The sequence below is a fragment of the Equus asinus genome, chromosome 9 (genome assembly GCF_041296235.1).
Source record: "Equus asinus isolate D_3611 breed Donkey chromosome 9, EquAss-T2T_v2, whole genome shotgun sequence".
Lineage (NCBI taxonomy): Eukaryota > Metazoa > Chordata > Mammalia > Perissodactyla > Equidae > Equus > Equus asinus.
In genome coordinates this window covers 74,857,523-75,001,701 of record NC_091798.1, presented here as the reverse complement: position 1 = coordinate 75,001,701, position 144,179 = coordinate 74,857,523, and the positions used below count along the sequence as shown (strand labels likewise).

Here is a 144,179-nt window from a genome sequence, read left to right as displayed (position 1 = left end):
CTAACTGGAAAATGACAGAAGCACCAGAACTTTCCATTTGGCTATTCAACAAAAATTTAAAATGTGGTACAATTTCCATTGTCTAATGCCAGATTTTGCTTAATATTCTGTTCTACTTTAACAATGTAAGACTTTTATTGTTGCATTCTTCTGTTTTCGTTTTTAGTAAATGTTGTGAAGGCATGCTAAAGATATCAATTTTTGAAAAACTATCTTCCTGTCACTTACCGACTTAAACTTCTGACATTATGCTTTTTACTTTTCTACTGAAACTGAACGAGTTTAAAAGAAGCTACAGAATGCATTTTTTTAGGTAAATTCTACCTCTCCTTGTCCTCATATTTTGCATAGGCCCTGGGTCTTTGTACTATCAGAAACTTCCTTTTTTTAAAATTAAAAATATTAAAACTATGTTATAGACTCTAACTATTTTGCTTGAAAATGTACAGAGACTTAGCAATAACTCTGGGAAGTATTTTTAACAGATTTTTAGAGATCCTTTTGAAAAGAAGTGGAAGGCAGAGAAAAGGAAGTGGTTTTAAAACCTTAAGTTGGCTGGGCATTCAGGGTGATCCCATAGAACAGACAAGGGCCAGGCTGGGCTTATGTTGAGAGGAGGAAACTCAACAGCAAAAAGGGAGAAGGAGATTCAGTAATGTTTCATTTGTTATGAGGCCGTTGATCATTTTGTTTATCTTGAAATCTGGCCACCTGCAACACAGGCAGCTTTAGGAAGTAATTTTTAAGGCATCTGTGTGCCTGAAATAATGTGCAACTAGCTTCATTTGCTAATTATTCAGTTTGCAGCACTTAGAAGGAACAATCTTGAAACAGGTCTAGGGTGGAGGTTGAAGATACACGACAGAAAGGAAAGAAACATTTGATAATAATGGAGGAACTGAAAGAAACTTTGTACAGTACCCACAAGAGTTCAAACAGATGTAGCAACATGCAGTTATTACACCTCATTTGCCTCAAGGTCAACACTTTATTACAACTTAGCATAATCATGATTACTATTGTAAAAGTAACTGATGCATAGCAACAACTTCAGAGTCTATTAATCATTTATAAACTGTTTTCCACATATTATCTCAAATTCATTTTGACATTGAGAAAAATCCTTGGTAATAATTAAGGAAAGTATTGCCTCTAATTTGGAAACGAGGAAGTGACTATTTTAAGATGGTGACTTTAAGCCCAATTCTCTTGATTCTAGGTCCAGTTTGTAACAAAAAACTTGCGTCACTAAGACTTAACTCTATTGAGAACATCCTAAGGAGATGGAAATATTTTTAATACATTTGAGAAAGATTTCTACTAAAAATTAGTAAAATTCTTTGAATATTTTGACAAATAAGTCAATTTTAACTCTTTGGAAAATTCACTTTAACTCATTCATTCTCACCTGTTTGTTGAGGACCTCCGAGGTGCACACCACTCTGAGAGGCGCTGGAAAGAGGTGGCCGTGTAGTGTTTGGCCCTGAGCCCTTAGGAGTTAATAATTTAAGGAAGGATATGAAGCACAAACCTGTTAGCATAAGGTAAGGGCCAATACAACTGATTAGACAAGTGCCTATGGTCAGGGACTGGAAAGAAAGCATGTGTCACTTCCAAGGTGACTTCCTGGCGGTGGCAATTTCTTTGTGACGAGTACGTTTACACAGGGGACACTGAGAGAGATACATTGCCCATAGAGTGGCAGCCTCAGTAAAGATGACGAAGTGCTAGCTCATCCAGAAATGGAAAGTTCTCTGATCTGCCTGAAGCATGGAGCAAGCGTAGGGCAATCTGAAAAGAAAAAAAAGAAAAATATTGAAAATGCATTCACCCATTCAGCAGAGGGTCTCTTATATGCCAGGCTCTGCTCTAGGCTCTGGGCATTCAGTGCTGGGCAAAGCAGGCAAACTCCTGCCTGCAAGGAGCTTACATTCTAGTGGGGAGACACATAAAACAAACAAACCAATCAATACATAGTGAAGTATCAGGAACTGATAAATGCTAAGAAGAAAAAATAAAGCAGGCTAAGGGGATGAACACTGGGTGTTGGCAGGGGTGGATTCAGGGAGGAATGCTACTGTTCTAGACAGAGCCAGTGAGGAAAGTCTCTGATCAAGAAACAGTTCCAAAGACCAGGATGAAGTGGAACAGTGAGACATTCCCTCTCAGTGAATTCCCTAAGCAACAAACATCCCAAAAAAGTGAATTCTCTCATCGGGAAAAAAAAAAAGTTAGAAACCCCTTTTGGTATGAAAATGTTTTAGATAATAAGCTATGAAGTCACGTGGACCCTATTCAACTTTCTCTTCTAGGATTCTGTGTTAATCTGATGGCCCTGTTTCCTCATTCTCCATCATCACTTCTGTGCTAACAGGCAGGGGAGAGTTCTGAGAGCACACAGTCACAACTGGGCTGGGGCCTGTGACAAAGAAGGTCACGGAACTACTCCAGTTTCCTATGCCTCCTTCATCCCTTCCCACCCCCTGCCACACAATTAGATGTCCAAGGGCTGGCCTGTGGTGCCTCCTCTTCTTTGTGTTCTTTCCCTCACTTAGCTATTTCCATCCATCCCCTCTCTACCCCATGGTGCCCCTCTAACTACATGAAATGCCTCTCTGAGGGACCCCATTCAGCCTTGTGCCTCTGGCCTTAGGTGCAGGCTACCTCCTCGGCTTTTGCTCCTTCTATTTTATCAAATTGTTCATCCAGGTTGAAATGATAAAATTTATAAAGAGAAAAGTTAAACCTTGAGAGTGAACTAGGATCTAATCATGGCAGTATTTGAAACTGTAGCCAAAGGCACAGCAAAGAAACTTGAATGCCCAGCAGGACAAGGTATGAATACCAGTGTATGAAGAGGGTTTATAGACAAGAAGGGCTAAGCTCGTCATTTTTCACTCAAGAATAACACTTGTGGGGGTGCATTGCCCTTTAATGCACTAGGATCTAAACCAAACACCAGACAGAGCATGAAAAGTTTCGTGTGGCCCATAGGATACCAGTTGTCCACCCACGGTCTCCACACAGGGAATTGCTCCTCTTGTAAAACAGGAAGAAACCATGGAAAGGTTTTGATCAGGCGGGCGGCATGATCAAGCAGTAGTTCAGAGAATTAATCTGCTGGCTGGTGTCATACAAGTGGACCGCAGGGCCAGGCCCTGAGAAGACAGCAAGACTTGTTTGAAGGCCTTTGTGAGGAATGATGAGGGCCTGGACTGCTTTGATGACTGTGGGGGTTTTTAAGTTGGATAAATGGAGATTAAAAAGGAAGAATCAACAGGACTTGGTAACAAACTGGAGAGGAGCAGAATCAAAATAGTTGTATGGTCCCATCATAGATAATGGAGGAAGGCTTGAAGCAGGTAAAGTAAAAGCAAAAGGAAGCAATCTGGGGAAAGAAGACATTGTGTGGGTCGTTAGAAGGACACCCATGAAAAGACAGCCCATCAGGCCAATGGAACTGTAGGAGCAGAAGCCTGGAAGGAGAGATCAGGGGAGAGAAATGGGGGAAGAAGGCGGATAAATGAGAAATCTCTACACTTGAACATACTCTCTGAGGGAAAGAACGAAGAAAGAAAAGAGCAGAGGACAGAGGTTTCATCTTTGGGGAAGGCCCACTTCCTGGGTGGTGAGGAAGAACAGGCCCAGCTAGACCTGGCAGATAGAAAGATGGAGAGACGAGGGTGGGAGACAGTCCCTTGATGCCCATGAAGCAAGAGGTTATAGATATGGAAAAGCCAGGGACGATCACCTCTGATCAGGGCCATAGACACCCACTGGGAGGCCACTGGTAGCCTTGGAGTGATGTTTTCAGGAGTGGGTGGACAGAGGTTAGATGTCATGGCCATAAGGACACAGCACAGTGAGGAATTCAAAGTCCTGCCTTAAAACAACTTGGCATTAAAAAGTCCAGACTAGGCTCTTTACACCTGGGGAGAAGTGGGTCGGGAAGATAAAACAGCAGAGCAGCCACCGAGATGCTGGAGTCCTGCCCTGCCTTGCATGGTGTGGCTTTTACTCTAAGCCACTTGTTAATTTTTCATGCTTTTTGTACTAAGCTTGTCTTAAGCTTCATTTACGCCTCTGTATATGCTAATGAACCTGCTAGTGCTATAATCAGGAAGTGTGCCGAGCTCCGAGCCTCACCAGAACAGAAAGTGAAAGCAAAATTAAACTCCCTTTCATTCAAACCTGCAACGGCGTGGACTAGGTAACACATTAACATTTCTCTTGAATTTATCTTAAAATCAGAATTTTTTGGTGAGAATGACCTGAACTGAAGGTATGAAACTACTTTATTGAGGAGGTTTTATAATCTAAGCAGAGGGTCTGGGAAAGGGGCTGACTGTGGCCCTACTGTGTTGGAAGGTAAGTGCAGCTAAGGATAGGATTTGACTTAAGAATCTCTCTGTTGAACTGACTCACTTTCCTTTGGAGATCTTTCAGCCTTTTCCAAATGTCTGTTGCGGGTCTTGTGTCTTCATTCCCAGAATGTTTTGTTCGCTGCAATGCTATCACAGGCGTGGTGCAGTTGGGGGAGGGGCACGACTAGCCGGGGGATCAGGGGGCAGGAATTTAGGCCTGATGCTGCCTCAAACTGCCTGTCTGACGCTGGGAAAGCCACTCGCCCTCAGTTTCTTTATCTGGACACAAAGGACTTGTACTAACTGGCCTTTAAAGTCCTTGCCAGTTCTAAAGTTAAAGACTATATATGCAAATATCAAGGCCTTTCTCTCCACTCTTACCAAAAGAATACACCTTTCTTTGGGTGTGTCAGCTACAAATGTGGCAAAACTACTCCTCAATTTAGGCCAGAGGATGTGTTATAATAATCACAATAAGAATTTAATATTTAACATCCATTACATGCTTCCTGTGTGCTAGTTGCTGTGCTTTGCCAAATTCTTCGCATGAATTATTTAATCCTCATACTGTGAGGACAGTATAATTATTACACTATTTTATAGATGAGGAAACTGGTGCTCAAAAAATCAATAAATTTGCCCAAGATCATTCAGGTAAACATGACGGAGATAGTATTGGAATCCAGGCGTTCTGATTCCCAAGCTCAGGACTAACAAATAAGCAATTTTATTTTTCAAACCATCAGAAATTCAAGCTAATAGACCAGTTCTGGTTTTATGTGTCAGAGGGTCTTGGAACATTGAGATTGGGTAGCAGTAATTTAATACTTGTCTGAAAAAGAGGGAGAAGTGTTGTTATATAATCGTTATTTTATTCTTTTTTTGTTTGTTTCTTTAACAATACTTGTTGATCTGCATTAATATTGCAAATTTAAAATTGAAGTAATTGTTCAGACAATGAATTCTGAAGAACATATTAATGATCTAAAAGAAAAGGCAACCATTCATGGGTTTAATTTGGAGCAGGGAGCAAGTAAATAGAGGCAGGTGGAAGGGTGGGAGTCAGAGTTGAATCAACCAGATTAACTATGTTGTTTGTCCTAATTTTGTATGTTTTGTAGCATTAACCTTCCAATAAGAAGAAATTGTCTTAGTTCTGTTTTACAAAGGCAGTGAATTCAGCGTAATTTGTATTTTCAAAGGCAGCCTAAGATTAGGAAGACCAAAACAATTTTTTGAATATTCTCAGTTAGAATATTATAAACTCAAATTTTGTTTCCATGGCTTTAGATATATTGGATATAAACCGAAGGTAAATACTTAGCTTGACTAGCATCTTCTACTTCAGCAGCCATAGAATAAGGCCACTCAGATGATGTTATTTATTACAAGAGGTAAAGTTCACTGCTATTAATAACAGTAATATCTGGTATCCAAAGAATACGGAATATTCTTCATGACTTGTTAAGACAAAATGGAGACACCTGGGCAGTTTCCTTTCAGGTATCCAGGCATACTCTTAAAATGATGTAGCCACTGTTAAAAACATTCAGTGTGCAATGAATTTACACACTGCCTTCTGCATATTGCACAGGAATGCAGAGAGGAAATTTTAAGGCAGAGTCCTTTCATTTGAGCTGTAAAGGATTTTTTTTTTTTTTAAAGATTGGCACCTGGGCTAACAACTGTTGCCAATCTTTTTTTTTTTTTTTTCTGCTTTATCTTCCCAACCCCCCCCCCCCCCCGCCGTACACAGTTGTATATCTTAGTTGCAGGTCCTTCTAGTTGTGGGATGTGGGACGTCGCCTCAACGTGGCCTGACGAGTGGTGCCATGTCCGCGCCCAGGATCCGAACCCTGGGCCGCCACAGTGGAGCGCGCGAACTTAACCGCTCGGCCACGGAGCCGGCCCCTAAAGGATTTTTATTTGTAGTACTCAGATGACAGCTCAATTTCTGCTTTATTTTGTGGATACTTGCCTGATTCTGACAGAGAGCAGATTTTCCCCATTCACGTATATCCTTTTATTTTTTAAGATTTTATTTATATATTGAAATCTTTTTCTTCATGCTATAAACAGTTTTTTTTCCTTCTAGATTATCTATTTATTGAAACATATTATTCATATCCTGTGTGACGTAACTGGAGCCACCGCAGTATTATGGAAAACTGTGATATTTGGACTGGATATTAACTTGTCTTTTAGAGAATAGATTTAGTATTCCATTCTTCTGCAATGGATAATTCATGCAGAAAACTAATATTTAATATTTACATAGGATTTTACTGCTCAGCAATCATCCTGCCCAAAATGTGCATTTGTTCTTACTTCTCAACGCCATCTATTGATCAGTTCAATAAGGATGCTGGGACTTTCCCAGTAGCCACTAATGGGCAACCATTTCCTTGGCATGAGCTGAGGCTCCCCACTGTGGTCACTCCTCTCCACTATGACCTTTTTGTCCACCCAAATCTCACATCCCTGGACTTTGTTGCATCTGAGAAGATTGAAGTCTTGGTCAGAGATGCCACCCAATTCATCATCTTGCACAGCACAGATCTTGAAATCACAAATGCTACCCTTCAGTCAGAGGAAGATGTGAGATATAGGAAACCAGGAAAAAAGCTGACTGTTTTGAGTTATCCTGCTCATCAACAAATTGCACTGCTGGTTCCAGAGAAACTTATGGCTGACCTGAGATACTATGTGACTATTGACTTCCAGGCCAAGTTAGCTGATGGTTTTGAAGGATTTTATAAAAGCACGTATAGAACTCTTGGTGGTGAAACAAGGTAAGATGTTGCTCCAGCTGTTTCTAGTTTCTTATGATACTTTCCTTATGGGGTACAGCTCTTTGCCAGGAGTGTGCTTCAGCAGTCATTCATGAAAAACCCAATAAACTATGGGAAACTGCGAAGAAGGAGAAGCTCTGTGATTCCTAAAGGAAATCTCAGTGAAAGTGGGAAGACAAGATGTAGAGGCATAAACAGCTGGAGGGAGAATGAGCAGGAGGAAAGGCCAGTATGTGACTGTGGTAAGACAGATATGTGTGTCTGCTAGGGAAATGGATGGTCAGTACAGAGAGCTGAAATAGAGAAGGCGCCTCAAAGGAGGTGAGTCTTGATCTAGGACTAGAAGGAAATGTAAGTGAGATTTGGGTTGGGAGAGAGGAAGTGAGAACACGTACATTGCCCAGGAAACAGCTTGACTCAAATCCAGGAGGAAGGAACAAGTCGGTTTGGAGAATTGAGAAATATGGTCTATTCGATCAGCTCATGTTCATTGGGCACATGCTATGTGCCAGCCACTGTTCTAGGCACTGGTGAGATATGGATTTGACAAGAAAATAAATTAAATGGACAAGACAAGAGATAAGTGCTATGAAGGAAATAAAACAAGACGTTACAGTAGAGCCTAAGTGTAGCTGGGGATTGAGACGAATTTGCCTGAGTGATCAGTGAAGTCCTTGCTGAGGAGGTGCATTGAAACTGAGACCGGAATTTTTTTTAAAAAAGGAGACAATTGTGAGGGCATCAAAGGGCAAAGTGTTCCTGGAAAAGGGCTCAGCAAGTGCAAAGGCTGTAAAGGTGGGAGTGATTGAGAAAAGAAGGCCAGCGTGGCTTGAGAGGGAGCCAGGGAGAGAAGGAAAGGGAGCAGATCATGTAAAGACAGAGACTCTTATGAGTAGTTTAGGCTTTTACTCAGGTGCAAGTGGAAGTCACTGGAAGCTTCTGATCTGATGTTTGCTTTATAAGGATCAAGTGTGTGTTGAGGCTACAACAGAGAGAGGAAAAAGTAGATGCAGAGCCATCATTTAGGAGGTCATCACAGCAGCTCAGGCAAGAAATGATGGTGGCTTGGGCCAGGCTAGTGGCGGTGCTTACGGAATGAAGCGATTGAACTTGGCATTTACTTTGGAGGGTTTAACAGAGAGAACTGCGGACATGTTGCTTATGTGAGGTGAGAAAAAGAGAGGAATCAAGAATGCTTTGCAGAGTGGATGATTTGGTGGTCCAGGGCCTGGGTCCATGTGGGAGGGAAGAGGAGCCTGCTTTCAGTGCTCTCCTACCTTTCATCAATTGCATTCAATTGCCAGTTGGAGAAACCCAAATACAATAGCTTAACCACATAGGGGTTATTTTTCTCACGCAGCGAGAAATCCAGATGCAGGGAAGCTCAGGTTTGTTACAGTGCTCTTCATGTTATCCAGGACCTGGGCTCCTTCTATCTTTCTGCTCAGCCACCCTTGGCATATGGCTTTCCTCCTAAGACAAGATTATTTCCACACCTTTAGGCCTCAAGTCCATATTCCAGGTAGGAAGAAGGGGGAAATAGGGGAGAGAAAAAGGCAAAAAGAAACATTCCAGCTGAGTCTGACTCCTTTTACAGAGCTTTCCCGCCCAAGAACTTCAACTAGGCCAGAACGAGTCATATGCCCACCAATTGCACGAGAGTCTAAAGAAGGGATCCTTTTATCTGGGCAAATTGCCTTCCTGAACAGAATCAGGAGTCCGCTGGAACTGAAGAAGGGGAATGGGATTTAGCGGTGTCCATACATGTACATACGTCTTCTTCCCTTCCCCGCCTTAGGAGCTAACTGCCCTCTGGGGGCTCACACACCCACTTCACAGCCCCAGCAGTCCACTTAGGACAGCACTTCCCCGGACACATCTCTTTTCCCTCCCCTTGGGGATGCTTCCCCATTTTGCAGCCTCGATTCTCAGGCGCCTGTTCTCAGGTCCAGCACAGTATCTGATAGGAAACTTATCAACTTCTTTTCACCTACGCACCCTGTGGCCAGTGATGGGTATTTTTATTTTTTCAAGGGACAAAATGTCCACCTAAGGGAAATACATTTTAAGGGTATAATTTTGGGAGACTGGAGGGGGAGATTTTTTTGGAGTAAGAATTATGCCTCCCATAATTAACTGCAGGCTATTTCTGACTCTTCTTATGGTTGATTAGTCAGCTCTCTTCATACACAGTCACCTAGTAGGTCTAACATGAAGGATGATTTGCAGGAGAATGTCAACTGAATGTCATGATCTCTTTCTGCCTCTCACACACACACATACACCATGTGACACACAATACACAAACACGCACACATACAACTTAACCTAAAATACAAAAATAATTCAGTCAACAATAGTTATCTGAGAAGCAGGAAGTCACTACTTTGTATGCAGAACTAAAATCAATTGTGTAAGTATCAAAGCAAATCCTCAAGTTTTTGCTTTTCCAATGTAAGTCTTAACTATAACTGAAACTTCACACTAGTGAAAATCATTCCAGGCACTTGGAATTTCTTTACATTTCTGGGACCTGCTACCAGATCCAAGTAATACCCTGAGGACCCAAACAAATCATTTAGATCCCACAGCCTCACTTTTCCAGCGGGTTTTATAGAAATAAAGTAAATTGGAGCAAAATTACCCTGATGGCCCTTCTTTTTTTGAGAAGCCCCTCTTGGCCCTTTTCACTCTTTATCTGACCCTTAGCTTTTCTCTTCTCCCCTCCCCCAATCAAAATCTCCACATTTGCTTCTTAATTGAAGCTTTAAGCCCAAAGAATAGATCTGTAACTACACAATGTCAGGCATCATAAAGCGATGAGCATAGAGATTCATCCGAGGGTCTATCTATCTATTATAGTCTGAAGACTGGAGAGGCTTTGCTGGTAAGCAGAGAGAGCCAGAAGTGTCTAGAGGCTTAGGTCCTCCATGGAGACCCTTAGTCAACAACCATACAGGAATCTGAAAGCCCAGCTCCTTGCCTCCAGTAAGGAAACCTGGAATGTGTAGTTTCCATTCCAGAGCTCCCCGGGGACCAGGCTGCAGCTGGGACCCAGCCGGCCTGGCTTCTTCCTCCTCCCTGTCCTGCGTCCCTCACTCCCTTTCCTGTTTCTCTTTTCAGTATGTTCTTGATAAATCAGAGTCTGCTTCCTGGGAACACTATCTAAGACATCACTTGTATATAAATATTATTATAAATAATTATACAATTATTTGTATAAATATACAATTGTATAAATATGAATAAATATATAGTTATTCAAATGTCTGATTGAAGCTCCCTCAGGTTTAGACATGGTACCAAACTACTAATTTCCTAGTCAATTTTGAGGTCAAGTTGACTGGGCATGCCTGTCTCAGCCATTTACTCTCTAGGGATCCTGGTAAGCTCACTCAAATTCTCTGAGCCTCAATATCCTTGTCTGACATGAGCATGAAGGAGATCATATAAGTAGAGTGCCCAGCACTGTGCATTATTTATGATCAGCAGCTACTAAGCAAAATTTTGCCCTCATTTTCTTCAAAAATAGAGTCTGAAGTCACTAAGATTATAGTGTCACAAATCAAACATATTACCTCCAGGTTTGATAAGCTGTGTTCTGAAGGTACAAATTTGTTTCTGTTTTTTTTTTATTTCATTTGTGTATTCTGGCCGGGGGCGGGGGGTCTTCTTTTCACAGAATAATTGCAGTAACTGATTTTGAGCCAACCCAGGCCCGAATGGCCTTCCCTTGCTTTGATGAACCACTGTTCAAAGCCAGCTTTTCGATCAAGATAAGAAGAGAGAGCAGACACATTGCGCTATCCAACATGCCAAAGGTATTGCCATTTTCAGAAACTTTGGGGGAATTGCTCTCAAGTTGAGCCTTGGTCTTTATTGTGTTTTTTAAAAAATATTTCCTCTGTTTTCAGGTCTTAAGCCATTAATTTGTTTTTAATCTGTCTACGTATCATAAAATAGCCTCAATCCACCTAGATTTTAGCATCATTCTATTTGAGGCATGGTTACACAAGAAGTTTTTTTTTTAAGTGATTTTTATTTTATTTGTGTTCGTATGGAAACAGTGTTCTTTTAAATCAGTGTTACTTGGCCAGTGATGAAATTCAGAACCACCTAGAACAGTACTTCTCAAACTTTAATGTTCACATGAATCGTCTGAGAATCTTGTTAAAATTTAGATTCTGATTCAGTAGGTATTGGGGTGACACTCAAAATTCCGACTTTTTAACAAGCTCCCAGGTGACGCCACAGCTAAAGATCTAGAGAACCCCGCCTGGGCCCCACCCCAGGAAAATCTGATCTAGTCATCTATGATGGAACTTAGAAATCATTTTTTTTAAGTTTCATGGGTAGTTCTTAAAATTACTCATTAAAAGTTATTTTTTATAGTATACACTTTTTTAATTGAAAGGGACCTTTGAAAACTTTTATTTGGTTCAATTTGTACTCAAAATGCAGAGATTCTGAAAGACACAGTAGACCCTGAGCCTCACAAGATACTTGCTCACTAATGATGTGCTTGCTATTTGCGTTGTTGAACAAGATGTAAAACATTTCCTCATTGCTGCTTGGAAAGTCGGACAGAAACAGAGGCTCTCCTGACAGTACTTCAGCAGGACGAGCAGCACAGAAAGCAGCCAGGTCATCATAAGCAGCAAGTGGCCCTCCCATCTTCCTCTCTGCCCTGCACAGTGACTGCCTTCTGTGGATGAAACGGAGAAACGAGCGGATAAGCTGGACACTGAAGTTCCCCAGATTTCTGATTAATGCTGGAAACAGTATGCTCTGAAATACTGGCAGAGCAGATCAAGGGGAAAAGTGACAACACTCCATGTGACATACATACCGTAGTTTCCCCATGGTCATACTGACAGCAATTTAATTAGCCTAGTTATTTTCAGGTAAAATGATCTGCCACCTTAACTCCAAGTCTTCTTTCCAACTGAGTGTTCATTTAAGGACAGTTCAATCTCTTTTCTGGCAGCTTTTTATTAATGTAATGTAATGTAATGTTTCAAATGAACAATCATGGAGGGTAAAGTAAAAATACAGTTAGTAAAGCCTTCTAATTAAAAATACAATGCAAACACAAATGACCATTTTGTTATTATATTTGAATTTAAATTTTCTATCTTCAGAAACATCCAGTAACTTCTCATATTTAAGAAAAATAAGTGAACACTTTGAAAATATTTTATACAACCCTGAATCAGTTAACTGGACCAGTTCTCTGGATTGTGTCTTTTTCAGCCAATACTGAGCTTAGCTTTTTGCTTCTCATTGACATGCCCAGCCCAGGCTTTCATGGTTAGCCGGAAAAGGAGAACTGAAGTAACGCTACAGTTATATTCTCCGGATAGTAATTACAGCACTTAAGATGGGTTATGGACTGGTAGGAAGAAGCAATATATTCTAAGTTCTCAATCTGTATGGTTAAGAATACAAGATTTAAGGGAAGTGAAGTGGCCACCCAAGCACTAGCAGAGGCAACATCTCTTTTGGGCATTTCTTTGTCCCTTTCATCCTTAATGGAACACATACTTGCTGGTAACACTTGCTTTGCAAGCAGAGTCCTGCCAACACTGAGAAAACAGCTAGATCCTTGTCTAGCAACAAATGCTTTATACTTGGAGCTTACATCACCATCCCGAAGAACTTACGCTAAACCCCATACACTTCCATTTAAGGCCAATGTTAATCTACATGGGTCACTCCAGGTTCCTGAACAAAACTCAGCCTCCATGGGCTATATCTTCCTCTGGGGAGAGAAATCAGAGGGAATGTCCGTCTGTCTCCTAACCATCTCTGCCACCAGCAGTCCAGTGTGACAGATTCTCATTTCCCCATAGTCCCACAGCCTTACCTCCTCCTCCTTCCATACACTTGACTAAATGGTTTTGCTGCTGAGTTTGATCAGAGGACTATAATCATAATGGCCCATCGCTGGTCCCCATCATAACCCTCTCCTCTGCTAGGAGTATGTCCCCATGGAAACCTGGTTGAATCAGACTCCTAAAAGAGATTGTTGTTGGGCAAAATTAATTTGCTGTATAGAGATAAAAATTACAGCCCCATATATATCCCTCCCTTTCTTAGAGTATTTGGCCAGTGTATTCTGCTTTATTGGAACTTAAGAATTGACTTTTTGATAGAATTCTGTAGAATTAAATTATGTAAATTTTAATAGCACGAACATTTGTCATTGAAGTAGGCTAGGCAGTTTATGGTTAATACTTCAAGCTATTTTCTCTCACCAAAGCAAATTGCAATCTTATCCAAACACATAAAACATGCTCAATAAGCCCTGGTTAATACTGCCAAAAGCCTGACACCTTGAAAGGAGTGGCCAGGGTGGAATAAACTAGTCTGCGAGTTGTTACCAATTTGAAGAAAGTGGTATTTTCATGTTACTGGATCTGTATCCACTCAGTATTTAGGGGCCTTGTACCATGGCAGAGACCATCTCTGGGACAAGCTATCCAGAACAAATGAAGATAGAATTCAGTAATTACTCAGTGAATTTGATGGATGCGACTGACCTGTCTGTAGGCTTAAAACTTTTTGCTTCCTCAGTAGATAGGCATAAACTTAAATTACTAATGACCTCCTTGGCCTGACTGCTTTCATTGCTGAATCAATGGAGCAAAGATAAAATAAGACTATGACTCAAGCTGTCACACAGCAAGTGAAAGAATGTGCAATGTCTTTGGAGTCACACGGTCACATCCACGTCTTGGTCTTGCTGTAAAACTAGCCATGTGATCTTGGGCAATTCAGTAACTTTTCTGAGACTGCTTGCTCGCAGGTGAAATAACACCTACCTCACACACAAATAATTAGAGGATTAAAAGTTAATGCAAAGCATCTAACACAACTTTGCTTCCTGTATCCTTCTGAAACAGACATTTATTTATTATATAGTTGTCCCTTGTTATCTGCATAGGATTGGTTCCAGGACACTCAGGATACCAAAATTCACGGATGCTCAAGTCTCATATAAAATGGCATAGTGTTTGCATATAACCTGTGCACATCCTCCTGTATGCTTTAAATTATCTCTAGATTACTTATAATATCTAATACACTGTAAATACTATGTAAATAATTGTTATACTGTTTTGTTTAGGGAATAATGACAAGGAAAAAGTCTGTATGTGTTCAGAACAGACACAACCATGGTAGACCTTTCAATCCACTGTTGGCTGAATCCAGGGATGCTAAACCACAGGATTCAGAGAGCTAACTGTCTCATAAACAAAGGAAAAGGGTCTATTCTCTGGTCTTTTTCCTTAGACTTGCAGAATTTGAAATTGTGCCAGTCGCGGAGATTACTGCATTTTAAGAAAGTAGAAGCATCTAAGTTTTTTTCTGCTTTCAAGCAACAAAATAAGATTTGGCATTATTTTGGGATCCCAGAAGTAGTGCATTAGATCTTCGAGGAAGTCCAGAGATAAGAGAAAGGGAGGAGAGGCTACAGGATGTTATGACAGGCCATTGATCTCTTTTAAGGGCATCGAGTGTCCTTCAGAGTGTCATGCTTTCCTCTAGTTTACAACTTAAGTCATAGGCATTGTTGTAAAACACTCTAGTTTTCAAATGCTGATTCTTTCCCTTCCTGTAGGTTAAGACAATTGAACTTGAAGGAGGCCTCTTGGAAGATCATTTTGAAACTACTGTGAAAATGAGTACATATCTTGTAGCCTACATAGTTTGTGACTTCAACTCTGTGAGTGGCACATCCTCATCAGGGGTCAAGGTGAGATTGAGTTCTAATTCCATACACAGTGCAGAATAGTGTCCTGAGGGCAATGAGCTCTTCTTTATTTTCTTAAGCTTTTTTCCTTATTATCAAAGTATCAATCTTATTCTACAAAATAGAGAAAGGCAAAAAATAAAATAAGTTACCCATAGTCCCATCACCAAGATATAATTACTAATAATATTAGTGTAAGCCTTCCAAATATTTTCTATATGTATGTTAGTATATGAGTGTACATAGTAACTATATACTGTATATAAATATTTTTCACAAAATATTATATGACTGTTTTAACTCAGTTTTCACCATAATATGCCATAAAAATTGAATGCTATTAAATGGAAATATTTTCCTATAATATTATAGTTATAATTGCATAGTACTATAGCCCTATGTATATATATGTATAGTATGGAGGTGCCATAAGGATTTTTAAATCAGCCTCTTATCTTAGGACATCCACATTGTTTCCAATTGTTTTCTGTAACTTTTTTTCCTCAGTGAAAGGAGTTCTTCATAATTTTTAGTCTTCGTTGTTTGCAAAAATTTACAATACCCAATGATTATCTTATAAAGTTTGGAAAACATCAGCGGAGACATTAAAAATAAAAAAGAACTCCTTACCCTGAGAAATGAAATGATAGACGTTAAAACATATTCAAAGAATCAAATAATGTGTATAAGAAATAGTTCTAAAATGGCTGTCAGAATTTGCATACATATTATGCCTGTGGATATGTAGATATATATTATGAGCAACATATCTACGTACCTTTCACGGCATCTCTGCACATGGATGTATGTGTGCACAGATTCAGATGTGTGGCAGATCAGATGGCACTTTACTTCAGAGGACAGGTTCCTGTCAACTTCCTGGGATTCAATCGAGCTCTACAATTATCGACATGGGTGACTTGGAGAAAATTAATCTCCATGCCTTTCCACCCCTTCATCTCTAAAATAAAGATAATAGCACCAACTTCATAAGATTTTTGAGAGAATTAAATTAGATTTTACACGTAGGCACTTACCAGAGGGCCTGATAAACTGTCAAAAAATGGTGGCCATTAACATATCCTTCTTATAAAAGTTCTGAGGGACTTCAGTTAATTCAGTTAATTAATTCAGTTAATTAAAAGAAGATCATGAAATAAAAGTAGCACTATGCCTGAAACCCAAGAAAACTGGAATCTAATTTTATTTTTTACACTTAATGGTTAGTTACTTTGAGGGGTGTCAACGAACATATTTGGGCATTTTTGAGTTTAAAGTAAAAATGACAGGGAAGTAGATCCAATAAATTCTTGAAAGTTTTCCCACCTCAGAGAACTATATTTTATTTGAATGTGTTGGTGGTCATGATTTTGGAAGGCTAGCTCTCAAAATGCATGATAGTGATGAGCCCAAGAAGGCGCTCCTGATACAATGGGTTAATATAGTTTGAAATTTATAGATTAGCACCTAGGGAATGGATTGTAACAGAAGATGCAGGGTTGTTTCTAATTCAAGACGGACTTTTGCTTTAAAACTTTATAGAACATCTTACCCTCTATCAACAACATGCTTAATGATATCTCAATAATTTCTTGAAAAATGCAGTCTGCCTTTCTTTGGGTGAGGGTTGTCGGAAATGGAACTGTACCAAGGAGCTGTCATTCTAAGACCACTTCTTCTCATCAACATTTCTCAGGTGTCCGTCTATGCATCCCCAGACAAATGGAGTCAAACGCATTATGCTTTGGAAGCATCATTGAAGCTACTTGACTTTTACGAAAATTACTTCGACATCAACTATCCACTCCCAAAACTAGGTAGGTTCAAATCCCACATCATTGTCTTTATTTTTCTTTATAGAACTTGCTTTGATTTCTTTCCTCTTTCCATGTGATTTAAATGAGCACTGAAGAGGTTCAGTTAGTCCAGGAAGCAGAGAAGTACCTCAGAGATGGTCCTTGAGTGTAGAAAATAAGGTCTTCATGAAAAGCCAAAGTAGTGTGAATCATTTGTCTATTCTTTTATCAGGTTTAATATTAAAACAGCTGCATTGCATATTAAATTTAACTGGATGAATTTTCTGGAGCATATATATGTTTTTCTATACCATATTTGTACAAGACCAGCAATCTTTTATAAAAGTTACCAAAGGTTTATGTAAACAGAGGAAAATTGTCTCTTCATCTGTTATATACAGTACATTTGAGGCTGGAAGATAAGACTGCAGCACAGACTTAAAAAAACAGATTTGGAGGAAATAGATAATTTGAATGTGGTAGTAGTAGGTCTGTGTATAAGAAGATACAAACTGTCTCTCTTGGTTTTAATTTTCTGTCTTTTGTTTTTGTTAAAGATTGGCACCTGAGCTAACAACTGTTGCCAATCTTTCTTTTTTTTCCTGCTTTTTTTCTCCCCAAATCCCCCCAGTACATAGTTGCATATTTTAATTATGGGTCCTTCTAGTTGTGGCATGTGGGACGCCACCTCAGTGTGACCTGGCGACCGGTGCCATGTCCGCGCCCAGGATCCAAACCGGTGAAACCCTGGGCCGCTGAAGTAGAGAGCACGAACTTAACCACTTGGCCAGTGGGGCTGGCCCCTAATTTTCTATCTTAAAAAAATAAAAGTTGTGATTTTTATAATGTTGTGGAACATATAAAAACCACGATTTAAGTTTTATAACTTATATAGATTAGTTTTTAGAGTTTCTGACGGTGACAAAACATCTTTTTTTCTTTGGGACGTTAGGGCATAAGTCCTTATCATGTCTTTCCTCCCCTTCCCCCACAACCTCCATGCAGTTTTTTTAGAAAAAGTAACGGGAACCATCAAAAGACATCTCTAGGGGCTTATTCCTATAGTTCCTGAGTTCTCACCATATTGTTACAGTGCAGGTTCTATATACTCTTTAGTGCAGATATACTCAACTCAGTTTCCCCGTACTGCACTGCTGGCCTCTATGTAAAAAGTCAAGGAAGGATCAAATAACAGCTGTGACTAATCTTACATTTTTCTTGAAAAATGCAACCTTGAAGACCATATGAAATGTCTTTTAAAACTAACTAAAAAGAAGCATGGAGCTTAAGAAAAAATAGAACAGACATAAGCATCTCTAATGGCTATGGGAAGTAATCCAAGTAATATAAAATCGTCAATGCAATTTAGAAAAGGAGTCATTCCCACAGTTGAAGTGCTAATGAATACTAATCTTTATTAGTGCTAATTTACTTTTGGATTGTCCTATAAATATTTGTTTTGTCCACTAGAATTAACCAGTATTAATTCCAGACAATGTAATTACAAGCCAAGAGACTTGGTTCATTTCAAACTTTAAAAAAATCACCTTCCTTTTTAGCCAAACAATACTTCTCCCAAAATGGCCTGGCAGTGTAAAAAGAAAGAATTCCAAGATTAGATATTAACCAGAAATTTTCTAACCTACATGAAGTCATTAGCAAAGGATGCATATATACGTAGATACATACACACACGCACTGATATATTATAAATTAATATACATTATACCTGAGTTGCTTAAAGACAATGAAATCTCACTTTTTCCCCCCAAGACTTTGTTAAGAGGTAGAGGAAATATCAGTGTTGAAAAGGAAATTGAGATCAGAAAGAACTGAGGCCCACAGTTTTTCTCCTCTACTACCTTAGAAGGAACTTTGCTCATAATAAAGGCCATATGTTCTTGAAGTATTAATTGAAATATTGACTATAGAGATTGGTCCTAAAAGGCGTTCTCCTGATATTAAAATCCTGTATCTTTCTCTTTTTTGTAGAAATAGTTTATTATATGTTTTGATGAATCTCAAAAGTATTAGAAATTATTTGATAACTTTTATTTTTGAAGTTTTTCAGTAGTACTAATATAAAATACAATATGAGTGTTTTTAAATGAATTATTTTCTTAGCAGTAATGCACCCAAGGTGTTTTCAGAGTTTGGCACTTTTAGGAAAAAATGGTTAAATGTCAATAGGTTACTTCAGCTACAACCAAAACTATATTGATAGAACTTACTCTGCTTGATAATGGGTACTGGTTATTTTCAGTGCAACTACAAGACACCATCTCAATGTTAAGATATTTTTGGTATTTTTCAGAAAGTCTGCTTGTAGACTCTGAAAGGATCATAACGTATTTGAGGAGGAAGCAAATCTCACTTCTGGTGTGGAAACCATAATGATCAAGTGTGGTTGTTCTTGTTTCTTAGATCTAGTTGCGATTCCTGACTTTGAATCTGGAGCTATGGAAAATTGGGGCCTCATCACGTATCGAGAGACGTCACTGCTCTTTGATCCCAAGACCTCTTCTGTTTCCGATAAACTATGGGTCACCAAAGTCGTAGCCCATGAACTAGCACACCAGGTACCTGGCACTCATGACATTCTCTTAGTATCTGCCCAAGAGAGCATTTATACAGAACGCCACCAATCTCTCTGAAACAACATAAAATCACATTTTACCTCTAGAGGGGACCTTAGGAATTATCGAACCAAACACAATATGTCAAGTAGCAGAGGGCTCAGTCTCTAGACTATGGGAATCTACAGGAATTTTATCACAAGAGAAGCGGCCACTATATCTTCTAAAACCCTTCAAGGCAAAGGCTTCAAATATCTTTTCTCAAAGAAGTATGGGGACTATATGCAGAAACATATAGCAGAGAATTGGAAACCCTGCAAATATAGATTTATATTAAAAAATATTTCTCTTCATACCCCCTAGTACTGTGGCATTCCAATATAGAGCAAAATCAATCTCCCTTCCATTGGAACCTGTGATTATATGGCCACAGTGAAGTCCTTCAAGTCCAAGTCTCATGGGCTGCTGACCCTGGACATACTACCTAATTCTCTAAACTTCAGTGTCCTCATCTATAAATTAAGTCAATAATAATAGTTAAGAATATAAAAAGTTGATAACAGCTTCTAGAAACTGTTGTGAGGATTACAGATAAGCGTCTGCACCAGTCACATTGTAGGCACTTAATAAGCATTAGTTATTAATGATGATGACAATGACTGCTACTGCTGCTACCATTTCTTGCAGAATAAGATTTCCAAGGCCCATCTGTCAAGACTATATTACATAAAAACATGGAACTATAAAACCAGCTCTATAGATATCAGAGACTACTTCTACTCTATTTCGTTTCTGAAAATCTCCAGGAACAGTGAATGATTAAGGGCCCCAGAAATTCTCTTTCACCATGTAGGCAAATATCATTCCATTGTAGAAGGTGGTAATATCTCCCACTTTTAATTTTTACCTTTATCCTTTATCACCACTATAATACTGTTTTTGTTTTGTTTTCATTTTTGTTTTTTTAAGCAGTGAACTAAGTACCCAATTACGTAGGAGGCATGCTCAGCACTGTACTTTGAGAACATATGGGGGCTTCCTCTGGTTTAGAAACTCCCCACCAGCTCATTTTAGGGTTCTGATCGTTAGTCACTGGTAACTCTAAAGCACTTAACTGGGTCTGGGGATTCCTAATCTTTCTACCCAATGTTTGTAGGGAAATGGTCAGAGAGATCTACCTCAGGGCTCCATGCTCCTTCTGGGCCTTCCTTTAATAGCTTCTCTTTCATGGAAACACAGAGTCTAGGACTGAAGCAATAGGCAGCATTGGAATGTTCGTCTTGACTATTTTGTGTCTCCATCAATTTCCATATGACCATGTCACTCCTCTCTGTAAAACCCTGGCAAAGACTCTCAATGCCAACTGGATGAGTCAAGGGTCCATGGCATGGCACACAAGGCTCCCATGATGCAGCCCCTCTCTGCCTCTCCAGCCTCCTCTCTTACCGACACTGCAAGCTTTAGCCATCCCGACTACCTGCCATTTCCTAAGCATGCCAGATTGTATTGCTTCTCTATGCTTTTGCTCCTGCTCCCTGACCTGCCTAGCGGACACAACACTCCCAACACACCTGAAGACTACTTGCAAGATTCAGGAAATGAATCATTTCCTGACTATCCTATACACTCTCCCAGCAGAACTGATCCTTTCGTCCTGGAATCCTCTCTGTCTCTTGTACAGATATTGACTGTAGCACCAATGATGCTTTATTGCATGTATCTGTCTGCAGGTTGTCCTCTGTCATTTGTATTGAGGCAGAGGCTATATCATGTACATCTTTAGATTTCTAACCTATGGCATGGTGCCAGGAACACAGAAGATTCTCAATAGATATCTTTATTCAATGAATGAATAAGCCACTCTTACTAACTGGCGCAGTGACCAGAATCAGCTCAACCTGAATTTCTCATACTCATTACTTCTCAAACTGAGGAAACACCTCTCATCCCTGCTCGCAGATGCCCCTGGAAAGATTTGTGCCCACTTGCAAAATGATCTGAGGGTCATCAGAAAAGGAATAGAGTTTAAACAGTTTCCAGAAGTTACAGATCTAGCTGTTCTATTCTATAACTGTAACAGGCTCTTCTGAATCGTAGAATCTTTTTATTCAAGTTTCCCATCCTTCTGGAGATTGCAATCCTAAAATAGATAAACCAGATGCACAGTATTGGGCATATAGGCTAAATAAATAAAATATAAAAGTATATGAAAAAATAGTAAGATTTGAAACTGGTGTTATAGATCAGATATAGTTCAAGGGTAAATTTCTATTTATATTACCCTTATGCACTCTTTTTATTTTGTTTATATATATTTAAAATCTCAGAACTTTATCCACTTTAGTGGCCAAGTTAATCCCTGGAAGTTAGTCAGGGCAGAGGTTAACAATTAAATTTACCCATCAGCGATATATGTAACAATCTGAGAGTCCTAAATGAATTCTTATGATTATCTTAAGTAGCTGCTACTTAACATAAAGGAGTGACTTCACCAAAGATACTTTGGCTTCTGTTTCTCCTTAAACCATCATCATAAATCAAGGACAAGGTGAGATTATACTTACTGTATAAGAAAGAAAAACAACCCCACAAAATGTTTCCTTTTCTTAATATTAAATCTAATAGCTAGGAAATGTTGGGAGGATAGGATGGAAGTTGGGGAGTTGGAGGCAATATGGACACAAAAGGAACAAAAATGCGGTGGTGAGAAGAGAAGGCAAGGAAACCAGGAGAAGGAAGTTGTGCAGAGAGAAAAGAGTAGCAAAGATAGAAGGGAGGCCTTAACTACTAAAAGAAAGAAGTTAGCACCCATTACATCTTTTGCTACAGTAAATAATTTTTTTATATTTGTTTAACTTCTAATAACATTAAGTTTTTATCTCCTAGTGGTTTGGCAACCTGGTTACAATGGAATGGTGGAATGATATTTGGCTCAACGAGGGTTTTGCAACATACATGGAACTTATCTCTGCTAATGCTACGTATCCAGAGCTAGAACTCGTAAGTTCACAATTTGGTGTGTCATACTACATGCCCTAAGGAATCACCAATTCACTATTAAAATTTTTAGTAAATACCGAAAAGAACACTACATGGCATCGTGTTTTTGAATCCATAGTGTTTATTTGATATACGATGGAGATTGCGTTAGTTTGCTAGGACGGCCATGACAAAATACCACAGACTGGGGGGCTTACACAACAGAGATTTTTTTTCTCACAGTTCTGGAGGCTAGAAGTCTGAGATCAAGGTGTTGGCAGGTTTGTTTCTTCTGAGGCCTCTTTTCTTGGCCTACAGATAGCCACCTTCTCACTGTGTCCTCATATGGTCCCTTCTCTGTACACAAATATCCCTGGCATCTCTCTGTGTGTCCAAATTTCCTTTTCTTATAAGGACACCAGTCAGATTGGATTGAGGCCCACCCTAAAGGCCTCATTTTTGCTCAGTCCCCTCTTTAAAGGCACTATCTCCAAGTACAGCCACATTCTGTGGTACTGGGGCTAGGGCTTCAACATAGGAATTTGATGGGGGGGAGGAGGGCACATTTCAGCCCATGACACAGATCACAGAACTGGATCAGACACTGGAGGTTTTAGAGAACAATCAACATAAATCTCTCACGCAAAATTTGTGGACAGAGAGCACAAATATACAGCTGTGTACGTAGAGTGAGAGGAGAGAATATCACTGTCCACAGCGATGATATAGGACAAGACAATGCCCATGCCTATAGATCCTGTGCAGAGTTCTTGGCATATTAGCCTGAATTGAGCATGACTGGGGGCACACTCGTCTAGAATTTCCAAAGGGCCAGTTCACTTCCCCAGAATGTGTGAAAAGCTGTCTTCAAACATGTCATCTTGTATAGGTATAAGGGGGTCTGAGCACCACATATCAAGGTGGTTCGTAGTAGCGGATAACTAGCTCTTTAAGGTAGATATTTGGTCCAGCATGGTATAGACAGTCATGCATTCAAAGTCAGTGTCTTCTTATTTGCTATGTGCTTTAATCCATGGTTTAATCTCAAAACTTTACACATTCTCATTTATAAAATGTGTATAATGCATCTGCCTTGCATTACATACAAGGGTGTTGAAAGGGTTGCAGATGACGGATGCAAGGTCCTGGCACATAGCGAGCATTCACTAGACAGGAACATTAGTCTTATTTCTGTGCCCAAGGGCTTGGTACATGGTAAACATTCATGTAATGACTGAGGGAATATTGGGTTTATGCATTTATGAAGCAGAGAATTGGTGAAAGGGGTCTATATAAGGGAAAAGAAACATCTTGTAAGAAATATTGATTGAATCCTTACTTCTAAGACTATCTTACTAGACCTAGCATGTTTTCATGGCTTCGAGAGTGTCAAATTGAAATTGAAAAAGTTTCCTCCCCTGTTTAGGATAACTATTTTTTGGACTTGTGTTTTGAAGTAATTAAAAGAGATTCATTAAATTCATCTCGTCCTATCTCCAATCAAGCAGAAACTCCTACTCAAATACGGGAAATGTTCGATACTGTTTCCTATAACAAGGTAGGCAATTCTGCGGACAAGTGGAAGCTCTGTTTTCAGGAGAAATATAATGAGCCCAGTAAAATCAACAGTTTATTTTGTTGATGCCATGTTACTGCTACCTGTTTCACTTTTTATTTTGTTTGCTGTTCATGTCTCAGACATTAACATGTTCCATAAAATTGAAGCTTCCTTTAAAAACATATACTACTACCTTTCCCTTTAATTTCTTTTTCTTTGTGTTTTTTAGGGAGCTTGTATTTTGAATATGCTCAAAGATTTTCTGAGCGAGGAGAAATTCCAGAAAGGAATTATCAACTACTTAAAGAAGTTCAGTTATGGAAATGCTAAGAATGATGATTTGTGGAGCAGTCTGTCAAATGTAAGTCATATATTGGGTTACAGTGGACTATTGTTACACCTGAGAAGTGACAAGCTAATTCTGAGGGTTTATAAATAGTTATATTGCCAGTCAACAAATATGTATTCCCCTTGCCACACTGCCAAGGTTAATAGAGCCAGAACCTTTCTTTCTCCTCCGGCACCACACTAAACCAGGACGATGCACTGGGTTAGCCACACGGGTTCGATATTTCACCTCCTTCTCTTTGGTTTCTCTTCTCTGGTTAACCCTACACTTCTGTCTTATCTTTTTCCAAAATCTTTAATGACATTGTAAGTCCTGCTATGTGACACCTAATCCTCTCCACCCAAATTTTCAGGTTGAGCTCTACTTGCTCAATTTTATTTCCCAATATTTTCTGTTGAGTAGGACATGTCTTCTCCCTCATAGGAAGAAATCCTGCTCAATCCTATGCTTGTGTTTCTAGTGCCCTTGTGACCTGAAATATCCTTTCTTCTTCCCAACAATTCAAATGCTATCCATCTTTCACAATCTAGCTGAGATTTCGCCTCCTCCTTCCAACCCTCATTGGTTTGCCTTTCTGCTAAATACCTAGAAGTGCATTTATGTTCCACACAGAGACATTCTCTTCTTTTTGGTTTCTATTGGTTCAGTAATAACAATGATAATAATATTACTAGAATTTGCTTAAGAGCAAGAATCATGTCTATTCTTTTTTTGAATGCCATGGCACCTAGCACACTATTGATTCTATAATCGTGATTAATAGTTAATGATTGATCGAAGAACACATGGTCTTTTGTCTTTGGGATTTGTGTAGTATAATAGGTAAGACAAAGCAGAAAATATGCAGTCAACTCAGACGATTCTAATAATGATTAAAATATTATTTGATTTTCAACTGCAGGGAAAATTATCTTTTATAGCAGTATTGGACTGGCCAAGCTTTTGCCAGCAGGTAGAAGAACTCTAAACCATTGTAGACAGAAGAGGTCCTCTCTTATTTATAAGCACTTATGTCTTAGGGACAGTAACAATATTGTTCAATATTTGTATAGAACTTTACAGTTTAAAAAGAAATCTCATGTGCATTCTCTCATTTGATATATTTTTTTTGTGCCCTTATAAAGTCTGGACTCTCATGGTCTAATTTGCATGTGATTTTGTGGTCAAAGAAACAAAGTCAAGTAATTAAAAATTTTTCTAAGTAGCTCAAATCTTTTATTCGCGTTTCTTTAAAATTGTAAGAGGGATTGAAATACACAGTCCAGAGTAATACTTATAAAAATGCTACTTACTATTAATTTCCATCACATCCTGTAGTAATCCAGATGCTCTCTCTCACAATTCCTCCTAAACTTCTCAACACCAAGCCTCACGTTGCTTTTCTCTTCCTTCCTCCTCCTTCTCTCTCTCCCTTGCTATGCATGTGTATATGCATGCGTGAGTGTGTTTGTGTGTGCAGGTGTAGACATTAATCTAGACTTTCTTCAACAAGGAAGAATCTGTCTTTGGTATGCATGGTGGGTGTAGGGAGGATTAAAAGAGAAATGTGACTAACAATTACAGGATTCTTTTAGACCAACTGTGAACATTCCTATGTTAACTTTGGTCACATCATGCTTATAATCATCTCAAGAAGGTAGGCATTCTTACCCGTTTTTACAGATGAGAAAACTAATACTAAAGGAAAGATTTGCTCAAGATCATATACCATGTGAGCATGGAGTTAGTACTTAAAACCTGTCTTCTGACTCTAAGTCCAATATTCATTCTTTCAATTGCATGACTTCTTCCTAGTTCTCAGGAAAATCTCCCATCTAACCTTCCCCTAAAGGTCCTAAATTCTCATTGACACCCTCCTGATGCCAAATGAAACTGACATGAAAATGATAAATTCTGGAAAATTTCTTAATCAGCATTGTGTCACATAACATCAATTCTAATACATGTCAATAGCAACTTGGGAATCAGAAGAATTCTTTGTTGCTATTTTTCATAAAATCATTTAATAGTACGTGAGAGCCTTAGACAGTGTGAATGTCATTTTTCCTATCTACGATTCCCTTTAGAGCATTAACTCCTGGTTATCCTGGTTATTGACTCCTGGTCGATTGCCAAGTTGGTGATTTTCTTAGGTCTCATTTCAATTCTGAATTCAAAATTTATGGTGCGTCCACTGCATGCTACTGTGGTCACCATTGGGAATACCCAGGTAAGTAAGGAGTTTCCCCCACTATCAAGGAATTTACACTACGATAGGAGAAAGTTCACACTAGACACAGTTGCCTCCTATATTTGTTATACGTAGAAGACAAGAACAGTAACTTGTGTGTATTTTCTATGGTCACTATGAAGATGTCTCTCTTTTTCATTTTCGTGTATTGCTATGCTCATTATTATGTCTAGATGAATTAAATTTCCATATAGCTATGCTAATAAATGTCTGCATTCATGTCTAATATGCATATTCAGCCAACTATCAGTGCTTAAATAATAGTGCTGTTTTATTCTTGTTTTACAGAGTTGTTTAGAAGGTGATTTTACATCTGGTGGATTTTGTTATTCTGATTCCAAGACAACAAGCAACACAGTAAGTATAGACACTTATAGACTAGAAGAGATCTGGTACATCACCTCACCCAGAGTGAGTATGACACGTAGACTAGCCCGGCTGTCCCTTTAAATAACTGGAGAGGAAGAGAGACTCCACAATTCTCCTTGAAAAAAAGCTGACTCAAGAAGGAATGTTCAGGCCATTTAGGGGGATGACGCTGCTACTAGTATATTTTTGTTGTTGTCATTCAGCTTTCCCACAACCCTACTGCCAGCTAAAAATATCTCAGCTCAAAATTCTTTTGAGTGGTTACTGCTGCATTGGCATCCTCCAGGCTCTGAAAAATGCCAGACCAAATATGTTGTTAGTTTGGAAATAGAATGCATGGCTTTCTTGAGGTCCCGTCTTTTTATTTACTTCTAGGAAATGGCTGAAGTACTTTAGGAGAAAAGAAAGTCATCATGAAGAAAAGGCAAACTTTTTTTTAAAAGAGACATAGTAATCCCATAAGTTATGGTTTCTAAAGGAAGATTCAGCATCATCCAGCGATCAGAAACCTATACTAGAAGCTAGGAAGCTAAAGGTTTTGTTCTCCATTCAATATATCTCTATTGATACAAGCTGTTCCTTTAGAATGTTAAAGCTTCTCTAAAGACAGACATTTGCCTTCTAAGCCACAGTCTGGATTCCACCATTATTAAAATGGAGAGATATTTTTTACTTCTAAAGAGAGCAGGAAGGAGGCTCCAGTCTCAAGCCCTTCCTCTTGGCTTTTCCTGCCCTGTGTTAACCCTCAGCCTCCCAAATATCTCCCTCCTTCATTCAGGTGACTTGCAGAGTGCAGCCCTGGGTGGGCAGCCCCAGAACAGTTCCCACATAGCTCTGCCTGAGTCCTCCCCTCTCCCTCCCCAAGCCCAGTTTCTGGCATCCAGGGAGGTCAAAGATTCTGATCTCTCTTCAGTTTCTCTTCTCTGTCTTGAGTTACCACTTGTCATTTCAGCTCGCCTTTCTAGAGGAAAACATGGAGGTCAAAGAGATGATGACTACATGGACTCTGCAGAAAGGAATCCCTCTCGTGGTGGTTAAACAAGAAGGGCGTTCTCTCAGACTGCAACAGGAGCGCTTCCTGAGTGGGATTTTCAAAGAGGACCCTGAGTGGAGGGCCCTTCAGGAAAGGTGGTTGCTTTGCTTCTGTTGGGCTTCTTATCTGAGTGTGCTCATTATTTCATTGGCTTTCTTTCAGCGTCTCTGGCAACTTTGTGGGATGCTATTTCTACACTAGAATCAAAGGCCTAATCTAGCCTTGATACAGATTTAAAGAGCTTCAGGGGGCCCAGACTGCGGTGTTCAGCAGCTGTGTTCTTAGAAATTCCATGGCCAACTTTAGAACCTCAGTTCTGATGCAGAGGGTGGTCAATTATATTTCTATTATAAAATACCCTGACTCTTTTCAATCCTGGATTTCTGAGCGCTAATAAATTGTGTGACTGGCCCTTACCTAGGAAGGGCTATGACAACTATGCATCTTATCAGACGAGAAAAGACATTTCCATGTGATAAATTAGATGCCAAAACTTCCTGTTCCCTTTTGTTTTTCAGTAATAGACTATAAATGTCATGTCTTAAAACATATGATGTTCTTGGAATTATGAAAGCAAATCCAATTCACCACTCTGTCATCTTGTTCAGCAGCCTATCCTGAAGAAACTTGTTAAAGGCTTTGCTGAAATCAAGGAACACTGTCCACATTTCTCTGATCTATTAGCCCTATCAATAAGATGAATGAGGTTAATTTAAAATGAAATAATACAAGTGAATCTGTGTTGGCTGTTATGATTATTATTTCTTTTTCTAAGGAACTAGCTGTCTAATAACAATTCTGGAACTTTTCTAACAATTAGAAACACATTCAAGGTCTTTAACACCTAGAATATACTGTTTTCCCCTTTTCGTTTCATCAGTTGCCTATCTCCAATCCAACAGCAGCTCATACACCACATCTCTACGTATACATCCTTCCATTTTTCTGTATGTCCTTCTAAAGTCTGAACCTCAGAGAGTTTCGATGATTTGTAGCTTGACAACACAGCCTGGAAAATTTAACATTCGATTCATCATTGAGAAAGTAGGACTCATAATTTTGTAACTTATCAAAATGTCACAAGAGAGCTCAATGGTCTGGATGGCCCAGAATAATAAATATCTGCTATGATGATCTGTATTTTTCCTCTATCTGAGGCAGTATTTAGATTACTATTGTAAAATCACTGCCCTCTGCTTCATGCCTATCCAAACTCATGAAATGCTACTTTCCCTCTGTCTTCTGCCAGATATGTTTATCTGGAAGAATCCCTTTCTTTCTAGAGCCAAAGTCCATCCAGGAGTCTCAGTCCATTAAGTCTTGGCACTATGTGTCTACTTTTACTTTTATGTAAATATTTCAGTTGCTTTGTTAATTATCTGTATTTTGTGGGTTAGCAGGTAGATTATCCCTTCTGACCCTTTACTAGATGCAGTCTGTGTATGTTGTTTCTTTCATTGTTTTATATTTTTCTGAGGACTAACGGGTACATCCTCAGTTACTCTTCTTTCTGTTTTACACCTGTTGGTATTTTCAAGCATATGATTTGACCTATGCAGGATTACTATAGCTAACATGGCTTGATGTGATAGAGGAAATGAATTCTAGAAGCTGCTAGAAAGTTAGCCAGGAAAAATAGCCAATTTCTGTTATTTCCCACAGTAAGTCCTTTGAAAAGTAACTGAAGCCTTTTCTTCCAATCCACTCTGCTTTTCTGTTTCCTGAACTTGGCCAACCTGCAGGCCCTAGACTGTAGCATTGCTGACCACTTACTCGCAGTCACTTAGCAGTTGGGGGTTGGATATGGGTAGCTTTGTTGAACAAAAGGATAAGTGGAAAATCATACCAAATAAGATCTGTATCTCTTAAGGCTTTTCCTACAGCTTTGGTTCAGTTATTTGAATTAACATCAGGCTGTCAGAGTTTTTGGAAATATGAAAGGATGATTGCATTTTTTTCTCTTAGAAGAAAGCAAGGATCAGAACATGTCATGGTATGAGATTTGGATAGCAAATGGCATAGGTAGTTGTGACAGCGTTCAACTGGGTATATATTGCTGCACCTTCATAATCATCATGGAAGGATTTTTGCGTACCCAAGGATCTGTGAGTCTTAGCCTATAAAACTTCTAAGACCACTGACAGTGTGAAGGATGGGTGATTAGGTGCCTTTTATAGCCTATCTGAGTCTGAAAATGTGAAAATTGAAACGGCCATTCATTTCATCTGTAACGGTCTTTATTTTCTCACATAGGTACCTTTGGCATATCCCACTGACCTACTCCACGAGTTCCTCTAATGCAATTCACAGACACATCCTAAAATCAAAGACAGGTAAGGAACTAATTAGCCAAATGATGTTTTAGTTCTGAAATTAAACATCTTCTGAGCTATTTGGAGGAAAGGTACTGTAAGTGAAGCTAATAATAGAAGATTTATATTTGGGAAAGTTCTCATTTATCCATCTATTAGTTACCAAAAGTATCTTGTAGCTAGAAAGGCTGAATTTTTCATTCAGTGGGAAGTGCTCGTGTGCTTTTAGCATTTAGAGATAGGTTTTATTTATATCGAGAAAGGATGGCATCCTATTGTGTCTTTTAATACCTATTAATCCAGCTCTTAAGCCACAAGGCAAAAATGTATAGTGGAAAAAGCATACACTTTGGAATCGATTGGCCCTGGATTCAAATCCTCACTCTGTCGTCTATTAAATGTGTGTATTTAAGAAAATTTCTTAACTCTTTCTGAGCTTTCCCATCTTATTTTGAATGGCCTACCAGAGTTATTGAGAGAATATGATAATGTTATTTTACCACTATATAATGTCTGTTATATTAAAAAATACATAATATAATTTTAATTTCTCCTTTAAACACTTCACTGAAATTTGAGGGTGTTTCCATCATAATGTATATTCAACCTGGAGTCCTTATTTCACCCAAAATAAGGACTAGACAAATGGATCACCTATTTACATATGCATATTTCAATGACCAGTAACTAAACCTTGAGACACAGCTACCAGTAAACCAAGCCAAATACCAGTCATGCTCATCATCTGGCTCAGTAGGCCTCTGCATGCCTCTTAGACCTGCATAGACTGTTTTTGAAAACAAATTTAGCAGTTCTTTTCATGTGAATTTATTTATTTATTAATTTAATGAGACATCCTTCCCAAAAGAAACCATCCAGTGGACTGAAAATGACTATCATCATGATTCTTCCAAAATTTTGTCTTCCCATGGATTTATTAATAATAGTATGGAAACTAAGAATTTTGGAGACGTTCCTGATACGTATGTTGATAATGAAATGCCCATGCCAATTTCCTCCTCTTAGATACTCTGGATTTACCTGGAAAGACCAGTTGGGTGAAATTCAATGTGGACTCAAATGGCTACTACATCGTTCACTATGAGGGACATGGATGGGACCAACTCATTACACAGCTGAATCAGAACCACACACTTCTCAGACCTAAGGACAGAATAGGTCTGATTCATGATGCATTTCAGCTAGTAAGGTAATGCAAAATTTCATCTGATTTCACAGGAAATAACTGATCCATAACCAGACTTTCTTGTTTCAAAATCAAATGTTCAGTGTTGATCATTCATAGGATATAGATCTGAATGGAGGTCAAGCACTGGCCACTAGGCCAAAACCTATCCACTGATAAGGTATGTTGACCCATACAGTGTTCAAAAATTTAATCCAACATTTTAAAATGGGGAGAATTTATATAAAAATCCTGACTTCTGGAGTCTCTTTAAAAATGAGATTTGGCAACCATGGGCCTTCATTGCCACAAGGTAGCCATAGAGGAGACTACAGTGGGCAGATCTTTCTTTAGGCCAGGCCTGCACTCTCCCATGTACCAGAGTCCCAAACAGTACACGTGAGCGGCCCGCTTCACTCACTTAGAGTGGAGCCTTTCAGCATTTAAGCTTTTGACCCCAGATTTAAAATTTGTTTATGCTAGCAGCTTGCTGTTTCACCAAATACCTATGTAATCTGCTGAACAAAAAGAACAAATATAATCTTAACCTTTACAATTTTAAATGAATTGTTAGCCTAGGGCATAATCCATTCATTACTTTGCTCACGTTAGAGAAATCACTATGAAATTGGTAGGGAAATGAAGAATTAGCTGCTTATGTTTATTCTTTTTTAGACTTTCCTGGAAAGACAAATGTTTTCTTTCCTTTCACATTTATCATGCACAGAACAATATGTACAATAAATCAGGTCACAGGAGTGCCAATGGAAAAAAATTGAGGATCAGGTGGACTATTATGCATTGTAAGCTTTTCCTATTCTGAGAATTACTGTAACGTACTCACTTTATTCAGTGTGACATATTATTTCCTTTCAGATGCTTTTTTAGGTCAGGTTGAGAGAAAGTAACCAGCAGGATATCTCTCAGGGAAAGATTCTTTGTACGACAGAATTCCCTAGTTAGGAATGGCAGAGGATTGAGAGTTTAATCCTCAGACCCATAGGTCTCAGGAGCATCATGGTAGCATAGCGCATTGGAGGACTAGGAAAAACACCATCCCACATCTGAGTGGATGTATGACAGACTAGCTGAGAATTAGGCTATTGTTAGTCGAAGGGGATTTGTCTGCTCAAAGAACAAATTCTGGGCAGATTGCAGAGAAAATAGATTAAAAATTTAAGACTATGAAGAATGAAGAATATTGACAACTCAGCAAATGAAAGCCAATGTTTCAAGCAGTTGTAAAGTCTTTTTTGCTGTTTTTAGCCTATAAATTTATGAGTAGTCTAAATTTAGTAAAAGAAACCCTGCAGTTATTGACGCATCAGTGGAAAAACAATAATCTTTTCTTCACTGGGTGGAACGTTTAATGAAGTTCATTAAGAGTACAAATATTGGGTTAAAACAGGTGACTTCAAATACTACTTCTTCACATTATTTGACCTTGGGCAAGTTACTTAACCTTTTCAAGCCTAAGTTTTCTAGTCTTTAAAACTCCAGTTTTAAATAATGTCTATCATACGGGGTTGTTTTGAGGATTACGTAAGATAAGCAGATAAAGTGCTAAGCATAGAACATGCTCAATAGTCAGCTGTTCACATTATTAGTATTATGTAGTATAAATTGTTTAAAAGATCATGTGTTGAGTAGGAACATGATGTGACATATAAAAATGCATTTCAAATAATTAAAGTTGGAAAAAAGCAGAACGTAGGTTTGTGTGTTGTTATGCTTGCAACTACATAGGAAAAAATGAGCTAACTGTTGGCGGGGGGGGACCCAAGAAAATATTCCAAAGTGCTATTAGTGAATGTGTAGGGTACTGAAATTATGTCTTTTTTCCTCTCTTCTCTATCGTCCAAATGTTTTGTAACTTGTTTATATTACTTTTATAATAAAAGTAATTGCATAAAGAAATAATTTAAAACACTCATAATGGGTCTAAATATTTTTCCTTGCTACTCTCCCTTGGTAATGTATATCTCTTCCTTCCCTGCTTTATGCAATATCTATTTAAGAGTTAAAGGAAGTAATCAGTGATCACATTTAGTTTGGAGAAAAAATTTGACCCAGAAATGGATCTTTGATTGGATTTTCATACTTAATAAATATAATTTAAACCTTAGATCTCATCTGAGTTGAGTGGAATTAAAATGACAGCTTTAATTTCCTTACAGAAAAACTACTAGTTTCTTTTAGTCCTATACCTTCAAAAGAAGCTCCAAATTGGTTCTGTAGGAATATAGTTTTATTTCACAAAGGTACCATTTAGCTGAAACTGCATATAAATAAGCAGATACAGATTTTTTTCTGTTGGGCTGACATGTATGCTTATATATGTGTTTGGGCTTTAAGGTAAACAAACATTCAGAGAACATTTTGTGCACTGATTGAAACAGAGCAAGTGGTGAGGAGCTGGATTTTTGTTAAACAATTAATAACCATACAAAAATAAAAAGAGTCCCTTTTAAATGAATATTAAGATTAAATTCTTTTAAAGTAGGGAAATATAAAAGTAAAGGTTTCTAATAGTAGCATTTGTTGTAGTAAGAAATAAATTAGGCTGGGCCAAAAAGAAAAACAGGGTTAAGATAAAGTAATGTTTATGTGTTAAACATTCTTTTTGAAATTGTGGCCCTAGAACATAATATCTAGTTTCTTCCTGTTGCTGCTCCTTCAAGCTATCAACTGTACTGAATATTATGATACCAACACATGTGGGAAGGAAGAGTGACATTTTGTGGATTTGTGTTTTAAAAAATACAGCAGATCATAGAATCATAGAGCATATGGTCTAGCCCTCTGTCTTCAGATGGAAGTTTTGGAAAATTTTCCATAAGTCTGTTTTAAAGTAGCATGTCATTGTGATTGAAAAGAGTAAAGTCACAACAGAAGTTGGTTTTTTAGATTTCACTTCTTTCCAGTTTCAGTTCCCTGGTTTTACATAGGAATTTAAAATTTGAAAAACCCAAAGGAGGTAAGGCATTTTGTTAATGAAAAATTCACCAAAGATATCCCTTGTTCTGGAATCTGTTTCCATATCAGACTATTGTGCTTAATCTGGAAGTCAGGTGCTGGCAAAAATGGCTCATAGACTCTAGGGGGACACAGATCCTCTCAGAAACACGTGCCAGAACTACTTTACGAAGGTGACAATATAATGGTTTATTTCCTCTGCAGAAGAGACCATAACATTTTGGTCTTCGGAATAATAGTTTTGTTGGGTATGTTTTTCTTATTAAAAGAAAATATAGAGAAGGCATATAACTTTAGGATCTAAAAAAAAGATAGAAATACTTGTTTTGTCCCACTGACGATAATTGCTGCTTCTCTGTTAGGCTCTAGAAGGGACATCAAAAGAAGACGTGGCACCTGTCCTCACAGTTCCAAATTCACTTGGAGGAACAATTCAAAGCCGCAAGTTAAACAATTAGAGAATGACAATATATAAAAACATTGATCTTATTTGGTATTAAATACTAATATTAGCTAATATTTTATTTACAAAGCTCTTACTGTGTGCTAGCCACTATTCTAAGTGTTTTACATATATTAACTCATTTAATCCTTTCAACAACAGAAGAAGATACTATTATTTTCCCCACTGTATAGGGGAGGCAACTGAGGCCCAGAGAGATTAGGTAATTTGCCCAAGATCACGCAGCTAGCCAGTGGCAGAGCTAGGACTTAAATCAAATGGTCTGGCTATAATGAACTACTCCTTTTGTTGTGTTCTGTATTGTATTTGTTTTAATATTAAGAATGGAAAGATATGCGCAAACCACTGACATTTGTTTTATACCGCAGCGCAGGAAGGTTGACCCTAGACAAAGCCCTTGACTTGACTCGCTATCTTCAACATGAGACAAACATTCCTGCACTTCTCAAAGGCCTGGAATATTTAGAAACATTTTACCACATGATGGACAGAAGGAATATTTCAGATGTCACTGAAAACCTCAAGGTTTGAATCACTTTCGGAAAATTCGTTAAGTAAATACAGTGTCTGGAGAATCAGTGAGACTTAGGTTTTGTGTGAACTCTTGGGGTTAAATCTTCTAGAAGTTGAGGAAACTGGCTGATCATACAGTCAACAGCACAGCATCTAGTGGTTGGATGCCCCTCGTTCCTTGTCATCACCATTCTAAGAGCTAAGTACCAGGATCATGAGTAAAACATCCCTCTTAAGATGATTTTATGTTACATCAATTGATATTCCCCTCTCAGATAGGAAATTAAATCATATTTTTACTGGAGAATCTAACTCTGTTTCTTAAGCATGGTAGGTGGAGGCCAGAAAAAGAGAAAAGAAATATAAAGATAAGTAGTTCTGTGTTTTGGGAAAAGTTCATGCAGACACCTTAGAGTTGAGCCCTTTAGATGGGTGAATGAGAACTGTTAAGAACTAAATTTAGCCTCTCTGTAAACCATCCTGTGCTTTCTGCAGCATTACTTTCTCCGATATTTTAAGCCAGTGATTGACACACAAAGCTGGAGCGACGAGGGCTCTGTCTGGGACAGGATGCTTCGCTCAGTTCTCTTGAAGCTGGCCTGTTACCTGAACCACGCTCCTTGCATCAGGAAGGCAACTCAACTCTTCTCTCAGTGGATGGAATCTGGTGGAAAATTAAAGTAAACCTTGACTTCTGTCCTATTCTTTGTTCCTTTCACTTTGATGTAAAAGTCTTTGATCATGCGAGACATTAGATCTAAAACCTTTTAGTAAGAATAGAGAAAAAAAATCATGCTGGGAATTAGATGCCCTTGTTTCATGCCTCCTCATAGTAAGTGCTCAATAGATTTTGTGGGAAGTGAGGTTTAGGTCCCTGTAGGGGACAGCTAAGAAACATTGGCATGGCAACAGAAAGATAGCCAGGAGGTGGAAGCAGGAGGGCACCCAATCTCCAAAAGTGATGCCTTTAAAGATAAAAAGCAATGGGAAATGTACATACAATGAAAACACCAGTGATCATTTGGTGAAACTTGTGTCAAAAAAAAGGAGGGTGCTTTTTTTTCCCAATGTGTTTTCTTCCTTATTAATCAATACCACAGACCAAGCCTAGGCCCCGTGTTTCACCTTTGATGTGAAACTGATGATTTGGACCACCTAAAGGATGTATACGGTGGTTAAATTGATTCTAGTGCCTATTATAATCAGGAAGATGCCTAGTGATTAAATGGATTATGTAGAAATTCAGCTTAGCAGCTGCAACCATAGGTACTAACAGACCCCACGGTCCTTTTAATGTAAGCCTTGATTTCTAACATGTGATTTTATATTGTTACTGTTAAAACTCTGACTCTAGAGTTGGATGTGTCGAGAAATCAAATCTCTATGTGAATTAAGGAAAATTCATTTTTTAAAATAGAAGAAAAAATTCACAACTTTAGTACGAAGTAATGTAATTTTTGTAATGTAATATAATATAGTGTCAATTTTTCCTGTGCCAAATTATGCTATCATAATTTCTCTCCACACAACTAAATCTCAGTGAGCTTTCTGAAATCTTTTTTTGAATTCTTGCTTTTAAAAAAGGTAATTCTAGTTTTCTTCTTTTTGGACCTTTCTGCTCTTTGGGATTTAAGCCTGAATCAGTTTTAGAAAAAAATATCTTTTAGCTCTATTTTTCTCAGCTTTTTGTTCAGGTTTGAATGGGTTGTGTGAGTGAGGCTAGAATGTAAACATCCTGCTTCCCTATCACACAATGGAATAGCGTTCTGTCTTGATGCTAGTTACAAGAGGGATGATCTTACCCGCAGTAACCCGTGTACAATAGATAAGATAGTTCAACATGTTGAATAGGGTGCCATGCCTATGAAAATATTCTGGGTAAAGCTCGCTTATGCTTGTAATCAAGAATACATAATTAAATATTGTAGGGTTTTTTCCTAAACTTCAGGACCACTAGTATTAATCGTAATCAAGCATTTCATTACATGGATTAATTGATTACTTCATTCATTCATGAATTCAAAATATAATTCTTTGCATGTCGCCTATGCGCCGGGCACTGCTGTAGGTGGTCAGGATAAAGTGATGAACAAACAACTATGTTTCCTACCTTCAAGGAACTTACAATGTACTCGTTAACCAATCTTCATAACTTTGTGCAGTAAAACAGCACAAGCATTAGAATCATAGGTTTGAATCCCATCTCCGAAATGTCTTGTCACCTTGGTACAAGTTACATAACCCTTCCGAGCTTTATTTCCACTTTTTAAAAATTAGGATAATAACTATCTCACTGAGCAGCTTTGACAGTTAAATAAGATGTACAGAGACTAGTGCAATCCCTGCCATAAGGTCACTGCATGATTTCTGCCCCAAATTCACTTCTCTGTGCTTTGGTTTTTCCAAGTCATCAAAATGAATATCTTTTATCATTGATCTAATGATATTTGGGATTAAAAATCATAGACCAAGTTAGAATGAAAACTAGTTAATATCTTATAGGGCAATAGAAAACAAAAACGGTGGTGTCTTCTTTAGTTGGACAGAAAACATTATTGCATCTTACCAGTTTTGCAGAATTGTAAAATGACTAAACTCTAATTACAATTCTCTACACTTGGAAAGTCAGATGACCCTCAGAGAGGCCAGTTAAAAAATACTCTTAATGTGACATTAAAGCAGGAGGTAGCCATCTTTTTTAAAAAAGAAATCATATAGCACCAATACAAATTATTTAATGATAGAATTCTGTATAAACTAGTGTCTTTATAGTTCAAAAATCCTCTCTTTTATTTATTGATTCTATCAACTTTCTATTTTCCTCTCTGAGTAGGTTAAATTTTCTGATTATTCTTCTTGCTAATATCAGTAGAAAAAATGCACAAATAATTTGCAAAGTAAAATTACATAAAACATTTTTATAAAAGTTTGGCAAAGAAAAAGGTTGAATATGCTAGATAGTGGAAATAACTCAGGGGTAATTCTCTTATAGCAATTTAAAATTGTAATAAGAAAAAAAGTTTTTTTCATAGAACTTTCATCTTCACTTTTGTGCTTAATATTACAGTATCCCAACAGATGTTTTAAAGATCGTTTATTCGGTGGGTGCTCAGACAACAGCAGGATGGAATTACCTTTTAAAGCAATATGAACTGTCAGTGTCAGGTGCTGAAAAAAACAAAATTCTGTATGCATTGTCAACCAGCAAACATGAGGAAAAGTTAATGAAGTAAGTGCATGAATTTAACTAAATTGTTAAAAGTAAACTGACACAAATTCAGTGACTTCACAAAAATTTCAGCCACCAATCGCAAAGGCATAAAATAATTGAATCAGGATCTGTATTGCTGTGACATTATTTCTAAGAAAAATCTATTGACAAAATGCAAGTAATGAAAACAGACATTCCCTAGTAATTAATCATGTGATTGAGACTAGATAGATGTCTATGTTTTACTTTCAGAACCTTGGAGGAAAATTATTACAAAAATACATTCTTGTATATAAGATGCTAATCAAAGTTCTTTAATTAATTTGGGAATAAAATTACTGCTAGAAAAAAGTAAAAGTTTAACCAGAATGTTAAAAATGTTAGCCGGTACAAAATTACTGTTTTTGGTAAATTATACTTTTATCATGCCGCTTTCTCTCCTATTCTTTTAATATATTGGTAGCATGAGTTAATTTCCATTACAAAATACATACAATGAATCATCAACTGGTGTTTATTTCTTCAGACTGATTGAACTAGGAATGGAAGGAAAGGTTATCAAGACACAGGACTTGGCAGCTCTTCTTCATGCAATTGCCAGAAATCCAGAGGGGCAGCAATTAGCCTGGAATTTTGTAAGAGAAAACTGGACCGAACTCCTAAAAAAGTTGGTATTCACTTATATCTAATGTGTGTTCTTTCACCCAGATGTCTCAGTTGCCTAAAGCCAAGTGTAATCAAGTGTTCTCCAAAGCATATAAATGATACCATTTTTACTCAAATGGCTCAAGGAAGAATCGGTTTTGAAACTCACTAGCCCAGATTACCCTGTCCAGGTGTAAAGGAGAGGAATGAGAAAAAAGGAATGGGAAACATTTCTTTTATTCAGCCCAGGCAAAGAAGAATTGCCGGGAGCAAGTAGGATTTAAGTTAAATCAGGTCATCAGCCCCATCACCCTCTCCCCTCCTGGTTCTCTCCCCAGCCCAGAAGAATCCAATGAAGCCACATATAGTGCATCAGACATATTTGGCTTGCTATGTTAATGTAGTTTTGTTCTGGGGGAAAAACTTCAGGAATTTTGATGAGAGCTAATCCCCACCCCCAATTCCCCTATGAAGGTGGCACTGTGGAGACCTTGGGGTAGCTGAAAGAAACCCGATCAGAAGTGTTTTGGGAGCCCCCCTCCAAAACTGGATTGGTTCTGAATCTTTTCTGAATTTCCGCTTTGCGGGGGACTAGTGCTAACTCCAGTATGCTTCTGGGCCTAAAATATCCCAGGAAAAAAACCCAATAACGTACAGGATGGCATTGCTTTGTCTCACAACAAACCCCTGCTAAGGTGCCCAGCCATTCCTCATCCAAATCCAAAACGTCCCTTATGACTATACGGAAAATATCCCAAATCCGAGAGCTGTGCAATTGCTCTGTTCACCTTAGCTCTATGCAGCATATCTGAGGTCAGTCATCCCCAGGTCCTCTTCCCTCTCATTTCTTAGCCATAAAGCATTCAGAGTCCCCACACACAGCTTTTGTGTAAACAAAAAGCACATTTCCACCCCTCTCCTGGACCTCCAAGGAGTTGACATTTACATGAGACGGAATAGTTAGAAACAGCTTTAAAAAAAAAGTTTCCCTAAAGACCCTAACTGGAACCATTGGTTTTGTTGTTTGCATGAGTTCCCTCCTGAAATGATTAGACTTTTTCTGCAATGCTGTAGTTTTCCTTTGTAACTGGAAACTGTCCTCATGCCTGACCGAGCGCAGAGCTTAGACGCGGACCCATCTTCTGAGATGTATCTGTGCTGTGTTTTTTCAGCATGAATCCCTTTGACTTATGGTACAAATTCTCTCTATAAAACGCTGGGGTGAAAGATGCAGTCTCTGGCTATGAAAGAGAGTTCAACTAAGTAATATTGCCCCCAATAAATACAATGCTTTGACACAGTGGTGTCCAAAATGGGATGGGAAAGTGTGCAAGACAATACATTAGTGTGCAAGAGAAAAGTAATACCATGTATATTATTCCCTAATTTAGGCTATTAAATTTTCTTTTTTACCTGTAACATAATACATGCTTATAATTCATAAATAGAAATACGTATATTGGGAAGTTCTTGCTCAAAAAATCTTTACTGATGGAGTATATAATAAAAAAATGTAGAGAATGCTGCTTTAAGCATAAACATAAATTTAAACATAAACATTGCTGAATAAGCTAGACATATTTTCTAAGAAAGCTTTATCTACCTTTTTATTTAATGGTCAAATTTGATAAATTTTATAGCTTTGGGATTGTACTGGATGAATATAAGAGTTATTCTTTTGGTAATTAATAATATCTATTATAATGCACAAGCTTATCATATAGTTATTAAGATTATATATTTTAAAAATGGTATATGATGTAATGAATGTAAGCGCAGAATTTCTATTACCTAAACCTGTGGGGTTCCTTTTTACTTTCAGATTTGGCTTGGGCTCATTTCCCATGAGAATGATCATCTCTGGCACAACAGCTCACTTTTCTTCCAAGGATGAGTTGCAAGAGGTTTGTGACTTTATGTTGGTAACAATTTAAAAATAAATGTTCAAATTGCAGGATTGAATGTAAACTCAGGTGCAATCTGGTTTGAAGTTCTCATTTTATTAAAAGAAAAGAAATTGTTTGTCCAATGTCACATAGCAAGTAAATGGAATGGACAGGACTAGAACCTGACTCTTAAAATACATTTTTTGTAGCATTCAAAATGTAAATCATCCTTGAGAGATGAGTCCTTTTGTATTATTTCATTCATATAGCATCATCGCGCAAGAGTGGTTACACTGAAGTTTGGAAGAGTACTTAAAGATTTTTTTAACAAAACTAGTAATGTTGGTAATTCTTGTTGTCTTGTTTTTTTAAGGCATTCTAGTGTTTTACAACTTCTTTCCACAATAAATCTCAAATTTATTTATCCTTTAAGTAAATTCAGAATTCTAGAACTTGAATCCCAGCTCACTACTTACTCTCTGACTTGACTAAGTCACTTAACTTCTTTACTCGCAGTGTGCTCACCTGTAAGATGACGATTTATCATTCCTGTCTTACTTCTCCATTGTTTGAAGATAAAGTGAAATAATAATTACGCAAAAAAAAGAAAAGAAGAAGAAAATAACCTTTTAGAGGGTGGCAGAGAAATGCTTGCACCTGTGTTTGTATAATTTGCAAGCTGTTTTGAAACCCTTTTGAAGAGAAAGTGTTCTATGAACCATGTCAGTAATTCTTTTCTTGCTTATTTTTCAGGTGAAACTTTTCTTTGAATTTCTTAAGGCCCAAGGATCACATCTGGATGTTTTTCAAATTGTTCTGGAAACCATATCCAAAAATATTAAGTGGCTGGAGAAGAATCTTCCCACCCTGAGGACTTGGCTACTGGCTAGTATTTAAATGGTCTATAGAAAGAGCACATCAGATGTGGCGATGTGTGCGTGAAGTCGGCAAAGCTCAAGTCAGAGTTCAGCCTGCCCAGCTGCCTTCTCTCAGCTCTCTCTCTAGCTAACAGATGTCTGATGTTGGGGGTGGGGGAAACCCAGTTCAGTAGCCTATTTAAAAGTAAACTTCTGGGGCCGGCCCGGTGGCCCAGTGGTTGAGTTTGCGTACTCTGCTTCGGAGGCCCAGGGTTTTGCTTGTTCGGATCCTGGGCGCCGACATGGCACCGTTCATCAAGCCATGCTGAGGCAGCATCCCACATGCCACAACTAGAAGGACCCACAACTAAAAATACACAACTATGTACCAGAGGGCTTTGGGGAGAAAAAGGAAAAAAAAGTAAACTTCCTAAACAATAGAGACATGTGGAGAGAGAGATATAGATATAGCTGTAACAGTTTAGCTGCAGCAGACTATCTGCATTGCCTTGCATTATGCCACTATCTTGCTTCTTTGATGCTTTTTTAACCTTGCTTAGGATCCTGGAGTTTGCCCAACCAGTTTTACCTCTGAGGAAAAATAGCCATTCCATAAAAAAAATCTATCTTTCCTTTGCATCTTTCCATCTCCTCGCTCTCCCCCTCCAACTCAGCCTGAATAGTTTAATTTTTACCATTTGTGGAAAGTCGGATACAAATTATGAAGCATAGGATTAGGAAAACAAAGACTTTGTGACCAAATGTCATATTATTAGAAATTAGATGTCAGTTTATCAAGGAAGCTAGGAGGGCCTCTTGGCCTGACCCTCACATTCATGAAGAGTGTCAAGGATACCTGTTTGTGGTCATCTCCAACTGAGTAAAGTCTGCAGTCACAGAGATACAGGAGAGAAAGGAAATATCACACTACTTTAATCCATACCCTATTGCCTTTTTTTTTTTTTGAGGAAGATTAGCCCTGAGCTAACATCTGCCACCAATCCTTCTCTTTTTGCTGAGGAAGACTGGCCCTGAGCTAACATCCGTGCCCATCTTCCTCTACTTTATACGTGGGACGCCTGCCACAGCATGGTTTGATGAGTGGTGCGAAGGTCCCCACCTGGGATCTGAACCGGCGAACCCTGGGCTGCCGAAGCAGAACGTGCAAACTTAACCGTTGCGCCACTGGGCCGGCCCCTGCACTATTGCATTTTTAGTAAATCTTTTGAAAGATGCAGAATTAGATCATATTGTGTATATTTTAGGTTAAATCATGGTTTAATGTAAATATTTAAATGCATTATCATATTTTGTAACCCCAGGTTTAGCATTTTTTCATATTTTAAGGAAAACTCTTGATCTCTGAAATGCTTTTCTAGATGCTTCTCTTAATTGTTTGAATAAGGTCTTTGGAATAAATAAAGACACCACCATTCTAAATACAGGTAGTAAGTTTAATAAATTTGTGATCCCACATACGAATCACTATGAAAGTATAAAGTTCTGGAAAGATTTGAATCAATACACAGGCAACTGACTTATCTGGGTTATTAAGGGAAGCTGGGGACATCTAGTTACCCAATCCATTTTGCAGTGATATCAGGAAGGTTTATAGACCTTTCTTTGGTGCCACTGTCAGAAACAGGATACATTTAGGATGGACCATGGGCATGACCCAATACACATTTTGTCAAGTTTACTTTCAAATCATTTCTTGGAGTCTTTGAATCATATTTGACTCTAGATTTGACCTGGTCATGGTCCTACCAAGGTCTGTATAACACCTATGTGATATCCCTCTAGAATTATGTACTTTATTATAAGGAAACTGAAAGAGTAAAGAATACTATTTTTTTCCGCCAAGATAATATATAAATTAAGCAATAAAATGTCTATAAGTTTCAGTAGAACTATGCCATCAACATTTCCATAAATAAGTAAAGTTCTTTCTTTTGTGTAGTAACTTATATACCGTAAATTTCCAAGATTTAATTCTTTTCCTTTTAGTTCCTTATTTAAATACATTTGTAATTTCCCAGATTCTTAAAACCTGAGTCCAGAAAGTAGCAATTTTATAATTTCATGTGAATTAACATGATAATTACTGTGCTAATAATGTCTTAATGAATTACTGTGCTAATAATGTCTTAATGAATAAAGAGTTTTTACAAAAGAAATGTATTGTACTTATTGGTGTGTTATTTCAAAACTTTTATGGTGGATGCCAGACCCCCAACACCAAGACTTGGCTAACGTTATTTTTCCTTTCTTTTACCTTAAATGAACAAACAAGTTGTGAAAAAGTTGTATATAAGATTATGAATAGATGATGGAGCGAACAGACACAACTTCTCTATGCCTCCCTGATTCCCCACAGAGGCCCAGGGAGAATTTTGCGGTCTTTGCAGCCCACTCAGAATGAGAAATCTTCCAGATCAAGGGAGCCCAGAACCATGGCTTGTTCCCTTTTTAGGCTTTGTGTAGGGCAGAACGGGTGCTTTAGCCCTCAGGAGCCCAGTTTACCACCATGATAGGAATTTCTTGTCCTACCTCATGTACGTACTTCTGCATTTCATATCTTGCTGTGTCATTGGGTCTATTTGAGGTTCCGGAGAAGTATGCCTGGCCAAGAACTACCATGAGAGATTCTGATTTTCTGAGGGAAGTTCCTGGGGTTTTTTAATTTTTGTTTTTTGTTCTTTTGAGGAGAGGAGGGGTTTATTCCATCCCAAACTACAAGGGGGACCTCCAAACAGTCATGGAACTAGTTTTCCACTCGAACATCAATGTCTACTAAATACAAATTTGTTTGAAATGGCCACATTTTTATTCTGCAACACTCTTGTACTTATATTCATTATTAACCTTCTTTCCTTCGTTTAACCATGTGTCACTCTTTTTCCATTTCAACACATAATGGTTTACAACTTTTACATTTACAGATTTTAAATCAATCATTCATTATATTGTCTGCTTCCTGAAAATTAATCTCAGCAAAGTCATGTCTCCAAATCATAAGGAAGAAAAGGTGGAAAGGATTATGAAAGAAGATTTGCTGGGTTGAAGCGTGTGTATTTTACATAATCTAATATTTTAGTAGCCAGCATCAGATTATTTTCCTGAAAGAGAGTGTTAATTCACTTTCTTCATACCCGTATATGTGCTGTATTTGTCAGTACCAAATTTTCATGTCTGGTATCTAGTAATACTTTCCATGGAAAAGTACGGTTTCCTCAGATGTCTGCACAGCTATGCCACTGGTTTCTTTTGACCGATATTTGCTTGATAGATCTTTTTGTGTCCTGATACTTTGAATTTTTCTGTCTCCTTTCGTTTTAGATGAGACTAGGGTAAACAGACTACGCCTAAATTTTGCTTCCTATTATGTTCCCCAACTTGAGCAGGCCCTGGATTTTATTCTCAAAGGCATAGAAACTGAAGCTTCAGATGCCCTCAAGGTGAAAGTTGACTTCAGCCTTCTACGTACCCCTCACGGTTCCTGCCTTTACTTAGTTTTTGATCCATGAGTATTTCTTACCACCTTTCCAAGTCATCAATGCATTAAAACAATTTTAAAATATGTTCTATCTACATTTTTAGTTATTTTTAGCAAGAAGCTCAGTCAGGGTACCTAGTCTAGCATATTCCCAGAAGCGATAATAATTTATTTGCCAATATGCAAATGCCCTAACACTTTTACAGAAGAGGCTCCTTAGGATGGAAATTGGTTTGAATTATTGACTGTATAGTATTCATTTCTCAAATAAGGTTGTGGGATGCCTAACGTATCATATTTAGGAAGGATAGCAGGGTAAACAGATCATTTGTTCAGATTTTATACAAGAAAATTTTCCAATATTCATAGGGAAAAATGGTTAGAAAGTCTGAGAAATGCAGACTTAACTAACAAGAAAAACATTTCTACGTTTCAGTCACTTCTGCAAACTTTACTTCATAACCGTAACTTCCAGATCTTTTGCTGATTTGTTCTCCTTTCCTGAAAAGTCCTTATCTTCTACCATGCTCCCAGACAAGGCTGAGGAACCTGTCTTCTATCCTCAGTATGTGATTCACCAACTCTCATCTTTAGGTATTAGCACACATGAGGTTTAGGTATAACACACATTTCCCACGCTTCAACATTCATGTCTCCCTCTACTGAATTATGCCGTATTTCTCTCTTTCAATATAACACTTTAGGTTCATGCCTCTGTAAGGAATTCCCACGTTAATACCCCCTGGCATGTCCCTCTAGCCATCCAAATAACGCCTCAGTTATAATAACAAAGTTTATTTTAAATTAGGCAGGGTTAGTTATCTATGAAAAGACTTAAAAGATACAAAGGACATTATCTGTCAGTTTTAAAACTATATTCCCCTTTAAATACTGTTTTCTAGCAAAAAAATGTTTGGAAATTCTAACTAATTTCTAATATTTTGAGTTGGGATTGGAAACAGGAAGATAGAACACTCTAAAAACTCAAATATGACAAAAGGCGGGGGTGGGGGTGGGGGAAATTTTTCTAAAAGAGAAACAGTTATCTCCACGGCGTAAAGCTGTTGGTGTATAATTTTGTTTTATTTCTATTCATACCTCCACATGTAGACCCAAAGACTAAAAGCAGGGATCTTAGAAGGACAAACAGCTTCTTACCTGGTAAGGGGTAAACAGGTAGAGAGTCTAAAGCCCATAAGAATCAAGGAAAAAGTCTGGTCTGAAACAACTATGCACAATCTACTTGAAGCAGACAGAGTCCACAGGAGTCAGATCCCATGTCCTGGGTGAGTTAATTCAGCTCACACTCGGGAAGTGAATCAGGGTCACTTAAGCAACAATGAACATGTTGTTGGTTGATGAGAAGCTAGATAGCATTTAAAGATTGGTATTTTTTATTCTTATTCTTTGTTACTTACCTGTAGATAATAGTTATGACATTATTGATCAAAGCACTGTTTTAAAAATAATGTTCTATATCCTAGAAAAGCCATTGCCAGGTAGGAAAAGCATATTCTCCTAGTTTCAGATAACTCTTTCTCTGGGAAGCCTAGCTGTTTGGATTTTAAGGCCAAGGGCAATACACCAACTGTTGGCTCCTCCATCTCACTGAGAAAGAAATAATACCTGCAGCGTTGGCCTTGCAAATCCGAATCTAAAAACTACTGTCTAAAAAATGAAACCTTAGAGATTTTTTTCAAAACACATCTCTCCTTATCCAGTTTCTTTTTCTTCTATAATTCCACCATTACAGTCTCATTCTTTTGAGCTCATAAAAGTTAAAATATTAAACTGTAACTCATTAGTCATGCTTCAGTGTGACTTTGTTTTTTAATTAATACTTATTTCTTTACAACTAGCTAAGAAAGGGGCCCTAAAAAGAGAGAAGGGATCTCGAAGCTGGAAAAGAGGATTGGGGGTGAGGGGGATTCTGGAATGAAGGAAAGCCCCCGAAAGTATTGGTTGGTAGGCAGCTCTGGAAGGCAGTATTTGTCACTTACTCAAGGGTGTTGTGTACAGATGACATTTGATAAATATTTGTTGACCGTATGAAGCAGCACCCAGAAGTGAAGAAGCAAAATATAAAATGGGATCTAGGAGAATGCAGAGACAAGCCTGCTTCAAAATTTTGCCTCAAGCTGCTCCTGCTAGTACATGATTGTATATTTCTGTGTCATGTATTATGCATTCTGTATATGTTCTGTGTGCTTGTCCTGATTGGCCCCATGTATTGTAAGTGCCTTAAAAGCAAAACTGTAGCTTCTGTTTTGTTTTCAGTTCTCTTTGGTGCTCTGCACAACATGGACACTCCGCAAATGTTGCTGACTGACTGACAGGCTGTGCTGGCAGCTATCAGCCAGAGGGAGGACAAAAGCATCTGAGTCAGCTGAGAGTCAGCCAAGAATCACAGTCAAGTGTAATTTTCTGCATAAATATTACAGGACTTTCTCATGCTCAAAAACAAACAAAAACCTGATGGACACATTCTACGGGAATGAACCTGAGACAGGCTCCATGTCAGCAGAGCTGTAAGAAATAAAGGAAAAGGAAAACTGATTCAGTATCTTCAGGAGTACAAACCTCTTCCTAGAAAAAGTAAGTCAATCAAAAATTCCAGCTAGAGGGGCTGGCCCCGTGGCCGAGTGGTTAAGTTTGCGCGCTCTGCTGCAGGCGGCCCAGTGTTTCGTTAGTTCGAATCCTGGGCGAGGACATGGCACTGCTCATCAGACCACGCTGAGGCAGCGTCCCACATGCCACAACTAGAAGAACCCACAACGAAGAATACACAACTATGTACCGGGGGGCTTTGGGGAGAAAAAGGAAAAAATAAAAAATCTTAAAAAAAAAAAAATTCCAGCTAGAGATCATTTCTAAAAATATCTTTTATATCTTCTGACTTTTATAGAAGAGGGCCTGTGATTAGCATTCATGGCTGAAGCAGGGTCCACCATCCCTGCCACTTCCTTGCCTAGTTAGGCCTCATCTGATATGGGGCTTAGATATCAACTCAACAAGAAAAATTTGGTTTCTTCAGGCCATCATTATTTTAAATGATCAGGTTGGAATATGTCAGCATTATACAACTTTGTTTGCTCTTGCATTACAATTTGTGATTCTAGACTATGTTGCACGCAATCTACGTGGTATTAAAGTTTCACAATTCACATTTAATAGTAATAGTAAGCACCTCTTTAATGCTTATTTTTCAAACCATTTTCAGTATGTTAATTCATCTTATCCTCACAATAACCCTAAGAAGGTACTTGTCCTAAGTTTACAAAGGAAAAGTGAAATCCAGGGAGCTTAAGCAACTTGCCCCAGTCACAGTGGCAATGGTTTTCAGTATGTTCACAGAGTTGATAGATGTGTGCCTATCAACATGGTGAATTTTAGAACATTTTCATTACCCCAACAAGAAATCCTGTACCCATGAGCAGTCACTTCCCACTCCTCCTTCCTTTCGGTCTTAGGCAACCACTAACGTACTTTCTGTTTCTACGATTTGCCTCATCTGGACATTTCATATAAGTGGAATAATATAATATATGGTCTTCTGTGACTGGTTCTTTTGATGGACATTTGTGTTGTTTACACTTTTTGGCTATTATGAATAATGCTTCTATGAATATTCATGTACAAGTTTTTGTGCGGACATTTTCCATTCTTTTGGGTATATACCTAAGAGTGGAATTGCTGGACATGGCAACTCTATGTTTAAACTTTGGAGGAACTGTCAGACTGTTTTCTAACACAGCTGCACTATTTTATACTCCCACCAGCAGTGTATGTAGTTTCCAATTTATCTACATCTTTGCCAACATCTGTACTATCTGGCTTTTTGATTCTAGCCATCCTATGCCTTTGCCTAGCCATATTATGAAACTGTATCTCATTGTGGTTTTGATTTGTGTTTCCCTCACGGCTAATGAATGTTCATGTATTTATTGGCCATTTGTATATATTCTTTGAGGAAATATCTGTTCAGATCCTTTGCCCATTTTTAACTGGATTATTTGTCTTTATTATTACATTATAAGTGTTATTTTACATTCTAGATGCAAGTCTCTTGTGAGGTATATGCTTTGCAAATATTTTCTCCCATTCTGTGAGCTGTCTTTTCACTTCTTTTTTTTTTTAGGGAGATTAGCCCTGAGCTAACATCTGTGCCCATCTTCCTCTACTTTATATGTAGGACGCCTGCCACAGCATGACTTGATAAGCAGTGCACAGGTCTGCACCTGGGATCTGAACCAGTGAACCCCAGACCGCCCAAGCAGAGCAAGTGAAATTAACCGCTACGCCACTGGGCCAGCCCCACTTTTCATTTCTTGATGTTATCCTTTAAAGTAAAATCTTTCTTGATGCTTATATTCCAACTTATTTCTACTAGAAAAATGCTGTTATGATGAGTTGAATTGTATCCCCCCAAAATTCATATGTTGAAGTCATAACCCCAGTACCTCAGAATGTGACTTCATTTGGAAATAGGGTCATTGCAGACGAATTAGTTAAGATGAGGTCATACTGGAGTAGGGTGAGCCCCTGATCCAATATGACTAGTGTCTTTATTAAAAGGGGAAATATGGACACAGAAATGCATACACGGAGAATGCCATGTGAAGACTGGAATTATGCTGCCACAAGCCAAGGAACTACCAGAAGCTAGGAGAGAGGCCTGAAACGTATCTTTCCCTGGTGCCTTCAGAGGGAACATGGCCCTGCTGACAGCTTGACTTTGGGCTTCCAGCCTCTAAAGTGATGAAACAACAAATTTCTGTTGTTTGAGCTACTCAGATTGTGGGTAGTATTTAGATCAGCCCTAGCAAACTAATACAAATGCCTAAGATTTATTTTTCCATTTTAGCAGTTACTTTCAGGTCAAAATTCAAAGTTGAATAATAAAATCATTTCTTGGTTTATAATCCTGGTTATATTGATCAATTATATGAAAAATTACACTGAGCTGGGCTTTATTTTTACTTTTCCTGTACAAGTGACTTAGGGTTTTAAAAAAAATCATTAAAAATATTAGTGATAGTGAAAATATCAAGTCACCCCGCACATGAAACAGAGGAAGTGATCCTAAACTCAGCACTCGGTGATTCTTAACTCTGCTTTGTCTAAGGAACCATTCATGGTAACCCAGTTTCCATTTCCTGTGATTGGTTTAGAAATATACAAAATACAGTTTTGACAAATAAAAGCTTAGAATTCTAATGGAGGATTTCTGAGAAAAGTTTCCTTGCGCTTGAGAAAGAGATACCAAAAAAATGGGTTCCCACTCCACCCCCTGCCCTGCATCTGCCTTTTTGACCACATGGCACTTGGTCTTAGGGAAAATTGCTCACATGTGGACAAAATGAGAAGCTGGGTTCTTGATAAGGCTGGGGAGCTGTGACAGGGGACTACCTTATCTCTGGACTTGTATATGAGATGATAAATTTCCTTATTGTTTAAACTAGTTTGATTCAATGTTTTGGTTTTCGTAGTTCAAAGCATTTGAACTATTATATAACTGTTCCTTTCTAATAACCTTCCAGTTTATGTAGCTGAATCTTTTTGCTGATGTCTAAACTGTGCAAGAGCTCTATTGGATAATTATTCCACTTTCCTTAATGCTATAAACATTTCTTAATTTGGTATAACTTCAAAACATCACTAATCAATGCAGAGCATGTATGCTGCAAACCAGTTACAAAGGTAATGAGATTATGACCCCTCTGGTCCTTGAGGTGGGTGGGTAGAGTCTGGAGTAGCTGGAAACCTCATGGTGGTCATCCTTGTCCTGGCAGCAAGTGGCATCCTCTATTTATTCAAGAGTGCTGAACAAATATCATTTTCAAATGTGTATACTGAACTAATGTATTGTTTATTTCAAAATAATTAGAAAGATTATTTAATAATGTTAAACCTAAAGTTGACATGGCGCATCAATAAATTAAATTGGAATATCAATGAAATAATTAGACTTCTAGTGGCCCCAAAGTTAGCTACATTTCTCTTTACTCCACATCCCTTTCGTGGATTATTGTCACTGACCCCAATTTCCCTGTGGAATAGGGAAGAAATAGCAACCTCCAGAGCACTAGTTTAGAACACAGACCACCCAAGTTCTAGTCCACGTCTGCCACTGGACTGTGAGTAAATCCAGTAACCTCTCTAGGCTTTACTTCCCTCATTTGTTAAATTCAGGCTTGGATTTGTTGATCCATGGCAGACTAAGTGCTTTATTTTGATGAAAAAAAAAGTTCCTGTATTCATTGATTAGCAAGTTTGTTGCTTCTCTATATATAAATGTTGTTTGTTATTCAGGGAGGTCATATTTCTCCTTTCATGCTATTTATTATATATTATAATTAGACCTCCAAATTTTTGGTTTTCAAATGTTAAATGGTAGATCCTGAAAATAGTAGATCAGTATAGTAATGTCACACTATCTCCTCTGATAATGAACAGCAACTTCATAATAATTTAAAGTATTATTATGCCCTTAAAGAGGAAGTTCTGTGTGGGAGGATAGGAGGAGATTAAAGACTGAAGCATAATGGGTTTCAGCAGTGAATTTGTGAAATTGTGTTTCCTCAGAAATGCTTTATGGAGTCAAATGCAAAACAGTATCCAAAAAAAAAAGAACAGAATAAAACAAAACAAAATTCATTATCAGTCTCTTAGGGTAGGTAGGATTTGGAAACATTTTGGTTTTGTTTACTCTTTTTACTTTCAATACAAAACCTCAAGTCTTTAAATGGTTCTTAATGTCTTTGCATGTGTGTGTGTGTGTGTGTAGGAATGGGAGGGATGGGAGGCAAGTGGTTGGCAAAGAGAGGATAAAGAAGTTATTTACCTCTGTCAAAGAAATCTCAGAAAGACATGATGATCCACCTACATTTGCTATTACAGTGGCAAAGCATTTTTACCATGTCTCCACTGAATTAAAGTATTTAAGACAAAACACAAGATAACGTGTTTTACACTTAGAAGCATGCTACACTCTAGCTTACAGGCGAGGTGACGTGAGGGGATTTAACAAGTTGCGGAGTTTCAAATATCTCTGATACTAAGTGCTTTGGCTGCAAAAATAACTCCAAAGGAACATGACATGACCGAAAATATAGGGACGAGCCTTTTATCTAAGCAATACAATGTGTGAGGTCCTTTTAACAAAATCCAGCCCTGCGTATACTATATATCTGAACACAGATGCACCAGCCCTTGTGGTTCACTAGTTTTGGTTCTGAAGTGCCCTTGGGGGTGGGGTGGGGGACAGGTAACCTAAGGGCTCTAATTATCTTTAACACAGTGACCACAGAGCAGCTCTGAGGTATCATGTGATACAGACACCTTCTCTGTACTGTACACAAACACACCATGCAATATAGAGAGTTTTCAGTATTGCAAGTGAACTAGAACTCTAAATACCATTACATCCGCTCAGATAGTCATTCAAAAATTATTTATTGCACACTTATCTAGAGATTAGGAGACAGCCCTTAAAAAAGATAATGACACTGCCTTCACGGAGCTGGCATTCTTGAGAGGGAAATTGGTAATAACGAAACAACAAACAAAAACACTGTTTGAGAGATTGATGAGCAGTGTCAGGAAGGTAAAGCAGGGCCCAGTCTTTATAGACTAGAGTATGTTTGTGGCTATTATAGATTGTGTGGTCAGGGAAGGGCGCTCTGCAGAGGTGACCTTTGAGCTGAGACCTAAATGACAATAAGAAACCCGCAGGCAAAGTACCAGGCGTAAGGCACATGCAAAAGGAATGGTTAACAAAGCTGGATGGAACTTGGTGACTTCCAGGAACCGCAAGAAGGCCTCTGTGGCCAAAGCATGGTGAGCGCGTGTAGAAGATGAGGTCCCGGAGTTAAAGTAAGGAGTTTCGCTTTTATTGTAAGCGTGATCGGTATCCACTGGAGGTTCTAAAGTGTGAGTGGGAAGTGGGTGATTTAATACAATTGGCATTTAGAAACACAATATTGCACTTTGATTTTACTTCTTTGAAACCTAATTTCTAATTCCCATGCCGGTCAAACGAATCCCGAGCCGTCCCTGTTTGCCCAGGCTGTTTGCGCTCGCCGCCGGCTTGTTTGCACCCGATGCCCTGCTGTTGACAGCCTCGGAGGGGCGTGTGACAGTTGGCAGGCGCAGCGAGGCACAGCTAGAGCCAAGTGGCTGCAGGGGCCGGGGCAGCGGGCGCGGAGGAGGGAGAGGAGGCTGTGGCAGCGCAATGAGGGGGCCACGCTGCGAGCGGGGCGGCGATGCGCACACCGAGCAAGGGATGAGGAAGCGGGGCTCCCGGGACCCCAGGTTGCTCCATCTCGAAGGTTCACCGGGTCAGCCCGGATTTGACATTGGAAACAATGGTGGCTCGGGGATGGAGACAATGGCGCGAGTGCTGGGGAGCGGGGGCGACTAAGTGAGTTTCTGTTTCTCGGGCCCGGCCCCGCCCCGCCTGGCCGCGGGACCTTGCGGCGCACCCCCGGAGCCGCAGGTGTTGGTTTAGGGCTCAGCTGGGGCGGGCCTTCTGCCCACATCCTGCAGCGCCCGCGGCCCCGGGCGGATCCAGCGCCGGATTTTGTGATCCGCCTGCATGTAGAGGCCGCGCCCGGAACCAGCGCAGGCGCTCTCGGCCCCGCGGGGGTCCCAGCCCTGCCATCACTCTCCTGGCCTCCGACCGCTGGGACGGCTCTGCCGTGGGCCGGCAGCCCTGCCGAGACAACCCTCAGCCCCGGCTCCTTCGAGCCTTGGCAAAATGGGCTCCCCGGAGCCAGTCTCCCCCAGGGAAACCGAGCTTCGCAGTCCAGGGAGCGACCGTCGCCCGCAGGCTCCAGCTCTGCCTTCAGATCTCGGCTTCAGTGGCACCTCCCAGCGAGGCCTCTCCTCACCAAGTTATCTGAATTAGCTACGCACTCACTCTCCATCACATCACCCCGACTTAATGTTCAGCGGGGCATTTATCTCAGTCTCGTGTGTCTTCTGTGTTTATTGCCTTTCCCTGGAATGTCCGTTCCACGGGGCAATGACCACGTTTTGCTGGCGGAGTCTCGGTTTCCTGGCGCCTAGGACCCGGGCGGGCCTGGACGCAGTAGGCCGTCTCATTTGCTGAATTGACTGAACGCCGCTATGGGCAGGGGAAGAACCAGACCAGCCGGCCTTCCTGGCGGGGCGGGGCTCGTTCAGGCCACGCCCACGGGGCCGCCCCCCAGCGTTTCCGCGCCCCTCGCCGTCCTCTCCGGAGTCCGCCTGGGGCTGTGCGGCTTCGTTCCCTCTAGCCTCTTTCGCTCTTTGTGCAGCTGTCGCGAAAACCCGGAGCGGCGGCGCCCCTCGCGGCACCTCCCCGCAGCCCTCCCGGCCTCGCTGGGCATGCTCAGTCGGCAGGGCCGCCTCAGCTCTCGGAGTAGGAAGCTTGGGCGCTCGGGCGGTCGAGAGCGGCGGCGGGGGGAAGATGGAGCCCTTCACCAACGGTGAGTGGGCGGCCGGAGGCGCCGGGCCGGACTCTCGGGGCCCAGAGGGTCGTGGGCGGTCGTGACACGCGGGGTCGCCTCCACCGCGGGGTTCCCGCGAGGGTTTGGGGGCGGTAGAGGGGCCTGGGGGAGGCAGCTGGAGGGTCGGGGGGCGGGCCGCGGCCGGGGTAGGGGGACCGGCGTGAAGGTCAGTGCCGCCGCCGAACGGGGCCGGGGGCGCGGGGGCGGCCGGACCCGACCCTCGGCCGCGCGGCCAGGTGGGTGACGGCAAAGTTTGGGCTGCTGTGCGCAGAGGAGGGGGCCGCGGGAAAGTTGGCCGCCCGGTTCTGCCCCCGGGGAAGGCGGGGTTGGGCAGGAAGGGTTAAGCCGCGGCCGCTGCCAAATCCAACTTGTGTGTGGCGCCAGGCGCTGTCCGCCTCTCCTTCAGCGAGCGGCCGGCGTGACTTTTCTCATAGGATGCGGTGGGGGTGGGGGGCTTGGCGGGCTAATTTGGTGGAAGGAAGAGGAACTTGCGGAAAGGCTGGCTCACCTCTGCTCGTGCCGGGAGGTGCCTGCCCGCGCTGTCACCCTCCTGTCTTGTCGCGGAGGCACTCCGCGGGGCGTTCAGGCTTCCTTTCCCCGGCTCCCGCTTATAGCAGTTTTTCAGTCCAAGATTCCTTAAATATCAAGGGTCCGTCACGGTGATATCACAATGTGACGAGGCGAGAGTCAAAGCAGGAGCCTGCAGGATGCCCTGCCAACAGCCACAGCCCTTTGCCGAAAGGAGAGAATAAATCCCATCCTAGTTACAACGATGGCTTTTGTCTGGACTCGAAGTGCCCGTGTCACAATGTAGGGGTGAGATGTCTTACCATTTTGTGGCGTTGAGTATATCGATTCCCCTTGGGGATAGAAAGTACGAAAACTGCTAGGGAGAATTTACCCTAGAGTTAGAGGATTCACTCACTCTCTGGTTATGTTTTCCTGCGAGTGGTTGTTTACTTCAGGTGGATGGTTTGTCACATTCATAGAAGCCAAAGTCTCCTTCTGTTTGGGTGGGTCACTTGCCACCCAAGAGACAGAAACATTGGCCACTATACTATCCCAAACCCCTGCCAGACTTTGCTGTATGTTGTGCTTCGTTCATGGGACTGCGCACTGCTCATTCTGTTTTCCCTGTGCCTGATTCAGAATGCTTCATTCTACTGCCATCTTCTTGTCTGCGCCGTTTCATTAGGCTTAATGATGATAACTTTACTTCTGAATTTTCTTTCTCGTTCAGGTTCTATTTGTAATTACTACTAAGGCTCTAAGAATAGTCTGGTAAAGTTACTAAGAGAATTAAGGAAGGTTTGAGCAGAAAGGAACCTTAGAGACCCTCTAGTACGTTAGTGTAAAACGTGTTTAATACAAATTATTGAATCCTTTCAAATGAATATGCCAAGGCTTTTTCTTTGTTCCAGGTAGGCTGCTTGGAGCTTCCATGTTTGTAGGATTTTAAGTGTGAACTTTCATGCAATTAAAAAAAAAAATCCCCAGAAGGCTGAGTCACCCAATTGTTCAAGATTGTTGCTAGCTTATTTGGTGAACCTGTGCCTACAGAATGACAGTACATTCTCAAGTCTTAAAATTGGGGCCTTTTCTCCCCTCTTAGAATATGCTCCTCCAGATGTGAATATTTGAAAGTTGTCACATTCGGAAGGGCAATGGAAAAGTCCCAGAGAGGAGAACAAAAAAGAAGGAGTGCTTCAACTTTCATGTAGGAAATTGGATTTTCAGTCCTTTCTTATCTATGTTCCAGATTTTCACTGTCTGTGCTGGAGACCGTTTGGCAATGCATCATTTTAGTTAATGTGTTAATCACTCCTCGAGAGACAAGACGAATAGAAACTACAACTTCTAAAGTCAACAAGAAATTAGCTCCTAGAAATTTGAGGTACTTTTCAGGTTTAAGAAGCATTGGTTATTTATTTCAGAACTTTTGATAGCTGTAGAATTTTCTATTGTCTTCAAGCAGGATATGGTATAGTGAAAAGTATGTTTATCTTTGTACTTAATCCTTTCGAGAACAAAGGATATGTACATTTAATTCTTCTCCTTTAGGTCTCGGTGTTCTGGTGCAGAGTGTTTCATTATCCATAGACTTTATAACTGCAGGATTTATTATGCTTGGTATTGGCTGTTGTTACACGTTCATCCTATTTTAATAAAATCTTCACCACTTACACTTTCTCTTATATCCCTATATATGGAGAGAGGTGTGAGAGCTTAACAAAAAGTTTCAGTAATTCAGGACCACATATCTTTCAGTTAAAATCTTGCTACTCTCTGACCTATAAATTTGTAAGGGAGACACATTTATTTTCTGTTTTGTCGTTCTGACTTTCAGTACTTCATCTGTTCCAGTAGGGCTTTCTGTACTTTCCTTGTTTGCTGCCAGTATGGCTCATTCTTCTTGTGCCTTGCTCTCTGCATGCTGATAATGGGTTCATTTGATGAACATCCTACTGTCCAGGTAACCTACTGCTGTAACCCAATTAATATGCACTTCCCCAGAAAGGGATTAGAAGGAAGGACCTTAGTGCCAGGAATTCCCATTTGGCTTACGAGATACTTTTGGTGTTGCTCTTGGGTGAGACTGCTAACCATTATGCTGAAGACTGAGTATCCAGTCTGGCTTTGGATCTTTGGTGACTTTTTATGGGGAGAGAGATGTGCTAGACCAATATGCAAGATTAGTTTGGAAGTGACTTTTATGTCCTGTTAGGCAGGTGGAGGTGAAACTATTAGGAAGTAGTGATTTATGTATTACCAAAAAACAAAAAAAAATCCATGGCAACTCTCCAGGTCTTTTGATAGATGTGCTAGATTGGGACAAGTAGTTATTTGATAATTGTCTAGCTTTATTTGTCCTCATTTGCATGCAGGGTTAGGGTATTTCAGAGTAACTTAAATTTATATTAAAGAATGTAGATGCCAGGGCTCATTCTAACAATCTGATTGAGGAGGTCTGAGGTTGGGTCTAGGAATCTCTGACTTCATTTTGAGGATACTAGAAGTGTTCATCAGAAGGGAGCTTTTGAGAAGTTTATTAGGTAAGAAAATTCAGGATTTGGAAGGATATTGATGGAGAAGGACTTCTTTTCGTGCCTGTACACACACACACACACACACACACACACGTATGTTTTCTTCCGTATGCTTTCTAGTTTGTGGTTTGGTATGAACTAAATCTAGAGGGTGGAAAAACATTGATATTTTGAAGTCCCAATACTAAAAAATACTTAAACAGTTTGTCATTTTTTTCATATGAACAAAGCCCCCAGGAATCACTTTAGTACTACAGCCTGGTGCATAATCAGACAAGGGGACTTTGCTGTCTTATAAGACTATTTTTGTTTTTGTTTTCAGACTGGCATCCAGTTGAAAGTATTTCCCAACTTCTAAAATGGGAAGTCTGGGTTGTAAGGCAGTATAAAGTTGTGATTTCATCTTTTTATCTTACAAATAACAGTTGTCCTATAGGTATGCATTTCTGTTTTTTAAAAATTTTTAGCATCATCTGTCAAAAATGTGAGCTTACCACAGTTTGTTTATATATTTCTTTTCTATGATAAACTACCACATTGAGAGAAAACCTTTCAGAAATGGAAGATCATAGCTTTTCTATGTGATGGAATATAAGTTAAATTCTGTTTTTGTCCTTCTGTCTTAAGTTTTTTATGTCAGTTAAATGAAATAGGACTATATAGGAATCGAGCATTAACATCATTCAATAGTCAACGGTTGAGGCTGTAACTGGAAACCAATCTAGTTTTTAAGGAAAGCAGTAGTGGAAAAGTTCTTTGCTTTACATAACAACTTCTAAAAAAGAGTGTCTTGAGACAAGATAGACAACATATTTTAGATACAGTTAAAACCGGTGATTATTATATATCTGTAGATGATCCTTGAGAACTCAGCCTGAAAGATATATAACCAGAGGGCCCAGCCCCGTGGCTGAGTGGTTAAGTTCGTGGGCTCCACTTTGGCGGCTCAGGGTTTTGCTGGTTTGGATCTGGGGCGCGGACATGGCACTGCTGATCAAGCCATGCTGAGGTGGTGTCCCACATGCCACAACTAGAAGGACCCACAGCTAAAATATACAACTATGTACTGGGGGGCTTTGGGGAGAAGAAAGAAAAATAAATAAATAAATGCTGTATCATTGTCTGAAATGTTAAAAAAAAAGATATATAACCAGAAAGATTGGTTATAAGGAAATTATCATATAAACGGTAAGCCAGGAATGATTTCCTCCTCAGTAATTCAGTCAAACACCATTTTTTAAATGCCCAGTTAAAAGTAGATTTTCTACTAGACACAGTTATAAGAAAATCACAAACCTGTGTCATCAGATAATGCTTACCTCAATCAGAGAAATGAAATGTTTTCGTGTTAATATAAAAATATACAAATATAGAAGCAAAAAGGAATGAAACTTTAGGACAATTTTCTAATTATGAGATAAATGTGCAGAATTGTCTTTATAAACTGTTCATATGACATCTGTCACCAGTAAGTTTACATTTCTAATGATTTAGAGTAATACTCCTGTTAGGAAACAGCAGCATTTTGAAGCTTCTCTGTGAAAGCATTAGGAAATTGAGATATGGAGGAGTTTGGCCAGGGTTACTCTAGGTGTTGGATGGAGCTAGATTAGGCCCATGGTTCTTGGCAGTTGAGATGAGGACTGTGCAGCCATGTTCTGTCAGTTAGTTACCTCGAGTCTGGAAAACCATCGGAGGAGCCTTTCCATAATACTATTTGGAGCAACCAGTGAAAGTCTTTTGTTTGTTTGTTTTAATTTGAATCCCTAGATCTGCACCTCTTCTGATTGTTCACAGGAAACTAGAATTGGGAATGGAGGGAAATTTTGGAGCCCTTGTGGTGGTACAGCTCCTTTTATATCTAGTGGCCGTTGTAGAGGAGGCTGCCCATTGCCCTGGTGTTTCTGTGCAGTAAATATGACAGTAAGAGTTTCTGTGTCTATGGGATGGTCATCAGGATTCCCTTGTAACCTGATTCATTGTTGTAATCCATTTATGATTGTCTTGGCAGCACCTGTCGGACTTTGAATCCAAAGATCTTTAGGGAAAATTGAGACTTAAGACAATTAGTAATGAAGTTGAAAGAAAAGTAGAGATTTAAGGTAGAGGAGGAAGCTGATAGGCAGAGTTTCAAAATGGTCATACCTTGAGCCTTACAAGTCTTTGGCTTAGAAGTGAGCCTCATTTGCAGAGCAGCACACTGTTGTATGAGATTGAAAGATAGAGTTAGGGTTGGAAGGGGAGGTAGATGGGTCTGGTTGGACAAAAGGAATTGAGAGGTCAGAGGATGAATGAGTTAAGACTGGCATTTGGAGGCCCTGGAAGGAGACAGAAAACGTTTGCCACGAGTTTCATCATACTGTGTACTTCTCTCTTTCATAGTCAGAAAATTCATGGTCACTTGTAAGGACTGTTCACTTTCCTGAATGTTTTGGATGTCAAGAAAAAAATATGAAGAGGACTATAGAGCTATTGACCTTGTGGAACCATCGTGGTAGCAATCACTGTTCTTTATGGCCTGGTTTTGCTTCACTTTTCTGTTGATGCTTATAGTTGAACAATGAACGAATTAATTTTTTTAAAATTCCAACCTTAGCATCTAAACTAGGAGGAAACCAGTTCATTCCCCAAATAAAGAAAATTCAAGCTTCCAAGGGAGTTTGAACAAACAATGGAGAATCAAGTTCAACTGTAGAAGACCCTTTGAAGTTCTTTTCCTTTTAGTGTGTATTGCTTAATGAAGGTCCTCTTGGGTATTCCTCTCACATATTTCAAGAATGCAGTCATCAAAACAAAGCTCAAGCCAATTGTCTGGACTTCTGTGGATTGGGGGGTTGGGTGGTCCAAAGTCTTCTCCAGACCCCCCAGTGCTATTAGGGGAAGGCCAAACTGATGATCTGGGATAAAGGGAATTAAAGAAGGCTTCCATGATGCTTCTATGGGGAGAGCTTCATAAGGAGCAGGAGAATGGAAAGTGCAGTGAGAGAACTTATACCTCTGTGGGTTGAGTGTGTTCCTTTCCTTCCTGGATCTCACAGCAAATGATGACCAGGCCTGTGTGGTAGTGTTTCCCACACAGCTGCCTGAGATGGCATTTCGTGTCATGGAGGAACTTTGTGATGGGCAAGGAGGCTTTGGACTATGGTATTTCTCACAGCTGAAACTGTTATTTTATGAGATTTAAAACAGTTGTTGGAATAGTCATCCCCTCAACAGCATTACACCATTTCAAGATTCTCTTGAGAGGAAAATGCATGGAGCTAGTGGGAGTGATTAAGAAGAGCTAAATCTTTAAAGGATCTTTCTTTAAGTTGGTGTTGGTGGTGTGATTTGAAGACAGAAGTAGTGCAAAACTTGTCTAGTTTCTTCTTGTCCCATAATTGTCGAAGGGCCTCAATGGTTAAGTAAGGGAGGGTGCTAGGCCCTTGGGGCTTGGTTGGAGGAACTAGTCTGTCCTAGATTTATGAAGATCATGTTGATGAGTTTGAACTAGTTCCCCCTTGTACTTATTAGCAGTAGTTTCTCTGCTCTTTAAATTAAATGTTAAGTACCTAAACCCTTTGAGCCACTGAAATTGTTCAGTGTCTGAATTGGGTGGCTAGACTAAGAAAACAACTCAGACTGAGCATAGAGTATTGGATCTTAGTAGGAATAAGAAATGCATTGCTCTTTAAAACAGCAGCCTCACTTCCATCTGCATCAATATAGGCTACTGAGAGGCTTGGTGACTTTCCAGTTGGAGGAAGCACACAGAAAAATAATCAAATGTAGAAAGGAGGGTCTGGTCTGACTTAGGGATCAGATAATAAGTATAGTGTGTTGAGTTAGGTAGAAATAAGTACTGGTTCACTAAAGTGTGGCTGGCTTTTTTCGAGTGCAGTTGTTATTGCAGTTCAGTATGTAGTTCTGTTTTAATTACAGTAATTGCCAATTCAGGAAATACTACTGAGATAAAGACCTGAAGAAATCACGCATAGCAGCTTTTCTTGACAGATAATCAAATGACAATGACTATTGGTAAAAAAAAATATGGTTACAGTCCCAGACTTTTGGATAATCATCTCTATTTTTTTAATCTGATTTATTTATTTTTTTTTTTTGAGGAAGATTAGCCCTGAGCTAACTGCTGCCAATCCTCCTCTTTTTGCTGAGGAAGCCTGGTCCTGAGCTAACATCCATGCCCGTCTTCCTCTACTTTATATGTGGGACGCCTACCGCAGCATGGCTTGCCAAGCGGTGCCATGTCTGCACCTGGGATCTGAACCGGTGAACCCCAGGCTGCCAAGAAGTAGAACGTGCGCACTTAACCGCTGCGCATCACTGTTTTTTTTAATGAGTTAAAGTGACCCTCAGTAAGTTGTAAATTGATGGCAGAGTTTGCTGTAGAGATTTAAGACCATCATTTACCTTGTGTTTTATCAGTCTGATGAGTCATAAGGAAAAGTATTTCAGAGAATCATCAGAAAAATAGTTCTTTATTCAAATCCTTCTGAGATCAAGCCTAGCAAATTTATTCACCAATCGAGGTATTTTTTAACTCATAAATATTCTGCATGCATTGAAGAGTTCTTATAAATTTCCTTTGCAGATCTCATTCAGTGACATGCATTTGCTGTTAAATAAGTCAGGCATTATGCCTAATGCCATGTTTCATTTTAAATAAGGAATTAATGATAGGTTAAGATTCTTTTGAAACTATATCCAGGTAGTTGATGGAATTAAAAACAAACTTTTTAACTTTAGATCATGCGAAGATATTTGCAGCTATGTAGATTTGCCCGAGAGATTAATAAGCATAAATGTTTAGGCATCATTGACAATTTCAATTACTTTTTATAGCTAAATCTTTCTAATAGATGCCCTAAGGATTGTCAAGGACTGTGGGACCTATGTTATGAGGAAATTAAAAAAATAAATAAAACTATAAGATAAAGATTGTAAATTTGATTGAAGGACAAATTTGATATAAACGTTAGGGTAAGTAATTTATCCTAGAAAAGGGAAAGAAAATTGAATATTAAACTAAAATAATTTTATTTTTCCCTCACAAGGATGTTGGCTAACTTTTAAGTGAATAAAATGGCATATCTTGATGTGATTTCTCATCATTGTCGTAATGGTAAATATAAGGATAAAGGAACCAAATACTCTAAGTATTCTGTACTGTTTGTCTCTATTCTTTAGTCCATGGAATATCATGTTGCACTTGTTAACTTGATGCTTTTTAGGTGTGCTTTGGCCAGAATTTTAACTAAAGCATTTCATTTTTGGAATCGACAGTGTTTCTGAATGCTCATTGTTCAGTAGAACTAGATGGTTATTATTAGAATTTTGTACATTATTGTAAATTTTATATTTTCTCTTGGTTCTATATTAATTCCATTGTGGATAGCAACTAGAGAAAATAAATACAGAAGTGTGTGTGTGTGTGTATATACATATATAAATAATATGTTGTACAAAAAAGTTTTTAGAAGATGAATGCTTTTGGCTTTATTTTATTGAAACCAGATAATACTGGGGTTCAAATCTACTTGATTATTTTCTTCTTTCTTTTGCTTATTTCTCCTTTTTTTGTTTGTTTTAAATTTCTTCCTTTTTACGTGCTAATAGCTTTTCTTCATCTCATATTTTTATCACCCAGACTAAAAATATAACAAACCAAAATTAGTTTTCCATGTCTCCTTTGCTTCATTCTTCTCTTGGGGAGTTAGGAGTGAGGGTCAGAGAAGAAGCGTAGAGTGACTTTTTGTGTTTGTGTGTGAGGAAGATTGGCCCTAGCTAACATCCGTTGCCAAGCTTCCTCTTTTTGCTTGAGGAAGATTATGGTTGAGCTAACAACTGTGCCAGTCTTCCTCTGTTTTATGTGGGATGCCACCACAGCACAATTTGAGGAGCAGTGCTATGTCTGTGCCTGGGATCCAAACCCACGAACCCTGGGCTGCCAAGGCAGAGCATGCAAACTTAACCACTGCGCCACTGGGCCTGTCCCTAGAGTGACTATTTTAATATGGATTCTTCTGGCATACCGTTTTAAACTGCCTCAATTAACAAGTATTTTTTAATTTGTTTTTGACACATCCTCCTTTTTAAAAGGTGATAGTTTTTAAAAAGATACCCCCTCAAATAAATACACTGAAATATACCTTCATTGTATCATTGTATGCTAACTTGTTTCAAGCTTTGTTCTTAAAGCTGGAGTACAAATAGGAATGCAGCATGGTCTCTGCCCTTGAGGAGCTTACATTCCAGAAGAATTAATTTCAAAAGGTTTTTTATTTTTTGAACTTTTCATATTCATTCATTTCCTTTTTTTTTTTTAAAGATTGGCACCTGAGCTAACAACTGTTGCCAGTCTTCTCTTTTTCTTCTTCTCCCCAAAGCCCCCCAGTACATAGTTGTGTATTCTAGTTGTGAGTGCCTCTGCTTGTGCTATGTGGGACGCTGCCTCAGCATGACCTGATGAGTGGTGCCATGTTTGCGCACAGCATCCGAAATGGCGAAACCCTGAGCCGCCGAAGCGGAGCACGGGAACTTAACCACTCCGCCACAGGGCTGGCTCCCTGAAAGGTTTATTGAAGTCGCAAATTAGTACACTCTCTTTGAAAACTGTCAGACTTGGAGAAGCACAGGTCCCGTCCCACACTGCTTTCCTTAGATACATTTGGTTTTGTACTTTTATTTTTTTCATTTTGGAGCTCTCTCCATGAATCTACCTCATTTTGTAAGACTACTGCATAGTGTAGCGTCGTAGTGAAGAGCAGTTCAGACTGCTGCATTCAAATCCTGGCTCCTCATTCACTAGCTCTGTGATTCGTATTTAAGGTTATCACCAGCATGTTTTAATATCTTTAGTTAACAAACTAAAATGTATACAGAAACTCAAAATCTTTTCTGATGTTAGCTGAGATCTAATATACGTGGTGGTTTGGGCATATTCCAGCCATAATGAGATTTTGAAAATTGGGGAACAAATAGCATGTCTTGCGTCTTGTTTATTAAAGGCTTGGGGCCAGTATAAGAGGATTCTTTGCATTTCATATTTATTAACAATTATTATGCATTTGTAACAGTTTCAGGGAAGTGTTGCCTAAGAGCAGAAGAACTATTCATTTCTACATCCAAATTAATTCTGGCTTAGATATGTTTTTCTGGTTCCTTCAAGCAAATGTAATATGTAACACCTCATTATTCATACAAGTAGGGCTTGTTTCAGTCTTAGATCAGGTATTGAATATATTTTGTCCGTTAGGTAGGGTTGAAATAGTTAGGAATTTAAGACCCAAAGGGGTGGTGTTAACATGAAGGTATAGAATAAGGGTACTTCATTAACTGGTAACAAGGCCTGTATTTCATAGGCATCAGGACTGCTAACAAACATGTCTATAATATAACGTGTTTACATTCTTACCTATTTTGTTATGTTTCTTCACAGGAAGCTTAATAAGAACCTAGTTTTACTAGTGAATTTGTATTTCTGCTAGTGACTGTGACACCCTGATTTTATTATTGTTATTTTTGCAGAATGAATGTAGCTTGGCAGCAGCTTTTGGCTCTGAGACTCTATTATGAATTATGGCAATTTACTTCTCTACCTCCCCCCTTCCAGGAGTCTCTGGATCTGGGTTTTTTTTTTTTTCCCCTCACAAAGGTAATATTTTGAACTTCTGAAACATATAAGGTAGTGATTTTGACCAGACAGCAAGGTGAAGGATGTAAGGAATAATCCTGTCAAGTGCCTATGTGGGTGGATTGCATGGGAACAGAGTAGAGGCATTTCTTACCTTGGGCCACAGTTTCTCCTGGGAAATCTTAGGGTTGAGAAGATAGCGTTTTCCCACCAGAACAAGTTACTGGAGTCCACATTTCTCCCCAGGGATGCCCAAAGAAGCGTAAATGGCATGTTATGAAAGTGATATTGAACGTCTTAATCTCAGATTCGTGTGCTGCATGCACAGCAAGCCAAACACTGAGACACTGGTGCTTGGAGATGGAGAAAGGCCCCATTTAAGTTGGCCAAGATGAGAAGGTGGGAGCTTGGGTTCACTCAAATCCACCTTCCCCAGAGCAAAAAGCAGGGGGATTTTATAGAGCTGAGGGGCTTGGCAGGAGGAGCTTTGGAGAAACAAAGGGGTTACTCGAAGAGGAGGTCACTCCCGATAAGCCCATGGGCAGGCTGCTGGGGGCCAGCTCTCCGGTGATCACAACCTACCCCAAGGCATTCTCTTTCTTCTGCACAGCAAACTTACAAATCCTCAAGACCCTAGTCACCTCTCAAGTTAAAACCAGAGAACAGCATATTGATGAGATTCATCTGTGTTGGGAACAAAGCCAAAAGGCAGTCACGTTCTTATTGAATATCTACAGTAACCCTCAGGTACCTGGCTTCAAAAACAGAGGCACCACTTGTTTAGGATTCCATTTTCTAAATGGTTAAAACCACATTTTGAGTTCTATATAAAGAATCTATATGCTGGTTCATCCAGGGACCATCAGTTACATCCAACAGATAAAAACACAATTCTCTTGTATTTGATTGCTACTTGAGTTGGCACCTAACATAGTGTCCCGCACATATTTGATACTCAGTAAATGTTGTCCGAGAGAAATATTGCTTCAGACAACTCCAAAACAAAACTTTAAGTAACGGTTTTGTTTTCTTTGTACTCTTTTAATTGAGAGGTTTTTCTTCTTTTTTTCCCACTGAAAGTTGAATTTTAGTGCTCTTTTCCTTTTTCTGTAAATTTCTCTATAGCAAATAGAGTAATTCCAAATCACTGTTTTGGAATATTCTTATCAGTGTCATTCAGCTTCCCTTTCCACTGAACTGTATTTTGAGCACTTGCAGTGTTTTAGAGCCTGTGCTTTATGCAGGGAAGAAAGTGCTAAATAAGACATAGTCTCAGTGTTTGAGGGGAAGGAAGATGATGCTTAGGGTGAGGGAGTCTCTGACTCTGAAGCATTTTCAAAATCAGAATTGAAAAGTGATCCAAAATTTCCTCCTTCCTTCTTTGATCTTCTGTGCTTCTGTCATAGCCGAAGAGCTGCTATGCATTTGAGGCCAAAGTGATATGGTTGAATCAGTTTCTCTTCCCCCTGGCTTTCTGACTGACCTGCTGTTGGGGTACTTTACCCTTCATTAGGAAGCCACAAAAACAACTCCCAAGGCAGTTCAATTCAACTTTTGAAAAGGAATTTCCTGATATCCCAGAATTGGTAAGAAGGCATGAATTCGTCATGCGGAAACATTCGTGTGGACTTATGGGAAGAGGAAAGGAGGTGAAGCTACCTTGTGGCTGTCAATTAGGCAAAGCCATTGAGAGGGAGGGCTCTCTGTTAGTTGACACGACAGAGTAACTAATGGTATGAGTTAGTTATAGTATGAGCTGAGATACGAAAGTATGAATTTTAGACATGACACTAACCAGTAGGAAAAAAAGTGGATGTTTCTGTCCTGATGCTAGTCAAAGGATAAAAATTAAATGACATTTTGAGAAGAACAAAACCTAAACAATTTCTTAGTGGCCACATAACATAAATTATGGTGTGTGAAACATGAAGGCATTTATTCAACTTCTGCTTCCTCCTTAAAATATCTCCATTTTTTCCCTCTTACTCTGTATGTTTATGGAGTGCTTATATGGAAACAAAGTATAGCCAGTGTATTAGTCAGCTCGGGCTGCCATGACAAAATACCACAGACTGAGTGGCTTAAACAACAGAAATTTTATTTCCTTACAATTAGAGTCCAAGATCAAGGTGCACATGGTTGGTTTCTGGTGAGAGCATCCTTCCTCGTATGCGGTGGCTGCCTTCTTGCTATGTGCTCACGTAGCCTTTCTTCTGTGCACACAGAGAGTGACCGCTGGTGTCTCTTCCTCTTCTTATAAGAACACCAGTTCTGTCAGCCCCACCCTTATGACCTCTTTTAACCGTAATTATCTCCTTAAAGGCCTGTCATCAAATATAGTCACATTGAGGGTTAGCACTTCAACATATGGATTTTGGGGAGACACGATTCAGTCCATAACAGATAGCCTTCCTTTTTGACAGTTTGTTTACCTCAGCCAAGGAAGGTTGTGTTTTTCCATAGGAACAAATTATTGGAGTGTACATTCCTCTTGCCTGAGAATGCTCAAAGGAGCATACATGGTTAAGTTCAATTATTTTTTTCTGGACCCAGGAATCCAGGATGATCCCAAACCCGTGTGCTTTCCTGCCCTGCTATAGAATGATCCAGACATTCTATGTTTGTTTTTCTTACTTTATGTATTTGCTCTATATGCTTTTTCAAACAGTATACTGAGACTTCCGTGCTTGAATCAAGATGTCTGGAGAGTTTGGGGATTTTTTCTTTATCTTTGAAGGCAGAGTTATGCTTCTCAAACCTTTTGGTCTCAGGACCCCTTTTATACTCTTAAAAATTATTGGGGACCCCTAAGAGTTTTGTTTATGTGAGTTATATCTCTAGATATTTACTGTGTTAGAAATTAACACTGAAAAGTTTTTAAAAATGTTTTAAACAACAAAAAACTTTTACATGTTAACATAAATAACATTTTTAAGGAAAATTGCTATTTTCCAAAACAAAAAAATAAGTGAGAGGCATTGTTTTACATTGTTGCAAATCTCTTTAAAGTCTGGCTATTAAGAAGACAACTGGATTTTCAGGTTTGCTTCTGCGTTCAGTCTGTTATTCACACGTCCTGTAGCCTATGGAAAACTCTGCTGTACACTCATGAGAGAGAGGGAGTGAAAATGGCAAATAATATCTTATTACGAGAATAGTTTTCACCTTGAAGACCTACTGAAAGATTATCTAGGATTTCCAGGCATACTCATACCACATCTTGAGGACTGTTATTCTGAATATTAAGCCTGCATTTTACAGGGACTGGAGAGCAATACCTTAGCAGTCCACCGCAGGTAGAAAGTGGAACTGTTGGAATTAGGCAGCAAGTTTCTTAAGATAGATCTAGGTCACAGGAGAAGGAAATGTTCTAGCCAGGCATATCTGACAATCCACACATCAGATGCCTTGGTTATTTGCGGATTCTACAGTCATTTATTTCAGCCCTGGATCATTGTAAACTAGGGAGGACACAGCTTTTTAAAACACTCATTGCCTTTAAAAAAATAATTGATTATTACCTATTTTCTGTTTATACCTGAAAGGTTTTCTCCAAGCTGCCCCTCTTTTCCAATACCGTCTCCCTCCAACATACATAATATGGATACATCATTTATCTTCTCAGCCCTGTAGTGGTAGTGATTTCATAGACTTTTCTTAGTTTCAATGAATTAAAGGCCTACATGGTTAAGTTCAATTATTTTATTTTTCTACTTGTCCTGATCTATGGAGTGTAGAATGATACAAATCCCTTTGTCCCATTCCTGCCCAGTCATAGAATGGTCTAGACCTTTAACTAGAATCAACTTTCTTTTTTCTCTGGGCTTTTAGGGGCCATGAAGACTAGGATTGATCTACTTAAACTCTTCCTTGGAGCTGGCCCGGTGGCGTGGTGGTTAAGTTCATGCCGTCTGCTTTAGCTGCTTGGGGTTCCCTGGTTTGGAACCCAGGCATGGACCTATGCACTGCTTATCAAGCCGTGCTGTGGCAGACATCCCACATAAAAAATAGAGGAAGATGGGCACGGATGTTAGCTTAGGGCTAATCTTCCTCAAGAAAACAAAAACAGAAAACAAAAAACTGTCTTCCTTTCCCCTATCCTCAAAATAAGACATATGGTTTGTGATCAAATGTAAACATGTGCACCTTGGCATGTATGTGTAAGTTCAGCCAACTGTACTAGCATTCTATAAGAGTAGGTGATATACCCACCCATCCAGAGTACATTGAAGTATTTATTATTATAGAGAATTAGTCCTTCTCTCTTGGTGTTTATAGTAAGTGTCAGGAATACTTTTACACAGGAGACATTTTATGCTTCCTTTGTATGAGTGGACAAAAAGTAATTGTGGAACAAAGGGCTGGAGTCTAGCATGTGAATGTGCATTAATTGTTCAAGTGAATAAACCTCTAAAATTGGCCTTCTATAATTAAAATCAGAGTACTTAAGTGTTGCATATTCATGATTCTTGGTGTTACAGTTTTTAAAGTTAAAGTCAAAGCAAAATGAAAAAAGTTTACGGTGTATCTCTCCCTCTTATCTCCAGTCCTAGGCAAACACTGATCTGCTTTCTGTCGCTATAGATTAGTTTATATTTTCTAGAATTTTATATAGATGGAATTATATAGATTTTTAATAAGTGGAATCATACACTATATTTTTTGGCCTGGCTTCTTTCACTCAGCGTAATAATTTTATTTTGATACTCATCTATGTAATATTAGTCCCTTTTTTTGCTTTTTAAAAAATTGCTGGGTAGTATTCCATTGTATGGATAAACTGTAATTTGTTTATCCATTTACCTCTTAATGGACATTTGTTTCCAGTTTTGGATTATTATAAATAAAGCTGCTGCGAACATTGAAGTACAAGTCTTTGTGTAGACTTTATTTTCTCTTGGATAGATACCTAGGAGTTGATTGGTTGGGTCATCTGGTAGCTGTTTGTTTCAACTTTTTAAGACAATGCCGTTTTCCAAACTGGTTTTACCATTTTGCATTTCCATTGGCAATGTATGAGAGTGCTTATTTTCCACATCCTCCCCAAGATGTGACATCATTAATCTTTTTAATTTTAGCCAATCCAATGGGTGTGTAGTGGTATCTCACTGTGGTTTTAATTTCATTTCCCTGATGACTATTGATTTGGAGCATCTTTTCATGTGTTTTTTGGCCATTAGTTCATCTTTTTTTATGAAATGGTTGTTCAAACCTTTTGCCCATTTATTGAGTTCTGAAGAGTTTTTTTAATGTATTCTGGATACATGTTTACACAAAGATGTAAGTATATTTGCGTAATACATAATATGTGTATTATATATTGCACATATATATAAATAGTTCCATGTATAAAAACACTAAAGATATTGCTCTATCATCTTCTGGCCTCCGTAGTTTTCTGTTAAGAAATCTATTGGAAATTTGAATTGTGGGTACCCTATATGTAATATGTCATCTTCTTTCTAGCTGTTTTTCAGTTTTTCTTTACTTTTGGTTTTTAGCATTTTGATTATTTGTATCTTGGTTATCTTTGGGGTTATTCTTTTTTAGGTTCATTGAACTTCTTGAATCTGACTTTATGTCTTTCACCATATTTCCCAAGTTGTGGACCATTGTTTCTTCAGATAATTTTTCTGCCCAATGTTTTTTTCCTGTCATTCTAGGACTCCAATTACATATATGTTAGTCCTTTTGATATTGTCCTACAGGTCCCTGAGGCACTATTCATCTTTTTCTAAATCTTTCTTTTGTTCTTCAAATTGAATAATTTGTTTATCTTTAAGAAATGTTTACTGTCTGATATGTGAATCATGATCAAAATTGATCTTCGGTTGAGCTTGTAAATCCCCCGAAAAATAGCTGGAGTAAACAGCTGCAGTGAAGCTTGGTTCAATGAATGAATCTAAACTGAAACTTAAAAAAAAATCCCATGCAATATGATTTGCTGTAAACTTTAAGTTGTTAATTGAAATGCATTTTTAAGCAAATTGGTTAAATTCTGGGGTGTGAGTGTGGGGTGTCATTTCCTGTTAGTACTCTTATCAGCCAGAACATGAGTTCTGTGTCCCGACAAGTAGCTGTGCAGTTACTTTTTCCCAGTGGTGACCCTTTGTTGAGACTAGGCTTTGTGAGAAGCTGGGAAAGTAATAAAATGTGGTAGAAATGTTTGCATCAAAAAACAGATTTTAAAAATTAGTAAGTAAAGTTTTATCGCTTAGCCAGAAAACTCCTATATTAGTAATTATACAGATTCTTTCATCCCAAGTATCACATTTTATTGTAGCAGGGTTCAGCTAGTACTACAGGAAGAAGAGGAGACAGCAGATATATTTTCTCAAAAAATCAGCTATAGTACAACATGAGAAGTTTCTCAAAAAATACAACTTTCAGGGGCTGGCCCCGTGGCCGAGTGGTTAAGTTCGTGCGCTCCGCTGCAGGCGGCCCAGTGTTTCGTTGGTTCGAATCCTGGGCGCGGACATGGCACTGCTCATCAGACCACGCTGAGGCGCGTCCCACATGCCACAACTAGAAGGACCCACAACAAAGAATATACAACTATGTACCGGGGGTCTTTGGGGAGAAAAAGGAAAAATAAAATCTTTAAAAAAAAAAAAAAAAACAACTTTCAGTCATATCTGGTCTGTTTTGTCTGAGTTCAGGATGGAACTATGTTGCTGAGTGCTTGAACTGTCAGCTTGTCTGTTCCCTGAAATGATTTTTATTCTTCTAGTTTGGTCTTAAAGTCTTGAGAATTCATTTTATTATAAAATGTAAAAAGTCATTTTAAAAAATATAGATCTCTTTGCTGTTTTTAAGGGAAAAAGGATACCTAGAGTAGATATCCAGTTATCTAGAATAGAATAACTTGTAGCATCTTGTAGACTTGGTTTTTCAGTTGATGAGTAGACCATGTTAGGAAGTTCTGTTATCTGAAAAGGAGTCAATTTTTTAAAAAAAAACAATTGTCTACTACAGTGCAAGAACAAGTGACTTCTCTGAGGTTGCTTAACATTTCCTGTAAGTCTGAGAAAGTGGTTGTTTTCAAAATAACTGAGCTAAATTTTGGTAGAACTAAACTTAGCTGAGCAGTTCTGTGGGTTAAACTCACTCACCATTTCACTTCCAGCTTCCTGTAGAGAAGTTAAAATTTAAAAATTAAAAAAAAGAAATCTCCCTGGTTCCAGTCGGTTTTACTAACCAGCTGTATAACTTTGGACAAAAGTTAATTGTTTTACCTGTAAAGCATAATAGGTTTAGAGGGTCTCTAAGAAAGCTTCTAGTTTTCTAAAATAGCAAAAAAGTTTCAATAAACTGTGTTGTATTTGGATAATTTTATAATCTTAATGAGAGAGGGGGAAAGCCCATAATGGAATAATACAGTGAATGTAATTGGACAACATCTGGCAGCGCTTTTTGAATACCTACTAAGTGCCTGGTGAAGAGAGTTGTGCAAACCACAGCGTCAGTATCTGACACATGGTGGTAGTTGTGTTCAGCCCTGAGGCTGTGCTAAACCTCTGTGCAGCTCTTCAGCTCTCATGCAGAGGTGGCTCTGCGACCACCCCAGCCCAGCTCCTGAGGCTGTGAAGACATGAAACATTTCCCTGGCTCGAGGGACATGGTTTGACACGCCTGGGCTATTTTAAGTCACGTCACATGGTGTTGAAGGGTTTAACTGCTACAGTCAGAAAAATGTGGGCTGGGAACTTGGCTGTGCCACTTACTAGCAAGTTCTTTAACCTCTCTGACTCTCATTTCTTCATTTATAAAATGTCGTGGGGATTAAATTAAACTGGATGACACATGTAAAATTGATTAATACAGAAAGCTAATTATTGACCACTTACTATGTGCTAGGCTCTGTTCCACATGTTTTACAGGTGTCTTGTTTAATTCTCACAACTCAATGAGATAGGTACTATTATGATCTCCATTTTACAAATGAGCAAACTGAGCTTGAAAGATGAAATAACTTGTTCAAGTTTACACAGGAAGTGGCCAGAGCAGTCTTGTTCCAGAGACATTCTTAGCTATTTTGCTGTGCTGAGCCCGTTATTAGCACATGTTAAAGCCCTCAGAGAATGTTGATTTTTATCATCATCATTACTGATGGTAATGTTAAAATGATTGTGGTGGTGATGAACTTGGTTTTACTACTTTCAGTGTTTAACCTTGTCCTCTTCTAGGATCCCAGGTAAAGCATTCTCACATCCATTGATGAGAGAGTGAGAAACTATAAAGTCATGTACATCAAGGCCTTTGGGCTTTGGAAGAAAAGCCCATAGCTGCACTCAGGAGTTTTTGTATGAAGAATGCAAAGTGTTCTGAATACCAAGTGTTCTGTTCTCTCCTTATGTGTCTGAGTTGAAGTCTAAAATAACCATGGCGCCTTGCATGTGTTCCCATTTCAAAGATGCCACAGATCGTAGAACTAGCATGTACAGAATAATCTCAGTTTTGTCTTAGGGGATAAATTAGTCTGTAAGAATAGTACACCAAACTATTAAGAGTATACTATGTGGATGATGGATAAATTAATCATCTATTACTGCCTAGTAAATCACAAAATTTAATGGCTTAAAGCAACCACCATTTTATTTGCTTATGATTTTGTAGGTCAGCAGTTTATACTGGGGTCAGCTGGATCTTTCTTCCACTGATCTTGCCTGAGGTCACTTGTAGCAGCCATCATCTGGAAGTTTAATTCAAAAGATTTAAGACAGCATCACTTGCATATCTGGCATTTGGTACCGGCTGTTGGCTGGGCTTGTTTTGTCTTCCCATGTGGTTCCTCATCCACAAGGAGGCTAGTTCAAATTTCTTCTCATGGGGCTCTCAGGTCAGCAAAAGACAAATAGTGAAAGCTATGAGGCCTCTTAAAGCCTAGGATTGGAAATTTTACGTTGTCGCTTCTGCTGCATTCCATTGATTAAAGCAAGTTACAAGGCCAACAAGGACTCAAGGGGTGGAGATTTAGACTCCACCTCTTAATAGGAAGTCCTGTGGAGATTAATAGCAAATTCTATCCTGGTATCATCTAGGTTTCTTGATTTCACTGTCCAGTGCCATTTCTAAGACACTCCAACAATGTTAATTTTTTATTAATTTATTAACTTTAGATCTTGACAGATTAAAACATGATCTGTACATGTGGAGGGGATTTTCCTATTTTTAGATATAAAAAGTAGAAGATATAAATAATAGAAACACCAACATACTCATTACTCCGCCTCCCAGAAATAACTACTGTTAACGTTTTTATTTATAGTGTATCCAACTCGATGAATATTTATTTATTTAAAATTCTATAACCTGACTCTTAATACTATGTTTTGAACGCCTTTCTATGTTTAAAATAGATGTAAATAATTTTCATATCTGCATAATATTTTATTGGGTATGAAAATACCTATCCCATGTTGTTACACATTTAGGTTGTTTCCTTTTTCTTGCTATGTAAGCAACACTGCTATAAACATTCTTATACATGTGTCTCTGTGCAGTTACTCTTAGGATAAATTCCTCTTGTGGATTTACTTGGTCAAAGAACATTTTTTAGGCTTTTGATGTGTATTGATAAGACATGATTTAAAAAATTCTCTGTTTTAAACTCATCAATAAGTATAACTTTGCAGAGCTAGGTTCTTAGGTGTTAACAGTAAAATTGTTCTTCAGACCTTCACAAGTAAATGTACACATTATGGTTTATGTTTGGGGGAACTTAGATATCTGCTCTTGACTGTCAGGATGAGGTCTTAGATGTGAGCCTTAGACCTAACTAGGTTTTAAAAAATATTCATTATGTTTGAGATTGTTTTAAAGGGAAATTGATGTAAGTCATACAAAAAGAAAAATAAAGAACTCTGACCAGTGGACCCATATGCAAAAGAAAAGTTTTAGTCAATAAGATGATATTGGCAACTTAGGTTACACATTTCTTCTTGTATATAATATGTGCTGCCCGTGATGCATCTGTAATTTCCAGATCCTTTTTTGTTTTCACGTGGTTTGAGAACCATAGATACTTTGAAGCCTGGGTGCAAAAACCCTTCTAGGACTCCCCTCCTCCAGTCTTTTTGCTTTTCTTGCTAATACTTAATTTGGTAGCAGTGTTATTTTGAGAACTCAGTTTTGTAAGATCTTTCTGATGCATAACTCAATTTACATAGGAACAGTTTTCTTTTTGTATTTTTTTCATTTAATGTAATACTTGATTATTATGTAACTACAATTATAATTTTAACTAGCATAAACTGATTTGAGAACAGACAACTAATTCTTGGTAAGGATACAGAAGCTTTGGTGGGGGCATAAGTGCTTGAGCTTTCAGAGAGTAACCTTTTAGCTGTAGACATTCAGTGGGCACTTGGCGTCAGAAAATGTCTTACAGAGGGAAGGAAGAACACTGGTTAATTTGGAGGCTTGGTAAGTGGACTTAGGTTAAAAAAACATCTATCTTGTTTGTTGAGGTAGAAAATTTCCTTCCTTTACTGAAGGAAATGACTCCTCCCTAACTTTTTTATTCTTGTTTTACGATTAAGTTTTATATTAGACTACAGGTGTTTATATGTCCTTTAATCTTTAACGTTAAATTCTGTATCTGAAGCATCTCACAGCAGGATTCTTTATGTGCTGTAGTTCTTGTTTCTGTTTGATTCTCTAGTAGAGCACCTCCTTTTCATAGTAAATGTTCTCCTTGATAGGAATTTAAAATAACGTGCTTCCTAGCTGCAACATTAAACTAGCAAGTCATTCATCTTCTTTGCATCTTTGCTCCAGCACTGAAGTGTTGATTCTTGCTCATAGGACTACAAAACTGCACAGAAAATAGCAGCTGTGAGTAGACATAGTAAATATAATGCAGTGTAGAATTTGAAGACCGTGGAAAATTTATTGACTGAATGTTTTAGTTTGGTAAAGTAAAATCGTTGTCTGTGTAATTCTGCCCTTTAGGTTATTTCACCCAAAAAATGTTGAGCATTTTATAAATTTAAATAGCCTTCTTAGAAATTGTAGCTGGCATTGGACATCTGAGTTTTATTATGTAAATACACTTAATAGCAAATGAGTGTGACCTTTAGATACACTTAATCCCTAGGGATATTTTGGGAAGAGTTGCAGCATCTTTATGGTCAAGGCAGATATTTGACACATGTCTTAGAAATCAGATTTTTAAAAACCTAAAACCTGTGTATTAAAATCTGTGTGAAACAGATAGAATTATCTAAAGTTATCCGGTTCCACAGTGGCTGAAGTCCTCCGTGGACATTGCTGTTGCTGATCCTAAAAGACATCAAGAGGCCAGAGTGTTGCTGACATTATCATTTGGTATTTATGGCAGAGCAGACAGAATGAGGTTTCTGGAGGTTTTCTTATTTTAGGAATTTATCTACTAATATGTGCTGCGAGCAACATGTAAGCATCATCTTTTATGGTAAAAGGTGTGAGGGAGGTAATTGTAGTGATGGTTATATGTGGCACCTCATAATTTGCAAAGTGTTGTGACCCACTTATCTAATTTGACCCCTATGATCATCTATGTGGACAGGGCAGTTACTAACCCGATTTTACCAATGAGAACACTGAGGTTCCAACACACACTAAGTGGCAGAGCCAGAACTAGAATCCCCAGGTTTCTCTTCACTGTACTTTATGTCTCCTAAACCATAGTTGACTTAAATTATATACTGGCTTTGAAGAAAGAAGATGAAATGTAGTAATAAATCTGAACAATCAGTGTCCAGTAGAAATGAAATGCAGTGGCTCAGAGCCCGTAATCACCAAAGTACTGCTAAGTCCTGATTTGAGACCCAGTCCCACAGCAGGTGTTAGAAGGACCTTCTTAATCTCATAGCTAGCATATTAGTTCTATGTTACTCCAAATTTCAGTAAACCTGGATTCAGCCCTCAAAGAGTTATGAGTGGACATGGAGGTAATTTTCATTAATTAATACTTCGTTTTAATGTGTTGGCTATTGCGACTTTCATTTTAACATTTATTGCAGGCTTCTTCCCTGCTAGGCACCAGGAATACAAAGATGAATGAGATAAGAGCCCTTCCCTGGAGGAGTTATCTAAGTGTGAAGCAAAATTTATAATTATAGTTTACTTATGCAGAAATTCCCTTCTCTATAGGGTAAACCAGGCCTTGAAAGTTTTCTAAACTTTCTCTCCTTCAACTTGTAATTCTTTAAGAAGTGAAAAATTACCAGCATTAAAATGTACTTATTATCCTAGAAAAGTATGTGGAGCAAGTTTTGGAACTCAGTATTTCATCCTAAATGTGAAAGGCTGTATAAGATGTAGTATGCTCAACTTCAATTTTCCAGATTTGAGCTGCTGCCAGTGGTGTGTGGTGTGGAGAGAGTGAGGTGACTCATAGTTCGGGAATGGTTGATTTGATCTCTCCCTGTAGTCTCTGTAGAACATTGGCAGGGTGGCCAGCATAATTAACACTGCACAGTCTAATTATAAACATAACTCTATGGACAGCGGCTACCAAGAGGCAAGCCTGTACTGGATAATCTTCCAAGTTGGCAGGATTACTTTAGAATGATGACTAGATAATGTCAAGTGTATTATAATTCAAGCTGCTTTTCCTAGATTGTCCAAGGAGTTACCATATGAGGAAAAAGTACTATCTGTGGAAGTCTCGCTGGATTATTTTTTTCAGGGCCCAATTGAGCATTTCTTTACTGCAATCCTTCTAACCTTTTCATTCTAAGAGAACAGGTAGGCATCTTAATTTTTTGTAGTGTACTCTTTTAGGGAGAGTAAGGGAATGGGTCAGAGTAGGACATTTGTTCCAAGGATAGTTGAATTGATTTTTAAAAGATGAAAGAAACTAAGGATTTGAAAAGATTACGTTGGACTAGTGTAATGAAGAGGGAGGAGAGAGGCCTGTGGGCTGAGGACAGTGATGAGGGGGTGGGGTAAGGCTACAAGGATGAGGTGACTACAGCAGCCCGGCATGCTTGAGAGAAACTGAGATGCTTGCAACATGTGTATGGTCTCACATACTGGTCAGAGATGGAGCGGGCGCTGTGTGTGGTTGTGTGTGCTTTAGATTTGTGGAAGCATGACTGAGAGCCAAGGACCAATTTAGTTTATACATAGATTTGGCCATTGGGTCACTCAGATTCAAAACGAAGTTGCTAGCTGTGGAGATTGGTTTCACATAACTGTAACCAGAACTACTGCAGGATGGTTGTATTTCTGCAAAATGAGCCCCATAGTGTCGTGATTACCCTAAATGAAGTAGGCACTTAAAATCAAATGCTTAAAAATGAGGCCTTTTTATTTTTTCTTTTGGATTTTCCTATTGAGAAATACTCAGTTAAAATTTTAAATAGACATTTCAAATAAAAAGGGATTTCCCCCCCTTTTTTTTGCTGAGGAAGATTTGTCCTGAGCTAACGTCTGTGCCAGTCTTCCTCTGTTTTGTATGTGGGTCTTGGCCACAGCTTGGCTGCCGAGAAGTGGTATAGGTCTGCACCCGGGAATGGAGCCTGAGCCACCAAAGCAGAGCTCGCCGAACTTAACCACTAGGCCATGGAGCCAGCCCCAGGTCTCCCTTTTTAATAAAAAAAATCTACAAAAATCAAAATACAGAAATAGATGAGTTAAGTACGTTATTTGCTTAAGAACACGGTTTTTACTTTTGAAGAGAGCATAAGAGGTTTCCTTTAAATGGTAGCTCTCTAATTCATTTTAAATACTTGAATTTACAACAACAACAAAAAAATTCCTAGCTTTTTATTTAAGAAGAGTGGGAGAACGTATGCATTTTCTAAATTCAGGTATAACAACCTTAATTAGCACTGGCTAGATGATTTTGTGTTTGCCAGATATTCTTGAAAGAGGAACAGATGTAAGACTGTTGGGCTTGTTAAAGAGGATCTCTTTCTAGCACAGGACCCAATTCTAATTTGTCTCTTTCATGAAGCTAACTAGACTTTTGAGGAGAAGTGAAAAATTGGTCTTCGAGATCCACTAGGACTTGATATATGTAGATTTTTAGGCCAGTTTCTAGGAGAATATGATTTAGAGCCAATAACAGTGCTTTCCTGTTCTCCAGCAGCATTTTTTGCTTTGCTAATTTTCTCATATTTCTCTGTTTTCTATTTTGTTGATTTCTGCTCTGTTCTTTATTATTTCTTATACTTACTTAGGTGTAATTTGCTATTTTTGTCTAGCTTCTTAGGGTGGAAACTTATGTCATTGATTTTAAACCTTTCTCTAGTATCACATTTAAAACAGTAAATTTCTCTCAAATTTTGATATGTTGTGTTTTTATTATTTCAGATATTTTCTCAATTCATTGTGGTTTATTCTTTGACTTATGGATTACTTAGAAATTTATTTTTCTGGCTCCCATTGTTGTATTGAGAAGTTAGTGTTCTTTGCATTATTTTTCTCCTATAACATACTGTTTTCAGGCTAGTTTAAAGACCTCCTTATCTTTGGTTTTCAACGGTCTGACTATGTTGTAGCTAGATATGATTTTCTTTGTCTTTATCATCTTTGGAGTTAGATGAGCTTTTTGGTTCTGGCAAATAGCATTTTCATCAAACAGTAAAATTTTAACTATTATTTCCTCAAATTTTTTTTCTGCCTCATTCTCATGGTCTTCTTCTGGGGCTCCGATTAGATATGTGTTAGACCATCTGATAATTGTCCCACAAATCCCTGATGCTCTGTTCATTTTTCTTCAATCCTTTTTTCTCTTTGTTTCTCAAATTGGTAACTGCTGATGATCTTTCAAGTTCACAGACTCTTTTGCTCTCTTCAGTCTATGATTAAGTCCATTTGGTGACTTTTTCATTTTAGTTCATTTCCATTTTTTTTTTCTCATTTGGGCTTTTTTTGTGGTTTCCGTTTCTCTGCTGAGTTTCCTATCTGTTCATATATTCCCTTTCATTGTTTTGTTTTTAAAACACGTTTTTCTTTAGTCTTTGAGACATATTTTTAATAGCTACTCTTAAATTTTTACTAAATGCAATATCTGGGCCAACTTAAAGTCAGTTTCTAATGACTTATTTTTTCTTATGGGTCACATTTTCTTGTTTCACTGACTATCTAGTAATTTTCTATTACGTATTGGACAGTGTTGGTGATATGTTGCAGAGATGCTGAATTTTTTTTCTTTTTTTCAGTTTCTCTGTAGAGTGTTGGTTTTTGTTTTGGTAGGCAGTTTAGTTACTGGCTGATCACCTTGTGTAGGCTTGGTTTTATGTTTTGCTAGGGAAGATCTGTGGAAAACTCAAGATTTTTTTCTCAGGGCCCTCTAACTTAGCAAGACTCATCCTCCAAATTCTGTTTCCCTTATGGATTTTATTAGGGCTTAGTTTTAGACTTTGTTAGTGTGGATATAGAGTAGGCCTTATTCTAGGGTGTGCTTTTACTTTAAAGTGAACCTTTTTGGTGTTTCAGTTGATGCCCAGAGTGTTAATGAGTTCCCTTTGTTTGGGTTGGGTCACACTACCAGTGTTTCCCTATGCTGCTTGACCACTTGCATTTCTGTTCCATATTACAGTCACTCTTTTGCAAGCCTCACATAGTTATGTGCAGCATTGGTTAAGGACTCTCAGGAAACCCTTGTACAAGCTTCTGTGGTCTCCGCTCTGCACAGCTCCCTTTTCTTTGGTGCCCTGTCTCTGCCTACCAGCCTTGCTCTGCTTGGACTCCAGCTCACTGTACTGCAATTAGGAAATTGTCCCAAGGCAGAGAACCAGAGCAAATGTGTGCTCACCTTTTCATTCTCTGAGAGGTTACAGTCTTGGTCTGTCTCTTGTCTAGTGCCTGAAAATAGTTGCATCCTTTTGTCCAGTTTAATAGTTACTGATGAGAAGAGGAGAAGTCTGGTACCAATTACTCTGTCATTGTAAGTAGAAGTCTCCCACAGCATTTTTATATGTATTTTAGTGAAATTTAGGGGTAGCTTATAAGGGAAAAATAAATCTTTGTCTTTCTTAGAACTAAGTAAAGTGAGCTTATGGTGCTCATGAACTGAATCATTTCTCTCTCATCTTCCATCTCCCACCCCCAGTCATCCATTCACTTCTCTCTTCACAAGGCAGACAAGGGGGAGAGGGGAACAGAAGAGAGAAAGACTGTGCTTGGACCCTGCATCCTGGGTTATGACCTTGGGCCTGTCGATTGGCAAATTAAATGTAGTTTGTGAAAAAGCACTATATATCAGTGGTAAAAGTAGGAATGCACACAAGACAGTCTGTGTTTGTATTTTATGATGCTGCTTATACATTGAAGTGTTAGCTAACAGGATGTGTCATGGAAAGGGTCTGCTTAGAACATCTTCAAAACTTGTTCTCTGTTAATGACTGCCCTTCAGATTCTGGTGAGATAATGATATATCTAAACTTACAACTTAACATGAGCATTGTGATTCATAGGAAGAGATTTTCTTTGAGTGTGGGGTAGTGGGATTGGATGTTTTGTCAGATTAGACCTGTACAGAAAAATCACTCTTTTTGTTCTAAATCCTAGTCTTTTCTTTTTAAGCTTAAACTTCTTTAAAATAAAATCCCTTTTTGATGGAAGAGATTGCTCATTAGGGAAATAGTTACTTTGATAATTAGCCATCCCTTCAGAAATTTAATGCAATTTCCATTTGGAAATGATCTAGAAGATCTAAATGCTAGCTCATGCTTGGAGCTTTTAGCTCTATTTAAATATGTCATGGGACCTCAGAAGAAGAATAATCCTTTATTGTTAGGGCCTAATCTGAATATAGCAAGTTGCTATGTTACCTAATTGAGTGCAACAAATCTTGTATCTGCCCCGGAAGTCTTATTTAGATTAGGCCTATTCTTTTAAAGTTGTTTTGGTTTGTTGATTTGAAAATAGACCACATTTCATTCCATTTTCTCAGAAAATGTGATGATACTTTAAAAGGATTAAAGTCTGTGGGAAGTTTGCTCCGTCTAATTCAAGTTGTTCACTATGTTGTTTGCCCTAGCTTTACTTTTTGTCTTGCTTTCTAGTTGAACCCCTCAGATAACCCTTTACTCTCTTGCCAGCACACTCTACACATTTTCCCCTTAGCTTCTCATTACATCCTCCCTACATATTTAACCCTGGATTATCTGTCTGCTTTCTCTACTATTTTTTTATTATTAATTTTCATTTATTTTTTTTTGTATTTAATTGTGGTAAAACACACCAAACATGCTTTCTCTTCCTTTAGACCTGGGCTGGTAAGCACTGCTAAAGACGTTCATGGAAACTGGTAGTATGACAAATTCCACGGGCCTACTGAACTTCTCAGCCATACTTTCTCCTTGGGTCAACCCTTCCTGGTCCTCTCCTATAACATCTGTCCTTTATTTTTCACCTCAAGCTACCTATGCCTTCCCCACAACTGCCTTTGGCTATGGGCAGATGGCCTTGCTTCCTCTGTCACAGAGGACATGAAGGCTCTCTGCTGTTCACACCGTGAGCTTTCCATGCTCATATACATACTTCTCTCTCTTCACTTCCTGTCTTCCAGGCTTGGAGGAAGAGAGTACTCAGCTCCCATCACAGTTAATCTCTCTACTGGAGTTCTGGTGATGTCTTCCTGTCCCTCTGGGATATTACTCCACCATTTCCCCATGTCTACTCTGCCTTTTCATTTTGTCTTTCCTTACTTTCCTTCCTCACAGAAATACATGTTAAGTTCTCATTTTAAACAGAGAGAAGGAAGGAAAAAAAAAGGATTTAACTCTTCTCTGTGCCAGAACAGTCATGCATCACTTAATAACAGGGATACATTCTGAGAAATGTGTCAATAGGTGATTTCGTTGTTATGAGAACATCATAGAGTGTACTGAAGAGGAACCAAGTTTGCCACCCCAAAATGTGTCTCTTTAACATGAGGATTATTTTAGGCTGATTATTTTTAAGAAACAAAAGACTCAGAAAGTTTTTCTTGTTACCTCCCCATTAACTGCCTAAAAGGATTCAGATAAAAAAATCTGTCTCAGGAAGTGAGCCTATCACCTTAGCATAACATGACATAGGTAGTGGATAGGGAGGAACCTGGAAAAGCCTCTTTGTTGGGCTCCTGTCTTCTTCTGTTTCTGTGTGGCCAAACACTTGTTTTCCAAACGTTTGCTCCTTTTCACCTACCTGTGAATTGCCTTCCTTTCCTTTGAAGTCCCTGACTCTCCCCACCTCCAACATCTTTTGTCTTTGGCTGAGGATGGTATTTAAGTTTAGGGCTTTAGCCATTTTGGTGAGTTACTTGGTTTTCCTGGGTTTCTCCCATATATACATGTTATTAAACTTGCGTTTTTCTCCTGTTATTCTGTTTCATGCTAATTTAATTCTTAGACCAGCCAGAAGAACCTAGAAGGGCAGAGGAGAATTTCTTCCTCCTCTACAGTACTTACGCAAACCCTGATGGTGTAGCCTACTATCATGTAGGCTATATGGTACTAATCTTATGGGACCACTGTAGTATATGCAGTCTGTTGTTGACTGAAACAACATCGTACGGCACATGACTGTATTTTCTTTTAGTTTGACCCTATGTTTTTTCCTTGATACACAACTTTGTACCTTGAAAGAATAGTCTGCAGCCCTTGCCTTCCATTGCTAATTTTCCATTCTTTCTTTGGGCCACTTTCTGTTCTCACTACTCCACTGAAAGCACCTCATAAAAGTCACTGGTTCCCTGGTTGCCAAATCTAGTGGCTTCTCTAGGCCTCGTTTTACTTGACCTTTCTAAGACATGTAATGCTGACCACTTGTTTCTTTGTGAAACCCTTCCTTGCTTTCTGAGATGCTGCTGTCCTGATTTTCTCATGTCTAGTACATTCCTTTTTATTCTCCTTTGTTGTCCCTCTTCCTACCTCTTAAATGCTGATGCTCTCTGACTCTTATCTCCCTTTCAGTAGACTCACCCATCTGCATGATTTTAATTATCATGTATACCCAGTTGATTCTGAAATCTGAATCTTCCACCCTGATCCCTCTTTTGAGTCTAGACCCACACAGCAATGCTTATAACCACACTACAAAACAGTGATGTTTTGCACATTTATAGTTGAGGAAATTGAAGCTAAGGGATGTTTGGTAATCTGTTTGAGGTCAAGTCAGTGGAAAAGCCAGGATTTGAACCTGTACTCTAAGTCTCAGTGAATGGCATTCCTTCTTCCAGTTACCCAAGCCAGAATGTATATAGGGAATTGACATAGACTTCTCTCTCTTTTCAACCTATAGGGCCATCTGACCCAAGGGAGCATCAGTTCCTTTGTATTCTCCCTTTTTAATGTGACTTGTAATCATTCCCTCCTTTTCATTTCCCACTGCTACTGTCATAGTTGAGAACTTTATATCCACCTTGATTGCCATTATTGTGGCAATCCAACCTATTGCTTCTCATATTATCTCAGCAAAAGAATCAAGCTTTTTTCTGTTTTTTAAATTTTTAATCTATTGCAGAAATTTTCTAACATATAAAAAAGAGTCATTGGAAAACTGAAATGGAAAAAGACATGCAAAAAATAAGCTCCATTTTTAAAATTATAAAATTTGATAGACGTGAAATTACCGTCAAATTGCTATAAAAGTTTTTAAATAGTAATTTTCTACATGTATCCTCTCACAGACAGGTTACAAACAGTTTGCTGATTGGCACTAGTCCACAGACAACATCGAGGAGCACCAGTTCGCAGTATCTGATGAAGAGAAATGTCTTCAGTTTTCTTAGATTATAACCACATGGGCCTATGTTACTTAAAACTGAAACATTTCAACTAGGATATTCTTTGCTTTTGGCTTATAGATAGCTTGTTTATGTGGATTTAAGAGGTTTTAGAAAATTTCCTGTTTCTTTAGGATCTCTTGTTTCAGTATGAATAAATCCCAGTAAAGCAAGAGCTAGTCATGTATTACAGTACAATTTAATGCTAAGATCAAAGTATACTGAATTACAAATTCAATGCAAAATTTTCTTAAATAGGCTTGAAGTACAATCTTCCTTGGGCTACCTGTAATAAAACTGGTTTCCCCTGGTTTGTTATATTTAACTTGATATGATTATACACACATAACAAAAGTTTGCTTCTGTTGTACAGTAAAATTCAACAGATGGGTCGATGTGTTCCATATCTAAAAAATTAAAATTCTACATCTGACTGGATGATAAATAATAAAGTAAGTTATTTGGATTTTGGCAGACATCTGACTAAGCCTTTGTTAAAATATTTGAAATTAATAAAGTGCAGACAGAAGATGCTAAAATGGTCAGACTGTAGAGTACCCCTTGGCTTTAAAGAGGCATTACTGAAGAATCAAAAAGCACAAAAACGAACTTCTAAGGAAGTAGAATTCAGGAATGGGAATGCTTTAATTATTAAACTGAGATTATACTTAGAGTTAGTTTAGAAATTTATTAAATGAAACCCTACGGCCCAGGTACCATTGTTGTCTACATCAGGTCTGATGCAGCACAAAACACATGGACAAATGTCTAAGAGAACATAATGGTCCCATATGAGGTAAAAAAAAAAAAAAAAATCAGAGAAGACCTTTAGACATTTCAAAATGAAAAAGCAAATTAAGCAACTAATCTGCAGCACTATGCCAAGTACTATAAAACTACCACTGAAAATTTCTAACCATTAAGAGTTCGTAAGAGTTAAAAAACTTTTTTAAGTTCAATTACGGCATTATTTGTTCTGTTAATGAAGTAAATGACCCTCAAACACAGTTAACTATCAAAACAAAACAAAACTTTATCACAAGAAGTTGGGGCACTATAGGAAGTTTAGGAGATTAAGTTCCTAAAGTAGCATATTGTAACTATCACCCTTCTTCTGTTTCCTGATAATTCACAGGAGATACATAGGTGGCAGCTTGCTAAACCCACACCAGAAAGTGATTAAAAGTTTTATCAAAGTAAACTTTTAAATTAGCATAGCTTTTATGAAGTTTGGGATGGAGAGGGGGTAGGAAAAGGCAGCCTCATTGGGGTCTCTATGATCCCCAAAGCAGAAAGGAGTGAGATGAAGTGAAAAGAAAATTTATTTTTAAAAGGTAATAATGAAAAAAAGAAAAACGAAAATGAAATAACTTTTCTTAGTTTACACTGTGCCAAGTTAAGCTGAATTATAGAATAACAGGTGTTCGCCAGGTGGACTGGGATGGAAGGAAGAAATGATGACTTTACAGGCAAAGGGAACAGAGAGGAAAATAGGCGTGTGGAGAATAGCATGGCATAGCAGCCTGGCTTGTTCTCAGAATAGTAAGCAGTATGGTGTGGCCAGAGCACACCCAGGAATGGAGTGTCTAGAGCTGGCTGGGATCTGACCATGGAGAAGGCTTAGACCAGTGCTTCTCAAACTTATGTGCACATAAATCATCTGAGGATTTGTTAAAATTCAAATTCAGGGAAGGGACTTGAGAGTCTGCTATTCTAAAAAGCTGCATTGTGTTCAAAAGCTCTGGTCTGCAGACCGCTCTGAGTAGCAAGCCTGTAAATATTATCCTAATATTTGTCAGTACTTTGGTGGATTATGAGTTGCCACTGTTTAGTTAGCATTTGTTGAAAAGCATGAAATACATAGCATTTCTGTTAAGCTAGATATTAATTTTGTGTAGGTTTTGCTCTGCTAATACTGTAATTGTACTCTTAGCAACTTCATTGCCAGGTACAAAAGAAATAAATAAGCATAAGCTCTCATCCTTTATTAAATTAGTTGAGTGCGGGATGCAGTATAATAATGGAAAGAGTCTAAAATTTCGAACCAGATTTTTAGACCTAGGTTCTAATATTTTGTGACTAAATAACTCTGACTTTATGAAGATAAATTAACGTCTGTTTCTGTTTTTTTGTTTTCTTGTGTTTGAAATAGTTATAATACTTGCCATTTTACAGAATTGTTGTGAGATTTAGAAATGATCCATATAAAGTACCTTGTAGGGAAAGATTAATGAGGGTTTCAATTATCAAACTTTTGAGATCCTTTAAAAGCTAAAATTCTGTGATTCTTAAATAAAGAACATTGAGTGATCTAATCCTAGGAATTGTTGATCTGTGTGCGATTATTTATCCTTCTGCTTTTTGAGTCTTTTTTTCTCAGTGGTTCTTGGTAAGTTGGAGAGTATGGTTCTTTGTAGTTTATAAAAGTTCCCATGACTACCCTTCCTCAAGATCCGCTTCCACTCCTGGTGTGTGATACAGTTGTTACAGGGGAGAATAGATTGTACTTCTGAATGCTCTGGAGGCATGAAAAAACAGGTTGGATTATAGTTTCATCTGATTTTTCTAGTTCTTTGGTCTTATTTTTTATCATTTCTTGATTATGGAAATTTCCTAAATAATTTCCCACTTTCAGTTTGCTGTGAAATAGCAACATCCCTGTTCCAGGGGGGAAAATAACCTAGCCTGTTGCTTATCCATCCTTCAAGCCCGTAAATGGGCATAACAGTTTGGGGTCCTTCATGGAGAGAAATGGGCCTCAGAAAAGAGACCTGCAAAGGCCCTGAAAGCAGGTTTGAGGCCTTTTACGCAGAAATTCTGGGTTGCTGGTGTCCAGACCCCAGAAGAGGGAAATGGACTGTGGGTGGGCACATCTTTTTGATCTTATTTACTCCTCACGCTGTGGGGATAGGCACAGCCAGAGGCAGGCCAAAGCAGGGCCCTCTAATTAAAGTTCTAGTCAAGAGCCCAGGCTGTTGGGCAGGAGTGTGTTAAGGAAATTAGTGTTTAATCTCCGCTGCCTTTTTTTGATATTAGCCTATTTATTTAGCTCTTTTGTTTCACGACTGTGGTATTTATGCTTGAGTTTTTAGTGGATGATATAAGAATATTATAAGCATCTTATTTAATTCAGTAGCTCTAAGATGGAAATAAGTCTTAGTGATGAAAAAAATTCTTAGACTAAATGTGGTCTTGCTAGTAGACATTTTATGGTGAGCTTTTTTTTCTAACTCAGTGCCTTGTTCTTCTGTTTTGATTTTTTAGATCGGCTTCAGCTCCCCAGGAATATGATTGAAAACAGCATGTTTGAGGAAGAACCAGATGTGGTGGATTTAGCCAAAGAGCCTTGTTTACATCCTCTAGAGCCTGATGAAGTGGAATATGAGCCCCGAGGTTCACGACTGCTGGTGCGGGGTCTTGGTGAGCATGAGATGGATGAGGACGAAGAGGATTATGAGTCATCTGCAAAGCTGCTGGGCATGTCCTTCATGAACAGAAGCTCAGGCCTGCGGAACAGTGCAGCTGGCTACAGGCAGAGCCCAGATGGGACTTGTTCACTACCCTCTGCAAGGGCCATGGTAGTCTGTGCTTCTGTCATTGTGATTGCTGTTGCTGTAATCATGGTAATTTATCTGCTGCCCAGATGTACCTTTACCAAAGAAGGCTGCCATAAAAAAAACCAATCAATGGTACTAATTCAGCCACTTGCAACAAATGGGAAGTTGTTTCCATGGGCACAAATCAGGCTTCCTACTGCCATCATGCCCCTACGCTATGAACTTAACCTACACCCAAACCTAACCTCGATGACATTCAGGGGTTCTGTGACGATTTCGCTTCAGGCTCTTCAGGCCACGTGGAATATTATTCTTCACAGCACAGGACATAATATTTCAAGAGTGACTTTTATGTCAGCAGTTTCAAGCCAAGAAAAACACGCTGAGGTCCTGGAATATCCATTTCATGAACAAATCGCCATTGTTGCCCCTGATGCCCTTCTTGAAGGACACAATTATACCTTGAAGATAGAGTATTCAGCAAATATATCTAGTTCTTACTATGGATTTTATGGCATCTCCTACACAGATGAAAGTAATGAGAAAAAGTATGTAACTCTCTTAAATGATTCTGCTGCTTTGCTCTATGATAACTTCTGCAATATGGATCCCTTTGCCCATACTAGAGACATTAGCTGCAACTTTTTAAAATTTAGGACGTTATGTGCAAAATAGTAGAATGATGATTTGGATGAATATACTGCTTCTCTCTTAGTCACAGCCTTAAGCATATATCATATATATCACATACTGTGGGGGTAGGGACATACTGATGAAGCAAATGGATAAAGATTATCAGTTACTTTCTCTTTCGCAAAAAGTTAAGTTATCTTGAGCTTTCACTATAAGATGAATCTAGTTTTCTATTACCTTACATGGGCTCTGTGGGAAGCAGACTATAAAGAATGTGGATTGTTCTTCTTCTTTATTTTTTTTTTGAGGAAGATTAGCCCTGAGCTAACTACTGCCACTCCTCCTCTTTTTGCTGAGGAAGACTGGCCCTGAGCTAACATCCATGCTCATCTTCCTCTGCTTTATACGTGGGACGCCTACCACAGCATGGCTTTTACCAAGCGGTGCCATGTCTGCATCCGAGATCCAAAACAGCGAACCCCGGGCCACTGAGACGTGGAACGTGCGCACTTAACTGCTGCGCCACCAGGCCGGCCCCTGGATTGTTCTCTAAGACCTATTTTCCTAATGTGTGGAACTTTGAGGTCCTTATTAAGATGGAGAAAGAGGACGTGCAGAAGTGTTTATGCTTATATATCTCCATCATCTCTGGGAATTATATGATATATGTAAAAACAATGTCCTTGGTATGCAAACAGACCTTTAAGACAAATTGCATAATCACTTCTTCCATTCAAATTATTGCCCTTGGAGTCCTTTGGGCCTGCCACCATATAATGGGAGGAATAAATGTTGTGTGGCAGAATGGTCATTCGTTGACTCTTGCCATGGGCTGGATTGAGTTGTGGAAAATGCTCGAAAAATGAAAAACAACTCCTTAAAATTAAGAAATGAATGTCCCACGTGGTTGTATATCTTGATGCAAGATAAAATTTTGGAAGATTATTTATACCTTTCAAGATGTCTGAAAACTATAATTCAAAGCAATGTTTTTTGTCTTTCTTCCACTTTTAATTTTGCTTAGTTCTGTTAAAGTTTTTTCTACCCCTCCCCCTACTGAGGTATGATAAGAATAAATACCTGAATAAGTAGATAAAGTAATTAAGGGTATATTCCTTATTGATTGGAAAACCTGAGTATATGTAAATATCAAACACGTATTGACACTGCTTGTGGTAAGGGAACTTCACCTCTGTCGTGTAAGAGGTGGAGCTAGGAACCTTGCAGTTAAATCTACAAGTTGTCGATGATAGACTTGAGGTTCTAGATAACTGATACTAAAAGAGCTAGTAAATGAATTTAGGATGAGGATGTGTTGATGCGTTTTCTTTCTTTGTCCTACAGTCTCTCAGTGTCTTTTTCTTGAACTCTGGAAGCATTCTCCTAACTGGTCTCCTGGCTTCTACTCTTATCACAGCTTTCCCCCTATTCTTGCACCTGTCTTCTACCCTGCGCCAGACTCATATTTCTAGCAGTAGTACAATCTGACCATGTTGGTCTTTGGTTTACGATCCTTCAGCAGTTCCTCATTTCCAACAGGATTTAGTTTAAAGAGCTTTCAAGATCTGGCTGTGTTTTTTCTCACAGCCCTCATCTACCATAACAAACTTCATGTGCACTTCCCTGAATTCCAGTGATGATAATAGCCCATATTTACTGAGAGTTGAAGGGCTAGAAACTGTTCAAAGTATTTTATGTTTAGTCTTTTATTCTGTCAAACTCAGTAGGAGGTGGATATTAATATTTTACTCATTTTTACAGATGAAGAAGCAGAGGCACATAAAGTAACTCACCCAACATCTTATGGCCAGCAGATAGCAGAGGGGGAACTCAAACCCAAGGTCATTCTAACTACAGAGCCCACATTCTTCACTGCTGTGATGTACTGCCTCCCTAGTTCACAACTCTTCTTTTCCTTTGCCCATTGTTATCCCTGGTGCTTAGAATTCTCTTAACCTGACCCTCAGCTAAATAAACTTCAAGGTATTCATCATAGATAGGATAGATTGTAAGTAACATCAAGCAGCAGCCTTCTCAAGTGACTTTTATATGAGATAGTTATTATTGCATGTCTTTTAACGGTAATTTAAGAATTTTTTTGTCTTAGAACATTATGATCCAATTTTTATCCAAAGCAATGGTCTACATAGACTCTCTTATATGGATAGTATGGATATCATCAAACTTTATCTCTTGGTCCCTTGTGGCCCTCTTCCAAAATCTTCTGTTAACTGGATAAGAATTTGAGAGTGGGGTGAAAAAATAGAATGTTAGAAAGATAATGTGTTTAAATTGTTTCATGTATGTTTATTGCTATCTTTCTTGCAGTTTATCAAATAGAAACAGTTATTTGGGCAAATCCTTACCAGGAAAAAAGTATGATAATTTTAAGTGTGAAGGAAGAGTTATGACTAGCTAGCATTTATAATAAATATCTACGTAGGACTTTGTGGCATATAAGTAGTTTTATTATAAATAGTCTTATTTGATTCTAACAAAAACCCTAGGTGTTTGGCAGGGGATCCTACCTTAATCATAATTTAACAAATAAAGAAGTTGAGATGTAGATCACCGATTTCCCTGAGGTAACTTGGCTGGTAAATTGCAGAGTTTGGGTTTTCTTACTCTGAATCCCACACTTTCTACTTATCATTTAAAAGTGGAAACTAAGCTCTAAGCAAGTGAGGCTATCATGCCCAAAGTGGTGGTTATATATGTACCATGTTGACTGGTACTTGAAATATACACACCAGGGCTACACTTGTCTTGATTATTGTAAGGCCATGTTTAGATGGTTTCCCAAATGCAGATCTGCTTTGTTCCTCTGCTTAATTGAAAAATCTGCATTTCTCCTCTTTTTATGCTTTTCTGCCAACCTTTAATTGAGGACTTTTCTATGAGTTAAATTCGCAAGTGTTTTTGCTGTGCTGTAGGAAGGGGAAGAAAATTTTTGATTCATTTCTGAGGAGAGTAAGGGAAACCAGCATATACTACGTGACCCCTAGGTTTTTCAGTCTTCATGTAAGTTGTGATTTTGAGAGTTATTGTTGTGAAATCAGTCTGTACATATGATTAAAGGCAATTAATTAATGACTGCCATTCATACCGATCTTCCATCAGAAACAGACCTCAGTGGCCAGCTGCAGCCTACTGTTGTGGCTTCATCTCCAGCCACATTGGACAGCCTGACAGCCTGGATAGCCCAGAGCCTGAACATCCACTGCTCTGTCTGTCCTTGTGCTTCCCACTCTTTCTAGAGTGTACTCTCTTCCTTTCTCTACCTTTTCAAGTATTCCTCATTTTTTAAGGCCCTCTTCAGATTTTGTCACCGGTTTCCTTACAATGTCTTCAGCCACTAGTCAGAATTTGTTCCATGCCCTCTGTTTCCACACTTCGTTTTCACTGTTATGACATGATTTGTGGCCTCACAAGTTTCTGTCCACCGTGTAAACCTCTGCCTTTCCCAGTTGATTGGAGATCCTATAATGACTGGGATTCTACAGTGTTTATCTTAATATCCCTAGTACTTGGCAGGGTGCCTTGAATAGTAGGTGCTCAATAACTATTGGATGAATTTGCATTTATTTTAGGTACTTTGCAGCAACTCAATTTGAACCCCTGGCAGCAAGATCTGCTTTTCCTTGTTTTGATGAACCAGCATTTAAAGCTACATTTATCATCAGGATCATAAGGGATGAGCAATACACTGCTTTATCAAATATGCCTAAGGTACTGTTCTGTTCCTTGAATGTAAAATCTTGGAGTGGGTCTCTTTCTTTGTTATGAATACTTGAGTTCCTCTTTACCATACTGTTGAGAATGATTAAAATCATATTCATTCTTATTCTTTCATAAAATACTTAAATAAAAGTTAAAATATATGTTGGAATCAATTGGGAAGTCTGCCTGAGGAGCACTTGAGGAAGGAGAAAGACCTGCTGGATGTGGAATGTATGGGCAGGAATGTGAAGTATGTGCTACCTACTAAAGTTGTGCAAATATTAATGCTATAAGCTAGTACTAAAGATCACAGTGATTTTTTTTCTGAGACGTGGTGAATTTGCTATTCTAAGCAGTGATATTTGATAGTGTTGAACCATGATCAACCTTGGTGTTATATTGGTTATTGGAAAATCAATATTGTAATATAGAGGTTTAACAAGAACACAAACCTCTTTCTTGGGTGGTAGCTCTGTAAGGGAGGCAGTGAGGGTGAAACCAAGCAGAATTGTTTTTATGCTAAAAGAACTTAGGGGGTCTTTTTTTGACAGCTGAGAGGTTGTATGCAGCCTGATAAGAGCCTCTTGGAACCCATGTGGCTAGTGAAGAGGATCAGACACATCTGACAGACTGTGGAGTCAACCCTTTTAGATAGGAGAGGACATGATCTGTCCTTCAACAGGGACATCACTTCAGCAGCTCCACTCCTAGCCTAATTTTTCACTTTAATCTTTCTGTAAAAGAGGTGGAATACCTACTTCCCTAGTATCCCAAAACATACCTTAATTCATGGTTGGAAAATCTTGCATACTTCTCTAGTGACTTACTCTCTTTGATCGCACTAAGCCTTCTTGGGGTCATCAACGTGGTACTTTTCAAAGCCATTTCGGATCATCTGGAGGGATTTCCTAGCTGTAGATCCTTCTTCTGTAAATGTATTTGTAGTAGTAGAGAGGAGCACTCCAGATCATAAGGAAGGATTTTGTTTTTGGTGGTGTTTTAAAGGGGGGAAACAGAACCACTCTTACTTACTGTCTCTAACTTGCATTTATTTAAAGCCATCTTTTGAGACAAAAAATTCCTCAAGGATGTTTCACTGTACTCAGTATGTCCTCATGCTGAAGGATAGTAGAACACACTGAAACTAAGGGCCATGCTCTGTTCAGAAATTTGTGCTGACAGGTTAAAATATGCCAACAGCTTCAGTACTTATTTCCTATTTGAATTTTCAGTTTCTCAATTTGTCACTGTCATTTATTCCCATAGTTAACAGAACTCGTATCTTTTCCCCTTTGCTTGTAGAAATCATCAGTCATTATGGAAGATGGACTTGTTCAGGATGAGTTTTCCGAGAGTGTGAAGATGAGCACTTACCTGGTTGCTTTTGTTGTGGGGGAGATGAAGAACCTGAGTCAGGACATAAATGGAACCCTGGTATGTTGCTGTAATTGTCTTGAAAGCCTCTTTCGCAAGAGGTTAAGAGAAATTCTTGCTTAAGTATTTCTGGTAACTGCTTTATGAAGGAAAACAAGCTTTTGGATCACAACTATGACATTTTATACAAAAAGTGTTACTTTTTTTGCTTAGCTGTTATTTACTGTTATTAATTTAATACCTGAAAGTCAATAATTTTCAAGTTTCTTTTAATTTTACCTTTACAAGAGAATTCCAATATGACAATATATATATATTAAAGCTTCTAGAACTGTACTGTACAATATGGTGGTCACTAGCTCTATGTGACTATTTAAATTTAAATTAATTAAAATTGGATGACGGCATCATGGCTGAATAAGATGTCCATTATTCGTGTCCCCCTACCCCGACAATAACATTTTGGCATCTGTCCATGGAAAAAAGTGCCTTTGTGGATCTGTGGGATCCAGCACTATATGCCAAAGGACTTGGGAAGAGTCTTGCCCACCCATACATTGGGTATTAGGCATACACACCTTGGTCCCAGTTGTAGACCCTGCAGTGGCAGCCTCCTTGGCTATGGTCTGGGAATGCCTGAAAAACACCGTCTTAGATATAGACAAGAGGGCTTTTGTGGAAGTCCAGTTTTCCAGCAGAAAGGTTCTAGCACACTGTTGGAACGAAAAAACATTAGTTTGGACACATTGGAGAGGGAAGTTAGTTAAAACTGGAGAACGTGGCTGCTACTTCAAATGCGAAGACAGCAATGTAAAACTTCAAGGAACATGAAAAATTGAGGAAACCTGATACCACCAAATGATCAGAATAATCTTCCAGTAATGGATCCTAAAGACATGGAGATCTATGATTTACCCAATAAAGAATTCAGAATAGCTATTTTAAGGAAACTCAGCTTTAAGAAACCACAGAAAGACAATTCAGTGAAATCAGCAATAATACACTAATAAAATGAGAAATTTAACAAAGATATAGAAAACTTTATGAAGAGCCAAACAGAAATTCAGAGGCTAAAGAATATAAGAAATTAAGTGAGGGAGCTGGTGCTGTGGCCGAGTGGTTAAGTTTGCACACTCCATTTCGGCAGCCCAGGGTTTTGCCAGTTTGGATCCTGGGCACAGACCTCGCACCACTCATCAAGCCGTGCTGAGGCAATGTCCTACGTGGCACGACTAGAAGGACCTGCAATGAGAATATGCAAATATGTACTGGGAGGCTTTGAGGAAGAGAAGAAGAAGAAGGGAAAAAAAGAAAAGACTGGCAATAGATGTTAGCTCAGGTGCCAGTCTTTAAAAAAATAAAGAAATGAAGTGAAAAGTACACTAGAGAGCATCAATAGCAGAATGGATCAAGCAGAAGAAAGAATTTTGTGAGTTAGAAGACTGGAAATTTGATATTATCCAGTCAGAGGGGAACAAAGAAAAAAGGATGGAGAAAGAGTGAATAAAGCCTGTGTGATTTATGGGATGCCATCAAAAGAAACAATTTGCAAATTATTGGAGCTCCAGAAGGAGAACAGAAGGAGGAGGGGGCAGAAAGCTTATTTAAATAAATAATGACTGAGAACTTCCCAAATCTGGGGAGAGATTTGGATATCCAAGTTCATGAAGCTCATAGGTTATCAAACAAACTCAACTTAAAGAGATCCTCTCCAAAACACATTATACTAAAATGTTCAGAAATCAAACGGAATCATAAAATCAAGAAAAAAGAAGCTTGTAATTTACAAGGGAATCTCATAAGTCTATCCGTGAATTTCTCAGCAGAAATCTTACAAACCAGGAGAGAATCAGATGATATATTCAAGTGCTGAAAGAAAAAAACTGCCAACCAAGAATAATCTATCTAGCAAAGTTATCCTTCAGAAATGGAGCGATAAAGACTTTCCCAAACAAAAGCTGAGGGAGTCCATTACCACTAGACCTGCCTTAAAAGAAATGCTGAAAGTTCTTTCAGCTGAAATGAAAGGATGCTAATTAGTAACATGAAATGTATGAAAATGTACAGCATACTGGTAAAGTTGAGTATATAGTCAAATTCAGAATACTCTAATACAGGCATACCACAGAGATGTTACAGATTGAGTTCCAGATCACTGCAGTAAAGCTAATATTGCAATAAAATGAGTCACATAAATTTTTTGATTTCCCAGTGCATATAAAAGTTATATTTAGGGGCTGGCCTGGTGGTGCAGTGGTTAAGTGTGCACATTCTGCTTCGGCGGCCCAGGGTTCGCGAGTTCGGATCCCAGGTGCAGACATGGGACCGCTTGGTAGTCTGTGCTGTGGTAGGCGTCCCACATATAAACTAGAGGAAGATGGGTACGTATGTTAGCTCAGGGCCAGTCTTCCTCACCAAAAGAGCAGGATTGGTAGCAGGTAGCTCAGGGCTAATCTTCCTCAAAAAAAAAAAAGAAAAAGTTATGTTTACACTATACTATAGTCTGTTAAGCGTATAATAGCATTATGTCTAAAAAAACCAATGTATATAACTTAATTTAAAACTACTTCATTGCTAAAAATTGCTAACTCATCTGAGCCTTCAGTGAGTTGTAATCTTCTGCTGGTGGAGGGTCTTATAAAAAACACAATATTTGCAAAGCACAGTGAAGTGAAGCACAACAAAATGAGGTCTGCCTGTACTGTAATGTGTTTTATGCTTCCTATGGGATGCATCAAAAGCGGTTCTAAGAGTGAAAGTTAGAGCAATAAATGCCTACGTTAAGAAAAAAGAAAGATCTCAAATAAACAACCTGACTTCTCAAGGAACTAGAAAAAGAACAAACTAAGCCCAAAGTCAGCAGAAGGAAGGAAATAACAAAGTAGAAATAAATGAAATCAATATTAGAAAAACAATAGATCAACAAAACTAAGAGCTGGTTTTTGGAAAGATAAACAACATTAACAAACCTTTAGCTAGGCTGAGAAAAAAAGTCTCAAATTTAGAAATGAAAGAGGACACATTACAACTGATACTACAGAAATACAAAGGATCTTAAGAGACTATAAACAATTATAGACCAACAAATTGAATAACCTAGAAGAAATAAATAAATTCCTAGAAACATACAGCCTACCAAGACTGAATTATGAAGACATAAAAAATCTGAACAGATCAGTAACAAGGAGATTGAATCAGTAATCAAAAACCTCCCAACAAAGAAAAGCCCAGGACCAGATGGTTTCTCTGGTGAGTTCTACAAAACACTAAAAAAAAATTAATGCCAATTATTCTTTTTTATATATTTATTATAATTTTTATTCCAAAAAATTGAAGAGGAGGGAACACTCCCAAACTCATTTTACAAGGCCTGCATTACACTGATATCAAAGCCAAATAAGGACATTACAAGAAAAGAAACCTGCAGATCAATATCCCTGATGAATATAGATGCAGTAGATGTCTGTGCACAAAATTTTCAGCAAAATATTAGCACACTCAATTCAATTCAACAGTGCATTAAAGGGATCATATACCATGACCAAGTGGGATTTATCCCTGGAATGCAAGAAACTTTCAATATATGCAAAGCAGTAAATATATATCACGTTAATAGAACGAAATATAAATATATATGATCATCTCAATGGATGCAGAGAAAGCATTTGACAAAATACAACGTCCTTTCGTGATAAAAACTCTCAATAAATTGAGTATGGAAGGAATGTACCTCAGCATAGTAAAGGCCATATATGACAAGCCCACAGCTAACATTATACTCAACAGTGAAAGATTGAAAGCTTTTCCTCTTAAGATCAGGAACAAGACAAGCATGCCTTCTCTCTCACTACTCTTATTCAACATAGTTCTGGAGTCTTAGCCAGAGCAATGAGGCAAGAAAAAGAAAGAAAAGGCATCCAAATCAGAAAGGAAGAAGTGAAATTTGTCTTTGTTTGCATATGATATGATCTCATAAAAAAGAAGTCCTAAATACTCCACCAAAAAACTGTTAGAACTAATCGACGAATTCAGTAAAGTTGCAAGATATAAAATCAACATAACGAAATCAGTTCTGTATCCTTACACTAGCAATGAAATAACTGAACAAAGAGATAAAACTATTCCATTTACAATAGCATCAAAAATAATGAAATACTTAGGAATAAATTTAAGGAGGTGAAAGATCTATATGCTGAAAACCATAAGACTTTGGTGAAAGAAATTGAAGAAAATGCAAATATGTGGAACGATATCTCATCTCCATGGATTGGATAAATTGATATTGTTAAAATATCCATACTACCCAAAGCCATCATTAGATTCAGTGCCATCCCTATCAAAATTCCAGTGACATTTTTCATAGAAATAGAAAAAAAAACCCCTAAAATGTGTATGGAACCACAAAGGACCTTGAATAGCCAAAGCAATCTTGCGAAAGAATATCAAAGCTGGAGGCAACACACTTCCTGAATTCAAACTATACTACAAAGCTGTAGTAATCAAAACAGTGTGTATAGTAATCAAAATATTCTGGTACTGGCCTAAAAATAGATGCATAGCCCAATGGAACAGAATCAAGAGCCCAGAAATAAACCGTCGTATATATGGTCAACTAATATTTGACAAGGGAGCCAAGAATAATCAGTGGGGAAAGGATAGTCTCTTCAATAAGTGGTGCTGGGAAAACTGGATAATCACATGTAGAACATGAAATTGGACTCTTATCTTACACCACTCAAAAAATTAACTCAAAGTGGCTTGACAACTTAGATGTAAGGTCCGAAACTGTAAAACTCTTAGAAGAAAACAGAGAGAGAAAGTCCTTGACGTTGATCTTGGCAGTGATTTTTTGGATATGACATCAAAAGCACAAGTGACAAGAACAAAAGTAAATAAGTGGGACTACGTAAAATTTAAAAGCTTCTGCACAGCAAAAGAAATGGTCAACAAAATGAAAAGGTAACCTATGGAATGGGAGAAAATATTTCTAAGTCATATATCTGATAAGGGATTAATATCCAAAATATATAAGGAACTCATACAACTCAATAGCAAAAAAAAAATTTGATTAAAAAATGGGCAGAGGAACTGAATAGATGTTTTTCCAAAGAAGGCATACAAATGGCCAACAGGCACATGAAAAGGTGCTTAACATCACTAGTCATGAGGGAAATGCAAATCAAAACCCCAATGAGATGTCACCTCACACCTCTTAGAATAACTCATCAAAAAGGCAAGAGATAAATGTTGGTGAGGATGTGGAGAAAAGTGGACCCTGGTGAGAATGTAAATTGTTGGTGCAGCCACTATGGAAACAGTATGGAGGTTCCTCAAAAAATTAAAAATAGAGCTGTCACACGGTCCAGCAATCCCATTTCTGGGTATATATCCAAAGGAAATACAATCAGGATCTCAAAGAGGTATCTGCTCTCCCATGTTGGTTGCAGCATTGTTCACAATAGCCAAGGTATGGAAGCAACCTAAGTGCCTGTCTATGGATGAATGCAGAAAGAAGATGTGGTATTTATGTACTATGGAATAGTATTCAACTGTGAGGAAGAAGGAAGTCTGCCATTTGCAAAAACATGGGACTTTGAAGGCCTTATGCTAAGTGACATAAGTCAGATTGAGAAAGACAAATACTGTATGATCTCACTTATATGTGGAGTTTTAAAAAACTGAACTCATAGAAAAAGTAGAATGGTGGTTGTCAGGGGCTGAGGGGTGGGGGAAATGGAAAGATATTGATCAAAGAATACAAACCTCCAGTTATAAGATGAATAAGGTCTGAGGATTTAATGTACTGTATGGTGATTATGGTTAACAATACTATATTATACTCACTTATAGTGTATTATATTCACTTCCTCAGTCTCAGTACCCACATTTCAAATGTTCTTATGACTAATGGCTACCATACTGGATATTAGAGATATTGAACATTTCCTTTAATGCAGAAAATTTTATTGGACAGTGCTAAATCTAGAACATTGAGCAGACTTAAAAGATATAAAAATATTGTTAGAAGAAAAACTCTAGGTTATAAAAGTTAGTTGGATCTTCCTTTTTTAAAAAGCAAGTCCTGATTGAGGTTTCTTCATCTTAGCATAGTGACTAACATTGTTTAAGGGTCTTATGTATCTGTAGTTTATCAAAATTTTTTGTTTTAAGTAGGCTTCTCTGCTTTTCTTTGTCATTTGATTGAATTTTATGCTTTAATTTCTCAGTAGAGACTTACTAAAGCTAATATTTTCACATACTGATATGTAGAAGGAGAAAAGGGTCTTTTTTAAGCTAAAAATGATGATTCTTCATGATAGAAGTATGATGGAATTCTTTAATTCTTTTTTTCATACTTTTGAACCCTACCAGCGAATGTTGTCCAACCTTTGAGCACATTCAGTTGGATTTGGGTTTTTCTTTCTAGACTAAAGAGTTTATTTTATTCACAGTATACTTGGATCTTCTTATTTTGTTACTTAAAAAGGATACAACTCCTTCTGTTGGAAAATAATCATGTCTACCCCGTAACTTTAGAAATAAGGATTATCTGGCTGTTTATCAGCAGTGACATTGTATGCTTTTATGTTCAACATTAACAAATGGACAGCTGTTGAAGAAGTAAGTGTTCGAGGGTAAATGTAGACTATATGTTGAGTGAGTGCTCAATATGATTGTCACCTTCTTTTCCAAGAGTGTTTTGGAAAGTCCAAACCGCTCCTTTCAAAAGGATGTTGAAACTAGTTTAAATCTGAAAAAATTCAATTCGTTCCAGTTCAAGTGTGGCATCACAAATTTAGCCCTTAGTTCAGATGTTGCCTCGATAAAAGCTAAAAGCCCAATCTAAAACAGTCAAGTTTGCTTCTTCAAGACCCAGTTGAATACTACCTTCTCCTTGAAGCTTTTCATTCTTTCCCTAGTTGGGATTCATCATTCCCTCTCTGATGTTTTCATAGCACTTTAGTTACATCTCTGTTGTCATTCTCATCACATTCTTGGATGTAAAACCTCCAGGACTTTTTATTGTATCCTAAAATGTATGCAGTCTTGGCTTTTTCTTCTTTTCCCTCTGTCCCTCCCTCTCTCTCTTTTTTGCTTTGTGTCTCTGTCCCTCCTTCTGTCTCTCTCTCTTTCTTTCAACTGCTGGGTTGGCTTCTTACATTACATTCAAACTCATCATTCTGATATTCAACGCCCTCTTAGAAACTTGGCTGTATTTCCAGGTGCTCCAATGTGAATTCTTCCATCTAATCAAGCTGAATTATTCATTGCTCAGATATATACCTCATCCTCATATATTTATATATATGTATAGAGAGAGAGAGAGAAGGATGGAGGGAGGGAGAGATTGAGAGAGGAAGTTTCAGGTGACGTTTTTGTTTTTGTTTTTGCTTTTTATTACATGTATGAGGAAGCAACATGGTTAAACATGGACTCTGGAGTCTACCTGCATCAAATTCCTCCTATTCAATTTAGTAGCTGTGTGCCTCTGGGTAGGCATATGGCTCTATCATCCTCTCTAAACCTCACTTTCCACAGCTCCCCTACTTTATTGCCTATATTAGCCTGCCCTCATAAGGATCAAATTTTTTAAGTTCCTGTAAAATGTTCAGTACCTGGCAGATAGTAATACACACACACGGAAAGTGCACTCTCTTTTTTCCATTTGCAGATATATTGTGAACTCCCTTGTATGTCTATAAATATAAATTATCTTCATCATTTTTAATGGTACCCAGTAGTAAATGTTTTGAAAAAAATTGTTATACAAATGAACAATTGTTTTATTAATTTTCTCTTTTTTTATTAGGAAAGGGGGGAAACTCTAACACGCATGGAGTTATACTGTCATAGGCACTCATTTATAAACATTTGTTCATTTTATAAGCCAAATGAGGGGGAGGCATTAGCTCCATATTGCTGATGAAGAAACAGTGTCTCAGAGAGGTTAACTGACCTAAGATTACATAGCCAGTAAGTGATAGTCAAAATTGTACTGTCTACCACAATATGCTGCTTCTCACACCAAGTGACATAAATAACTTCTGTAGGTATGGTGACCAGAAATTCGGATTTGGAGTCTAACAAAGGATTTTTGTTGTGCTAAAATGCTGTATCCTCTAGAGTGGGGTCTATTTTGTAGTATTTCACATTACGCCTATTTCACAAGATTCAGGAATAAGACGGTAGGGCTTTACTTACTAATGTCAGTCTTACCAAACAGCTAGAAATGTCAAAGTTGACTGTAGATTATTAAACATGTCCTGCTCGGTGATAAAGACTATTGTGTTGTTAAAGGCCCAAAGAAAGAGGAACATTGGTTTTATCATTTCTCTCCACTCTTCAGTGTTCATTAAACCTGTCCCTGCCTTCAGGAATGCCAAAATTATATAGAAAATTCTAGGCCAGACAGATCTGATTTGTAGAATCAGAATCCAGTGGTTGTTAGACAGGGCACCATATCTATATAACATTCAAATAGAACCTTCACCAGTATTATCCATGTGGAGTTATAATTTTAATTTATTCATATTCAACCAGGAATATGAATTAATTCCAAATTTCCACTAACAACATTTCTACCTGAAGTATCTCTCCACCAGACAGGACCATTGTACATGATTTATGTCATTCTCCTAAAGTGCCGTCTAATCACTTATTCTGGATAGATTTGAGACTGATGTTTTGTTTTTTTGTTTCCTTAGGAATTTATGCTTTTTTTGTATATTCAGCTGTCTGATTATGAAACCTGGTGTTTTTCAGGAAACTTCATATTGGAAGCTTCCAGTATTTTCTGTCTTTACGAAGCTTGCAGGCTATATTATTGTCCTTTTTGGGAGGGATGAGATTTGTTTTTGTATTTGCTTTTGTTTTATTTAGTTTTTGTTTTTTATTAAATTAAGGAACAGATCTAAGTTAACCTAACAAATCTGTTATTCCTTAGTCTTAAAGAACCCCTTTGAGAGCTGACCATGAGTCTTTAAAGTTGCGTCTTTTATAAATCTCCCAAAGATCCCACCAAGAGTTTTTTTTTTTACTTTTTATTAAGATTATGATAGTTTACAACCTTGTGAAATTTCACTTGTACATTACTGTTTGTCAGTCATGTTATAGCTGTACCCCTTTACCCTTTGTGCCCACCCCCATCCCCCCCTTTCCTCCGGTAACCACTAATCTGTTCTCTTTGTCTACATGTTTAACTTCCACTTATGAGTGGAGTCATACAGAGATTGTCTTTCTCTATCTGGCTTATTTCACTTAACATTAATACCCTCAAGGTCCATCCATGTTGTTGTCCACCAAGAGATCTTGCAATAAAAGTTTTAAGTGTACATCTTACAGCCTGAGGACCAGTTGACTTCCATTTAACAGTATGTAGGGTGCTCTTAGCAAGCACTTTGTGGTAGGTCAAGACTGTCTTTGTTGAGCTGGGTTGCTCTCTTTGTTTCTCACTGCTTCTATTGCTCTTAAAACAAGCTTGATAATAATTATAATGACCAGATGATTTATCCCTAGTGAGAACTCATAGCACATGTTCTTTTAAGGAAAAAGAAAAGAAATAGGAGGAAAGAGAAAAGACCAAACTACGTTTTTTCCTGATCATTGTATTTCGGAAATGGGACTAACTTGATCCTTTGGTCAGATTTTAGTTTCATGTAGACTTCTTTTTCTCCCTCTACTTTTCCTCTAAGGAAAGGTGCTTTCACACGTGGTGATGGGAGTGGCTAAATGGTGTGTATGGCAGAAGGATGTTTGAGGAGGAATCTGGGGAATATGGATGGTGTTCCTATTGGGATAGCATCTTCTAGATGATTGTGTTGACAATAACGTAAAATACGTATGCCTGGAAAGAACAGGGAGAGAGAGTAAAGACTTATCTGAAGTCCGAAGTGATCTTGGTACAGTCATTTAAAATGCTCAAGATTTAAAAAGAATATGTCAGGCTTTTTTTTTTTTTTTAGCGCTAACACTGACTTTGGAAGGGGAAAGATGTAGGAAGTGCACATGTCAGCAGGATGAGCTTGTAGTTCCTTTGGCAGGTGGTGACTGAATTCAGTAAGCTGCGGTTACAGCCCTGTACTAAGGGCTGCAGATGGCAGAGTGCTGGGCTGGTGAAGTACACTTGGCCACATGATGTGGGACGTTAAATTTCTTCCATAGTTAGTTTAGAAAGCCGTGTATTTTTAATTGGCTAACTCCAGTCTTAGACACTTCACTCTTCCAGTAACAGTTGCGACATATGCTCTACTCACACATATTTTGTCCCATTTCTGATGGAACTCATATTTGTAATAATGGTAATAGCTAACATTTATTGAACACTTACATTGTGTCAGGCACTCTTGTAAGTTCTGTGTATGTGTTAGCTTATGTCATCCTCACAGCAGCCCTGTGAGGATTAGAGCTGCTTTTGTCACCACTTTACAGATAAGGGCACTGAGGTTAACTTACCTCTTCCAGGTCACACAACTAGTAGAGATTTGAACCAGGCACTCTAACTACAGAAACTGTACGTTTCATTTGGTTGTTTGTTTCCTTAAAAATTTTTTCTTTACATTTAATTTTTATGCCATATTACCTCCGTGTTTCTGTGGTTAAAGCATATGTTCTATAGACTAAAGAGCTGAAATCTTTTGGACCTCTTAGAAATTGTTCACAGTTTTTCAGTCCTTCAGTGGGAGACTGAAATTAATTTGGAATTAGAGTTCACCATTGTGTTTTGTCCAAATGATGAATTATTCAGTAAGTCTCCGTTTCCCACCTGTTAAGATCTTTATTTTGAGGTTTTTATTTTCTGCTATGTCTTGTCCACATCCCACTTTCCCAGGTGAGTAGGGGGCTTTTTTTTTTTTTTCCTGTTTTAGGAATTTATTGTCCATCAATTTTAGTAGGAAAATGACTTGAAATAAAACATGAAATACCATATTTCATTGAATCTAAGTCATTATCAGTTGTAAGAACATTAGTTGTCTGCACCACTGAAAAGAAAATGTTAGAGGACTTTCTTTCCCAATCAATTGAAAAACAATAAATATTGTTTTTAACATAATTGCTTAAATTTTGCCTTTTGATAACTTACTAAATAAGACATTTACTGTTAGTCACATCATTTTGTTTAACTTATGCACTTAAAAAAAGAAAGAATAACAATCTAAACAATGTGGGTGATTGCATCTGCCTCCCCTCAGTGAGCGTGAACCCTGGAGTAACGGGCAGTGGGGGCTATCTATCTCTCATCCCCTTGGGTGGTTTTAGTTACTGTGTGCCACTCCCCGAGTGTGTCACTCTGCGGGGTATGATTATTTTTTGTGCAACGTGGTCCATAAAAACAAACCAACAACTGGGAAAAAAGTAAGCTATCCCAAGGCTGGAAGAAAAACGGGCTGTGCCATACTTACTGAAAGAGAATGTGTTGATCTCTCACAGGTTTTTCCAGGGTAATTTCAACAAATACGCACTTTCTGCTTCATATGTTTACTTTAGAACTAACTTCCTTGTAAGATGTGACTCCTCTGTATTGAGTGCCTGCTTGATACCAGAAACTGTCATAGAGGCTAAAAGGATGAAAATTTAGTTTTGTCCTTCAAATAATTCACAATTTGAATAGCTCATAGGCAAGGAAGGGCAACTGTTAGGTAATGGAGAGGAAGAGAAGAGTATCATAAAATTAAATGGGCAGATGCTTATAAATTGCTATAACATGACCCAAAATAGTTTATTTTAGATGTTAACTTTTAAAAAAAAGGAATCAGTAAGTTTTTGAACATTGTTGTATGTATGGAAGTGACTTGCTAAATAAACTCTGAGGGGGCTAAAAGAACTATAAGCCAGACTTTCTGTTCTGAAAAATCTCATACAACTCTATGCCGTCCTCAATATACTAATCTTGAGAATGGTCACCTGAGGATCATGTAATTTTAATTGTACCTGTCATTACATTGTACATGTTTCCTTTAGGTTTCTATATATGCTGTACCAGAAAAGATTGGGCAAGTTCACCATGCCTTGGAAACAACTGTGAAGCTTCTTGAGTTTTATCAAAACTACTTTGAAATTCAATACCCACTTAAGAAACTGGGTAAGAATCAAATGGTATCTCTGATTTTCATTGCCATTATAACCTAGATTCATTCTGCAAATGTTTTTCAGGAAGAACTTTTGCCAAAGTTATTTTATAAGAAACACTGTTAGTACTTTAGGAATTGTATTTGTTAAGATTGTTTAGATTCCATGAATGTATCTGAACGTGGAGCTTAAAACACTTAGAAGTTTATTGGGGCTATTACAAAGGTGCTGTGTTAAGTGGGAATTTGCTTAGGGCTTAGTCTGGAGTTTGACTAATTCTAACTTTCTAAGAAATTCCTAATTCAAATCATGAAAACTGAGTAATGGGAGCTTGGGAAAGCAAGAGCATTTCAGTGCTGTTTAACATCCTAGATAGGAGAGAATTGGCCCTGCTCTTTGTCCTCCTTTGTCCTTCCTCTGGGAAGTTGATTCATTGTGAAGGAATTAGGTATCTCTTCCTTTGCTAAGGGACAGAGGAACAGTGACTCTGCAAGAGTTTGATCAGGTCTTCCTCAGCTGATGGATAGGTGAGAGCATGCAAGGCTAGAGTAAGGAAGGTTCCATTCATTAGAAGTATAAAATGAGCTCAACTGCCTCTTCATTCACAGTGATAAACCAATGGGTAAAATATTTTGATTTAACTAGGGAGTGCCTTAGATGAGGGAAAGTTGATCACTTCTTTCCTGTTATGTCCAGATTTGGTGGCTATTCCTGACTTTGAAGCAGGAGCAATGGAAAATTGGGGCTTGCTCACCTTCCGAGAAGAGACACTTCTGTATGACAATACTACTTCTTCAGTGGCGGATAGAAAACTGGTTACTAAAATCATTGCTCATGAGCTGGCCCATCAGGTATTAGCAGCCAAGCCTGTTATGTCTCCTACTTGTGGTCTATTTCATATGCTAGAGTTTTAGTATAGATTTAGATGCTAATAATAATTCATATTTTTACTGTAGTATTGCTTTCTTTCATAATAAAATACTGCTTTTTTAACACAAAGTTAAACATGCTATCTGCTCTGCTGTACAGGGTTGCTGGGAGTCAGAATTGACTCCACAACAGTAATGTACTCTGTTACCACTCTTTATCAGGGATTTTTGAGATACATTCTTTTAGAAGAATCTCCTATCATTTTTTTCTTTGAAGATTGGCACCTGAGCTAACATCTGTTGCCAATGTTCTTTTTTTTTCTTCTTCTCCCCAAAGTCCCCCAGTACTTAGTTGTATATTCCAGTTGTAGGTCCTTCTGGTTATGCTATGTGGGACGCTGCCCCAGCATGGTTTGATGAGTGGTGCCATGTCTGCGCCCAGGATCTGAACTGGCAAAACCCTGGGCCACTGGAGCAGAGCACACAAACTTAACCACTCGGCCCCAGAGCCGGCCCCTTGCCTATAATTTTTTCCTTCTTACTACCTCATAAAAGAAGACTTTTAAAGATCTTTCTGATTTCATTTATTTGTATGCACGCCAGCTTCCCTGAGGAATGTTGTTCGAGTTCTGTTTTGAATCATGTAAATAGTGTCCTCAACTTGGGTAACTGAGGAGAAACATGAAGTACCGGCTCTCTGACTGTAGGAAAATCTCTCACATAGAAAATGTGTCATGGATGGTTGTAGATACAATGGAAAATAATCTTACTAACTTGATATTAGAAGGTAGAAAAATTTCACTATCTGAGAAATCTCACTTTTAATGAGGTGGCTAAAAACTTCTTTTGTTTACCTAGTATGTAGTATGTGTGTTAAATTGATAAGTACGCTAATTATCTTTCTTGCTTGTTTTCCCATTCACTTAAGGTAAAATGTTAAAATTTGTGTTTTACTTTCAGAGTAAATTCATGCAACTTTCTAAGTCTTTAATTTGAATATAGTTTAACTATAATAACTATATTTAAGTAACTGTAATCCGGTTATAGGTGATTAATCTGACAATTCAATCATTAGAAAATTCTTGAGATTGTAAATATTTTGTTGGTTAGTAGTGTTTTTTCCCCCCCAGTGGTTCGGTAATCTGGTAACAATGCAGTGGTGGAATGATCTATGGCTAAATGAAGGTTTCGCTACTTTCATGGAGTATTTCTCTTTGGAAAAAATATTTGAAGATCTCTCCAGTGTAAGTACAGTGTTTGTTAGGCCTACTATGAATGCCAGGGGGAAAAATAGTCAAGTCATATTTGTCATGTATTTTCTATGCTTTGAAGTAATGAAAATGTTTCTAGAAGGATCCAATAAAATTGAGCCTTGTTACTGATATCTATGCTTTTTGAGATTTGACAATGAAAATTATGGTTTTGTTTACTGATATATTTCATGGAAAATTGAAATTATGTGAAATTATTTTGTACTTTGTCATTAAGGTGAACACTTTAAATTGCTTTGCTACATTTTATTTTTAATAGATGTGGCCCTTCTGCTTGAAGGAATTTAGTAGAATTGAAAAGCCTGTTTTCACAAAACAAGACTTTTGTCCTGTGTATAAAGAGGAAAAAAATTAACATGTTGTAGTGATGCTATCTCTCTATTATCATTGTGACCGTTCTTATAACAGTGATACATAGGTTGATACAGACAAATCATTTGCCCTTTTTAGGTACAAATCATATTTTGTACCATTTTCAAAGACTTGAAACACCATTCTATTAGAGAAAGCATGGTAATGTTGTCACTATGTTGTTAGCCTCTCTGGAGATGTTTCCTATCCTTAGAGGTATTTGGACACAGTAGACCATAATATGACAAATGTTGCTGAACAGTTCAAGCAATAGGTGGGAAAGTGTAAAGAGTCCTTTCAACTCTAAAATTCTGTGACTTTAACTTCCTGAATATATGATTCAAGACTGCTTCAAAACAGGAGTACTCTTAGAGCTTTCAAATTGACATTTTGTGTAGGGTCTGTTCAAAAATATCAAGTGGTATAAGGAACTAATTTTTACCTAGAATACTAAGCAAGGTATTCTAAATCTGTGTATGCTACTTAATTAAGCAATGAGGTATACAGTTTCACCACTTGGTGGTGCCCAGAATGTTTAAAAACTTCTAACATATATTCTAGGGGAGTTAATCTGCTGAGCTGTCAAAGAATTCTTTCTGTGAGAGAGTTATATTTTATTTCAAATGAACCTCAGTTAAGGGAAATGTATATTATCTTAATAGAAAAGCTGGACTATATATGAGAAATCAGCTTAAGGACCAACTTTATTTTTGTTTTTTAAGTTCAGATTTTATTTTTAAAATATACACTAACCTTTTTTAGAATATTCATCTTGAATATCTGGATTTGGTATTTAGTTGCTTTAGTACTAGAGTCTTAATTCATCCTTATGCTGTTGTTTAGGAAACACTGTTTTTCATGTGGCCGGGAGGTTAGTATTTTATTTTTGAATTTAAGGAATATGTGTGAATGTCACACTCTTCCTACATTTTCTAAAGCGTATATTCTAAAGTTTAGTGAAGCTGGTTCTTTTTTTATAATGACCTTAAATAGTAATTAGTCTAATTCCTATAAATAATTACAAGACTTGCCTTCACTTTTGATACTGTTCATGATTTCCTAATCTATTTAATTTTTTGCTAGTATGAAGATTTCCTAGATGCTCGATTTAAAACCATGAAGAAAGATTCCTTGAATTCATCTCATCCAATATCATCATTATCTGTTCAGTCTTCAGAACAGATTGAAGAAATGTTTGATTCTCTTTCCTATTTTAAGGTACTGCTTTGCACAAAAAGTACTTGGAGTAGGTTTCAAACTAATGTCTTATGTGAGCAAGCTGCATGATTTCGATTATATTAAAGATTAAATGAGTCTTATTTTCAGGTATCCTGTTAAACTTTAAGATGTTTGCTTCTGTTTAAATCTTGGTCTTAACTTTTCCTGATCTTTTCTTTCTTTCTCTGTCTCTTATTTAAGTTCTCTGACTAGTATTCTGGGAAGTTAACCAGATATTATAGCAATATATGTTTTAAAGTGGTTCATTTTCCAGATTTAACTTTCTAGGGAAGGTTCTAAGCAAGCCCTTGGCTGTGTTATTTAGCACTGAGGTATGTCCCAGAGTCAGAATTGGAAAAACAAGTAGTAAGCAAAAAAGAGATTTTAAAAATTGAAGATTAGATTGCAGGCTTAGAAACACAGACTCTAGGTTTGAGGGTGAAGCAAAAACAGAAAACTAGAAACCTGATTAGGATCATCATAGGTCAGAGAACAGAAGAATAAGGATATCAGTGCCACTCTCATTAATGTTGAGAAGAAGGAGTGAATGCTATGGCTTATTTGCCTTTTTGCTCTGGCTACCAGACTAATTGATTAATAAATTGAATTCCTGTGCTAGACAGAGAAGAAAATACACAAACCATGTAAGATATATTCCATGTCATTAAGAAACTCAAAGTGTAGGTGGTGGCTACTTGTGAAGCAATAAAAGATAATTAATATGTACTAAATGAATGGTACAGAGTATTTTTGCCTGGGATTAAGAAGAGAAATTTTTTGGAGGAAAATGGAAATTGAAGTACGTTAAATAAGAAGAATACAGGTAATGAGGAATGGGAAGAGTAGCGTAGGGCAGGAATGAGACCATGAGGTCTGTAAAGAAGAGGTCTGAAGATTAAATGCCAGTAGACACCAAAATTTAGTCCTGGAGAGGATGAGGAGAATCCAGCAAAAGATACTGAGAGGGGTGGCCAGTGGATAGAGGGAGAATCAAGAGTGGTGTCCCAAGGTCAAGTGCAGAAAGACTTTCGAGGAGGAGTGGGTAGTCAATCATATCAAATGCTACTAGTAAATTGATAAGGTAAGCCTGAGATTGATTGTGGTTTGACACCATGAAGTTCACCAGTGACCTTGATAAAAGCACTCCCAGTAGAGTGATGGTTGGAAGATGGCTCAAGAGAACATGCAAAGAGAGCAAATGGAGATGGCAAATGCAGACAGTTCTTCTGAGGAGTTTACTTAAAAGGAGAAACAAGAAACAGGTGATAACTGGGGGAGGCATGGGGTTAAGGAAAGGAGGGGCATCTTTTATTTCTGTAAGATGGGGAATGTTACATGGTTTCTGTTTGTTACTGGAAATGTGACAGTAGAAGGAGAAAGTTGGTGATGCAGGAGAGAAGGGGAACTGTTGGGAACAAGAATGAGTACTTAAATTTATAAAACACCACCATGAAGTGTGGTATAGAAAAAAGAGTAATAGATATTAAATTCAGTTATGTGAATCTGATAATCTTGATGACTTAACATTGCTACATTTTTATGGGAAGTGAAATTTATTCAAAAACTATTTGATTACATACTGTGTACTAGGCATTGTTTTAGTCATTGAAGTTGAGCTTTCAGTTTTTCTCTCAACTAGCGTACAATCTAGTAGAGGAAATAAATGCATGTCTATAGCAGATGCAGAAAGTGATATAAATTGCTTTTGAAGGTGGATAAAAATGATTTCTATCTTGAATCAGGGAACATTTCACAGAGGAGGTGGTGGTGGTTTCAAGACTGGAAATGATGACATGTGCATCAATGAATATAGTGTGGCCTTGAGAGTTGCATGCCTGATTCTGAATTATTAGTGTATGCTTATTGCCCTATACATTCCTTAGTTCCAAACATATTCAAAATGACTGCAGGAAGAAGAGATCTTGGTTACTTCAGCAACATGATATACTAGAATTGGAAATTAACATACTCCCTAGCAGAGAGACTTCTGAGAGTTCTGCTAATTTATCATCTCCAACAGTGTGCCCATGAATGTAGCTGGTACTTTAAGTATTGGGAATAGGGGTGGGGATGCCACAGAAAATTTGACATGTTTTTCTGTTAAAAATATATTTATGAACACTTAGCTTTTTATACACAGAGAATAACTGATAGACCTCACAAAATGGTTCATAGTAGACTTAGTGCACGTGGGAATCTACTCCGTTAATTCTTTTTCAGATCCCTTAAAATAATTTTTAAAACAATTTGAACGCAGTCCATGTCTAATTATACGAGACTAAACACAGTGTATTACAACTAGGTTCTATATATGAAAGTATATGCTTAGAATGATTATATTTTGGATTCGCAATTCTGTTAACCTATTTTATTCTATTACTTAAACCTCTTGTATTCTATTATTTTTCTTTCTCACTTTTTTTTTTTGAATAGGGAGCTTCTCTCTTATTGATGCTGAAAACTTATCTTAGTGAAGATGTGTTTCAACATGCTATTGTTCTTTACCTGCATAATCATAGCTATGCAGCAGTTCGAAGTGATGATCTGTGGGATAGTTTTAATGAGGTAAGTGACCTGGATATTTTATTTAGCTCTTTAAGTGAGAAGAGAAGAATTCTTCAATTTTTATTTTTATCAAGTAAGTAAATAAACTATGGTACCAAGGATAGTATTGAAGAGAGAGGAAGACAGAGCTTAGTACATAAATGTTTATGAATAGAGCACAGAAGTAAAAGTCAAGAAATGGAAGTATTAGTCTGTTGAAAAAATTATTATATGGACTTGTATAACCATTTTTATTCTATACCTTAATCTCCCTTCCTACTTTGTAGGAATAATGTATGTTACTATATTTTTATTATTTCTTTTCAAATATCTCTTTTCCTATTCTTACACTTTTGCAGTTTTCCCACCTCCCATTCATGTTTTTTTCTATACGCTGCTCTGTGATTCCTTCTCATTTCATGGCCGTGTTTCTCTGGAGTAGAAGATATATCCCAGGCTGCTGCAATGGGCTGCATACTGCCCTTGGGTCATTTTGCTCTTTGCATTTTGTTGTGCCTGCAGATACCTAACAAGCAGTATGATTAGGTACAAGCTATGCTTCATAGCAGTGATGAACTCAGCCTGCCTCATGCATGCATGCCAACTGCATAACCCTTACAAGCATTTGAGTTTGTTCTGCTTATCTAGATCAATGGTTCTTCATGTTTGGGAAATCACAGATGTATTTGAAAATTTGATGAAAGTTCTGGACATATTCCCCAGAAAAACCACATATATGCAAAATACCACACACAGTTTCAAAGTTTCATGGACCCTGAGTTAAGAACCCCTGGTTCTGGATCTTTTCTGTATATTCTTTTTGCTTCTTTGCCTTATCTGAAACCTGATAGTTCTTAGCTGTTAATCCTTTTCCCAGAAAATGTACCTTCCTTATTCTGAGTTCTCTTTGACAAGAGGAATCAGTCCTTATTACCTAAGACTTGCTTCCAAATTATTGTTTTTCCTGTTACCATATAGTAGCATTTCAACTGAAAACCATGTTGTTTACTTTATACTCATTGTATTATCTCCTGACATTTAGAATATATTTCTGCCTTTCTCGCTGACTGCGACTTTTGCATCATAGTGTTTTCCTATCCTAAACTGAGTCCCTAAAATTCTCCCCAGGTTTTTCAGCATCCACATCAAATTATGCACTGGTCTCTTCATTTCAGTTTTGTTTTAAAAACCTAAAAGTGCCTTGCTTTGGGGCAAGCTTGTTTTCTTCCCAACCCCTTGTCCAGAAATAAATAGGTCAGAGCTATGAAAAATGTAAGATTAATATCATCATGAATTTGGGAAGATTTGCTCCATCCTTTTCTGCCACAAAAGAGAAGGCGGACTCATAGGGCAGAGTATAGGAAAAGAATCATGAATAGTGGGTGGAAAAACTGCAGAAGGATAAATAGGCATATGGTGATTGAGGTGAGGCCTGCCATAGTGGAGTGATATTACCAAACATTTTAAGTATTTGATGATTTTAGTTGCTTGCAATTCAAATCTATATGTAATCTAAAAAAAAAATTTGAATCATAAATTTAACCTGCCTTAAAGAAGGTTGTTCAAAAATTGCTTCTTAATCATTGATATCAGATGTCTTAGGGACAGTGGGCTTTAGAGGGCCTGTGAGCCTCTGGTACTGGATTCTAGATTTTGTAGATAAGTTCATATGTTTTCTGGGAAAGAGGGTCTGTGACTATCAAAAAAGTTTACCACTGTTCTCTAGAGAGACTGAAAGTCAAGGCAGCCACCCTGTTTATATTTCACTCTTCTGCTGCTGCTGCTGCTCCCTGGCACTCTCACAGTCTTAGTTCTTTAAAAGGTGAACTTCAGCATTCACAAGAGCAGCGAGTCTGGGGAATAAAGAGAAATCTGGACTCAGCTGATTCACAGGAGGGAGTGGAAGTGCTTCTGATTGTAGGCTATATATCGTTGTTATATCTTCTAAATGGTAGTATTGCGACCTGAAAGAGCGCTTATATCTTCTTAGGGATTTTAATGAACACTCAGTTGGTTGACATCATATGTGCTGCTTTTCCAACATAGTGCTTCTCTGACTCTCTTTAGTTATCACTTAGTTCTGATCCGGGTTACTTTCCTTTTAATAGTTGCTCGCTTACCTAGATTATAAATGTAAATTCAACTCAGCATTCATGCTTCTTTTTCATATTAGCATTAAATGCAGTCTTCATAGAATGTGGTAGGGAAAGAGGGAAGGATACAGGCAAACTGCAAAGTTTTTAAACTGTTCATCTTTAAGTAAAAATAATTTAGTCTTTTTTTTTATATAGGTTACAAACAAAACACTAGATGTAAAGAAAATGATGAAAACCTGGACCCTGCAGAAAGGATTTCCTTTAGTGACTGTTCAAAGAAAAGGAAAAGAACTTCTTGTACAACAAGAAAGATTCTTTTTAAATACGAAGCCTGAAATTCAGCCTTCAGATGCAAGGTGCATGCCCTCTTTCTCTCCCTGCTACCTCTTTTGTACTCTCAGGTTACAGTGTTTTTAAATGTTTGATAATCATAGGTTCGTATGAAACCTAACAGGATTATCCTTTTCTGGGGACGACTTGAAAAATTTTACCATCCTGCCAAAAAAAAAAGAACAAATTATATATAACTGACTGAACCATAGGAAAGAGTAATAATCTTCCAATATTTTCTTTTTACAGCTATCTGTGGCATATTCCACTATCCTGTGTCACTGAGGGAAGGAATTATTCAAAATATCCATTGGTATTATTACTGGACAAGAAATCAGGTTTGACTATAATTAATACTTTTCTGATAAGAAATTGGCGACCGTGTATTTCTGAAAAATCTGACTCAGCAGCAGAAAGGCAGTTACACCTTCTAATGTGCACGCTGTCTGAGCTGGTTTTATGAGTCCCCTATACAAGATGTGACTAAAGTGAGATTGATTCCATGTATCAGGCATAAAATTGCTCTTTCTTAGTCATGTGAAATAAGGTCTAAAAAGTTGCACTAAATGTACTGGCAATGCTGGTAGACAACAGCAAATGTTGTGTTTTTGTATCCTAGATAAATATATTATGTTGCAAAGTAAGCAGTAGTAGAAGTAGAGCAGTTTCTTAAAGTATGCTCTGTCGAAAATAAATAGCAAGTTCTGATACTATAAAAAATTTTTTTGAAATAAGTAAAGCACTAAGATCAGTGATGATGTCATCATATCTTTGATTGATATCGCATAGCTGGAGGTGTAAAAAACAGCTGCCTTCTTTGATGAAAACAAAACTCCATACTTTAAGTGGTCCCTGGAAGGATAGCCTCTGACCTAAAAGAGAACAAATAATCCCATCTCCCTATTTGAAAAGGACTGATAAGGAAATTTTGCAAACTTTCCCATAGTATGTAAGTTTTTGGTAGTATTAGAAATAGTTGGACAATAAGAAATCTGCTTTTATTAGCCCTTTACTTTTTTTTTAGCACTTATTTTTTTTTTAATTAATGTTATGATAGATTACAACCTTGTGAGATTTCAGTTGTACATTATTGTTAGTCATGTTGTGGGTACACCTCTTCCCACTTTGTGCCCTCCCCCCACCCCCCCTTTTCCCTGGTAACCACCAATCAGATCTCCTTGTCAATATGTTAACTTCCACCTATGAGTGGAGTCATATTAAGTTCGTCTTTCTCTGACTGGCTTATTTCGCTTAACATAATACCCTCAAGGTCCATCCACGTTGCTGCGAATGGGCAAATTTTGTCTTTTTTTATGGCTGAGTAGTATTCCATTGTGTATATATACCATATCTTCTTTATCCAATCATCAGTTTCTGGGCATGTAGGTTGGTTCCACGTCTTGGCTATTGTAAATAATGCTGTGATGAACATAGGGGTGCAAGGGACTCTTGGGATTTCTGATTTCAGGTTCTTAGGATAGATACCCAGTAATGGGATGGCTGGGTCATAGGGTATTTCTATTTTTAACTTTTTGAGAAATCTTCATACTGTTTTCCATAGTGGCTGTACCAGTTTGCATTCCCACCAACAGTGTATGAGGGTTCCTTTTTCTCCACAACCTCTCCAACTTTTGTCACTCTTGGTTTTGGATGTTTTTGCCAATCTAACAGGTGTTAAGGTGATATCTTAGTGTAGTTTTGATTTGCATTTCCCTGATGATTAGCGATGATGAACATCTTTTCATGTGTCTATTGGCCATATTTATATCTTCTTTTGAGAAATGTCTGTTCATGTCCTCTGCCCATTTTTTGATCGGGTTGTTTGGTTTTTTATTGTTAAGCCGTGAGAGTTCTTTGTATATTATGGAGATTAACCCTTTGTCGGATAAGTGTCTTGTAAATATTTTTTCCCAATTAGTGAGCTGTTTTTTTGTTTCAATCCTGTTTTCCCTTGCCTTAAAGAAGCTCTTTAGTCTGATGAAGTCCCATTTGTTTATTCTTTCTATTGTTTCCCTCAACTGAGGAGTTATAGTGTCCGAAAAGATTCTTTTGAAACTGATGTCAAAGAGTGTACTGCCTATATTCTCTTCTAGAAGACTTATTGTTTCCGGCCTAATCTTTAGGTCTTTGATCCATTTTGAGTTTATTTTGGTGTGTGGTGAAAAAGAATAGTCAATTTTCAATCTTTTGCATGTGGCTGTCCAGTTTTCCCAGCACCATTTGTTGAAGAGACTTTCTTTTCTCCATTGTAGGCCCTCTGCTCCTTTGTCAAAGATTAGCTGTCCATAGATGTGTGGTTTTATCTCTGGGCTTTCACTTCTGTTCCATTGATCTGTGCACCTGTTTTTGTACCAGTACCTCGCTGTTTTGATCACTGTAGCTTTGTAGTATGTTTTGAAATTGGGGATTGTGATTCCGCCGGCTTTGTTTTTCTTGCTCAGGATTGCTTTAGCAATTCATGGTCTTTTGTTGCCCCATATGAATTTTAGGATTCTTTGTTCAATTTCTGTGAAGAATGTTCTTGGGATTCTGATTGGGATAGCATTGAATCTGTAGATTGCTTTAAGTAGTAGGGACATTTTAACTATGTTTATTCTTCCAATCCATGTGCATGGAATGTCTTTCCATCTCTTTATGTCATCGTCAATTTCTTTCAAGAAAGTCTTGTAGTTTTCATTGTATAGATCCTTCACTTCCTTGGTTAAGTTTATCCCAAGGTATTTTATTCTTTTCGTTGCGATTGTGAATGGGATTGAGTTCTTGAGTTCTTTTTCTGTTAGTTCATTGTTAGTGTATAGAAATGCTACTGATTTATGTATGTTGATTTTATACCCTGCTACTTTGCTGTAGTTTTTGATTATTTCTAATAGTTTTTCTATGGATTCTTTGGGGTTTTCTATATATAAGATCATGTCATCTGCAAACAGCGAGAGTTTTACTTCTTCATTACCTATTTGGATTCCTTTTATTTCTTCTTCCTGCCGAATTGATCTGGCCAACACCTCCAGTACTATGTTGAATAGGAGTGGTGAAAGTGGGCACCCTTGTCTTGTTCCTGTCCTCAGAGGGATGGCTTTCAGTTTTTGTCCATTGAGTATGATGTTGGCTGTGGGTTTGTCATATATGGCCTTTATTATGTTGAGGTACTTTCCTTCTATACCCATTTTATTGAAGGTTCTTATCATAAATGGGTGTTGGATCTTGTCAAGTGCTTTCTCTGCATCTATTGAGATGATCATGTGGTTTTTGTTTTTCATTTTGTTGATGTAGTGTATCATGTTGATTGACTTGCGGATGTTGAACCATCCCTGTGTCCCTGGTATAAATCCCACTTGATCATGGTGTATAATCTTTTTGATGTATTGCTGTATTCGGTTTGCCAGAATTTTGTTGAGGATTTTTGCATCTATGTTCATCAGTGATATCGGCCTGTAGTTCTCCTTCTTTCTGTTGTCCTCGTTGTCCTTGTCAGGTTTGGGGATCAGAGTGATGTTGGCTTCATAGAATATGTTGGGGAGTACTCCATCTTCCTCAATTTTCTGGAATAGTTTGAGAAGAATAGGTATTAAGTCTTCTTTGAATGTTTGGTAGAATTCTCCAGAGAAGCCGTCTGGTCCTGGACTCTTATTTTTGGGGAGGTTTTTGATTACCGTTTCTATTTCCTTACTTGTGATTGGCCTATTCAGATTCTCCATTTCTTCCTGATTCAGTTTGGGGAGGTTGTAGGAGTCTAGCAAGTTGTCCATTTCTTCCAGGTTGTTCAGTTTGTTGGCATATAGTTTTTCATAGTATTCTCTTATGATCCCTTGTATTTCTTGGTATCTGTTGTGATTTCTCCTCTGTCATTCCTAATTTTATTTATTTGAGATTTCTCTCTTCTTTTCTTGGTGAGTCTGGCTAAAGGTTTGTCGATTTTGTTAATTTTTTCGAAGAACCAACTCTTTGTTTCATTGATCCTTTCTACTGTCTTTTTGTTTCAATATCGTTTATTTCTGCTCTTATTTTTATTATTTCCCTCCTTCTACTGACTCTGGGTTTTGTTTGTTCTTCTTTTTCTAGTTCTGTTAGGTGTCGTTTGAGGTTGCTTATGTGAGCTTTTTCTTGTTTAGTGAGGTGAGCCTGTATTGCGATGAATTTCCCTCTTAGGACTGCTTTTGCTACATCCCAAATGATTTGGTATGTCGTGTTCTCATTTTCATTTGTCTCCAGATAATATTTGATTTCTTCTTTAATTTCTTCAGTAATCCATTGTTTGTTCAGAAGCGTGTTGTTTAGTCTCCACATTTTTGCACCTTTCTCTGCTTTTTTCTTGTAGTTGATTTCTAGTTTCATAGCATTATGATCAGAAAAGAAGCTTGATATTATTTCAACTCTCTTGTATTTATTGATGTTTGCTTTGTTTCCCAAAATATGGTCAATCCTTGAGAATGTTCCATGTGCACTTGAGAAGAATGTGTAACCTGCTGTTTTTGGGTGAAGTGTTCTATATATGTCTATTAAGTCCATCTGGTCTAATTTTTCATTTAATTCTATTATTTCCTTGTTGATTTTCTGTCTGGATGTTCTGTCCATTGGTGTTAATGGTGTGTTGAGGTCCCCTACTATTATTGTATTGTTGTTGATGTCTTCTTTTAGTTCTGTTAAGAGTTGCTTTACAAATTTTGGTGCTCCTGTGTTGGGTGCGTATATATTTATAAGTGTTATGTCTTCTTGGTGGAGAGTCCCTTTTATCATTATGTATTGTCCCTCTTTGTCTTTCTTTATCTGTTTTGCTTTGAAATCTACCTTGTCTGATATTAGTATAGCGACACCTGCTTTCTTTTGTTCATTATTAGCTTGGAGTATTGTTCTCCATCCCTTCACTCTGAGTCTGTGTTTGTCTTTGGGGCCAAGGTGTGTTTCCTGGAGGCAGCATATTGTTGGGTCTTGTTCTTTGATCCATCCTGCCACTCTGTGTCTTTTGATTGGGGAGTTCAATCCATTTACATTTAGAGTGATTATTGAGATGGGGGGCCTACCACTACCATTTTATGTCTTGTTTTCCGGTTTTCTTCAATTTCCTTTGTTTCTCGTCCCATGGTTTAATCTATTCTGATGAAGAGCTGCTACTCTCTGTTTTTGTCCTTCTACTTATCTCCTCTGCTCTTGGTTTTGTAGCCCCTTTCCTTTTTTTGATTTTTCAGGAATGAGGGTTTTCCTGAGGATTTCCTGAAGAGGAGGTTTTGTGGCAATGAACTCCCTTAATTTTTGTTTATCTGGGAAAGTTTTTATTTCTCCATCGTATTTGAAGGATATTTTCGCTGGGTAGAGAATTCTCGGCTGTAGGTTTTTGTCCTTCAGATTTTTGAATATATCATTCCACTCTCTTCTAGCCTGCAAAGTTTCTGCTGAGAAATCTGCTGCTAGCCTGACGGGGGTTCCTTTGTAGGTTAGTTTCTTTTGCCTGGCTGTCCTTAGTATTTTCTCCTTGTCATTGACTTTTGCTAGCTTCACTACTATATGCCGTGGGGTTGGTCTTCTTGCATTGATAAAGTTTGGAGATCTGTTGACTTCTGTCACCTGAAGATCCATCTCTCTCACCAGATTTGGGAAGTTCTCATCCATTATTTCTTTGAATAGGCTTTCTGCCCCTTTCTCCTTCTCTTCTCCCTCTGGTATACCTATAATCCTTACGTTGCATCTCCTAATTGTGTCTGATAATTCTCGGAGAGTTTCTTCATTTCTTTTTAGTCTTACTTCTCTCTCCTCCTCTGCCTGCAGCATTTCTATATTCCCATCTTCCAAATTGCTAATTCTTTCCTCCATATTATCGGCCCTACTGTTCAGTGCATCTAGATTTTTCTTAATCTCCTCTATTGTGTTCTTCATTTCCAGTATTTCTGTTTGGTTCTTCTTTATCATATCAAACTCTTTTGTGACATAGCTCCTGAACTCGTTGAGTTGTCTATCTGAATTCTCTCTTAACTCATTGAGTATTTTAATGATGACTGTTTTGAAGTCATTGTCATTTAGGTTATATATTTCATTTTCTTTGGGATTGTTGTCTGTGTATTTGTTGTTTTCCTTCTGTTCTGGAGATTTAATGTATTTTTTCATATTGCTTGATGTTGTATATTTGTGCCTCCGCATAGAGATAGAGATTAGTTGCTCCTTCCACTTGTTTCTGCTGGTATGGTGGGGGAGCAGCTGTTTATACTGCACCAACCAGGAACCCTGTCCGCAGTTGCTAACTGGGCCTGGGCCCCTCCTCGTAGTCACACTGGTCCTTTGGATTCCCTCTTCTGCCATGGGGGCCATCACAGGGGGGCTTCAGGCTGCTGGTGCCTACTGTTGCAGCCCACCTAGACGTGCTCCCTCCTTGGGGTCTGCAATGGTGTTATGGGCTTTTCCAGTGGCCAGGGGTAGGATCACTTATATTTGCTGCTCCGTCACTGTCAGCACCCACAAAATCTCACTTGTCCACTATGGGTCGCAGCAAAGCTATTGGCATCTTCTACAGTCTGTGGTTAGCTCACCTAGCTATGCTACTTTTGTCCCGGGGTCTTCCAGCCTTGTGGCTGCCGGATGGGTGCTCTCTACTAGTGCTGTGCAGAGGCTTTCGCTGAGGCTACTGTGAGCCTGTAGGGTTTCCCCCTAGGCTATGGAGCCGGCTCGCTGGAACTCCACCCAGCCCCAGTCCTGTTCCCCAGGAACTCGGGGAGCCCTTTGCCCTGACTGGGGGATAGCCGGAGATCCTGATTTCAGTGGTAGCTGGTCAGCTGCTGCCCTGCCTGATATTCTCCTCTCTGGGACCCTCCCGGTGTTGTGGATGCTGGGCGTGGCCCCTCTGCTAATGGCAGACAGAGAGTTTTGTCTGCTGCCCGGGCGGAACTCTGGAGCTTCCCCCCGGGCTGCAGAGCCGGCCTCTGGAGCTCCACCCAGCCCCAGTCCTCTCCAAGATCTCAGGTAATCCCTTGCCCCACGGGGTGGGCAACGGCAGCTGGGGGTCGCCGTGCCCTCTGGGATTCTCTCCGGGACTTTCCCGGAGTTGTGAATGCTGGGCGTGGCCCCTCCGCTAATGGCAGACAGAGAGTTTTGTCTGCTGCCCGGGCGGAACTCTGGAGCTTCCCCTCCGGGGCGCAGAGCTGGCCTCTGGAGCTTCACCCAGCCCCAGTCCTCTCCGAGATCTCTGGCAGTCCCTTGCCCAGCCGTGCAGGCAGTGGCAGCCGGGGGTCCGCCATGCCCTCTGTGATTCTCTCTGGGACCCTCTGGGCGCCGTGGACACCAGGCGGGATCTCCCCGCCAATGGCGGGGCGAGACTCTCCCCGCGTGCTCAAGTGTGTAACTCTAGAGTTTCCCTCTGCGTTTAGGAGTAATTGTGGGGGGGTTAGGTAGGGTTCTGGTCACCTGTTTCCACCGTCGCTCCTCTGGTGTGTGCTCGCTCCTGCCCTAGGTGTGTGTTGCTCTTCTGGGGGCGTCCGTTGGAAGAAAGCCGCTTGCAGGTACTAGGCTGTTCGGTCGGGTTTGGAGAGTTTTCACCTATTTCCACCTCCTCCCGGAGGGAAGTCCGTTCGCCTTCCAATGTATAGTCGCGTGGGTCTCTCAGATGTCCTGAGATGCTATCTGGATATCCTTTGTTAAGCGATGAGTGTCCAAATGATTGTAGACTCGAAGGGGGAGAGACAAAGAGGACTACTCACGGCGCCATCTTGGATTTTCTCCTAGCCCTTTACTTTTTAAGGTCAGTTTATATGTGAGTTTCTTAACTCTTTTGGAGATTTAAACCCCAAAGTCTCACTCATTTTTCCTGCTATAGCCTTTTCTTTCTAAGCCCTTACCTGGCACTTTATGCTGCCACTGCACAAAAATTGTTTCAGCAATTCACACATGTCATACTGCCTCTTGTCTCAGAGCCTTTGCATGTGCTGTTTTCTGTCCTGGAAGAACGCTCTTGCCTCCCCATTTCCTTTCATTCTTTAAATCTCAACTGACCCGTTGCTTGCTCTGGGAAGCCCTCCTTCACCCCAAGACAAGTTAGATGCCCTACTTATGGGTTTTAATAACATTCTCTACTTATCTACTTTTAATATACTGTAAGTCCCATTTCACTTATATCTATCCCCACATTAGATGTATCCCCCATTGAAGGTAGAGATCATGGCTGTATGAATCACTTTTGGCAACCTTAGCCCCCAGTAGGCACACAAAAATTTATTGAATGCATAAACTTCAGTCTACAGTGAAGTGACTCAATTTCATATCTCACTGTAAAAAGTTCTAGCAACAGAACATTCAAAGCCTGATGAAATTATTTCTTCTGTTTGCCTTCATTTGAAAATGTTCTTAGTAAAGGAGAATATGCAAAATGCACCAGAATATAATTGGTTTAATCTAGACCTGGAATTGAGCCAATATATGATGAAAGCAGTATCTGTTACTTCCTCTTCTCAACTGTGTTATTTGCCTTACTGCTTCTGCTGTTTTAATTCCTGCCAGTGCAGGTTTTCATAGTCTACATTGAAAACGTTCTGTCCTCAAAAAAAAATGTTTGACACTGAGAACAGTTGGGTCTTCTTGGTTCCTAATGCTCCAGTGAGAATCACTGTTATTTTAATTGCACTTTAATTTTGTCTTTTCTCAAAAGAAATGTAGCAGAGATAATGACTACAGAGGCTTATTTTAAGTCGTGTGACTTTAGTACAGTTTGTTATCTTGGTGGTTTGTTAAATCTATAGTGTATTTCCAGTTCTAATGCCAGGGTTGCTGGGTTAGTCCATTAGTGCAATGAAATACAGGAGTTATATCTGGTCAATATCTTTGTCATTTTTCCCCACGTACATGAATTTTGAACAACTAGCAGTTGTTGTACATAAGAAGGACTGAAAGGGGCCATTTTTCCAAGGTGCATATTAAGGAAATAAATGAAAAAAGTATCCTCCCCCACATCCTTCCTGTCACTCTCTCCCCTTTTCTCTCTCATCCACATATCTTACTCAAACCCAAGCTTTTTAATTATAGGAAATTTTTATGTTAAATCTAACTTGAAACATTCATGTTGCTAAAAGGATATCACTGTGCCAGAAATTGTTTCTCTGAAATTAAAAGATAAGTCATTGGAGTGAAAGGCAATTGGAAAAAAAGAAGGAAGGACATATAATGAAGATATTTATCATGTGCCGTTCTCTGCTCTTGCCCGTTTGCCCCCTAATAAAATAAAGGAGAAGAAAGGGGTATTGGAGAAAGGAATGCTTTTGAATAAGAGGGGATGCAGTTCAACTGCATGTATCATGGTAGCCCTTGGGAGCAAACAACACAGGAAATTTTGAAACTTTGTAGTAAAAGCATGTTTTTTGTTTCTGTGCTTTAATGTTTCTTTATAAAACAGTTGATTTTCATAACTCATTGACAAATAGTTTTTTAAAACTATTAGATTACTTCATCTGTGCTTCTGCCATTTAAGATTGGAATTGCTCACTCTTTTTTACTACTCAATGGACTGTGAAAATTGAACTGTTAATCTGTTAATGATTATAATAAATTAAAAACATATGAGGGTAGCCTCATCCACATTTGAGCTGCAGGATGTAGTTACCTCCCTTGTGTGCAAAGCTATTATTTTTTGATACCTGTGGTTTTAAGGTCCTCCATTCTGGATCATTTGGAAGACCTAAAAGAGACTAATATGTTGATTCTTTAAGTGATAACTCTCCTCTCTATGCTGCTGGCTGCACTGCTTTATATTCTGTCATCAAGATGACAGTAATAATTTCAGATACACTCCCAGTTGTGTTCTTCCTGTCTACCATCTGGACTTGGCTAGGTTTACAACATGGCAAGTTTCTTGTCAGCCTAGATACTCTGTATTTTAATATTTTCATTCATCTATCCTGTAGAAAAATTGCCATACTCATTCCTTCCCTCTTTTTTTGGGAAAAAGAGATCTGGAGCTCTTTAGTCCTTCCCAAGGTCCTTTCTTGATAAAAGTTCTGTAGGAACCTGCATTTGGTGACCTGGAGAGTGTTGATATTTTTGCATTAGCTAATGATAAAGTTAATTTCGTGAGTCATAAAATGACTCCAACTTGGAGCAGCTACTGTTGCCATCACAATTATTCCTTACAACTGCATTCTGCTCTAGAAAAAGGAATATAAACACTATTAATGTAATTGATCTTTGCCATCTGTTGCTATATCAGTAATAAAACAGAAATTAGTATGGAATATAGTGGAAAAGACTGATTATCTCACATGTCATGTTAAAACATGATCAGAATATATCTCCTCTATCTTAAATATCTTTTGTAATTTCGGTAGAATTGGAGTAACTAAAGTATTAAGAGAATCTGATGAATTTTAATGATTCATACTTTTGAAGTTGATGGAACCTAAGGCTTAAGGTACTAAAGGGTTTAAATATGTTTCTACAGCATTTTATGTGCAAAAGCCTTCATACAGAATTATATGATAGTGAAAATTTTAAGTCTAAGTGTTTCCAAATAGATTGGTTAAACTCTGGTAGGTTTTGAAATAGAATATTATGAAGATATTTGAACACTGCATATGAAGACAATGGAAAAATGGTAAAGGATGGAATCTGGTAGGTGAAAAATCAGTATAAAAATAAATGCATATAGGTCCACTGTATGAAATATTACATCAATTAAAATGTATATGTGAAAAATCTTGGCAGAAAATACCCCCCACATGCTATCATTGTCTGAGTTTAGATTATTTTTCTTATCTCTACTCATCTTTGTAATAATTTTAAAAGTTAGTATTCTTTGCTTTAAAATGAGGAATAAAACTTACGTCATAAACATCTACAAACCTTATTTAGATTTTCTTTGAAACTATTTACTATAACGTAGTTATTTTGTTCATTCATTCATTCACCAAGTATTTTTTGAGTACCTGCTAGGAACATTATTCTAGGCACTGAGGGGTTCACAGTGGACAAAATGTAAGCTCATGGGGCTTCTATTCTAATAAATAGTAAACCTTAAGACACTTAGAAGGATACCTTTAACTATGATACTAAATCCACACCTTTGTTGCCAACTTTAAGGGATATTCCTTGATTAGTAATTTTAAGGATTTTAAAAATTCCTACATATATTTTGTAGTCAGCTTTTATAGTAATATATTTTTTGTGGTCATCTATTTTGTAGCTCCTTATTAATTGTACGTTAATTGAAATCATTCCGTAGAAATTTCTAACAAGTCTCTCAGCATTTCTATGTGTAATGGTAGGGGCCCAAAAAGTACATATCACTTTTCTATGATTTTGACTCCGTTATTTCTTATTTGTGCCTAATGAGACCTTAATCCTTCCCTAATGTTTATCTTTCTAACTTTGAATTATGTGACTTTTCTAAATGCTTTTGTTTGTTCTTCCTTTGCTAACATAACAAAAGACAAAGGCTGAGGTGGAACACGTTTTATATACTTCTCTCAATATCTTCCCCTGTTGCCTTATCCCCCCCACACTTTCCCCTCCTCCCTGCTTCTCTGCTCTAGCCACAATGAACTTGGGAGCCAGTTCAGTGCAAGGACACCATGTACACTTTCTCTCTGGGCCTTGAACACTTCAGGGTCCCTCTTCACCTGGCTAGCACCTATGTGTCCTGAAGTCTCAACTTAGATGTCATTTCTTCCAAGAAACTTCTCTTAACGTCCCCTAGAGGATGATGTATTTCTTCTACATGCTTCCATAGGATGCTGTATTTTATTTTTCTATCGATAACATTTATATAATATTCTACTTGTCTGATTATAATAGACTGTAAGATCTATGCGAGAAGGGACCTATCTACCTTGTTCACCGTTAAATAAATAATTGTTAAATGAATGAGTGGTGATCTTTGTTAACTTTAGAATAACTGCACTGGGAGGCAGACGTTTAGTTTCTTAGAAGAATAATTAAATATAAAAATATACCCTATTAACTTTGAAACATCCATTTAATATTTTTTCTTGCCCCATTGCCCTCTCTCTCTCTTATTTTTTGGTCTGTATTAGGTGTCATCAATCTCACGGAAGAAGTACAGTGGGTCAAAGTCAATACCAACATGAATGGCTATTATATTGTACACTATGCAGATGACGACTGGGAAGCACTAATCAAACAGTTGAAAATAAATCCTTATGTCCTGAGTGACAAAGACCGAGCCAACCTCATCAACAACATCTTTGAACTTGCAGGGTAGAGTATGCTTGGTTTGGGTTTTGTGAGGGTTTTTTAAACAAGTGTTATTGAGGAAAAGAACATTTTAGAAAAACAGTTCAAAAGAACTAGCATGTATTGCCTGTTAGGTGTAATTCATTTTGGAGGATTGGAAAAATATCAGACATATTCCTTACCTTTAAGGGCTTTATAATCTGTATAGAAACATCAGCTGCAGATATAACTGAACAGTTAACAAGATTTAAATAATATTTTCAAGACTGTAGATACCAAGAAGCAGGACACATGTTTGCTAAATAAGAAGACGTAGGAGTTCAAGCTTTGTTTTATCTCAAGAGAGAATTCTTCTCAAGCAGCTGTTGGTTTAAACGTGAAGCTTAGTGCTTGCCCACATGTTTGGGGGACATCTCAGATAGGTGAAGCCTCCTTTTTTGTGTACTGCTTGCCTCCCCAACCACCCCATGCGTTATAGAATCCCAAAGCCAAGAATGGCAGTGACCTTGTGTATAGATATCCCCTGAATAGGAAGATTACCAGTCTATGTTGTTAATGGGTCTAGAGACAGAAGGAATATTCAAAAGTGTTCCTTCTAACTGCTCTTGACTTTCCTGTTGTGGTTCATTTTGTATGAAATGACCTTATATCATCTCAGCCATGATTGTTATGATTTCTATAAACTGGTTAATTTTTAAAATGTACTCACATAAGTTAGCAGTGGACCTTGCCTTAACAAGTTTGACAAATTCTCATACAAATAACAAATAAAAATTTTTCTTTCTGATTCAAATCCTCTTTATGCAACCTGCTTTCACCTGGTAAAGATAAGTGATTAATAAATAAATAAAATTAGTGCTTTTCATCTTTTCTCACCTAAGACATTGTAGTACTTTTACTGCCTCAGTAGTAATTTGCAGGTGACTTACAGAATAAAAACTGAGCTGTTGTTTATCTTTCTCCTGAAATCTGTCTTTAACCTTGGGTCACAGACATGAACTTAATTAAAAATAATAATATTTAGTCTAACTTTACAGAATGCCACTCTAAACTTAAATTTTAGATCTTCAAGACTCACCATCTAGCCATAAAGTTTCTCTCTCACCATGCATAGAGTTCGTCTGCCTATCCCGGCACGTTTACTTTTTCTGTTCTTTTACCCTTTAGCCTAGGCAAGGTGCCTCTTCAGAGGGCCTTTGATTTGATTGACTATCTTGGAAATGAGACCTTTACTGCACCCATCACTGAAGCCCTGTTCCAAACAGGCCTCATCCATAACCTCCTTGAAAAACTGGGATACATGGATCTGGCCTCAAGACTGGCGGTACGTCTGCCTTTTTGCCAACTTCTCTGTTCCTTGTCTTTAATATTGTTATTCACAGTTCCATTCAGCAGTGATAGTCTGAAAAAGCAACCAGTTTAATTCCATTTTCTTCACTTTCCTAATTGTGAAATCTTTAATTTGAATCAAACTGTCTTTTGCTTATCATGAAGAATTGATAAAGGCTTAGCATGATGTGGTCCTGTTTGAAAATCAAAATATAGACTCTGACACTGCCGTCGAAGTGGGGTCACGTGAAAAGGAAATTTCTCTATTCAAATCCTGGTTTATTTTTGTATAATAAATGCTTGAAATGGGCACTTTTGCAAAGTAGTGCTCTCCATTAATTTCCTGGTGGTCATTATAAAATGACAGTTATGTTTTTGTTGAGAATATTCTGTTTCAGGAGTCCTTACTGATACCTATCTTATGGATGATGATGCAGATGGATTAAGTTTCTCTGCAAAGCACTCAAGGAATCTCAATGTTGGAGACTGTTTTGGCTATTTTAAAACCAATTGCTTGATCTTAACAGTTGTTATTTCAGACACTTTCAGTATTAAACTGTTGACTGTGTCTTTAAAAACTTGAGAGGGAACAATGAATTCTTTGTTTGATCTAATTCTCTGAATCAGCACATTCTGACAACAAGGTTTGCTTTAAAAACTAGTCAGATTTTCCAGGGACCAGGCAAAAGGCACCTTTCAGGAAAAGGAAGCAAGTATTGGACCTGGAATTAGAATAAGTCTTTTAGGATCTTGTGTCCTCATTGATAAAAGGAAGGAGTTGGATTACATCTTTTTTTATTTTTTAACCACCTCCTTTCTGCCACTCTTTCTGTTCTACTGCACATACCCTGTGATGAGTTCTCTCACAGATGCCTGATTCTCAGTGTGGGGAGGGAGGGCAGGGCAAGTGACCCATATGAAGCTTGAAAAGTACTCTTCCTCACAAGTTTGTGATCTGACCCCAAGGGAGCCACCCTTGTCCCTACCCATAAGTGAAATGCTTAAGTTAGATGACGTCTGAGGTGTCATCTCGTTGTTAAGATTCTTCATAAATCTTTCAACTACCAGCCTTAATAAAAACCAGGGCCTGGAATGTGACCCAGCCCATAGTGACACTCAGTAAATGTTGAATGAACAAATGAGTGAAACTCACCAGAAACAAGTACATTTCAGTGCCCGTTATGTTCTTCACACCATGCTTAGTGCTTCATATAGATTACCTCATTTAATTCTCTCACAATGCCAAATAGATATTTCTACCCCATTAGATAAATGAGGAGACTAAATAACTTCCCCAAAGTCACTTACCTAGTAAATTATAAAACTGAGATTCAAACCCAGATTAGTTTCACTCCAAAGCCTACTCTTCGTGTTATGTTGCTGTATTTTAAATTAATTTGTGTGCTACCAATGTCATCTTTCAAAGGATACCTTTTTGTTGGAAAAATCAAAGCTGTTTATTTCTTGCTATCATTTCTTTTTCTTTTTTAAACTGAGATTTTTAAATTAAAAGAGTTTGAAAAACTTGCAGACCACATGTTACGGTTTAAAATGACAGACCCACATCTAGTTATTCTGTTGGAAATGAAGTTGTCAACTTACTATTTCAGATTCGTTTATGTCCAAAATGTTAGTAATAGTATTTTTTTCAAGTACTTACGTACATTTCCAAGTAGTATGCAAATAACTTATTGGTCTCTTTAGGGCAAACTTAGACTCCAACACAGACTTTCTGCCTTTAGTATATTAAAGAACTTGGCCATTTGTTAGCCAGTTCAGCTACTATGGATGGACATTTGGGTTGTTTGTAGTTTGGAGCTATTACACACGGCATTGCTGTGAATATTCTTGTACATGTCTTTGGTGAATATCTGTATGCATTTCTATGGAGTATCTGTCTGTAAGTAGAATTGCCGGGTCACAACATATGCATAGTTAATACTATACTACCAAATCTTTTTTCAAAATTATGCCAGTTTACACTCAATCAGAAGTGTATGAAAATTTGAGTTGTATTCTGGCTCTATATTCATGCCAACACTTAGCGTTAATAGTAAATCTTTTTCCTTTTAGCCATTCAGATGAGTGCAGAGTGGTAGTGCAATTTTAGCTTTAATTTGTATTTCCCTAATAATTAGTGAAGATGAATTATTTTTGATATGTTTATTGACCTTTGGATATTCTCTTTTGTGATGTGCCCAAGTCTTTCACTTGTTTTTCTATTGGATTGTCTGCCTTTTTCTTAGTGATTTCTGAGAGCTCTTTCTATATTCTAGGTATGAGTCTTTGTTGATCATGTATATTTGCAAATATCTTCTTCCACTCTGTCTTGCTTTTTCATCTCTTAATGATATTTTTTGACTAGCATAAATCATTTTAATGCATAAAATCTGCTGACCCCAAGATAGTCTCATATGTTCTCTTCTGAAAACTTTATTATTTTACCTTTTACATTTAAGTAAAGGTACTTAATTGGAATCAATTTTTGTATATGGTGTGAGGAATTGATTTTTGTGTATGGTGTGAGGTAGACATAAAAATTCATTGTTTTGCAGTATGGATATCCAGTGATCAAGCACCAGTGTACTTCATTGTCTAATGTATTTTTTATTATAGAATTTCTAAAATTACTTTGAGGTTTATTGGTACTATATCAAATCAACACCATTTGGGTAGTATATTAGTTTTCTAGAACTGTTGTAATAAATTATTACAAACTTGGTGTCTTAAAACAACAGAAATTCATTCTTTCACAATTCTGAGAGCTAGAAGGCCAAAATCAAGGTGTTGGCAGGTCAGGATTGGTTCCTTCTGAGGGAGAATTCTGTTCCATCCGTCTCTCCTAGCTTCAGGTGGTTGACAGCAATCCTTGGCATTCCTTAGTTTGTAGATGCATCAGTATAATCTCTGCCTCTTCTCTCTGTGTTTTATAAGGGCACCCAGCATTGGATTTGGGCCCCCTGTAATCCAGTATGACCTCATCTTAACTTGATTACATCTGCAGAAACCCTTTCCGAAATAAGGTCATATTCAAGGTTCCAGGCAGACATGAATTTTGGGGGGACACTTTTCAACCCAGTGTAGGTAGCAATAAATAACATTAGTACATATTGCTCACTTTTTTCTCTGTTAAAAGACAGTGTTGGTACTAATATACCCCAAGAGGAGGCAGAATATCTGCCTACTCTGAAGCTGCCCAGCTAGTTAAATTTCATGATGGCAGAAGCCATCCTTCCCCCTGCCTCTCTCCATTAACTGTTGAGGGCCTAGTGTCAGGAAGCACTTGACACTTACCTCAAGCTGTCCCTATGCTGAGAACACAGATGCTAAACTCAATTCAAGGAATTGGACCTTTTGAATATTTTCCTACTGTAACACTTAAGTAACTCTGCATCTTCATCCCAGATGATGATTTTCAGTTTGCTGGGCAGGTATGTGTTTATTAAGAATGTACTTCAGGATGGGGTCCAGCTGGACTGATGGTTAGAGGGCAAGGGCAGGAGGCTTAGTATGAATTGGTGAGACCACAGGCCCTTTCACTGCTGTAGATCTTCATACACTTGATTGTTAGTTCAAAGTCAGGTTAGCTTTGGTTCATCAAGAGGGAGAAACTGTCCCTTTAAAATTCTTATTGAAAATCTTAGGGCATTCTGATAGCATCAAAACTCTCAAAATATGAAATCTGACACACTGCAATCTGAGATTGGAATGACAGATATTTCTGAGTCCTTGGATCCAATCTTCAGATGGTATTTGTCATTAATCTTGGTGTCTAATTAACTTTTTATGTCATTGTCAGCAGAGCATTGTGTGCGTTTATTGGTCACTTTGTTATGTAGGCTACACATACCTACATAACACATACCTTTATATCACATTTTGTGATGTGTGCTGTGGTGCTGTGGTGGGTAGGGTCTGGAGGCACATTTGAATTGTGTCAGATTGTTCACATCTGATGTTAACATCTGATCCCAGCCATATTCCTGTTTCATCACTTCAAAGTTTGTCATTCTTTTATATCTGAGGGATTGGTGGGGTAAACCTTTTGTAATAAAAGCTCACACTTCACTTTTAAGAAGCTCAGTTGACCCAAGAAAGAACTCCCTGAGCATCTCAGTGTAAAATTAAAGCAGTAAATCAAAATGTAATACAGAACATAAGTGCCAGCATCTTTCCCTGTCTGTTTTATTTTTAAAATCATTTTGTGTTCTTGTTGCATTTTATTGCATATCCAATGTTTGTAGCTTGTATAACCCATCAATTTATTCCTTTTCCCCACTTGTCCTTTTCACTTTATGAAATAAGAGGATTGGATCCCATTGTATAATGAATTTAAATTTGAAAAAATTAATTTAGAACCATGAAAAACAGGTTTAATTTTATTTTTAAAAGGGAAAGGTAATTTGACGCACTTGCTATGGTTTGTTAATATTAAAAACATAACCTGGATTACTTACAAAAATATTTTATAACAGCAGGAAATTTCTAAAAACAGAATTATTTCTTTAATAAAATCTTTTGCTCTATTATGTTATCATTTGAAATACATTTAAAATCAACTGTTTGGGGAATTCCTCTTGACTGTATGGTACAGGGAACAGCTAGTACAATTGCGCCCTGTAATTCTGACCCAGTAACTGCTCAGGATTTAGCCTCAGCGTCTTCAGTGTCCGGTTTCCCTTGCTTCCAGTACTTTAAAGTGCCTTTTTTTCCCACTGGCTTCTTTAGATTTTAGTAAACTCGCAAGAAGCATTGTCATTTTTCTCCGTTAAGATTTTTTTAATAGTATTTCAAGCATAACTTTTTTTTCTCATTCTTCCTTTGTTTCTCTTTGACGTTTATGAGTAGCTTTTAAATTTCTTTGATTCTTCATTCATTTGGGATGGTCCTATCGTGATGCTGTTGAGAACGTCGGGCCAGTGCATGGCAGCATGTCCCAGCGCAGTCATGTACATCCAGTAGGGTCTTCTGGATCGCTGTTAGGTTTCTTGCACTGTCAGTTAGCACGGCAAGCATTTTTCCACTTCCTGTCGTCCCAGTGATCGCAAGCTTTTTCACTCACACATTCCGCAAGGTGTCTGTTCTCTATTTATCGCTTTTGAAGGGAACAAACAAAAGTGAGTTGACATGTTATCACAAACTTTGAGTTTCTCCTTGCACAGATTCTTTTTTCCATTCATGTAGTCAGCGCCCTGAGAGACTTACTCAGAGAAAGTCTACTGAGAGAATGGCCTCAGCAGTTTACAACTCTCCAACTGGGATTCATTTTAGTTATTGACACTGGCACTCTGAAAGAATATAATGCTCTGTTAAGAACTTGAGCTGATTTTCTGGGGTTAAGAGTTTCTCTGTGTGGTCATCTGTGGTACTTGAGGTGAGACATGACAATGGTGATGGTGTTCAAGAAGTCCCAGTAGGAAGAAATGCCCCTGTGCTAAGAACCCTGCAGGTGGGGCATGCCTGTAAATTTTTTTTGTTTTGATTCTCTTTATTAATAGCCATGAAACTTTTCTAAAAAATACCTGTAAGCATTTTTATATTAGAATTTTTGTTCCTTTTAGTGACATTCATACATGCATATTTCACATGATGAATTTTTTAAATCCAATGTGTGTCTTCGCCCCCTCCAAGCACCACAGCTTACAATATGGCAATACTTGCATATACTATGAACAGCTTCTATGCTTTTGTTGTGGGTAGAAATGACAAAGAAATGAGAGATATGTTGGTTTCTTAATACCGTCAGTACACATTTAAGAATGACTTTTCATTCAGAAGTAACTATAAGAATGGACTGAATAGTAAGTGATATTACTGAATAACTTAATTTTCTTAAGCATGATAAGGTTTTTGGTTATGTAAGAGAATGTCTTTATTTCTGGGAGTTGCATGCTAAATATTTATAAATGAAGTACCATGGTATCTGTGACTTAACTTTTATGTGGCTCAGCTAAAACCAGAAAAACAAATGTGTGTTGTGTGTTAAACACACACAGAAACAAAGCAAATGTAAGAGTTTTAAAAACCTGTGAATCTAGCATATGAGTGTTTATTGTACTATTCCTGTTGCTTTTCTGTAGGTTCAAAAATTTTTTAAATTTACAAATTGGGAGGTAGACACAATAACTATAAACTATTCTTCCCTGCAGTCTTCATTTTTTCATTAATTTGATTAGGTTAATTTATTATGGCGTCAAACTAGTTGATATTTTAAATATTCCTTTAATATTGGATTCAGAAACATTTAAACAATTGCCCATCAGTAAAGAAGTATATTTTTCCCTCATTGCTTTATGGATTTATGGATTCTAAAGTCATGAGATCGTCCTTCCAGCAGTGTTGTGTGTGATACTTTTTGGCAGGAAAATAACTTCTAGCTGAGTACACACGGAAGAAAGATTTCCTACTGCACATAAGTCATTAATTCTTTCCGTGTTATGTCATTAAAAGTGCCCCTTGGCTAAAGCAGCCCTGTGTATATAGCTGTTATTGTTATTGAATGGTTTCAGCCCAGCTCTATGTGGGCTTCATATGTCAGTTGATATTTAATGAGGACTATCTATGCCCTGCTTTTTTTTCTCTTTGGGTAAATTTTGGGAAAAAGAAATTTAGTTGTCCTGATTTCTCTGGTTTTCCTAATATTATTATTCTATTATAATCCATTTTGTCTCTCTAGACCAGGGTATTTAAATTGCTTCAAAGCCAAATCCAACAGCAGACTTGGACTGATGAGGGCACCCCATCTATTCGAGAACTTCGGTCAGTCTTGCTAGAATTTGCTTGCACCCACAGCCTGGAGAACTGCAGCACTATCGCCATGAAGCTGTTTGACGATTGGGTGGCATCCAATGGAACTCAAAGGTGACATGTGCTTCTACTCAAATGAACTCTCTTCTTCTTGTTTACCATACTGAAACCAGGTCATCACTGTTATAAAACTGAGTGTTAATGTAGGTGAACTCTATGCACCTGTGTTCCCAAACAAGACCGTTTTTTTAAATTGTGGTAAAATACATATAACATAAAATTTCCTATCTTAATTTTTAAATGTACAATTCAGTAGTGTAAGTATATTCAAATTGTTGTGCAGTGGATCTCAAGAACTGTTTTATCTTGTAAAACTGAAACTCTTTACCCAAACAACAACTCCCCATTTTCCCTCCTTCTACCCCCTAGCAACCACCGTTCTACTTTCTGTTTTATCAGTTTTACTGCTCTAAATACCTCATATAAGTGAAAACATACAGTACTTGTCCTTTTGTGACTGGCTTATTTCATTTAACATAATGTCCTCAAGGTGCCACCATGTTGTAGCCTGTGTCAGAATTTCCTTCCTTTTTAAGGCTAAATAATCCATTGTGTGTATATACTACATTCATCCACTGACAGATATTTGGATTGCTTCCGCCTTTGGCTCTTATGAGGAACACTGCTATGGATGTGGGTGTACAAGTATCTCTTAGAGAACCTGCTTTCAGTTCTTTCAGATATATAGCCAGAAGATCATATGGTAGTTCTATTTTTAATTTTTTGAGGAACAGCCATACTGCTTTCCATACTGGCTGCACCAATTTAATTCCCACCATTTAGTGCACAAGGGTCCCAGTTTCTCCACATCCTCACCAACGCTTGTTATTTTCTGGTTTTTTGATAGGAGCTATCCTAATGGGTGTGAGATGTCAAACAAGTCTCTTAATTTAGGACTAAAGCAGAGCAGGTAGAAGTTAGCAGTTAGGAGAAATGTTTTTGATGGTTGGTTCTCTCCAGGTTCCTTACTGGGTATTATGGAAACAGATTCAAGCATCAGACAGAGAGTTGAGGTGGCGGATTTGGATAACCTTTTGAGTTCCTTTCCAGCTCTGAAATCTTGATAAAGGCAGAAAACTGTGCCTCTTCTCCTCTTCTCCCCCCCACCACATTTGCTGCTGTATTTCTATACTGGAACTTACCACACTGTGTTATAATGTATATATTTATTATTCTGTACTTTGTGATTGCCTGTGAGTTCCTAGAGGGCAGAAACTGTGTCTCGCTCCTCTTCCCTCTCCAGCACCCAGCCAGTGGCTTTATGGGTGCTCAGTGAGTAATTATTGTACTAAGTTGAATGGATATTCTTTATAGTCACACCACTAGGAAAGTAGCGGCCACTGAATTTAAACACTTTCTTGACTATTAGTTGTACAGTAAAAACTCTTCTAATTATTATTACCTACTTTGACCCCAAAAAACACTACCACTAGTCAGTTCCTTGCCTTTGTATTTATGATTTTCTCTTGTTCTTATATTTGGCCACCTCTCTTACAGCCTACCTACTGATGTCATGACTACCGTGTTCAAAGTTGGAGCAAAAACTGAAAGCGGCTGGTCATTCCTCTTAAGCAAGTACATCTCTATAGGCTCTGAAGCAGAGAAAAATAAAATACTTGAAGCTCTTGCCAGTTCAGAGGATGTACGGAAACTTTACTGGTATGAAACTACCCAAGGAATATGATATATAGAAACCAAAAGCATAAAAGCATTGTACTCCCGGGGTGGGAAGCTCATTTTCTCTGGGGTCTTTCTTTTCCTTCCTTTACTCCCAGGCCAGACCTGACTTGAATGGTGCAGTGAGGAGCCTGCAGGTTCTGGGCTTCATCTGAGGGACTGGACCTGTTCAAATAGGCAGGAAGAGCTTTGCCCAAAAGAGGTTGGGAGATGCCAAGAATCACTACCGCCTTCTGCTTTCTGCTTAAAAACTTCTGCATCCCCTTAGCGTGCTGTGTTTAATTCCACAGTTAGTGCTTCATTCTTTTTGGTCAAAGCATTCCTCTGTCCAAGCTGTCATAGCTGTCATTTTGAAAATGCACACCCTTCAGAAAAAGGTAACATGTAAATGCTTATAGGTTATGCCTTCATTTGAATTTGTCAGACTGTTCCTTTTTAATATTCAGCTGATGAAGACCTGGAAATGGGAGTTTCACACGGGGGAGGGAAAGGTAGTAAATAAGGCCTCCTGATGGGAAGAACAGTCAGTGGCAGGGTAGAGGGGCTCTAAGTAGCCAAGAGAAATATGAAACTATCTTGAAAGTCAGCACTGGGAAGGACAGAGGGAAGCACTTGGGTCTCATTGCTTCTCTTGTTTCATTTTGTTCAGGTAAATCCTAATGGTGTCCCAGAGATGTCCTCAGCATCTGCCCTGACCCACTTCCCAAAGAACACACTGTAAATAGGCATTTTCTTCAAAGTAGTAGCCAGCCTCTGACCCAACCAAATAGAGTAAAGTTTTTGTTTTTAAATTAGTAATAATTTGTTTATTAAATAACATTTAATAAGTTTATTTTAAACTAGTAATACACTAGTAAATTTTCATTATAAAGTATTTTAACAGTACCTAGAAAAATAGCATAAAATGTGAAAGTATCTCTCATATAATCCTTCACTTCCATTCTTTTTCTTTTTTTTTTTTTTTTTGAGGAAGATTAGCCCTGAGCTAACATCCACTGCCAATCCTCCTCTTCTTTTGCTGAGGAAGATTGGCCAGGCACTAACACCATGCCCATCTTCCTCTACTTTATATGTGGGACACCCACCACAGCATGGCTTGATAAGCAGTGCATAGGTCCACACCCAGGATCCGAACCGGCAAACCCCAGGCTGCTGAAGCAGAGCATGCAGACTTAACCACTGCACCACAGGGCCAGCCCCTCACTTCCATTCTTATTCTCTCTTCTCTGTTAAGTGTCAGTCCTGGTCTGTGTATTTACATCCATAAACATAGGTTTATGCTATACCCAGTATTTTGTGATATTCTTTTTAGTGAATAATCAGTCTTTGAGATTTGCTGTGTCAGTTCATAAAGCCTGCTTCATTTGTTTTTATAGCTGCATAGTATTCCATAGTATGGCTCTATCATAATTTATTTAACCCTTCATATCTTGATGGGCATTTGGGATTTTCCCCTATTAAAAACGCCGCTACGTTCTTTTTGGGGTATGTGTTTTCTCACTATAAGCAGATATTATAGCATAGTAGATAAGCATCCTGCTTACATTCAAATGACAGGCTTTAGTATTTATTAGCTGTGAAACTGGGCAGTTACATAATCTCAGTTTCTTGAGCTATGAAATAGATATAGGTAATAATTACTTATTTCAAGCATTGTTATGTCAAGAATTTAGAACATTATCTAGTACATATGGAGTATCAATAAATGTTAATATTGAGTATATTCTGAAATTTATCTTCATCTGCACATTATTCAAACAGACCAGTTTTTTAAGAGTGAGGATATACCTGCCTACTCAAATCAAATAAGATTTTTAACATAAAAAAACACCAGTCTCCAGAATTATAATAAATTCTACCAGAATTTATTTCTGAAATGTTCTTACTCCGTCACAAACTATTTATGATTATGTGACGGTTTATGTCAGTGCCTGTCTCATTGGTGAGCTCTTCCTTCATTTAAAAAAATGACATTTTCAGTCTATTGATTAATCTTAGACTAATGCAAAACTTGTGTCCTTGAATTGCTACAGAGCTTTAATTAGGAGACCAATACTAATATCACTTCATTGTGAATAATTGTTTTGGAAGCTAGATCTGCTTTGCTCTTCAGGTTAATGAAAACTAGCCTCGATGGAGATATCATCCGAACACAAAAGCTGTCATTCGTCATTAGAACAGTGGCACGACGTTTTCCTGGACACTTACTGGCATGGGATTTTGTCAAAGAGAACTGGAATAAGCTTGTACAGAAGTAAGTTTCTCATAGAATTAGTAGCTTTTAGTATTTCTCAGGCTCTGCATTTGAAAAAAGTTCCCAGTGTTGTATTGGTTTGCAGGAGTTATGATTTGCTGTGAGAGGAAAAATGCTTCAGTGACAGTTTAACTGAAAGACCCAGAAATTTTTACATTGGTAAACATGACCCCGTGACATGAGTCATTTAACAGTGCTGTTCTATTTGAGTGCTGGTCAAGCCAGCCTTGCCTGACACCAGCTCACTGAGCTCAGCATGGCCACAAACTGTTCAGAATAGCTGTGTAGTTCTGCATGTTCAAAAATACCTTTTCGTTGTGAAGGGATTGGTTAAGAACCCACGCCTAGCTAGATAAGACTTATAGGTTTCTGTCTTTTAAAGCAGTAATGAGATTTCTGGGTGAATAAAATGTGATTTTTGAGTAGGTTAGATGGCTTAGTAATTTATTGGTATATCCCTAACTCCTGCCTTTCTCTGCCCACCTTTCCTCCTCAGGGCAGTGAGTATAGAACTGCTCCTGACCCTGCAGGGCACTGCCCAGGAGCACAGCTCCACTCTGCTTTTGGTGTGGGTAGCTTACAACGAAGCATTTCCTTTGCTTACCAGCAGCTGCCTCATTTTTTTGTCTTTTTTGCTTGTATTTCTTCAGGTTCCATCTGGGGTCCTATACCATGCACAGTATTGTTGCTGGATCAACTCACCTGTTTTCAACAAAGGCACACTTGTCTGAGGTTGGTTCTATGAAATACTAGTAGGGAGATTGGGTAACCCTTATCCCTCAGGCTGCTCAGGTTAAGTCAGCTGGTGGCTTCTTGTGCCAATTCCTGCCCTTTCTCTCTGCCTTCATCAACACTAATGATTCTGCACTGGGATTACTTCTAAAGGGTAGATATACAGCAATGAGGAAAACTTGTGATGAGGATTTCATTCTCAACAATATTCCCTTGTCTTCCTGACACAAATAATTTTTTGAGTTAAGATCAGCATGTGCCAGGTTTCTTTTCCAGTGGTAATAAAATTGTTTTGAAGATTTCCATCAAAGGGCAAAATTGGGCACCAAGCCTAACTTTAGACTCTAACTCATTTACTACTACTTAGCTTTTTTTTTTCTATTTTAAATTTGAGTAGTTCATCCTTGCGGGAGTAAGGGGAATTCATTTTTAAAATTACTTCAGATTTTACTGTACTTGATCAGGAACTTGATGTAAATACCTCAAATATTAAAGCACTTCTTGTCTCTACTTCTTTCAAGACATCAGCACAGCCATCACTAAGGTAAAGCTTGTTTGAAAAGGATGTTCAGAGTTACTGAGATTTACTCTTCTGTTCTTCTTTTGAAATACTTCTGTGTGCAACTCACAGGTCCAGGCATTCTTTGAAAGTCAGTCCGAGACGACCTTCCGGCTTCGTTATGTCCAGGAGGCTTTGGAAGTTATTCAACTGAACATCCAGTGGATGGAGAAGAACCTTAAAGCTCTGACGTGGTGGCTGTAGCACTCACAGCCACACCTCCTAGTGTCACCCATTCAGAGAGCTTATTGACTTGGGCTCTGCTGCTTTTGCAAAAGCCAAGGTGAAGCCAGGGTTGCTGCCGAGTTGTTTGCACTCTTGGGTGTTCTAGTTAGCTCAGGGCCCGTCTGTGTTTTTCATCTGTCTTTTCTGAAATATCTTTGGGCAGTATGTAATTATTTATTACAAAATTATCTTCACCTAAATGCCAACCATCTACAAAAACAATGAGTAATTTTTCTGCCTTGAAGATACCCAAATGGGGAAAAAATCAGTTTGGGGATTCTGTTCTGTTTGTCAGTATCTGGAAAGTACTGACAATGTGAAACAAGGAAAGATCTACCATGGGAACCACCATCTTTGCAGGCTACTGGTTTGTCAGCCATTTGTTGCTTCTTGTTGATAGATGTTATTTGAATGTACAGAGTTAGCTTCAAAATGTATGGGAGTGAGGTCGATGACACGTGCAGCTGGAGAAACTGATCTCAGGTGTGCAGATCTACTTTGGGGGTTTTGATTAATCCTTTATTTTCTGGAAAAAGTTTAAATAAGATCTTTAACTGTTATATTTTTTTCTGCTGAATAGCCAGGTGCTACAGAATTTTTAAATTTTTGTTGTATTAAAAAGATAAATAGCTCCAAAAGATTAAATTTTCCAAATATTTAACACTTTCTTTTTCATCTTTTAGGAAAACATTTCAATCCAAGTTAGCTTTAATTGTCTTATTCGTGAATTACAGTATTCTCCAAATCTGTACACTTTTATCACTCCCTGTCATAGATACACCTTATGTTATAAATAATTTCTTTTAAATTTATGGCAAGCATTTTGTTAATACTGATGTATTTTATCATGACTTTATCACTGTTGCTAAGAATACAATTTGTTTGTTCCCTTTTGGTGTGATAGATCATGGACACTTTCTCTCTGAGTCATACCCGTGGGTGGGTTTTCATTTTATGTGATAGAGTAACATATTAGAACCATATTTTAGAATAGGGCCTTTGAGAAATTCAACCTTTTTATTTGAAGTTCACCATAGTACCTTAAAGGAATAAAGAGAATGTGGGATAGGAGTAACTTGATTCAGGTTTAATATGGTGGGCTTTGAATTTTTTCTACTATCAAAAACAGTACTTTTATTTAGTTAAAAAATTGTAGTTTTCTTTTATCATGGCCAAACTAACAGATTAAAAGGAATGGCCAGGAAAGAAAGAAAGAAAATGAGGGAAGATATCCAAAACTGTATGGCATTTTTACTCCTTCTAAAGGAGAAATACTGTACTTGAACTTTTTGAGCTATGCAGACTTATACCTAGATTGTGTGTTTCATTGATTCTTAGGAGAAAAGCTTTCTTCCTAATGATTCTTGAGTACTTTATATTTTGTTTGAAAACATCTTTTATGTACGTAAAAAGGGTAGTTACCCATTTACAAGCACTTACAACACTCCATAGAATCAGACAATGGGAAAGGTCACCTTTTTGTATTCAGCAGGTGTAAAGTGAGAATATGTGGGATTGTGTATAAAATTATATTTTATTTTATGAAAATATTTTTATATAACAAAATTTAAAAGGCTGGTAAGCTAAAAGATAGCTTTCTTTAATCCTAGTGTGTTTTCCCCCAATTTAGTCTTTTCTAAACAACATTTCTCTCTGTTTTAGAGTAGAAAATATTATATCCTGAGAATCACAGAATGGTCTAAAGATGTCTTATTGAAACTTGGGGGATTGTAGGTCTTTATTCCTCCTGTGCTTCAGTAAATGAATGATCACTTAGTTGATATTGAAAGTTAGTGTGTTTTTATATTTTTAGAGTGGGGACAAATACTAAACTTTTGACGGGTTTTTTTGTTGCTGGTTTTTTACCATGTTATATTACTAAATTCCACTTTGATACAGAGTTTAAATTTTGCTACTTTTCAAAATCAGTTAAGATTCTTCAGTTTTGCCTGCCCATCTTTACATTGCTCCTGTAATATATGTCAGCTCTGCGTATGGCAAATCTTGTCTCAAATCATATCATTTTTCCTGTGAGTGTGTGTGTGGAGGGTGGGGTGGGGGATGTTGTTATAAGTAAAACCTTTTCAAAACATAAGCTAAATAAGAGGTAGCTCGTTATCCATTGGTATCTGTGTACCCAAAAGCTGTGCATTCCCCTGGTACCAAGTTCATACTATTTGTAGCTTTATTTGTAGGCTTCGCCTCAAATATTTGTAGTTTTAGCAGGCCTCACCTCAAATTTTCGCACAGAATTCCATGATTGTCAATGTTATGCTTACCCATCTACATGGGACTTCTAAAAACTAATTCTAAGTCAGGAAGATACGGTTAAACAATAGGTAGAATATATAGTGTAAGCAATGTAATTGTAGTTTTTGAAGTTTTTCCCCCAAAACTTTATCTTAGCCCCTGTATTTCTGAGAACTCACGTAGACTGAAGCACAGCAGTCACAGCGTGCTTTTAAGCACACAGACCCGTGGCACAGTTAGGTACTCATCTGACAAGCGTTATATTCACCGCAAAGAGACGGTCTTCTTGAATGTAATTTAGAAGGCGTGTCACACGAGATTACTGGGAAAGATGAGATTGGAAATTGGGAATTGTAGAAGAAAAATTTATGAATTGGAAATCGGGAATTGTAGAAGAAAAACCTGTGCTTTGGAAATCAGAAGGTCCTTGAAAGTAGAAATCTACGGAGTCCAGTTTGTTCTGTTAAAATCGAGTGATTAGCTTCGTTAAACTGCAAGTAGTGTCAGCTTCCACCATAAGCTTGTGCCTCCCTCCATCTTATTGTTTTATAGAAGTCTCTCTAAGTGAAATTGTCATTTGCCATTGTTTCAGTGTTGATGAACTTTCTTATTATCACAGGACTCTGTTATCCTTTGCCGTTTGTGTTTTCCTGTTATTGTACTTTAGCCACGGTAGGAGCAAAGGAGCTGTCAGAAGAGTCCTGGGTATGTAGAGGATGTCAGCTGCCCCAGTCTTAGGGATACCGAGCAGAATCCTTTCTGAGTGTCGAAAAGTAAGAAATGAGAGTCGAGTGCTGAGTTTGTCAGATTACTGATAGTCTGTTACTGAGTTGGATTTCGAGTCTACTCAGACTAAAGCCCCTGGAACCATAATCTGCAGTCAGATTGCTGAACCTTCACACAATCCCCGTGCATTTCATGGGGCTGCAGGGAAGGTG

General features: G+C 38.2%; 2 protein-coding genes across 3 annotated transcripts; both read left to right on the top strand.

Moving 5' to 3' along the window:
• Positions 1–4,073: 4,073 nt before the first annotated feature.
• ERAP2 (endoplasmic reticulum aminopeptidase 2) lies at positions 4,074–44,028 on the top strand. Its single transcript, XM_014867271.3, has 19 exons — positions 4,074–4,210; positions 6,460–7,156; positions 10,839–10,977; positions 14,781–14,915; positions 16,609–16,729; positions 19,133–19,287; positions 22,171–22,284; positions 23,690–23,821; positions 24,051–24,182; positions 26,689–26,757; positions 27,722–27,897; positions 30,056–30,135; positions 31,141–31,324; positions 35,108–35,264; positions 35,748–35,932; positions 38,320–38,481; positions 38,990–39,130; positions 40,931–41,012; positions 41,748–44,028. The coding sequence occupies exons 2-19, from the start codon at positions 6,600–6,602 to the stop codon at positions 41,889–41,891; spliced, it is 2,865 nt and encodes a 954-aa protein (XP_014722757.3). The 5' UTR covers positions 4,074–4,210; positions 6,460–6,599; the 3' UTR covers positions 41,892–44,028.
• A 9,171-nt stretch (positions 44,029–53,199) lies between these two features.
• Positions 53,200–141,894, top strand: LNPEP (leucyl and cystinyl aminopeptidase). Of its 2 annotated transcripts, none has more exons than XM_070517703.1 (18): positions 53,200–53,222; positions 88,488–89,328; positions 93,004–93,142; positions 94,436–94,567; positions 106,466–106,586; positions 107,270–107,424; positions 108,573–108,686; positions 110,148–110,282; positions 112,716–112,847; positions 115,118–115,278; positions 115,502–115,590; positions 127,249–127,432; positions 128,576–128,732; positions 135,414–135,598; positions 137,042–137,203; positions 139,335–139,475; positions 140,126–140,207; positions 140,839–141,894. In XM_070517703.1, exons 2-18 carry the CDS (start codon positions 88,511–88,513, stop codon positions 140,968–140,970), a joined length of 3,039 nt encoding a protein of 1,012 aa, XP_070373804.1. In that variant the 5' UTR covers positions 53,200–53,222; positions 88,488–88,510; the 3' UTR covers positions 140,971–141,894. The 2 variants fall into 2 exon arrangements, with proteins under 2 accessions (XP_070373804.1, XP_014722732.3); XM_014867246.3 differs by lacking the exon at positions 53,200–53,222 and adding an exon at positions 54,026–54,817.
• The last annotated feature ends 2,285 nt before the right edge of the window (positions 141,895–144,179 follow it).

Excerpts from the sequence above, each read along its gene's own strand:
- ERAP2 (XM_014867271.3), top strand. The coding sequence starts at position 6,600 with ATGGATAATTCATGCAGAAAACTAATATTTAATATTTACATAGGATTT. Across the intron at positions 22,285-23,689 it reads CGTATCCAGAGCTAGAACTC|GATAACTATTTTTTGGACTT; the intron begins GTAAGTTCACAA and ends TCCCCTGTTTAG. Across the intron at positions 26,758-27,721 it reads CCAAGACAACAAGCAACACA|CTCGCCTTTCTAGAGGAAAA; the intron begins GTAAGTATAGAC and ends TTGTCATTTCAG.
- LNPEP (XM_014867246.3), top strand. Across the intron at positions 112,848-115,117 it reads TGTGGGATAGTTTTAATGAG|GTTACAAACAAAACACTAGA; the intron begins GTAAGTGACCTG and ends TTTTTTATATAG. Across the intron at positions 139,476-140,125 it reads TGGAATAAGCTTGTACAGAA|GTTCCATCTGGGGTCCTATA; the intron begins GTAAGTTTCTCA and ends GTATTTCTTCAG.